Genomic DNA, 144,179 nt, shown 5'->3' with positions numbered 1-144,179 from the left:
ATAAATGATTTACCAAAAAACATACTATCGACAGTAAGATTATATGCAGATGACGTCATTCTGTACACCCCTATTAACTCAAAGAAGACTGTTACCAACTTCAGAAAGATCTAACTATTTTGGAAAGATGGGCAAATAAATGGAAAATGACATTTAATGTTAAGAAATGTGAATTCATCAGAATAACATACAAGAAAAAGCCTATAGTTTACCATTACACTTTGTATGACACTGTTGTGCAGGAGGTGACGCACACCAAGTACCTAGGTCTTACTGTTGACTCGAAGCTATCCTGGTCTGAACACATTAGACAAATAACTAACAAAGCTAACAGTATCAAAGGATTTTTACAACGTAACCTTCATAGCTGCCCAATCTCGGTCAAAGTGAGTTGTTACAAGTCACTTATTAAACCAATCCTAGAGTATGCCTGTGTGGTCTGGGACCCTTATACACAAAAGGACATCTTAGCTATTGAATCAGTTCAAAGACGGTGTGCAAGGTTTGTGTACAATAATCATTCTTCATATGCAAGTGTCACAAATATGTTGCAAAATTTGAATTGGCCACCTCTGGCTCACTGTAGAAACCAGCTGAATGCGATCACAATGTTTAAGATCATGCACCAATTAATAGATATACCAACTGATACCATACTCATACCAGCTCCATCTAACTACTCTCTACAAGGTCATTCAATGAGGCTGTTACAGCCAAACAAAAGAGTAAACTCATACCTTAACTCATTCTTCCCTTCAAGTATAAAGATTTGGAATAATTTACCCAACGACCTCATCACCTGTTCAAGTTTAGACCAATTTAAAGCAAGGCTAGCTGAACATCAATTAATCACATAATTAATTTTGCTTATTTATTATCTGTGCTTGTATATACTCTTTGTAAGAGGTTTTACACAGTAAACAATAATAATAATAATAATTACAACATCATCCATTTTACATGTAATGTAAAATGGATACATTTAGCTGCTAAATCAGTCTTTGAATTTCTTGCATTTATATTATTTTTTAATGCCCATTTAAAATTGTATTCCATTATAAATACTCCATTAGGTAAATGTTCTATTAGGGCAGTTTGACTGCTCTATTAGAATACATCTGACTGCTCTACTAGAGTATCTCAATCTTTTTAAAGACATACCCTGATTCTCCCTCAATTCACTTTTGAGGAATCATTGTAAGTTTCCTATTACACAGTCCGCCCAGCCCTGTTCTCATTTATTCCATATACGTATTTGTGCTGTTACATGTGCTTAATTGTATAAGTCGCATGTTAATTATACATATTATACAAAGGTCTTTTATTTTGTATAGGTTTGGCTATAGATATAAATACCTATTGAGTAAATTTGACAAAAACAAATTATTTTTAGTAGTCAATGAAAAGCATATACCTGTAGGTATTCTATGTTGCATATATAGATATTAAGGATTTATTCTGAAGAACTTGAGCTATCTGTTTTAACCAGCTTGTCTGTTTTCTCCAGTGCATCTGTTGGAGCTATCTGATCAGGTAAATTGGTAGTAGTAGTAGTAGTGGCAGAAGCATGAATCATAGTGGCAGTGATAGTAGCATTACTGCTTGCCATGGGCTGTTGTTTTGCATCAGGAATTTTCTAAACAAAAATGATAACATGTGTACTAAATTTACATTGTACAAGTATAATGAACAGCAATCATCATAATAAAAAGTGATAAAACAAGCAAGATCACTTAATATACAATTATTTTAATCCCTACTGCAGAAAGTTATTATACAGAGCACCTAAACATGCACTTCTCCATCCAACAATTACTATTATGTAATATAGCCATTTAGCTGCTAGTTATACAGCATTAGATATGTACAACTTAGAACAATAACGGAAATACTTCTGCAAACTTCTTATTTAAGAGACATTTCCACACACGTGAACTTATCATGTACAAGTTGTTTGGCCTCATCTACACGCAACAACATGTTTGAATGCAGCACTGCCACATGTGTAATCACTGTAATGCACATAGTACTGTATAGCTTAGTGCTGTAACATTAAAATATGCATAAATGCCAGCGTGAAACATTGTTGTACTACAATTAATAGCTACCCAGTTGCTCATACTTCATGTGTGCTGTGTTCTTTCACTGTAGGTCATGGCTAGAATAACCTATGCGTGCCAGCCCTAACCACCACTGAATAGATTGTACCATGGGTAGGGCATGTGCACAGATTTTACGATGTACAGTACAACTGTAACACTAGAAATGGTGCCTCATGGATCTGTGCAATTAATCTCAGTTCAAGTGATGACTGCCAACTCATCTTAAAGACCCATAGACCAGCAAATAAAGTCTATTGTATGTGTTAAAATATTCAAATATAATCAATTAGCATATTATGTAACTACTACATAGAGTGCTGGCTGGCAAGGCTTTTAATAATGGTGGAGATTGTATAATGTTTGAATGCAGTGTGTTCAATTAGAAGTCCAGAGCTTGAATTCACTTCTTGAGATCCGGATCATTACCTATGTGATGATCATGCCAGTGGATTACCCCTACAGTAAAAAGCATACATAGTTTAATGTATGAAATGGTTTAGCTAAGTAGACTTATAATATGTAATTTGGTCATTGGACAACCCATCACTGCTGTAACTATACAGCTCACCAGCCTATAGATGCGTGTTGCATTCTTGCATATATGAGTGTATACACTTTAGCTACACATTTTTAATTTCATATGCATGGATTTTTGGAGTATACGTGTATTGTATTGTGTTTAGCATCAAGTGTTGTTGCACCAAACATGTGTGAAGTTATATTTGAGTGGCGCTGTACAGTAAACATTGATTTTGTAAAAGGCTTGTCGAAGACAATGTTGATATGCTGGTTTAACAGTTTCCATATGCATATAGCTGTAGCTATAACAAAAAAAAACTGGTATATTATTTAGAAATGAAGTAGGGATCTAAACAATAAAAGCTAGTGAGACAAGAGATGAATAATGGTACAGTGGAACCTGTGTTACAGAGTCACCTGGATTAAGTGGTCACCTTTGCATAACGGCCATGGTCACGGGGTCCCAAATATTTTCCCATACCAATGTATGTATTGTGGTCTGCATTAAGTGGTCACCTGTCTAACACGTATAACAACCAACCAAGAATTCGTCTATGAATCACTGTATACATAACTAACTTTCTCCTTCGTATAGCGGTCACTACCTTTTATGGTGGTTTGTTAAGCAAATTGCCTGTCACCACAGCACCATTTCAATCAATACGCAATTATCACACTTCCTGCCTTTCAATGAATACTATTTAATCTATCACACTTCATTGCTTAAACGTAATCAATAGCTATAACCAACATTCATAACAAGCTCACCTTGTCCTTTCTGTACTAAAATATTACTGCATTGTAGTTGGTGCGAGCCTCTTAATAATAATAATTACTCATGTATAATGGTCATAGCCACTAAAATGCTGCTGACCACCTCATGCAGGTTTTCTCTATAACAGCCACCTGTATATAAAGGCCAGATAATCTGGTCCCAAGGTGACCATTATAGACAGGTTTCACTGTACTACACCATAGCTGTGGGAAAATCCCTACTATGGCATAACTGTTATGATACGCCAATGTAGGGATTTTCCCACAGAGCTACGTTGTAATACATACTATCTTTTCCTTGTGCTGTATAGCCTCTCAACACACCCCCTCATGCTTTATTTTCTGTACGTATGTGTGGTGGTACTTTAACTATAACATACAGTAAAACATGGTATAAACAATTATTATACACTTTTACTCACATCCATTGCTTTGTCAGCAACATTGGCAAGTTTAGTGGCAGTTTGACTGCTTTTCTTCAATAATTTACACTTTTCTTTTAAGTGCTTTCTGCAACAAAAAAAATGATATATAATTATTATTGCAAACTGTTGGATACCTGTCTATTTCTAGTTTATCTATTTCAGTTTCTCTTTTTTGAAGCTCACTATGCAATTCGGTAATCTCATCATCTTTTCTTTTTAATTCTTCAGCATTTTGTGGCTGCTCAGATTGGTGAAACTCATCTGAATTTGTTTCTAAGTGTTTCTCCAGTTCTTGAATTTTATTATCCTTTTCACTTAGAGTTTTTTGTAGGTCTTCCATTTCAGTATTTTTACTTTGAAGCGCCTCTTGTTTTTCTTTTTGTAGATTTAATGTTTCAGTACCTTTCATCTTCAATAAATCATTTAACAGTACTATCTGTCTATCCCTAGCATTTTTTGCTTGCTCAAATTCTTTAGTGTAGCTAAAAGTAAACACAAACATTTCAATATACAAGGGATGAGCACATCATATACCACTGATTACATATAAAAAGAAAACTTTTGTGATTTGCATATCCTGTGTAATAAGGAGCATAACCACAGTGGTGGATCCAAGGGGGGCACACCCCTTCCCAAAAAAAGCAAAATTTTAAACAAGATTGAGATACTCTCACCTGTTACACTTAATACACAGTTACTTAGTATTAGCATCTGCAGCACTATCCCATGGGCACATTTAGCCAGCTAGGAATTTTGCAGATTGATCCTGTGTATGCCGTTCTACATGACAACTGAAGTACTTATGACCCTACAACTCTTGATCAACACAGACCATGCACTTAGAAAGAAAGCATAATTTACAATTATTGTATTATTTACAGATTTGTGCATAAACTGCTCTACATCAAATTTTCAGTCCTGAAACATATAAAATACCTAGCTTCTGGGGAGCTGTGCCCCCTGATCCTCTGCTCCATAGGCATGCTGGTGCACCCCCCTTGCCAAACCGCACTTGAAACCATGTTGTATACATCCATACAAAAAGCCTGGCAAAATGATGTTAATAATAATAATAATAATGGCATTATTATGTATTTATCAGCACATACAAATTGTCAATTTTTCAAACTTAGGTAAAAGTAATGCCATGTTATAAATAAGGATAAGGCACCATATATCTTCTACATGTTTTAGTTAACGGAGATTATGTTTTGCTCATCAGACGCTTTGCTATACAAAATGAAAAAGATTGTCCTGTCTTCCACTAAAGTAGCATTGTGCTTTAACATAGTTTAACATACACAAAAAAGCCATACACTGTACCATTAGCACAGTATAAACGAATGTTATATTAAAGTAGTTGACTGTTCTATTAGAGCATTTCGATTTTCTTAGCAGTTTTACCACTGAAATATAATTTTGACCCCCCGTTGTTAATTCCTAGAAGGAGATTACCTCTTGCTTTTTTCATATTTGTGACCCAGTCTGAGAAAACCGGTCTTATCGCCCATGCCAGCAGATTCGATTTTTCACCCAGGACACAAAGCTACATGAATAAACTATCTAATTCCACAATTAAAATCAGTTAGACTTGAGTGGTCTGGTTTTGCTGGCTGCTTTTCCCAAGCCCAGTGGCAATCGCGATCCGTACGTGTGGTGTGGGGCCTTAATGGAGCTCTGGTCAGCCTGGGGATGACTGTATGTGGCTGTACAGCTCTGTGGTGTTGAATAAGTACCTCTGCTGTGAATTTCCTTTCATTTTAGCCAGTTTTGAGACCCGAATGGCCCAAAACTTGGCCTAATTCATCCATTGGCCTTCCTTTCCAATTTTTGAACACCATCTTGCCCACCTTCCAGGGCCCCCACCTCCCACCCAATTTGCAACTTGCCTGATACAGTCAACCCCGGTTTAAAAACTATCTAAAATGGCGGGAAACTTAGTTGTTGGCTACTTGAACAGTGGATGCTCTGGAAGGTAAGGAATTGGTATAAAACGTGTGAAAATGTGGTACACATAGCTTCAACCATTGGCAAGCTACAACACACTATATACTTAAGACCGGCATTTCTCGATATTTTTAAATAGGCGATAAGCCCGGTTTTCCCAGACTGGGCCACATTTTCATTGCCTACGTATGCTTAAAATGCAATTGCACCTACATAATGTATACTGTAGCTTCTACTAGCTTATTAACAAGCACATTGTAAAAGTTTGGAGAGGGGTGTTTCAGCACCCAATGCGTTCTCCTAAATTTGCCTTTGTACTGAATGATCCAGATCATTAACTTTAGTCTGAGTTCAGTCTTATTACAAGTACACAAAAAAATTGGAATTTTCAACTAGAGTAGGGACCAAAGCACATCGATAAAAGTACTGAAACAAGCTGGAGTAGTGCACGATATTAAATCACAGTAAAACAATAAGAAGTGATATATCCCTACTGTGCATTTTGTGTACTTGTTTGTTAACTTTTTTTGCAAATAATTATTATGACTGGTGAACCCACGCATACCGCATCTGAAATGGCGCCATGCACCCCAGCTATATCAATTATCATCTGAAAAGTGAAGTATCCACTATGCTTCGTTATTGGCTATGTTCAACTTGTTACACAGCAGTATTAATCAAGAACTGTTCGAAAAGCACCTCTTCAATCAAAATAGCCACTATGAAAGTATGGACGATTTCGGTTATGAAGGAAAGCCATCATGTGCTACCATCAAATCGACACTTTTCACTGTCAGCAAAGATGAAAGGGACACAAAGAAGGACACCATGAAGAATGTATTGTACGTACTGCAGTATGCCAAAAGGCACCTCTCGAGCTGAAGCGTGTTGAACAGTGAAAAAATCAAGCCCGTAGCCTTAGCCGTTATCAAGTTACGCTTGTCTGAAGGAATCAGTCAGTCAGGCAGTCAGTAGAAAATTCTGTTAAACCATTTTTTTTAAATTCTGCAGCAACTTGGTGAAAGCATTTCTGGTCGATCTCAAGACTTGTTTGGGCTTAGTTTTACCTAACCAATACTGCTTCATCGTCATCTGGGAAAATTGAGGTTGGTTTTTGGGTGATGTTATTTTGTGGGCCACACCTACTCCTTTGTGGTCTCTACTATGCAGTACTATTGTACTGTATGATAAACACTCAATTGACAACAATAATTGTTGAATAATTATTGTTGACATAATACTACGTAAAGTTTCGGATACTAAACTTACTTTTTCTCATTTTTTTCATGGTGCTTTATTTTAACATCCATCCAAGTTATCTGGCATTCTTTGTCCTTTACCTCATTCCTTAAACTTTCCACTTCAGTCTTCATTTTATCCTCTTTGCTATTTTGCCTATTATAGATAGAAAACGTTACATACATGAATCCTCAGAAATCTGAATACGGTTGTGATTATGACAAAAGTGCCACATATGTAGCTATACTGAGTCTACTTGGCCTCATTTATTTATACACAGAGTTATGTACAATTACTTTGATAGAACACACATGACCCTCATTAAAATACTTTTATATTAATCTTGGGTGTACAGATAATTATAATGCTAAGGAATAGTTATGATTATGGTAGCAAAATTATTGCTACCAGAATTAATACAAGATACTTGCACCAGCTTTCCTTAGTCAAGTGAAAGCTTTGAATGAACAGTCAGAAAACAGCATTTTTATAACCAATGCATTTTACTGTGACTATCAATATAGTGACTCACTCTCTTTGAATTTCTTTATTTTGCTTTACCATTTTATCTAATTCTGTTTGTAAACGCTCTGCTTCATTTTTCCAAGTAAGCTCTTCTTTCAGTTTTTCTGTGTTAGCATTACTCCTAATAATGTAAATGTATGTTTTACATATTACATAAACATATACATACACACATACATACATACATACATACATACATACATACACACACACACACACACATACACACACACACACACACATACATACATACATACATACATACATACATACATACATACATACATACATACATACATACATACATACATACATACATACATACATACATACATACATACATACATACATACGTAAATACACACATACATACACATGTAAACATATGCGCTTGTGACTGGATCTGTAAAAATACAGCCAACATAACGATGAATCTTTATTCTGAATAGTCAAGTATATGCTTTGGTGAAGTCCCATAGCCAGTTTAATATGCTGAGAAGTTTTGGAGTTACAGCCCTACAAAGCAGCAACAGCAGAGAAAATGACTTGTACAACTACTATAGGAAACAAATTACACACTTAATAAAAAATAATTATAATGATGAAAAATGTAATTATAATCCATTGCTGGTTGTGCTTTTCAACTTTCAAAGCAAAAGACAAAGACGTAGATGAAATAACAGAGAAAGATCAACCGCACACTATTTCTTTGATGTAACATAAACAAACACTCATATCTTATGTTTCTGATGGTCTACGCAATGAAACAAAGATTGTTAATTCCTAGTGCAAGCAATTAAAAATATTGCTAATTAAAGGGCGTGGTACCCAGTTCGCAGTGAGTATTCATCCCAAATGAAAAGGGATGCATACTCACTAGCAAACTGGATGCCATGCCCTTTAATTAGTTTGCTTTCACTCTGTGAGACAACGTTCCATTTGAGCAGTACGTGCTGTAAGAACTGTAATTATTAGCTGTCTGCACAAAAATAGCCAAGCTGTGAAAAAATCGTGGGTGAAAAAATTTGTGAAATCAGGTGGCGGCCAACAAATAGCTGCAATGATGTTAATGCTAATAAATTCTAACAGTGCACACAGCCATTGTTAAACTTATCATTAACATCATTGTAGCCATTTATTGGCTGCCACCTTTCATTTCACAACTTTTTTTCAGCCAGGCATTTTAAGGCCACACCTTTTTTTTACAGCTTGGATTTTTTTGTGTGGATATCACTTCTTTTTGTAATTATAAGCTCCAAAGCCAGCCTATGGTTGGCCTTGATAATTCCTTTAAACTTTTTTTCGCTTTATTACAGGAATCATTGAAGACTGCATGGCAATAAGAAGAACTAAAATAAGACAAATTCTGAAGGATCTATATATTCCAATGAGAGCTGGGCAGATTTGACTAAAATTAGGAGAAGGAGATGACCTACCCTGGGGAAGCTTGACAGCAGAAATGGTCAATTATACCATTCAAGCACTGTGGAGCTACGAATATACAAATTTTTAAAATTATTCTTGGGGTTACCAGCACCTCTTGCCACCACCCCTAACACTTAAAGATGTTAAAAGTGCTAGACAAATACTACGATCAAATTTCACTCAATGAGCTGGAGACATCTGACCCTCAGCTAGTGCAAAGGTCAAGTGCTCCTAGTGAAAGTGGACAGCCCTGATGTGATCTAGCTCCTCTCAAACACATAATAGCAGAGCGTAACCACCGAACTATATGACAAATTCTTCTGAAGAGAGACAAGGAAAGCAAGCAAGTCTTCTGTAAAATACAGCAGCAGCAGCATGACCCATATCACCCCTTAATGTTGAAAATACAAGTGGGGTAAAGGAATCCATCTCAATTTCCCTAATACGTTGTTCATACTCAGTTCTGTTGTTTCACGTTCAAAATGTCGAGAAAGTGATACTTGTACCACAATATGAAGGTGCATTCGGATTAAATACTTGCACATCAAAAAAGCCTTCTGCTGTTTACCTCCCCTGTATCCTGAAGCAGAAAACGTCTACACAAGCTCCTCCCCATAATTAGCCATTGCATATTGAAGGCCCACCTGTAAGTCTAGGCTGCAACTTGAACGGATACGTGAAAACAGTGTTTTCTGGTTCTGTAAAATGAGTATGTCGCCTGCCCACACTGGCTGTACTAGGCCACACGACAGGCTATTTTCAAAATTTTTGTAGTATTCTAATAGAACACACATTTTTATTCTGAACACTTCAATACAATGCATATAGAATGCTCTAGATATATTATCATTCTAGTGTAGTAAACCAGGACTTTCATTTATTATAAGGTACAAATTGAGTGAGGAGAGCAACTGACAGCAGTGGCAGAGTAGTAAAGGGCTTGGATATAGAGGTGTGAAGGCCCCTGATTCGAATCTTGGAGAATTGTTTTGACTTTTTGCACACTTTTTTGATTATCAGTGACTGTTCTATTAGGGTATCTTGATTGCGCTTTTCTTCACGTGTTTGGTGTTGCTTTATAACTCTTTAGCTAATACTCTCAGTACTTTCAAAAGGTTTGCACTACAATGGTAGCTTCATGTACAGACCAATTTTCAAGTTATCGCATGAGTTATTGCAATTTTTCTAAAGTGTGAGAAAAGAATATTTACGTAAGAAGATTAAGAAGAAAAATGTGAAGAACTTAAGACAAACTTTGAAGGCGCATATCTCAGTGGTGGCTAGGCGGATTCAGCTCAAATTTGGAATAGCAGGTGCCCTACCCTGAGGGAGTTTCCACAGTGAAACTGGCATTATTGAGCTACAAATACGTGAAAATAGCATTTTCTTGGTTCCTGTAAAATACACACTTGTATGTCGCACGTCCACACTAGCTGTACTTGGCCGCATGACTCACTATTGTGTGTCCTGACTCCTGATGTGCATGCATACATTATGTATACAGTGTAAACTCATTTGGTAGCCACCTCATTAATAAGGATAATGGCCAGGTCCAGAAAGTCCAACTTCCATACTGTTCCATTGATTTAATTTTCAATAATTCCACCTCATGTTGCAGGACCAAACTGGTAAAAAAAACAACTCAATATTCCCTCAATAAAGGGGCCAGCTGAGTAGTAAGCCAAGGTATCACTGCAAAGTTGCTGCTCCTAAGTACCTAATTTAGTTGCCAAAAGTTGTGCCTATAATTCTGGCAATCTATTTCATTCCTTGACCAGCCATTATGATGCTGGAATGTATATTCCTACCTTTCACTGTAATAAAACTCATAGTGTATTTATGCCAACCATAAATTGCTATTACAGGTGTTGATTTGTTGAAAATATTGATAATAAACCCACTTTGTTTAATGGCCACATTAATGAGTTTTCCAGTAATAGGGCCACCTCACCAATATGGCCACTTATTGAGGGTCACATAGGTGGCCCTACTAATGAGGTTTCACTACACAAATATTCAGACTTTGCATCTGGCCAGAGGTACGTATTGGTAACTTTACTTTTCAACTTCTGCCCTGTGATCCTCCTGCATTTGTTTAAGTAGTTCATCTTTAGCATTCATCTGTTCCTTTAAATCTTCCTGCATTTGTTTAATTAGTGCATCTCTGGTAGCAACCTGTACTCTTAAGTCTTGTTCCCTAATACATAAACAATACAAACTATGTAAAATTTATATAGTAACAAGTATGAGGAATACGAATTTTTAAGTTCAAAATCGATTAGGGATCATAGTAAAAGTAGGGAAACAAGGGAGGTCGCCTACACCTGCAGATATAGTGGCAGACATATTGTTAATCCCTACTTCAGCCTATACCCATGACTGAATTAGGGATTAAATGTCCACTAGTATATCTTCAGGTGTAGGTGACCACCCTTGTTTCCCTACTTTTTCTATGATCCCTATTCACAGCGAAGCCTCTCAGAATACAGACTAACAGAACAAACTCTATCAGACTGCCCAGCTACTATTGTTGATACAACTAATGTTATACGTATTCATGCTTTGAAAACATTAACTCTGGTTAATTCACTGGTGAACAGCACAAGCTGCCATCACATGATTACTGTTATACGGATACGGAGCACACCCTGACTAGCCACACAATCTCCTTTCTTGCTAAATAACTTCAAAATTATGCACCACAGACCATCAAAATTTGGCATAGGCATTGGGTAAGCGTTACTCTATACTGGTATACTTAATTTTTGTAATTCAGGCTTGGCATTGATAGCCAATGTTGCAGTCCACAGGTGTGTGTTTTCTCTACTTTCCATATGTTATCAGTAATAAGGAAAGCATACAAATTTTTGAGAAATGGTTGGAACCGAAGTGGCTTAGTGTGCGAGGTTGTTCATTGGCCCTGTTATTTAAAAAAATTGGCTAGAGTTGTACAGGCATAAAATAAAGGCGTGATATTTCACAAAACTTTGTATGCCTCATAGGCTATCATAACAGCCTTTTAGGCATTGTACACTAGTGAAGTTTTGGACCACCCTAAAACAGCTCATTAAGTGCATGGGTTAAAACAAATTGACTTGATCAGTTCAGTGCCACATTAAGCAAACCACTTTCAACAACATATTACATACAGAAGTATCGTCTACACTGTTTATAGCTTGACTCTGTTGTTTTTCTCACAGATTCTCTCAACAAAGCCTCAAAGCTGCTCTTCAGTTTCATTCGTGTATGTAGGGAACACACCCCTTACAACTCAAAGGGATAGGCCATTCCTGGTAGTCTACGAGGCCTGTACAGTTGTTTTTCATTTGTTATTGTTAATGCCTGTACACCCAAAGGGAAGGCAATTTGCAAGTCTGAGGGGAGTTGCCACACCCGTATTTCAGACCACCAAAAAGAAACCGCCTCAGTGCAAGTGTACGTGTGTGAAAGTTTAATACAGACTTCATGTAGCATTTTGTACATGCTGGCTGCTTTTACCATATCTTAATGGTTTTCCTCATGCGGGTATGTAAGGACACATATATATGTACGCACACATACACACAAACACTTTTATGAAAACCATTTCAACAAACACTGTGAAAAAAGTGGGATATAATATGGTATTTCCAGTGGCTTATTGAATACAAATAAGCCTTAATATAAATCCTGTGTTATACTCATCTTATATTTTAGTATAATCCACACTATACTATTGCATATATGGTTTCAGTTTGTTTACCACATTACCTAAAATAGCTTATATCTAATATAATGCCCACACTATACCATCACATATGTGGTTTCAGTATGTTTAACACATTAACTAAAGCCTTACATGAGATTGTTAGTATACTACAGGTTATACCAAGCTTTTTTGTATTCAATAAGCCACTGGAAATACCATCTTATATCCCTCATTTTTCACAGTGAAAGTGGACGCACGCCTGGTTTAAAAACTAAGGGAGATAAGTAAGGTTACATATACATACAAATTTGTGGTTTTTGTTTTTAAAAGTTGTCACTCTTTCTTCTGTTAATGACAAAACACAACTGGGTAGCTGAGATCTATAGGCTAGGCATCTGAACACACAGTTTTCCAACCAGTTACTTATATAAATTTGCATAGCCAGTTACACAACCGACAAGATATACATATGTGCAGAACAGATAGAGATATTAATCATGTTTGGTAGGTGGTGAAATATCATTTCTATTCTTGATATGAACACTGTACATGTACGTATGTACAATTGAGTCTTACACTTCTTTGTTTTTCTTCATCAGCTCATCAAGTACTGCTTTTGTATCCTCTCTCTAGAATACCAACAGTATATGATTTATTAAGCAGCACAATTTCTAATGTTTGATCACATGAATTAATAAAATCCAAATAATCAACAAAAAGTGTAGCTACACATTAGGATGGGTGAAATGATTCCTAAAGTAATGATACAATACAGTTCAAAGTTAATATGAATACTCATTACTCAACACCAAAAGGGTACAGGTACTTCACACAATCAGTTAGTAAAATTTCAAAATGGTAAGTGTATTCCATTTTGAACATAACATTGTATTTTTAGATTGTTAAGCTACGTATCTAAAGTACTCTCGTGCTTATGACTAGTAACATGACTTGTGTTGTATACTGAGATACCTTCATTTCAGCAGATTGTAACTGTATTGTATCAATACTTTGCAAGAAAATATTGAATATCAAATCAAATCAAAAATCCTAGTATCACTATCCCTAGCTACACATGTACTTGTAATAGTTATGCCATGGGTACGAGGGATTTGCCTGATAGCCATGTAATTAATAATATACATACTTGGGTGTGCTCACTTACTAGGTGAAAAGACAGTATGTCCACCCCATTAGTTTTATACACAGGTATCAAACAGTACGGTATGTAGTACTGTTTAATAAGGGATTGCCCTAATTATGAACAGTGCCCACCAAAATACCAAAAACCACCCTATCAGTAACAATAAGTATATGTACTTTTACAGAAGTGACTTAGTGTATCAAAGTTGTACATAGCATTAAAGCCACAAAAAGCATATGTATGTGACCTGCTGAGTAAAAACCCGTCCATTTTGTCACATTCCTTGAGTTGCATTTTATTGCTTCTTTGTTATCTATAGTAGCAAAGGAGTGGACAGCCAAAGTTACTCAGCCTTTTGTAATGGACTAGACAGTTGGAACAGGAATAAACTCGATTTATACAGTAACAATAAATTACAGGCACTTATCGTTTAATCGATCTTAACTCATGACTGAAAAAAGGTATGAAGACAGGGTTAGGTTAGACAACATTAATACCTCAATATGGTTTTGTTGGATGAAGAAGAAGATAAGCAGCCTGATTGAAGATAAAAGAAAAGGCAAGGCGCAGAGGCCTACACTCATCAAAACCCCAAAAGGTACATCCCATTGGTGAGTTTGCTATTGTGGCATAAAATAGTGGCCGTGTGCTACTTCATTTGGCCTCTAGCCTTGCAATTGTGGTCATGCAGTGAGGCAGTGAGACTAAAATTCGAGTTTGGCAATTTTTTAAAACTCTGTAAGTGTTTTGTTATATTTAATGTTGTATTATAGTATTACGTACCACTCTGCGTGGGCAGTTCAAAGGCACCGCCAGTGCCATAATTTGTATATTGCACTGCTGCAGACCGCAGCAAGTGCATTATAACTTATAACGCACTGGTTGCGGTTTTTTAGACCACAACGAGTGCATTATAAGTTATAATGCACCAACCGCAGTGCAATATACAGATATTGCACTGGCTGCAGTTTTGTGCAGCATAGCACAAGTGCCGGTGGCGAAGACCACTACGACACCTCACCTAATAGGTGGAAAAACACTTCACAGATCACTCGAATTCTTTTATAGCCTGACATGTAAAGGTCGATTGTGGGCCATAACGTCACCAATACGTATAATGTTTACAAGCAGCCAATAGCGATCGAAAAATCCAACACGGGTGGCCACAACTCTAGTCTACATATATATATAAACGTACTTATACACCTTACTAGTCTGGTGCCATCTTAGCCCAGATTAAACTGTAGCCCACTTCGACAATGACTCAATAAAACAAATATATTCTAAATAATACTAACCTTTACGTTCGATTGTGGTAACCAGTTTTGTCATGCCACCTGATTCAAGTTTAGCCAGTGTGAATAGTAAGAATTAGACTAGCATCGTTTAGTAGTTAGGTTTTGTTTACTTAAAACGTCTATTTAGCTACTTTTTTTTGCTCGAGAGAATCACTATGGCGATTAGTCTGGCGCTTAGTCTATATGGCGATTGAGTGATCACGCTGGCATGCTGAGCACTACATGATGAGAGTCGAACAGCGAATGCAGGTTAGTGATATAACCCATAGCGTACTAGCTTTCAATATCTCAGGTGGCTGCAGTACTGCAGGGGGAACGTCATCGCAACGTCCGGCTTGGTTACCCACAATCGATGTTAGAAACCTGGCCTTTATAAGTGTTACAGCTGTCTTGTGAGACTCTCCCCACCTATTAGGTGAGTGGTACATAACAGTTATACAACGTGCACTCGTGCTCTGCCTGTATAAACGCACTTGCCTTCGGGCCTAACGGCCCTCAGGCTCGTGCGTTTATATCAGGCAGAGCACTCATGGCCGTTGTATAACTATATAATATGGACTAGTACTGTTCCTTAAAGGTGATTTTCATTGTGTAAGATGTCTCTAGGATGATTTTTAAAGGCAGAATTTAGGGAAATCTCTACTTAAATGGTACTACCATACCATTTGATAAAAGTGATAGCAGTGGTAGCACCATAGAATTGTACTCAGAGCATATTTTGCAGTGTCAAACCAGATAAATCTGTGTTTTTTAAATGAAGTATTGATCCAAGTGATAAAAAGTATAGTAAAACAAGATGAATGATGATATTACAACATAGCTCTGTGGAAATCCCTATTTTGGTATTGAACAAAATAACTGCTATGACATGCCAATGTAGGGAAACTAGCTATGTATGTTGTAATGCCATCATTCATCTCTTGTTTCACTACCTTTTTATCGCTTGGATCCCTACTTCATTTTAAAAGTAAATAATGATCATGGGTTTGAAAGTGTAGACCACATATGATACTTGTGAAATGTCATTTGTACTCTATACAACTTATTCACAGTGCTTTTTAAACAAGCTTTCACTGGCTTTAGTGGTATCATTTCTAGCCATGTACATATATACGTAAACCTCGTTAAGAGATCAAATTTTATGTAAGCTAGGACACTAATTATAAGGTACTGTAAGTATTAAAAGTATAATTAACTGAACATTAAACCATCTTGCCAAGTGCTGAACTATACAATGCTTTTCCTTCGAGAGGACACCTAGACCCCAACCTACATTGTAAAACTTTAAGCAGCTCAATATAGTAGAGCAGCACAGTGCATAAATATGGTCATTTTGTGCACTTTGTGAGAAAAGCATCTGTATTCCCAATGACATATATTTTTGTATATAAGTGCCATTGCATATTTGACCTTTAGTGACCTTTACAGACATTTTTACATTGAAAATTTACCAACATTTTGTGTTAATATTCCCGAGGTATTGTTTTATACCATTAAACATGGTTTCAAACTAAAGGTCTTGTTGTTAAAAGAAACAACTTGGTTTTTATTTGGAGTCAATAGGTACTTTCATTCCTAAAACTAATTATGATCATTTGTATTAGCCATGAAATTCTATAAATCATTGGTGATTTACACCCCAAGGGAGGATAAATTCGAAGAATTTCATGACTAATAAAAATGATCATAACTTTGGAATAGAATAAGTTATTGACTTTAAACAAAAGTCAAGTTGTTTCTTGGGTTAACATCTTTAATTTGGATGATATTTTAATAATATCTTGGGGAGCTAAAGACAGAAATGACAAATTTTTGGTATATAAATGGTTTGCAAAAGACACCAAAGTTCAAGTCTGTGATGGCGCTATATCAAAAAATGCATGCCATTGGAAAAACAAATTTCATGCTTTTCTCACAAATGATGCAATGCTGCTCTACAAATAGCTCTCTCTATATGTGTGTGTGTGTGTGTGTGTGTGTGTGTGTGTGTGTGTGTGTGTGTGTGTGTGTGTGTGTGTGTGTGTGTGTGTGTGTGTGTGTGTGTGTGTGTGTGTGTGTGTGTGTGTGTGTGTGTGTGTGTGTGTGTGTGTGTGTGTGTGTGTGTGTGTGTGTGTGTGTGTGTGTGTGTGTGTGTGTGTGTGTGTGTGTGTGTGTGTGTGTGTGTGTGTGTGTGTGTGTGTGTGTATCAAGACATACGGTAGTGTGTCGTGCGGCCCAAGAAGCCGGCGCGCCACACCGTGAGTATATTTACAGGAAGAAAGTAAACGCAATTTTCACACCTTTGTAGCTCCGTGATTCCTTATCCTATTGAAACCAAAGTTGCTACAGAAGTGCTGGCTAGGTAGGGGAGTCCACATACCAAATGTGAAGAAAATCGCTCTGGCCATTTCCGAGATACGAGCGGCCAAAGTTATGGTTTTTTTTCTTCATTTTTTTCTTCTTCTACAGTACTTCTTCTTTTCGCACACTTTGCAAAATCCACAATAAAACACGAATGCATACTTGGATCAGGCTAAAATTTGGTACACTTAAAGGGCTCATTAAGGCGAATCTTAGTACCAAGTTTGGTATGAATTCGATGAACATTAACGGAGTTATGACCGATTATTTGCATAAAATGAGGTTGAAGGTCTGTCACGCCCACAGGGTAAACCGCATGAAGGAATGAGCTGAAAATTGATATGTAGATGGAGTAACTATCGTAGGGGTGCCTTTTTGTGGTTTGAAAGGAATCCAGTTAAAGGCCATCGAGATATGACACAAAACCCAACCTATGTCACAATTACGCGATCGACTTTTATGAATAAAAAATTTATTAGTTTTCACGCCTACCAGGCAAACCGCTTAGAACAGTGAGCTGAAAATCGGTGTGTAGCTGGAATAATTATCATAGTAAGTCCTTGCAGTAGTACAGAAGAATCGGATTACAAACCACTGAGTTATGATTCCAAAGCCAACTACGTGTAGCATATGCGAGATCGAGATACTCTAATAGAACAGTCACCCTAATAAAGCATTCAGCTACATTTATAACTTACTCCATTATAGAATTATATGGAATTGCAAGTTATTCTGTAGGGAGTTCAGCTACAAACAGTTAATCTTATAGACAATTCAGCTACAAGCAAGTCATCCTGTAGAGAGTTCAGCTACAAATATGTTGCTGTAGAGATTCAGAACATTATAAGTCACACTGAAGAGAATTCAGCTATAAACAAGTCACCTTGTAGAGACAACAAGTCACTCTGTAGAGAAGTCAGCTACAAACAAGTCACTGCATAAAGGGTTCAGCTACAAAAAAGCTACCTAGTAGAGAGTTCATCTAGATCAGCTACAAACAAGTTACTTTATGCAATGTTCAGCAACAAGTAAGTCACTCTGTAGAGAGTTCAGCTACAAACAAGTCACTCTGTAGTACAAACAAGTTACCGTGGAGAGAGAGTTCAGCAACCAATCAAAAAACCACCATGTAAAAGAGTTCAGCTATACAAACAAGATATAACTCTATAGAGAGATCAGGTAGAAACTTAACAGATCACACTGTAGAGAGTTCAGCTAAAAACAAGTCATCCTGACTGAGTAGAGAGATCAACTAGAAAACATCACCTTGTAGAGAGTTCAAATCACCCTGCAGAAAGTTCAGCTACAAACAAATCACCCTGTAGAGAGATCAGCTAGAAGAAGTCACCTTGTAAAGAGTTTAGCTACAAAGAAACTACCATGTAGAGAATTCAGCTATAAACAGATCATCCTGTCGAGAGTTCAGCTAGAAACAAGTCATCCTGTAGGGAGATCAACTAGAAGAAGTTACTTTGTAGAGAGTTCAGCTACAAAGAAACAACCATGTAGAAAGTTCAGCTGCAAACAAATCATACTGTACAGAGTTCAGCTACAAACAAATCACCCTGTAGAGAGATCAGCTAGAAACAAGTCACCCTGTAGAGAAATCAACTAGAAGAAGTTACCTTGTAGAGAGTTCAGCTACAAACAAACCATCATTTAGAGAGTTCAGCTGCAAATAAATCACCCTGTAGTGAGTTCAGCTATGAAAGGATCACCCTGTAGAGAGTTCAGCTAGAAACAAGTCATCCTGTAGAGAGATCAGCTAGAAGAAGCTACCTTGTAGAGAGTTCAGCTACAAAGAAACCACCATGTAGAGAGTTCAGCTGCAAACAAATCGAATTGTAGAGAGTTTAGCTACCAACAAATCACCCTGTAGAGAGTTCAGCTAGAAACAAATTATCCTGTAAAGAGATCAGCTAAAAGAGGTTACCTTGTAGAGTGTTCAGCTATGAACAAATCATCATGTAAAAAGTTCAGCTGCAAACGAATCACCCTGCAGAGAGTTCAGCTAAAAGAAGTCACCATGTAGAGAATTCAGCTGCAAAGAAACCACCATGTAGATAGTTCAGCTGTAAACAAATCATCCTGTAGAGAGTTCAGCTATGAACAGATCACCCAGTAGAGTTCAGCTAGAAACAAGTCACCCTGCAGAGAGATCAGCTAGAAACAAGTCATCCTTTAGAGAGACCAGCTAGAACAAGTCACTTTGTATGTAGAAAGTTCAGCTACAAAAAAAAAATCACCCTGTAGAGAGGTCAGCTACAAACAAATCTCCCTGTAGAGAGATCAGCTAGAAGAAGTTACCTTGTAGAGAGTTCAGCTACAAAAGAAACCATCATGTAGAGAGTTCAGCTGCAAACAAATCACCTGTAGAGAGTTCAGCTACAAACAAATCTCACTGTAGAGAGATCAGCTAGAAGAAGTCACCTTGTAGAGAGTTCAGCTATAAAGAAACCATCATGTAGAGAGTTCAGCTGCAAACAAATCACCTGTAGAGAGTGCAGCTACAAACAAATCTCCCTGTAGAAAGGTCAGCTAGAAGAAGTCACCTTGTAGATAGTTCAGCTACAAAGAACCATCATGTAGAGAGTTCAGCTGTAAACAAATCACCTGTATAGAGTTCAGCTACAAACAAATCTCCCTGTAGAGAAATCAGCTAGAAAAAGTTTCCTTGTAGAGAATTCAGCTACAAACAAATCACCCTGTAGAAAGATCAGCTAGAAGAAGTTACCTTGTGGAGAGTTCAGCTACAAAGAAACCATCATGTAGAGAGTTCAACTGCAAACAAATCACCTGTAGAGAGTTCAGCTACAAACAAATCTCCCTGTAGAGAGATCAGCTAGAAGAAATTACCTTGCAGAGAGTTCAGTTACAAAGAAACCATCATGTAGAGAGTTCAGCTGCAAAGAAATTACCCTGTAGAAAATTCAGCCACAAACAAATTGCCCTGTAGAAAGATCAGTTAGAAGAAGTTACCTGTAGAGAGTTCAGCTACAAAGAAACCATTCTGTAAAGAGCTCAGCTGCAAACAAATCACCTGCACAGAATTCAGCTACAAACAAATCACCCTGTAGAGAGATCAGCTAGAAGAAGTTACCTTGTAGATTGTTCAGCTACAAACAAATCACCCTGTAGAGAGATCAGCTAGAAGAAGTTACCTTGTAGATTGTTCAGCTACAAACAATTCACCCTGTAGAGAGAGCAGCAAGAAGAAGTCACTTTGTAGAGTGTTCAGTTACAAAGAAACCACCATGAAGAGTTCTGTAATAAATATCTAATCAAAAACAGCCAAGCTGTAAAAAAAGGTGCGGCCCCCATAAAGGCCATGGTGAAAAAAGATGTGAAATCCAAGGTGGCGGCCAAGAAATGGCTGTGATGGTAGGTTAATGGTTACATTTTAATAACAACAATTCAGGTGAATTTGGTGCCAAGACCAAGCGGCACAAAATTCACCTGAATTGTCGTTATTAAAATGTAACCATTAACCTACCATCACAGCCATTTCTTGGCCGCCACCTTGGATTTCACATCTTTTTTCACCATGGCCTTTATGGGGGCCGCACCTTTTTTTACAGATTGGCTGTTTTTGATTAGATATCACTTCTTTTTGTATTTGTATACTGCAAAGCCGGCCTATGGCTGGCTTTGGGGCTTTTTAAACCCATGTGTTTTTTCTTTACCACAGGAAGAAGAAAAGAACTTAAAGAAGAATTTTAGTACTTCAATTATTTTTGATTTTATTAGTAATTATACAAATTATATACATATATTTATTACATGCTCATTATTCCCCACAGGATTTTTTTTGCAGCTGATCTCTCTACTGGGTGACTTGAAATGTAGCTGAACTATATACAGGATGGTTTCTTTGTAGCTGAACTCTCTGCAGGGTGATTCGTTTGCAGCTGAATTCTCTACATGATGGTTTCTTTGTAGCTGAACTCTCTACAAGGTGACTTCGTCCAGTTGATCTCTCTACGGGGTGTTGTTTCTAGCTGAACTCTCTACAGGTGAATTGTTTGCAGCTAAACTCTCTACATGGTGGTTTCTTTGTAGCTGAACTCTCTACAAGGTAACTTCTTCTCTACAGGGTGATTTGTTGTAGTTGAATTCTCTACTAGGTGTTTGTATGAGGCTGAACTCTCTACATGGCGGTTTCTTAGTAGCTGAACTCTCTACAGAGTGATTTGTTTGCAGCTGAACTCTCTACATGATGGTTTCTTTGTAACTGAACACTCTACAAGGTGACTTCTTCTAGCATGATCTTTCTACAGGGTGAATTGTTGTAGCTGAACTATCTACAAGGTAACTTCTTCTAGCTGATCTCTATACAGGGTGATTTGTTTGTAGTTGAATTCTGTACAGGTGGTTTCTTTGTAGCTGAACTCTGTACATGATGGTTTCTTTGTAGCTAAACTCTTTACAAGGTGACTTCTTCTAGCTGAACTCTCTACGGGGTAATTTCTTTGTAGCTGAACTCTCTATATGATGGTTTCTTTGTAAATGAACTCTCTACAAGGTGAATTCTTCTACCTGATCTCTCTACAGGGTGATTTGTTTGTAACTGAACTCTGTACAAGTGCGTTTTTGTGGGTGATCTCACTGCAGGTTGATTTGTTTGTAGCTGAACTCACTAAAGGGTGATTTTGCTTGTAGCTGAACTCCTTGCATTGTATCTAGTTTCTAGCTGATCTCTCTACAGGGTGATTTGTTTGTAGCTGATCTCTCTACAAGTTGATTTGTGTGTAGCTGATCTCTCTGCAGGTTGATTAATTTGCAGCCGATCTCTCTACAAGGTAATTTGTTTGTAGCTGAACTGTCTATAAAGTGATTTATTTGTAGCTGATCTCTCTGCAGGTTGATTTACTTGTAGCTGAACTCCTTACATTGTGACTAGTTTCTAGCTGATCTCTCTACAGGGTGATTTGTTTGTAGCTGATCTCTCTACAAGTTGATTTGTGTGTAGCTGATCTTTCTACTGGTTGATTTGTTTGTAGCCGATCTCTATACAGGGTAATTTGTTTGTAGCTGAACTCTGTACAAGGTGCTCTTTTGTAGGTGATCTTACTGCAGGTTGATCTGTTTGTAGCTGAACTCACTAAAGGGTGATTTGCTTGTAGCTGAACTCCTTGCATTGTGTCTAGTTTCTAGCTGATCTCTCTACAGGGTGATTTGTTTGTAGCTGATCTCTCTACAAGTTGATTTGTGTGTAGCTGATCTTTCTACAGGTTGATTTGTTTGTAGCCGATCTCTCTATAGGGTAATTTGTTTGTAGCTGAACTCTGTACAAGGTGCTTTTTTGTAGGTGATCTCACTGCAGGTTGATTTGTTTGTAGCTGAACTCACTAAAGGGTGATTTGCTTGTTACTGAACTCCTTACATTGTGTCCAGTTTCTAGCTGATCTCTCTACAGAGTGATTTGTTTGTAGCTGAACTCTCTATAAGGTGATTTATTTGTAGCTGAACTCCTTACATTGTGTGTAGTTTCTAGCTGATCTCTCTACAGGGTGATTTGTTTGTAATTGATCTCTCTACAAGTTGATTTGTGTGTAGCTGATCTCTCTGCAGGTTGATTTGTTTGTAGCCGATCTCTCTATAGGGTAATTTGTTTGTAGCTGAACTCTCTATAAGGTGATTTGTTTGTAATTGATCTCTCTGCAGGTTGATTTGTTTTAGCTGAACTCTCTACAGGCTGATTTGTTTGTAGCCGATCTCTCTACAGGGTAATTTGTTTGTAGCTGATCTCTCTGCAGGTTGATTTGTTTTAGCTGAACTCTCTACAGGCTGATTTGTTTGTAGCCGATCTCTCTACAGGGCAATTTGTTTGTAGCTGATCTCTCTACTGGGTGATTTTTTTGTAGCTGACCTCTCTTCTGGGTGATTTGTTTCTAGCTGATCTCTCTACAGGGTGATTTTTTGTAGCTGACCTCTCTTCAGGGTGATTTGTTTCTAGCTGATTGCTCTACAGGTTGATTTGTTTGTAGATGAACTCTCTACAGGGTAATTTGCTTGTAGCTGAACTCCTTACTTTGTGTCTAGTTTGTAGCTGATCTCTCTACAGGGTGATTTGTTTGTAGCTGATCTCTCTACAAGTTGATTTGTGTGTATATAGCTGATCTCTCTGCAGGTTGATTTGTTTGTAGCCGATATCTCTACAGGTAATCTGTTTGTAGCTGAACTCTCTATAAGGTGATTTGTTTGTAGCTGATCTCTCTGCAGGTTGATTTGTTTTAGCTGAACTCTCTACAGGGTGATTGCTTGTAGCTGAACTCCTTACATTGTGTCTAGTTTCTAGCTGATGTCTCTACAGGGTGATTTTTTGTAGCTGAACTCTCTTCAGGGTGATTTGTTTCTAGCTGATCTCTCTACAGGTAGATTTGTGTTGATTTGTTCATTGCTGATCGCACTAAAGGTAATTGATTTGTTGTGGTTGAACACCCTGCAAAGTGTTTTGTTTGTAGCTGATCACTCTAAAGGGTAATTTGTTTGTAGCTGAACTCTCTCCACAGTGACTTGTGTGTAGCTGAATTCTGTGTAACTGAATTCTCTAGAGAGTGACTTAATTGTAGCTGAATTCTCTACACAGTGCATGACTTGTTTATAGCTGAACTTTCTTCAGTGTGACTTGTAATGTTCTGAATCTCTATAGTGGTATATTTGCTTAACTCTCCACATGGTGACTGTCTTCTTGCTGAACTGTCTATAAGATTAACTGTTTGCAGCTGAACTCCCTACAGAATAACTTGTGATGCAATAGAATTCTATAATGGAGTAAATAAATTAGCCGAATGCTCTATTAGGGTGACTGTTCTATTAGAGTATCTCGATCTCGCATTTGCTACACGGAGTTGGCTTTCGAATCATAACTCAGTGGTTTGTAATCCGATTCTTCTGTACTACTGCAAGGACTTTCTATGAAGATTATTCCAGCTATACACCGATTTTCAGCTCATTGCTCTAAGCGGTTTGCCTAGTAGGCGTGAAAACTAATACTTTTTTATTCATAAAAATCGATCGCGTAATTGTGACACAGGTTGGGTTTTGTGTCATATCTCCGTGGTCTTTATCTCGATTCCTTTCAAACCACCAAAAGGCACTCCTACGATGGTTACTCCATCTACATAGCAATTTTCAACTCATTCCATGAAGTTGTTTACCCTGTAGGCGTGACAACAAATCGATCTTGTTTTACGCGAATAATCGGTAATAACTCCTGAACCATTCATCGGATTTGTACTAAATTTGATGCTAGGATTCGCCTTTGGACTCCCTTTCTGTGTGCCAAATTTCAAGGCGTTCGGAGTACGCGTTTGCTTGTTATAGCAATTTTTGCAAGTGTGCGAAAAGACGAAGAAGAAAAAAAAACGAAGAAAAAAAAAACGAAACTTTGGCAGCTCGTATCTCGGAAATGGCTGGAGCGATTTCCTTCAAATTTGGAATGTAGACTCCCTTGGCTGGCGGGCAGCTGTGTAGCAAATTTGGTTCCAATCAGATAAGTGATCACCGAGATACAAAGGTGTGAAAATGACGTTTTCGTTCTTCCTGTCAATATACTCACGGTGTGGTGCGCCGGCTTCTTGGGCCACACGACACACTACCGTGTGTCTTGATATGTGAGAGGTTCAAGTAAAATCCAAATTTTATTTCTTTTGAACAAATCTGAAAAAAATGCAGATTAAAATATAGCATTATGATGTCATCAATATGACATCATCATTATGACTTCACCATGCACAAGATTTATCAAAATTAGTTATTATGTTGATACGACATTCCTCACGGACTAAATTATATAATTGTATTTTAAAAAATAAGTTTTAAAATACGGCAATAATTCTTTGATTTTACTTGAACCACTCACATAATGTATTATTTGTACATTTACTGATAAATATTTAAAGTACATCTGCTTCATCTTTTCTTCTTCCTGTAGTAAAGAAAAAAAGACAGGTTAAAAAAGTCCCAAAGCCGGCCTATCGCCGGCTTTGGGGTATACAAATACAAAAAGAAGTGAAATCTAATCCAAAACAGCCAAGCTGTAAAAAAAGGGTGCGGCCCTCTAAAAGGCTATGGTGAAAATAGATGTGAAATCCAAGGTGGCGGCCAAGAAATGGCTGTGATGGTAGGTTAATGGTAAAAATTTTAATAACGGCAATTTAGGTGAATTTTTTGCCAAGACCAAGCGGCACAAAATTCACCTGAATTGTCGTTATTAAAATTTTTACCATTAACCTACCATCACAGCCATTTCTTGGCCGCCACCTTGGATTTCACATCTTTTTTCACCATAGCCTTTTTGAGGGCCGCACCCTTTTTTTACAGCTTGGCTGTTTTGGATTAGATATATATACTTGTTCACACAAGTATGCATTATGAGATAAATGAAATAAATTGTAAAACTATGCATACTACAAATAATATGAAAGTTTTTATTCTGTGAATGCTACCCCATCGAATGTTTATTGAGCCATTACTCAGAGAAAGATTATTCAAATTGATTAAAACTATACACCATCTTATTTGCCTACCTATGGAGGCTTAGAAAATCTTTGTTTCTTTTCTGTATCCCCAATCGTATGGTATGTGTGTCACATGCGTTGTTTAAGATGTGGTAAACATAAAGTCATTTGTTCAATTTCATATCCATATGCGTAAGCGACTATAGAGCTTAAAACTATACCTTGGTTGGTATGCTAATTCATGGTGAACATTTTAAGCCAAATTCCAACATTAGACTAATGCAAACGGATGCTATGGCTGTGAATGTAAGTACCTGTAGTTTATTTTCAATATAGTTGCTGCAAGAGTTCATAATATATGTAGTAGTGGAGGAGAGTATCTAACTGAAATACTTCCATGGAACACACTGTGTTAAATTACACCTGACTCTGTTCAAAGAATAAAGACTTGACCTTATCAGCACCAATTAACGCTAATCAACAGTCCTCTATCACCAGTACAGGTATTGATTTAATCAAAGAGAAACTTAACACAGTGTGCTTGTACAGGGTATATTGACAGATATACCACTTTGACACCTCAGATCAAAGGAAACCACAGGGTTATATATCACATATTTCCCTGACCACAGGGCGATATCTAGATATCACCCTATGGTTAGGGCAATATCATGATATAGCCCTGACCACAACTGCCTTTGATGCTGAGGCAGCTACAGAGCATTGATTTGTGGGTTTGAGTTAAATATGTTGGTTTAGTTTGGGGCATTGTTGTGAAGCAAAAAGAATTGAGTGAGTCAGCATGCATAGTTCAGTTACTAAGCATCACTAAATAATCATTTTTGTAATGTAGGGATTGTTTTTCTACAGAGTACTAGGGATGCAACAATATGGGTAAATACCATATTGCATATTGCCTTAAAAAAATAGTGCTATATAATATTGCTGTATTGCAATACTTGGATTAGTGATGTTAAAGTGCTATACTTGTGTACAGCAGATAGCATTAGTGTCATGTGGTGTACACCCACCAGTCAAAAGCTGCTTATAATGGCGAACAGTTATTAAATAGGTGTTACAATTAAGTAGACAGTACTACAACCAGTACTGTTTTTTAAGGATATGTGGCTTCTAAAACATCAACAATTATATTCTGGTGGCTTTGATGCCCATGAGGGTGGCAGCTGAATAGGCTAATTATCCACAAGGCCACAGCCCATTACAACTCAGCAATATTACACAATATATTGTAACACAGCAATATATTGCAATACACAATATATCGATATGTTTCATCACACATATTGTCAGTGTTGGGCAAGTTACTTTGTAAAAGTAACTTGCATACTATTATAATATATTAGTATGCAAGTTACTTTATACTATACTATTATAATATATTTCTACTATTATAATATATTTCTATTATACTATTATAATATATTTCTTTATGGCCTTGCCATACATAGATGTGGTATTCATCCCAATCTGTTGCCCTGGACTTTTTAAAAGGAAAAAAAGCATTTCTATTTAAAAGTTTGACCCAGGCTACAGATTATGTAACTTCAGCTACAGAAGTGTTCAATAGTGATACACATTCTGCTGATGATAACAATGATGATGGTGACAATGATGATGGTGACAATGATGATGGTGACAATGAAGAGGATGAGTATTCCGAAGACGAAGATTTAGGAACTTTTGGAGTGGACATTGACTCTTACAACAGTAGTGCAAGCGATGACAGCTAGTAATAGTGATCAGTGATTGTCATTAATAATTACAAAGTAAAACAAAAATTAATCGAAACCAAATCATGACGCACCAAAATTACACCATATATCAATACATTAGCACTGAACTGCCACCTGTGCAACAGTCTTCTGCCAATGCTTTTGTCTCTTTATGCCGGCCTACCCCCTTAATTAAAGTGCATTAGGAACAAAGAACTCACTTCAAATGTAGAGTCTCACTCAAAAGCCTTTGACTTGTATCCTTGCAGTTCAGCAGCTGTAAGTATTGGGGTTTATTTAACCACAACCACTGCTGTTATAGTTTCTACCACATACATCTTGTGTGAGCCAAAGACCCACAGAGATAGAGTCATAGAAGACACTTTGACACAGTGCTTTGATTTTATAGTGTTGATTTGAACTGCAATTGATTTATTGACAGTCGATTCATCATTGTTGTGTTTATTTGATAGCAGTAGTGTAACAGTAGTGTTAAGGTTTCCATTAACTTCATTGTTTTCTTTGTGCTAATATAAATAATTTCTCATTTGTATCTGACCAAGGTTTGTTTACTGTATGTAAATCATGTCCCTATATAAATTCTGCTTCTATTTAAGACATGTTTACTACATTAACTTCATGCATGCCCCTGAACAATATTGAATAGGACATGTACAGTTATCATCACCCTTGTTCAAAATTAGTAACGTTACTAAGCAGAGACTAGTGTGTAGCCACAAAGTAGACCTTAGCTACGTTTGGGACCTACTTACTTGACATGGTCACTACAATGAGGTAGTCTTATTATTGAGGCCATGAAGTACACCTTAGCTTGTTTGGGACCTACTTGACATGGTCAGTGTAATGAGGTCATAAAGTACACCTTAGCTGTGTATGGGATGTGGTCACTATAATGAGGTGGTCTTATTAATGAGGTAATGAAGTACACCTTAGCTATGTTTGGGACCTACTTGACATGGTCGCTATAATGAGGTGGTCTTATTTTTTAGGTTGAGAAGTACACCTTAGCTGTGTATGAGACCTACTGGATATGGTCACTATAATGAGGTCATGAAATACACTTTAGCTGTGTATGGGATCCGGACCTGCTCAACATGGTTACTATAATGAGGTGGTCTTATTAATGAGGTCATGAACTAGGGCTGTTTGGGACCTACTCGACATTGTCACTATAATGGAGTATGCGTGCATGGTGTTATCAATATGTAAATGAGGTTTTATTCTACCTATAATCCAAATGAATATTATAATGCATCTAGCTAATTGTAGGCATGGGTGGTATGTTGTACAACAACCTGGCATCTCCATGGATGTGATCCAACACTGACACTATCCATTTTTTGATGTGCTTAAGAGTTAAGAGGTCAGCAGCTCAGGATCCCAACTATAGTAACATTCTCTGACCTACGTACAATACCTGTATTCTGTTTGTAGTATATGTACCAGCCAGTGCCACAGTTCATTAAGGAACAATGGAACTGTCTTTTATATATAATATATATAATAGGGGAAGAGTTATATAATAATAGACCATTTTGTCACATAACCATCACATGTACAGTATGGATATTTTATTAAAGTAAAAAAAAGGAAACCAATCTTAACTAAAACAGTGATTATTACATGTACAGGTACACTAGTTCAAATTTATACATTTCCTCATCATACAAGCCCTTTTCAATGAAGGGTGCAAACAGTATTTGCAGTTACCACATTTTGTGGCCCTGCAGCCATCACACTCCCTGCAGCGTTTTCTTCTTGCTACATAATATGATTGATTACAATAATTCAATGAATATCAAATACATCTTACCTTGATTCTGTGTCTGTGTCAACCATACTGAATGAACTATTAAATAACACACGCTGCCAATAGTAACATCTTACCTTGACTCTGTGTAGCTGTCTGTGTCAACCCTACTGAATGAATTATTAAATAACACACGTTGCTGATGGTAACATCTTACCTTGACTCTGTGTAGCTGTCTGTGTCAACCCTACTGAATGAATTATTAAATAACACATGTTGCTAATGGTAACATCTTACCTTGACTCTGTGTAGCTGTTGTGTCAACCCTACTGAACGAATTATTAAATAACACACGTTGCTGATGGTAACATCTTACCTTGACCCTGTGTAGCTGTCTGTGTCAACCCTACTGAATGAATTATTAAATAACATACGTTGCTGATGGTAACATCTTACCTTGACTCTGTCTAGCTGTCTGTGTCAACCCTACTGAACGAATTATTAAATAACACACGTTGCTGATGGTAACATCTTACCTTGACCCTCTGTAGTTGTCTGTGTCAACCCTACTGAACGAATTATTAAATAACACACGTTGCTGATGGTAACATCTTACCTTGACCCTCTGTAGCTGTCTGTGTCAACCATACTGAATGAATTATTAAATAACACACGCTGCCAATAGTAACATCTTACCTTGACTCTGTGTAGCTGTCTGTGTCAACCCTACTGAATGAATTATTAAATAACACACGTTGCTAATGGTAACATCTTACCTTGACTCTGTGTAGCTGTCTGTGTCAACCCTACTGAATGAATTATTAAATAACACACGTTGCTGATGGTAACATCTTACGTTGACCCTCTGTAGTTGTCTGTGTCAACCCTACTGAACGAATTATTAAATAACACACGTTGCTGATGGTAACATCTTACCTTGACCCTCTGTAGCTGTCTGTGTCAACCATACTGAATGAATTATTAAATAACACACGCTGCCAATAGTAACATCTTACCTTGACTCTGTGTAGCTGTCTGTGTCAACCCTACTGAATGAATTATTAAATAACACACGTTGCTAATGGTAACATCTTACCTTGACTCTGTGTAGCTGTCTGTGTCAACCCTACTGAATGAATTATTAAATAACACACGTTGCTGATGGTAACATCTTACCTTGACCCTCTGTAGTTGTCTGTGTCAACCCTACTGAATGAATTATTAAATAACACATGTTGCTAATGGTAACATCTTACCTTGACTCTGTGTAGCTGTCTGTGTCAACCCTACTGAATGAATTATTAAATAACACATGTTGCTAATGGTAACATCTTACCTTGACTCTGTGTAGCTGTCTGTGTCAACCCTACTGAATGAATTATTAAATAACACACGTTGCTGATGGTAACATCTTACCTTGACCCTCTGTAGTTGTCTGTGTCAACCCTACTGAATGAATTATTAAATAACACATGTTGCTAATGGTAACATCTTACCTTGACTCTGTGTAGCTGTCTGTGTCAACCCTACTGAATGAATTATTAAATAACACACGTTGCTGATGGTAACATCTTACCTTGACCCTCTGTAGTTGTCTGTGTCAACCCTACTGAATGAATTATTAAATAACACATGTTGCTAATGGTAACATCTTACCTTGACTCTGTGTAGCTGTCTGTGTCAACCCTACTGAATGAATTATTAAATAACACATGTTGCTAATGGTAACATCTTACCTTGACTCTGTGTAGCTGTCTGTGTCAACCCTACTGAATGAATTATTAAATAACATACGTTGCTGATGGTAACATCTTACTTTGACCCTCTGTAGTTGTCTGTGTCAACCCTACTGAATGAATTATTAAATAACACACGTTGCTGATGGTAACATCTTACCTTGACTCTGTGTAGCTGTCTGTGTCAACCCTACTGAATGAATTATTAAATAACATACGTTGCTGATGGTAACATCTTACCTTGACTCTGTGTTGTCTGTGTCAACCCTACTGAATGAATTATTAAATAACACACGTTGCTGATGGTAACATCTTACCTTGACTCTGTGTAGCTGTCTGTGTCAACCCTACTGAATGAATTATTAAATAACACACATCGCTAATGGTAACATCTTACCTTGACCCTGTGTAGCTGTTTGTGTCAACCCTGCTGAATGAATCATTAAATAACACACATTGCTAATGGTAACATCTTACCTTGACCCTGTATAGCTGTTTGTGTCAACCCTACTGAATGAATTATTAAATAACACACGTCGCTAATGGTAACATCATACTTTCATTCTCTCCTGCCGTTGACAATCCTACTGTAACGATGTAAATATTGTGCATAGCCAATCAATGACCATGGCTTATTTTACGTAATATTTTACGATCACTAACCTTGAAATGTTTTTTAACACTACTACAGATATACATACCTTGATGATTACTGTTTTGTCCTAAGGGAAATAAAATGTGAGCGGTACATATGAAAGTATACTGTTTATGCACATGTTGAAAAGAACTGTTGTTTTGTATTCATATAATAAACCACATCTGCAATGTGGTCTAATTGAATGCAACATTGCAGTATTATTAGACAGAGGAGGTACGACATGTACATATAGTACGTATGCTATACTTCAATCATACTTTTATCAGCCATTCCTTTAAGCACACATTGCAGCAAGCTAGTTTTTTAAAATTGTTTTTTACAACAAAAGTCTTTATTTTTTAATGGTTGACACACCTAAGAGCTACTTATGGTATAAATATTGTCCCCAAATAGTTGCCACCCCCAAATGGTAGCCTAATCAAGTTTTGATTCTAAGCTAGTGGTTTTTGATCAAGTGAATATGCATATGGTACGTGCCTTGGCTTGCCAATAGGTATGGAATATACAGTGCTAAATTGCAAATACAAAAATGCAATGTGTCCTTATATAAATTAGTTGTATGATAAGTAGTCAATACACAATAACAACTCACACCTCGTGATTTTGATGAGCAATATGTTTCCACCCCTCAAAAAGTTTAGGGTAATCTTTAACAAATTCTTTAGCTATACCAGGTGTCGTAAAATTAATATGAGATGGGTTGACAGCATTTCTTTTGTGCCCGAGGATAAAGATATCATATCCCAGCTTATTGAGCTGGTTGGCCTGAAAGACAAGCACACACAGTAAAAATACATATCAAACCATACATTTAACACTCTTTGTGACCTACATATAACATACAGTTACTTTGTTTGTAAACACTTGACAGCACACTACCACCTTGTCCACATGCAATACATCTGTATCCAATCATTCATGTTTAATCTACAAATCAACTACTCACTATTTAGAGAGGAACAGTGGAACCTATTTATGATGGTTATCTTTGGGCCAAAATTTCGTGGCCTTATATAATTAATAAGCAAGTGGTTGCTTATACAGTTGGATTAATTAATGTATAAATGTCTCAGTACTGATATTCAAGAGTGGCCTTTATAGAGAGGTGGTATATTTATACAGGTGGCCGCTAAGACTGGTTCCACTGTATAGTCCTATCCCATCCATGACTTATTTGTGATTAGGAGGTAAATGAAAATGATGAAATAGGCATTTGCTGCATTATAAAATTGGATGTATGCATTGAAAACAGAAATACAGAATCTAATGAGAGGGTCAGATACTATATGTATCTAGCATTATTGTGAAATAGCTGTACTGCCAATGCACAAATGGTCCGAACATACAAGGTCCAGGTGAAGCATAATGGTCCGCTTCCAGTCCACCACAATACCACCCTCCTCTATATATGCACCCGCCAAACATGCTGGCGTGATTACTGATACAGCTAGGTATACCTGAAGCATAAAGCATAAATGCACATACTCACCGTACCAAAGTTTACCACTCCACTGTCGGTGTCACAGTCATTATACCTGCTGCCACTACTATAATCACTACTTGCTGCCATTATAGCTATTACTAGAGTTCTTGCTGATACTACTAGCTCTTACTTGCTAATACAACTTCATCCACTAAAGGTATAGATGGCTAAGACATTCTCTTTCCTTGCTCTGCTCTTAGTAGTTATCAGTTCTCTGATGAATCCATTCACACTAAATTGTACCACACTTTTAGCCATTGCAATTGGTTGCAACCTTAGGGTAGTTGCCTCTTACTGTAAACATTTACTTGGCAGAGATCACACAAATTGATTTTTTTAAAAAGAAGTTTCTTAAAGTAAAATCTATCTAATCCAAAACAGCCAAGCTGTAAAAAAAGTGTGCGGCCCTCAGAAAGGCTATGGTGAAAAAAGATGTGAAATCCAAGGTGGCGGCCAAGAAATGGCTGTGATGGTAGGTTAGTGGTAAAAATTTTAATAATGACAATTCAGGTGAATTTTTGTGCCGCTTCACAAAAATTCACCTGAATTGTCGTTATTAAAATTTTTACCACTAACCTACCATCACAGCCATTTCTTGGCCGCCACCTTGGATTTCACATCTTTTTTCACCATAGCCTTTCTGAGGGCCGCACACTTTTTTTACAGCTTGGCTGTTTTGGATTAGATTTCATTTCTTTTTGTATTTGTATACCCCAAAGCCGGCCTATGGCCAGCTTTGGGACTTTTTTAACCTATGTTTTTTTCTTTACTACAGGAAGAAGAAAAGATGAAGTAGATGTACTTTAAATATTTTATCAGTAAATGTACAAATTATATATACTGTATAATACATATGTGACCGGATTTGCGAAAAGGGGTCCAATTTGCCAACTTTGACAATTGATAACTTCAGATTGGAAAGAGCTATTGCCTTGATATTTGGGCAGTGGTGAGCACCACTATAGCTGAATACATGGTGAAATGTTCAGGTTAATAATTATGTTACTTGAACACTGAGTTATGGTCTCCAACATTTACGGAATTGAATGTGTGTGGAAGACCCCTTTTCGCAAATCCGGTCACATATATTGATTACAGAAATCTCCATGGTGGTTTCTTTGTAACTGAACACTCTACAAGGTGACTTCTTCTAATTGCTCTCTCTACAGGGTGAATTGTTTGTAGCTGAATGATCTACAAGGTAACTTCTTCTAGCTGATCTCTCTACAGGTGATGTGTTTGTAGCTGAATTTTGTATAGGTGATTTGTTTGCAGCTGAGCTCTTTACAGAATGGTTTCTTTGTAGCTGAACTCTCTAAAAGGTAACTTCTTCTAACTGATCTTTCTACAGGGCAATTTGTTTCTGGCAGAATTTTCTACAGGGTGATTTCTTTGCAGCTGAACTCTCTACATGGTAATTTCTTCTAGCTGATCTCTCTACAGGGAGATTTGTTTGTAGCTGAACTATCTACAAGGTAACTTCTTATAGCTGATCTCTACAGGGTGATTTGTTCGTAGTTGAATTCTGTACAGGTGATTTGTTTGCAGCTGAGCTCTTTACAAAATGGTTTCTTTGTAGCTGAACTTTCTCCAAGGTAACTTCTTCTAACTGATCTTTCTACAGGGTGATTTGTTTGTAGCTGAACTATCTACAAGGTAATTTCTTCTAGCTGATCTCTCTACAGGGCGATTTGTTTGTAGCTGAATTCTGTACAAGTGATTTGTTTGCAGCTGAGTTCTTTACAGAATAGTTTCTTTGTAGCTGAACTCTCTACAGGGTGATTTGTTTGTAGCTGAAATCCCTACAAGGTAACTTCTTCTAGCTGATCTCTCTACATTGTTTGTAGCTGAACTCTCTACAGGTGATTTGTTTGTAGCTGAACTCTACAAGGCGATACTTCTAGGTGATTTCTCTACAGGATTCCTTGTTTCTAACTGAACTCTCAACAGGGTGATCTGTTCATAGCTGAACTTTCTACTGGGTGATTTGTTTGCAGCTGAACTCTCTAAATGGTGGTTTCTTTGTAGCTGAACTCTCTACAATGTGACTTCTTCTAGCTGAACTCTCTACAAGGTGACTTGTTTCTAGCTGATCTCTCTACAGGGTGACTTGTTTCTAGCTGAACTCTCTACAGGTGATTTGTTTGTAGCTGAACTCTCTACATGGTGGTTTCGTTGTAGCTGAACTCTCTACAAGGTAACTTCTTCTAGCTGATCTTTTTCACTGCATATTTGTTTGTAGCTGAGTTCTCTACAGGGTGATTTGTTTGCAGCTGAACTCTCTACATGGGAGTTTCATTGTAGCTGAACTCTCTACAATGTGACTTCTTCTAGCTGAACTCTCTACAGGGTGACTTGTTTCTAGCTGAACTCTCTACAGGTGATTTGTTTGCAGCTGAACTCTCTACATGGTGGTTTCTTTGTAGCTGAACTCTCTACAAGGTAACTTCTTCTAGCCGATCTTTCTACAAGGTGATTGAGTTTTTTGCAGCTGAACTCTTTACATGGTGGTTGCTTTGTAGCTGAACTCTCTAAAAGGTGACTTCTTCTAGCTGAACTCTCTACAGGATGATTTGTTTGCAGCTGGATTTTCTACGTGGTAGTTTCTTTGTAGCTGAACTCTCTACAATGTGACTTCTTCTAGCTGAACTCTCTACAGGGTGACTTGTTTCTAGCTGATCTCTCTACAGGGTGACTTGTTTCTAGCTGAATTCTCTACAGGTGATTTGTTTGCAGCTGAACTCTCTACATGGTGGTTTCTTTGTAGCTGAACTCTCTACAAGGTAACTTCTTCTAGCTGATCTTTCTACAGGGTGATTTGTTTGTAGCTGAATTCTCTACAGGGTGATTTATTTGCAGCTTAACTCTCTACAAGGTGACTTCTTCTAGCTGAACTCTCTACAGAGTGATTGATTTTTTTTGCAGCTGAACTCTCTACATGGTGGTTTCTTTGTAACTTAACTCTCTACAGGGTGATTTGTTTGTAGCTGAACTCTCTACAGGGTGATCTGTTCATAGCTGAACTCCCTATAAAGTAACTTCTTCTAGCTAATCTTTCTACAGGGCGATTTGTTTGTAGCTGAGTTCTCTACAGGGTGATTTGTTTGCAGCTGAACTCTACATGGTAGCTTCTTTGTAGCTCTACAATGTTACTTCTTCTAGCTGAACTCTCTACAAGGTGACTTGTTTCTAGCTGATCTCTCTACAGGGTGACTTGTTTCTAGCTGAACTCTCTACAGGTGATTTGTTTGCAGCTGAACTCTCTACATGATTGTTTCTTTGTAGCTGAACTCTCTACAAGGTAATTTCTTCTAGCTGATCTCTCTACAGGCCGATTTGTTTGTAGCTGAACTCTCTACATGATGGTTTCTTTGTAGCTGAACTCTCTTCAAGGTGATTTCTTCTATAGCTGATCTTTCTACAGGGTGATTTGTTTGTAGTTAAACTCTCTACACGATAGATTCTTTGTAGCTGAACTCTCTACAAGGTGATTTCTTCTATAGCTGATCTTTCTACAGGGTGATTTGTTTGTACCTGAACTATCTACATGATGGTTTCTTTGTAGCTGAACTCTCTACAAGGTAACTTCTTCTAGCTGATCTCTCTACAGGACAATTTGTTTGTACCTGAACTCTCACATGATTGTTTCTTTGAAGCTGAACTCTCTACGAGGTGATTTCTTCTAGCTGATCTTTCTACAGGGTGATTTGTTTGTAGCAGAACTCTCTACAAGGAAACTTCTTCTAGCTGATCTCTCTACAGGGAGATTTGTTTGTAGCTGAACTCTCTATACATGATTTGTTTGCGGCTGAATTCTCTACATGATGGTTTCTTTGTAGCTGAACTCTCTACAAGGTAACTTCTTCTAGCTGATCTCTTTACAGGGTGAATTGTTTGTAGCAGAACGATCTACAAGGTAACTTCTTCTTACTTATCTCTCTACAGGGTGATTTGTTTGTAGCTGAACTTTTTACAAGGAAACCTCTTTTAACTGAGCTCTGTACAGGGTGAATTGTTTGTAGCTGAACTATCTACAAGGTAACTTCTTCTAGCTGATCTCTCTACAGGATGATTTGTTTGTAGCTGAACTATCTACAAGGTAACTTCTTCTAGCTGATCTCTCTACAGGGTGATTTGTTTGTAGCTGAATTTTGTATAGGTGATTTGTTTGCAGCTGAGCTCTTTACAGAATGGTTTCTTTGTAGCTGAACTCTCTACAAGGTAACTTCTTCTAGCTGATGTATCTACAGGGTCACTAGTTTGTAGCTGAATTCTCTACATGGTGGTTTCTTTGTAACTGAACTATCTACAAGGTGACATCTTCTAGCTGATCTTTCAACAGGGTGATTTGTTTGTATCTGAACTCTCTACAAGAAATCTTCTTCTAACTGATGTTTTAACAGGGTGAATTGTTTGTAGCTGAACTCTCTACAGGGTGATTTGTTTGTAGCTGATCTCTATACAGGTTACTTATTTCTAACTGATCTCTTTAATTCTGTTCAGGGTGACTGCTCTATTAGGATGACTGCTCTATTAGAGTATCTCGATCTCGCACTTGCTACACCAAGTTGGATTTCGTGTTATAACTCCGTGGATTTAAGTCTGATTCTTCTACACCATTGAAGAGCCTTTCTAAGATGATAACTCCATCTGTACAGCGATTTTGAAAGCATTACCCCAAGCGGTTTACCTGGTAGGCGTGGCAAGCATAATAATAATAATAATAATAAAATAAAAATATTAAAAATTAGCTAATCTCGATTGCGTAATTGTTACACACTGTTGATTTTTTCGCTGTATCTTCCTGGTTTTTAGCTCGATTTCTTTCAAACCACAAAAGGTTTGAGGTTCAATAGTTAACCTATTCACCCACCGATTTTCAGCTTCTTCCCATACGCGGTTTACCCTGTAGGCGTGACAACATATTGGTGTTATTTTTCGTGCATAATCGCTCATAACTCTTTGTCTGTTTATGGTATTCCAGCCAAAGTTGGTACCGAGATGCGCCTTTATACCCCCCTTCTGTGTGCCAAATTTCAAGGCAATCGGATAACGCGTTCGAGTTTTATAGCAGTTTTTGTAAGTGTGCGACAAGAAAAAGAAAAATAAGAAGAAGAAGAAGAAGAAAAAAAAAACGAAGAAACTCAGCCAATTTTTGAAGTCGCATATCTCGGGAACGCGCGAAGCGATTTCGCTCAAATTTGGAATGTAGAGTGCTGCAGTTGGGGGGCATGTCCACAGCAAAAATCGTCTTGTTTCAGCAAGGAAGCACAGAGCTACGGAGGTGCGAAAATTGCGTTTTCTTTCTTCCTGTCAATATACTCACGGGTGTTACGCGCCGGCTTCTTGGGCCGCACGACACACTACCGTGTGTCTTGATCCAGTAGCTAGTCCTCTTGTGCGAAATCCCTCATAGTCTAAATTCTCAATAAAGTTTTTTTAAGTGTTTGAAAATCTCTCAATTGCAAGTAGTGACAGTGATATATAATATCCATATCCAAGTATACTGGTTCCACCAGCACCCTTGTTCCAAGATAAAGTTACAGGTATTTGTACTGTGTACATTTCATTTTGAAAATGCTATGACAACACATAAACGTAGGTATTCATATTACTACGTGTGTTATAGTTAAAGCACTGCCGTGTGTGTGTGTGTGTGTGTGTGTGTGTGTGTGTGTGTGTGTGTGTGTGTGTGTGTGTGTGTGTGTGTGTGTGTGTGTGTGTGTGTGTGTGTGTGTGTGTGTGTGTGTGTGTGTGTGTGTGTGTGTGTGTGTGTGTGTGTGTGTACAGAACACGAGGGGACATGTTGAGAGACTAATACAGCATGAGGCAAAGCCAAGTACTGCATTAGTCTTGAGACACTCCCCAAGTGCTGTATTTTTGTACACACAAGCAGGTGGTGCTAATGGTGTCATATTGTACTTCTTGGTCTGCCTTATTGTTTTCCTCAAAAGAGCACTCATCTTGAGTATCCAGATCACTTCAATTTTCGGATATCATAACATCAGTAGTGCTTGTATAATGTGTTTTTGGTTATAGAACAAACTGGTAGGATTGACTTAGCTAGTTTTAGTGATTTAAAATGTCGTGTACGTGATCAATCATGCTGGTTCAACTGGGGTTGGTTTTGTAACATTCCTTACATAACTGTTCTGTATGACTGTACTGTATTTGCCAAAGTGTTCTGTATGAGGCAGATACAGTACTGCATGGAGAATACAGTACACTTGCCAAAGTAGAAGAGCATTCATTATCCTTTGCCCATTAAAAAATTCTTACTTGTTTACTTTGCCCTTGGCACATGCTTGAGTAATATTATCCATCATATCTAAGCTTGGATATTTAGGTTTCATGTCTGTCATAATTCCTTTTACAAACTTACAAAATGTCTTGTACAATGTAATTGAGCTAGCACTTTCAGAATGTACTTGGCTACCATGTTCGATTGTGTAATTTAAGGTTCATCAGTGCCTTTGTATACATGAAGATGGAGGTTAAGAAAAGATGATGATAAACTTTATTTTTACCGCATCGTAAATCTGGGTGGTTTCATGTGTATCCTGTCCTTAGAACATGTCATCATTATATCTCTGTGTTCTAGCACATAATAGTAGTGCTTAAACAAATATTAATTAACATAATAGATGAACTACAGTAAAAAGCAGTTACAGGTTTTTGCAATTGAATTCGTCGCCTTTGCGATTGAATTCGTCCCGTTTGCAATTGAATTCGTCCCGTTTGCAATTGAATTCGTCGGTATTGCAATTGAATTCGTCCCGTTTGCAATTGAATTCGTCGGTTTTGCAATTGAATTCGTCGGTTTTGCAGTTGAATTAGTCGGTTTTGCAATAGAATTCGTCGCGTTTGCATTACAATTCGTCATAAACAAAACGGCTTCAAGAAACCAACCCGTTCATTAAGAGATGAACTATTTATGCCTTGGAGAGTTACACTTGAGACACTAGAAGGTAATTGAAGCTGGTAGTACGCGAAGTTGATAGCTGTCTGACAAGTTAATTAACTTGCTCGCGAGTGACCACACCTATCGCGAATGGCGTAGTAGAGTTTGGAATGTTGCTGGATAGGCTGTAGAGGAAGAATTATTGCCTTATAAAGAGTTGTTTACTACTGTTGTACTTGAACAAGTTCTTGTAGCAGCTGCTACATCATGTTTTCGTGTTTGCTCCAGCTGCCATTCTTGTTACGGACGAATTTAACTGCAAAAGCGACGAATTCAATTGCAAAAGCGATGAATTCAATTGCAAACGGGACGAATTCAATTGCAAACCGACGAATTCAATTGCAAACGGGACGAATTCAATTGTAACAGCGATGAACTCAATTGCAAACGGGACGAATTCAATTGCAAAGTCGCCGAATTCAATTGCAAAAACCTGTAATAAGATAGTTCTAAGCGTTATTTGTTTTTAAAAGCAAGTTGCACCTACTTAGCAACAAAATAATGGTAAGTTATGAAATACAAAATAATTCATGAATTACAAAATAATTTTAATTACACATTAAAAACAAAATCATGCTGCAAGCTTAATGCAACAAAACAAGAGGAAATCTGCTACTAATTATACTTAGCAATTGCAGAGGTTAGCATTAACTGCATGGGCGCCTGGTTTTAGAAGTAGCTCAACATCGACTTGTTAATTTTAAAACTTTATGGGGCACAATTTACCTCACAAAGGAGGTCAAAGCTAGCTGCCTCCTTGATGCATGCATTGTAAGTGCTTTGGAATGGAATATTTATAGGCACCTGTTGAGGTGGAGTGACATCTAACAGTGAAAAAAGCAAGCCTGTAACCTTGGCAGTTATCAAATTACACTTGTCTGAAGGCATCAGGCAGTTAGTCAGCTAGTTAGTAAGTTAGTCACTCATTAGAAAATTGTCAAATAACTTCAAAATTCTGTAGCAACTCAATGGAAGGGTTTTTGGCTTGATTCTACCCAAGCAATACTGCAAAGGCATCACAAAGGTATTTTGAGGCTGGTCTATAGTCGATATTTCGCACGAGAAAGTCTCAAACAAATGATCCATAATATACAGTTACTACTGTACTATTATTTAATAAATATATAATGGAGACAAGTGCGTGTATATCAGGCAAAGCATGAGTACATGTTATGCACCACTCACCTAATAGGTGAAAAGATATTATGTGGCAGCTGTTACTTTTATATATAAAGGCCAAGTTTCTAATATTTATTGTGGGTGCCAGGCTGTACATTGCAGTTACATTTTACTATGTATCTCAGAGTACTCTGGAATATTACATATATCTCTACTAAACAGGACTTTACATGGGCTGTGGTGCTACTGTCATCAGCTGCATGCCCAGTATACAACATCACTCGATTCTCCATGATTAGTGCATAAACAAAACCAACTAATACTTTAAAATCTATGCTAACTAACCTAAGTTTTTAGTGGTATACATATATATATATATATATAATAGTTATACGGTAACTGCTTTAGACTCTATTTCACATTACACTCAGATTACTTACCTCATACATGGCTGTTTCTGCTGTAGGCTCAGCAAAAGCGGTGTGATAAAACTAGCGCTATGGCAACTATGCGTCCTCAAGTGACAAAATAATAGTGCTCGTTAAATCACTGCACGTGAACAATGCATAGCGATTGGATAAACCTAGATTTTGAGTATATGTTATATTGTGCCTGAAGGTGTGGAGTATATTAGAAGATAAGGTGGAGTATATGAGATTTATTACCCACCCAAAACAGCCTAAATAGAGTCTAAATATACATATATGTATATGTTTGCCTCGCACTATAGCACCCTTTCCTAAATATGTATATCTTTTGGTATATATTTCGAATACCATGATATCTGTAGTATAATTATGTTAATACAACATCTCTTCTCCCAATTGGAAGCAGTAACAGCAATTTCTCATGTTTTTACACCATTATTAGTACTGGTAAGTAATTCCTTGTGATTAGCACGCTGAAGGAGGTTGCAGCCTGCAATCTTCTTGAAAATTGGCCCAACAATCAATAGCAACTGTTGCTAGGCAACTAAATTTAAACCTGACCTAGGAATATGCCTTTGAGTGGTTGCTTAGCAACCATTGCTATGCTGTAAAAATCATTTTAGAATTATTAGTGGTTGCCTAGCAAAGGTTGCTAGGCAACAATGTTGTTGCTAGGTGACATGTATTGGTTACTATGGTACCACTAGTTGTCAAGTCGGATATGCCTAACTGGTAAAACAACTAAACACTATCAAAAAGTTTTAGCCGATCAAATGCGTATATCAAATGTACAAGTGATATACTGATTCTATTGGCTAGTTTGCTGTAGTATATCAAAAATATACCACAAGCTGCTATTGGAGTTTTTGTACAGGACACGATATTGATGTTGTATTAATATATATACATATATAGTTTCCAAAATTGACTGTAAGGGTGAGAATAAACTTGAAATCGGAAACCATCCATAGACTCGTAAATATCCATTAGCATATCTGCAGGTAGGTGACCTTCCCTGTTTCTTTACTTTTTATTTCTATGATTCCCAATGTACGTAATATAACATTCCTAATCTTCAGGCTCAGATGGAATTGCTCTGGTAAGGTATGTAATCATGTTGATAAGGTGCATGTGGGGTAGAGTTGTGGTCACTGTGTTTATTACCACCCCACAGTGCAAAAAAGCAATTGGTGTAACATCAGCATGTTAGGCTATAAAAGAGCTGAAGTTATAGCATCTTTCAACCTATTAGGTGAGGTATCATTTGTATATGTATGTATCTATGTATGTAGGTACGTATGTATGCATGTCGTACAGTACATATGTATAATTATACATATGTAACTATGTACACACTGTATACACCCCTTTGTGTGGGAAATTCAAGGATGCTGCCATTCTCACAATTGGTGAAAAGAAATGGGACAAAAAGGCATAAGGAGAGGACCCATGATGCATGGAGTGTACATAGAGTGATGTGCCAAAGGCAACTGTCCAGCTGGAGCAACGTCTTACAGTGAAAAATTCAAGCCCACAGACCTAGCCGTTATTGATCGAGTTATGCTTGTCAGAAGAAATTAGGTAGTTAAATTTGTCTTATAAATTTAAAAAAATTAGTTTCGTATCAACTTAGCAGAAGCAATTATGGGAGTTCTGAAGACATTTTAGAGCTTGATTCTACCTGCCAAAACATCATGAAGGTACAGTGAGGCTGGCTTCTAGTCAAAAAATTCTTGTGAGAAAGCCCAAAACTTCATGAGCCTTAATAAACAGTACTGCCATACTGTATAATATAAGTATGTATATAGTGCACAATAACAAAGCAATGTAAATAAATATCAAACCTTTTTCTGCATTATAGTAACAAGACTTGATGGATACTGCCTAACAGGTCCATTTGCCTGGCGTTTCAGGAAATCTGGAAACTTGTCATTGCAACTGGGGCAGGACCTGAAGGCAATTGCACATTGCTGTCCACAATGCTGGCACTTTTTGGTAGGGCAAGTAGAAACTACCTCTGGAAAAAAGATATAATTGGTAGAAAAATGCATGGTACGCAATATATGCATAGATTTTTACATAGAAATATTATGAATTTGAGTAAAATACTAAATAAAAGTTGCATACTTTTGAGTTTCGGACTGACAGGCATCTCATTAATAGGTGACATACATTAGAACTTCAAAAAATGTGATGCTGATTGCTCATCAGAGTTAAATATAGCTGTTTGTCTTAGCAATCAGAGATCTGACTCTCTTTTAGGGGTACATTTGTACAATATTTTTTGTTCATATAAAACAAACCATAAAACAAATACAGGTCATCATTTGTGAAAAATCATCAAATTTAAATTCAAACTAATCACTCTAAGATTGACAGGCAGGATGGCTGGAAGACCAGCTCCATCGTCAATACCCGCAGCCAACCTCCAAAGCTTTTACTGTATTTCCCTATAAGAAAGCTAACCAACACTTATAAACAAACTTTGAAGGTTAGAAATCATTATCCCTATGCAAAGCAACAGCTGTACATGTAAGAACTTTCAAAGCTGACTGTTCAACAAAAGTATGCAGAGCAAAAAGTGAGCTGATTTGGGATGATATATGTTGTAATATTAGACTTAAGCTACACTATACCAGTACAGTTGCTAATTTGGTCATGTTGAAAGAGGGTGTGGTCCAATCCTTTAATAAAATTGCTAAATAGGAGATTTCCTAACTGCTGAAACAGACGTTTAACCACAGAAAAACAACACAGATAGCTTTGTTAACTAACTAGAATTTAAGTTTCTTCTCCAATCAAGCAGAGGTGTGTCCCCTTTGTACGTGAACAAAAATAATGAATAGCCTTGAGGCTTTCTTTAGAGAATTTGCACAACATATCATGATGGACTAACTATAAAACAGCTAAGAAGACACATGTGTAATAAGCAGTTTAAAAAGAGCTATTTTTTCAATGTACAGTAATTGATTACTCATAAAGTAACAATTCAATGAATTACAACAATCTGTTCTGGTAAAAAAAACACAAACAAGTGTAACAAAAAAATTCCATGTGTATAGGGATCAAAATTATAAAAACTGTTGAAAGAAGGGAGATTACTGACCACCAGAAGCCATGCTATAAGTTGCCGAGACTCTAGGAATTATGAGTGTGCTAACATGACTTTTGGTGATAGATACAGGTAATCTCTATTCTTTCAGCACTTTTATTACTTTAAACCCTACTCATATTGAATATTCCTTACACTTGTACTAAAATGCCTATTTTATACTTGCCTACTACTATACCACAATACTATAATCGAACTCGACTACCAAGTACCACTACTGATGCATTTTGGTAATAAATACCATCAAAACCGAGTCCTATATAAACATTGAAAGTACCACACGCACCTGTCTTTGTGATTTCAGATTATACAAGCTGTGCATTACAGTGTTGCAACCGGGTCGGGTCATCCAAGTCACAATTTCTCCAGGCCATCCGGATCCGACCCGGTTTACAAATTATCCGGGTCTGACCCGGATTGGATCACATGAGAAACGAAATTGTTCGTTTGACGACGTGGAAACTTATAAACGCTATCGCGTAGCTCTTTCGTGAGCCACACCCACTTATTGCGTTACCAACATACGCTCAGCTACGCCCATTTATTAGTAAATGCAGTATGTAGTACAAAACTGAGGGTATCTATGGCTATTGTCAGTAGGTGATGACCTTTTTTTTTTTTTTTTTGTCTTCAACCTATAGCTAGGCTGAAGTTGCAATATTTACTCAACACGAAACAAACGCTCAAAACGTAGTCTCACTCGCTTGAGACTAGCCGAAACATAGCTCTTATCGCACGCCTCGGCTTTAATTAATCCTGGTCAATCCGGGTCACATCCAGGTCAAATCCGGGTCAGTGGGTCATCCGGGTCAGCAGTAGTGACCCGGTTTCAACGTTGGTGCATTAATGCCTATTGTACAACCTTGTGCTGTTCGTTTTCCATTTGGAAGCGCTCAACACGAAAACACCACTTTAATAGATGAATAAGGTGAGGTAGTGTACAGTCGATCATGATTTTAAAATAGAACATATAATTTTGTTTAGAAATACTTTGGATGGAGACCCAATAGCTTCCAATACATATATAAAAAAAACTTGTAATGTCATGCATTGTGGTCAGCACATATATAATTACTCAACACTGAAATTGTACTGCAATACCATCCCACAGAACCATACTATCTTTTAACTTTTAGTATAGCGCTCAACACTACTACTAGCTATCTTAGAGCACTATGGTTTATAAATAATTTAACTACTTACTACACCTCAAGCCATCATAGCACGATCAGCTAAATATGTCACACCTATGCCTAGCAATGCTGACTGTGTACAGTGATGTCATAATGTATGTATAAATATAAAGCTCTATACGGACATAAGAAATTCTCTATTATATGAAAGTTAAATGCACAGTTCCCTTTACAATGACAGTTCTATGAGAGGGGTAACACCGTACTTGCTATAAGGGGTAGTTATACTACAAATATGATCCTGCAGAACCATTTGAGACTGGGATAAAAGTTGAATCAAGCAATCAAGATGCTAATTTACACTGAATGAAGGGATCAATCAAAGCATCCAAAATCAGACAATCAACCACCTTAGCAAACAAACTTGCAAATGAAGCACAAATTTACAAAGCTTATGTGTCAAATTGTCATGCAATCAGGACACCTTTATAGATGAAATCAAGCAATCAAGATAATATATTGTCATTGATCAAAAATCTTGATCCCAGTTGCAAATGGTTCTACAGGATTATTGGTTGTGATTACCCCTTGTACAATAATGCCATGAGGTGAAAATACCAGGTTGGACAGAGGTGGGGATTTGTAATTGCTAGATGACAAATTCCCCACCACATAGGGACAACTTCCGAGTTGCAAATCGCCTACTAGTAACCCAGGAATCATTGACAATATGGTAAAGTATGGCTATTCGTGTTGCATATGTCTCTACCCTGGGGACGAGTTAAGGAAACAGATCCCCTACTAATCCCCACCTGGGTGTAGGTGGGGCATGACATTGATAAGTGCATAATTATTAGCCATCTGTGAAACAATGAGAAAAATGTAGACAAGAGGAAAAAGTCCTTGGTCACATGCAACCACACATGTACAGTGGTGTTAAAACACCCATGTGGGCATGGCAATGGGTGAAAATACATAAATGAAAAAAAAATTATATGAAAGTGCTAATCAATTTAGTTTAGCTTGGCTCTGGATTTATGGTCACTATCAGCGTTTCTCTGTTTAAAAAATGTAATGAGCCTGTTGCTCTTTATCCATAATGATTTACCACTGACGAAGGCCTCTGTGCAACAAATATTAGACCTTGCTACACAAAAAAGCATTTCAAAGAATAATGTTTATGGCTCGAAAATGCAATGCAGCAATGGAGGTAGGTGGAGCATGACATTGACAGGTGCATTACATGCTTGAGCTACACTGTAGTGACGGCACACCCGAGAGAGAAACCATCATTATTGAAATAACTGAGACACATACAGACTGAATAAGTTCTCAGTCACATGCGACCACCAAAGCAGGGTTTGGCTTAACACACTGTACTACAAGATGATGTAATGGACCTAGACAACTAAATCATGTACTTCCTATCTCCTATTAATCACATTAATTTAGATGCTAGTGGTTAGTTTACTAGAGTTGATTTTTTCTCACGTGACATAGACAGATCACCACACTGTTTAAATATCCCGAGTAAAATACCCTTTTAGTTAAGTACATACCTTCCATCATAGAATAATCTGCCATCTTCCCCTCTACTAAGACGAGACGATTAGGAAACCACCTCCTCGTCCTCGAGTATCTCCCGCGTGCTTTCGCGCTTTACAGTAAAACAACGTGCTGTCAGTATATTATGATGTAGTATACTACTCCAGAAAATATAGAACATCCTTCCATTATTCCCGCCCCATAACTTTAGAACAATATTCCAAAATCACGGGGTTTTGTAGTTTAGAACATCCTTCTAAATGTTCGTATGATATTAGGTTGGAATAGACCCCACCTCTTTCTTTGACTGTGACAAGTTAAGCGGAAGAATCTTTAGTCACCAGTCAGCACCACACGCTGGAGCAGAAAAATTGACTTCAAACGAATGAATTTAATATAATCACAGTGCATGATGTAGCTACCCCTGTAGCTATTTACTATTTCTTTTTGTAAGGGTGACCATAGAGTAGCAGATATTGCTACCTGCAGCTGCTCAACAAATACCTAAGCTGGTCATTGCGTGATACCCTTGGGCAGTACACTGTAAATTTGGAAATATAGAGCAGCTCAGGTATTTCCGACCACCATGTACTTTCGGACGCAATATTTCCTAGAGGAGCAACAAGACTCGATCAACCTATGACTATAACCTCCATATATAAAATATAACTAGGATTCGGTTATATTATTATTATTATTATTATTATTATTATTATTATTATTGTTACTGAGCAGACAGCACAGCTGATATGCTCAGGAAAAAAAAAAAGCAATCATAAAATGAATTTAGCTACGTAGTTACAAAGATTACAGTTATTGGGTTCCATACAATGTTTGCAGTTACGCTGAAAAAGAGTCAATATTGTTGCTCTCAATGATGGAAGATGGTAAGTTGTTCCAATCCTTAATTGATCTGGAGAAAAAGCTCTGTTGGTATGAGTAGGTAGATGAATTTGGTAGAATAAAACGATGTGGGTGATATAGTCTGGTGGATCTTGTCATTGAAATAAAATGAGGAGGAATTGACAGTGAATAATCTTGATGTATAATTTTAAAAAGTGCTTGTAATCTGGATATTTTACGTCTCAGCTGAAGGCTTGGCCAAGAAAGATGCTGTAACATAGCTGTGACTGAACTGAATCGATTGAAATCATTTAGGACCCATCTAGCTGCCCTACGCTGTACTTTCTCTAGCTGTTGAATATTGTTATGGTGGTATGGGTCCCAGATGACTGCAGCGTATTCCATTGACGGTCGTACTATCGTAAGGTAGGCTGTTGCTTTGATGTTAGACGAGCAGCAACTCAGATTGCGTTTCAAGAAGTTTAATGTTCTATTGGCCTTAGCAGCTATATTACTAATATGTGGAGACCATGATAGTTTGTTATCCAATATAACACCAAGGTAGGAGTGTTGGTTTGATGTACCCAAGTTGTGATTGTTTAGCTTGTAGTTGAAAATGATTGGTGATAATGATCTGGTAAACCGCATAATAGTACATTTGGTTACATTGAATCTTAATTGCCACTTAGTTGCCCATTCGTGTAGTTGATCAAGATCATGCTGAAGTTGAATGGCATCCTCCTTGGTGGTGATAATTCTGTAAAGTAAACAGTCATCAGCAAATAACCGTAGCGGCGAATTTACATGTTCTGTTATATCATTAATGTATAGAAGAAACATCAAAGGGCCGAGAACCGTCCCTTGAGGGACTCCTGAGTGAACAGCTATCGAGTCAGAAAAAGTACTGTCCAAAGCTACTTGCTGTGACCTTCTGGTCAGCCAAGTATTGACCCACTGACAGATGTGATCGTTGATACCATAGTGTCTTAATTTAACTAATAGTCTTTGATGTGGGACACTATCAAACGCTTTAGCAAAGTCAAGGAGAATGACATCGGTTTGTTTCTGTTGGTCTAGAGCATTGTGTGGCTGCAGTGACCTCGGAAATCCACTGTCCAAAAACGTCGATGCTCGGACAACGACATGTACGCTCGGACCCCACCCTATACACCCTTCCCATGTAACTTCAAAAGCTATTGTGTGGTAGTGATTGATAGAGCTAACCTTGAGCTACCCCATGATATAAGTAGTCTGGCATAGCCGACCCGCGCGCGTAGCGCGAGAGTCTGGTGACAGCCGCATTCAGTACCTGTGCCAGCCTTACGAAAAACTGGTGCGTCCAATCAGATCGCTTAGTGACCAATTAACAACATTCTATGACGTTATTCCCGATTTGTCCACTGATTATGGCGAGCTTCTTATGTCTTTTCCATAACCAGCACAAATGTAAGGAAATAGACGTCATTCAAGTGCAAGTACAGTAGCTGTCGCGCTCTGTTACCGGAAATTGTCCACGTGTTTCGCGCGTATTTTCAAATTTAATTGCATTCCATCTGCACAGGTACTGAATGTGGCTGTCACCAGACCCTCGCGCTACGCGCGCGGGTCGGCTACGCCAGACTATGATATAAGCAGATTAGATTTTTATAAACTGGTATTGTAGATAGCCGGTTTTTCCCAGAGGTGGTAACTTGATCAAACGTCGGACGCAAAAAATCATTTTATTTTCGGACTTTTCATTTATTTGTGATACTGAATTTTGATATTTTATGACTTTCAGTAAAGCATTAGCTTAAAAGGTTTTAAATGCAGCAATTTAAACACAGGTATAGCGTGTTTTTCGTCAATTCTAGGTGGAAGAAGCCAAGCTACATAAAGCTGTAGTATAGTACTTCTATACAAATTAGCTAAATAAGGCCATTCCTCTTACTCATTTTACATTTTGATATTATTAAAATCAATTTCAGATAGTGGAGGTCAGCAATAAGCTGCAACAGTGTGCAAAACCTCGCTACCGCATATATGACTGTTCTATTAGAGTAGTTTATTGGTTGAGTGAATTTCACTTGTTAACTTTCGTGTTGTAAGCTCCTGTATTTTTCTAGAATCTGTTCTGGAACAAGTCATAGATGTTGGGTCATGCAAACACGAAAACCTGTAAAATTTAAACCAGCGAAATTCGCTCAAAATAAAAACTACTCTAATAGAACAGTCATATACGCGGTAGTGAGGCTTCACACACTGTTGCAGTTTACTGCTGACCTCCACTACTTGAAATTGACTTAAATAATATCAAAAATGTCAAATGAGTAGAGAAATGGCCTTATTTAGCTGATTTGTATAGACGTACTATAATACAGCTATATGTAGCTTGTCTTCTTCCACCTAGAATTGACGAAAAACACCCTATACCTGTGTTTAAATTGCTGCATTTAAAATCTTTTAAGCTAGTGTGCTTTACTGAAAGTCATAAAATAATGAAAAGTCCGAAAATAAAATGATTTTTTGCGTCCGACGTTTGATCAAGTTACCACCTCTGGGAAAAACCGGCTATCTACAATACCAGTTAATAAAAATCTAATCTGCTTATATCATGGGGTAGCTCAAGGTTAGCTCTATCAATCACTACCACACAATAGCTTTTGAAGTTGCATGGGAAGGGTGTAGAGGGTAGTCTCGCGTGGCCAGACCGCTTTTTTCCGTATATTGGGTGGGGAAAAAAGGGTCTGGTGCAACTCCAATAGCTGTTTACTTCTGAGCCATCCCCACATTCCGGGGACGCTAATTGAATAACATTGGTCACAAAGGAGGTGCCATGACGTCAGTAAAACTATGAAGTATTCCTACACTCCTGCTCCAGTTGTGAGTCTTGTTACACGATGAGGATTAACTTTCAAGACGCTATAAAAGAGACATCGGAGCAAATTAAGATTCGTTTAAAGGATAAACAGATCTATTATTATTATTATTATTGTTACTGAGCAGACAGCACTACTGATATGCTCAGGAAAAAAAAGCAATCATAAAATGAATTTAGCTACGTAGTTACAAAGATTACAGTTATAGAGTTCCATACAATGTTTGCAGTTCCGCTGAAAAAGAGTCAATATTGTTGCTCTCAATGATGGAAGATGGTAAGTTGTTCCAATCCTTAATTGATCTGGAGAAAAAGCTCTGTTGGTATGAATGGGTAGATGAATTTGGTAGAATAAAACGATGTGGGTGATATAGTCTGGTGGATCTTGTCATTGAAATAAAATGAAGAGGAATTGACAGTGAATAATCTTGATGTATAATTTTAAAAAGTGCTTGTAATCTGGATATTTTACGTCTCAGCTGAAGGCTTGGCCAAGAAAGATGCTGTAACATAGCTGTGACTGAGCTGAATCGATTGAAATCATTTAGGACCCATCTAGCTGCCCTACGCTGTACTTTCTCTAGCTGTTGAATATTGTTATGGTGGTATGGGTCCCAGATGACTGCAGCGTATTCCATTGACGGTCGTACTATCGTAAGGTAGGCTGTTGCTTTGATGTTAGATGAGCAGCAACTCAGATTGCGTTTCAAAAAGTTTAATGTTCTATTGGCCTTAGCAGCTATATTACTAATATGTGGAGACCATGATAGTTTGTTGTCCAATATAACACCAAGGTAGGAGTGTTGGTTTGACGTACCCAAGTTGTGATTGTTTAGCTTGTAGTTGAAAATGATTGGTGATAATGATCTGGTAAACCGCATAATAGTACATTTGGTTACATTGAATCTTAATTGCCACTTAGTTGCCCATTCGTGTAGTTGATCAAGATCATGCTGAAGTTGAATGGCATCCTCCTTGGTGGTGATAATTCTGTAAAGTAAACAGTCATCAGCAAATAACCGTAGTGGCGAATTTACATGTTCTGTTATGTCATTAATGTATAGAAGAAACATCAAAGGGCCGAGGACCGTCCCTTGAGGGACTCCTGAGTGAACAGCTATCGAGTCAGAAAAAGTACCGTCCAAAGCTACTAGCTGTGACCTTCTGGTCAGCCAAGTATTGACCCACTGACAGATGTGATCGTTGATACCATAGTGTCTTAATTTAACTAATAGTCTTTGATGTGGGACACTATCAAACGCTTTAGCAAAGTCAAGGAGAATGACATCGGTTTGTTTCTGTTGGTCTAGAGCATGTGACAAGTCTTCTATCAGTGAAATAAGTTGGGTAACACAAGAGTGCTGGGATCTAAAGCCATGCTGGGTATCAATGAGAATGCTATTAGAGTTTAAATGATTCATTACGGAATGATATATAATATGTTCCATAGTTTTGGAGCATACAGAAGTCAATGATATTGGTCGGTAGTTTGCGGTACTAGTACGGTTTCCTTTCTTAAAAACTGGACATACATTGGCCATGAGCCAATCGGAAGGTAGTATACCTGTGTCTAGTGATTGAGTGAATATAACTTGCAGTATAGGAGATATTTCGTTTGCACAATTCTTCAAGATATATGGATGAATGTTGTCTGGCCCACTTGCTTTGTTGGTATCTAATAGGGATAATTGATGTTGGATACCAGCCACTGAAAATGTAATACTTGGCATAGTAGGCAGAGCATTCACAGGGTTGTTGCAACCATTCATGGAAGGGATATTAGATAAGTTTTCTTTAGTGAAGACTGACTCAAAATAGTTGTTTAATGCATTGGCTTTACTCTTTGTATCTGAGATAGATTCACCATCTACAATTAGGGTGGAGATATTATGGTAGTCCTTACGTTTTGCTCTAATATACTTCCAAAATTGTCTACGATTTCCATTAAATGAGTTGTCAAACATTCTATTAAAATAATTATTGTGTGCTACTTTAATCTTGCTATTTATAGAGTTTTTAATCTTGCGATAGGCATTCCAGTCATTACTAGATTTGGTTCTTTTAGCTATGTTGTATAATTGTTTGCGTCTCTTCATATCCCTCTTTATTTCTCTGTTTATCCATGGTAATTTGGAGTTGGAACGTATAGTTTTGTATGGCACGTGCTTTGCAACACTGTCATTGATTACACCTTTTAGATCAGTCCAGTTTTGTTCGACAGTTTTACAGTAAGGATCATTCCCAAGAAAATAAGTTTGAAATTCAAGTAGGTCTCTTTTAATATTCTCAAGATTAGCTCGGTGGTATAAAGCAACTTTGTGTTCAGATTTAGTATTAATATTTGTGTTATCTATATTATGATGGAAGACAACGGCCTCATGATCCGACATTCCTGGTGCAGTAGTTAAGTCCAATATGGTAGATGAGGTAGAAAGTACAAGATCAAGTATGTTGTTGTTTCTAGTCGGAGTATTGACAAATTGATTAAGGCCAATATCATTAATTTGATCAAGAAATACATTATTTAGTTCTACTCCATAGCTAGGATTAGAGATAACCTGACCACTTCCATCTAACCAATTAATACCTGGAAGGTTGAAATCACCCATTACTATTATATTAGGTAGTTCAGTAAACCTACATGTAAGAGTGTTCAAAGATAATCCCAATTGCAGTATGGGGTCAATGGATAGGTCTGGTGGACGATAAAATGAGCAAACATAAATGGGGGCCCTTTTAGAAGGAGTCACTTTTGCCCAAATGATTTCAGCATTTACATCCAAATCAGGTTCTTCAGATACATCTAGGCCTTCCTTAATGCATAAGAATACACCTCCAGCACCCTCTACTCGATCCTTTCTTAATACAGTATATGTAGGAGGAAAAATTTCAGCGTTGTAATAAGAACTATCAAGATGTGATTCACAGCCACAAATAATGTGAGGGTTGTGTTCATCAATTAAGGCTTGGAAATGAGCTCTTTTTCCGGAACTGCGTAAACTACAACAATTTAGACTCAAGATTTTTAGTTTAGTATGATTGGGATTTTGGAAATTTAAAGCATTGTAACTACTTGTAGCTGAGCAGTCATCAGGAAGACTGCTCATGTGAGCGCGGTTGTTTCGTGTGTGTTATGTCCATTGGTTGAGCTGACGAATTCGAAGCTGTAGATGAAGAGTATTTAAAAACTGCATTAATAACCTCTCCATGAAGTTGGTTGTTGACAAAAATACGATTGTTGCTAAGTTTGATTTGTTTACGGTTATGACCAGCCTTGATTAGGGACCACCTTTCCTTTAGTAAAACTGACTCTATTGCTCTTTCTTGTGGTGACATATCAGGTTTGATAATCAATGGGGAAGGTAAGGAACTTTTGTTTGCTAAAATTGTATTTACGTCCATGGTACGTTGGAGTTTAGTTAAGATGGGCCGTGGCCTAGATTGATTCTGTTTGAATTTCCCAAGACGAAAGCAGTCGATTATGTGATCAGGGTTTATCTGAACCTTTATACTACTAAGGGTCTCTAAAACGGCTTTAACATCATTCTGTTGTCTTTCGTGTCTAGATGTTCTTGAAGAGCATTCATCGATACCATACAAAACAACATTGGATTTGCGATCAGGCACTTGTTGAGTAGGATTGGCTGTATGTCTATCAAGGGCATTTGAAGTTGTTTGGATTTGGTCAACCAGCTTTGTCTCCTGCAACTGCAAGGTTTCTATTTTATTAGACAAATCGGACACAGCCTTTTCGATTTTGCAGTGTGTTGAAGCCAGTTGCTCAAGATCTGCTGATAAGGTTGAGACAGTTAGATCTGGTTGGGGTAGCCCAGCCTGGTGGATCATCCAATCATTAATGATACTTTTGAGACGAGTTAGACAATCATTAATATTGCAGTAGTACACACAGTTGTTGATTTCAGATAGAGTGTTAATTGCTTTGTACTGTTCTTGAGAAACATTATCACAATTAGCTCTCTAGTTAACTTACTGACGTCATGCATGGCACCTCCTTTGTGACCAATGTTATTCAATTAGCGTCCCCGGAATGTGGGGACGGCTCAGAAGTAAAAAGCTATTGGAGTTGCACCAGACCCTTTTTTCCCCACCCAATATACGGAAAAAAGTGGTCTGGCCACGCAAGACTATGTAGAGGGTGGGGTCCGAGCGTACATGTCAGGGTTGTCCGAGCATCGACGTTTTTGGACAGTGACTTTCCAAGGTCACTGCAGCCACACGATATAACCGAACCCTTTTATATCTTATATATGGAGGTTATAGTCATAGGTCTTCATAATAGTGTAATAATTTATCGAGTCTTGTTGCTCCTCTAGGAAATATTGCGTCCGAAAGTACATGGTGGTCGGAAATACCTGAGCTAACTGCTCTATATGAATGTCATACCACAGGAGTCATACAAATTTGCCATTTTGTATGACTCTTGTGGTAATTTTGTATGATATTCATATTTTGGAATTTACAGTGTAGGTCAAACTGCATATTCTACATTTGGTGGAGCAATAACTATACAACCAGTTGCCCAAATGTTTGCTTGAAACAGTGGTCCAGTCCATTGATTGTACAGTGAAACAGCGTTGAAACCGGGTCGGGTCAACCGGGTCACATTTTCTCCGGGTCTGACCCGGATTGGATCACGTGAGAAACGAAATTGATCGTTTGACGACGTGGAACCTATAAACGCTAGTCGCGTAGCTCTTTCGTGAGCCACGCCCACTTATCGCGTTGCAAACATACGCTCAGCCATGCCCATTTATTAAGTGCAGTCTGTAGCATGAAACTGTGTCCGTTTCTGTCTGCAAGCTTACGTGAAGCCACGCCCACTAATCGATTAATGTATGAGTTGTATATAGTCTAGGTCTAGTCTTGCAGCAGGATAAGTACTTTTGTGAGCCACACCCATTTTAATATATTGGGAAATTGCAATACTAAGTATGTACGAAGCCACACCCAATTGCTGTCTGTAAACTCACAGAAGCTACGTGGAAACAAACCCACTGACTGATTTTAAATTATAAACTTACCGGCTTAGTTATCACATAACTACTTGTTTACTCAACACGAATCGAACGCTCGAAACGTAGTCTCGCTTGCTCGAGAGTACCAGAAACATAGCTCTTATCGCGCGCCCCGGCTTAATTTAATCCGGGTCAATCCGGGTCTGACCCGGATTGCTATCCGGGTCAGTGGGTCATCCGGGTCAGCAGTAGTGACCCGGTTTCAACGCTGCAGTGAAACCTCACTTAGCGGCCACCTCTTTAATAAGACCACCTCATTATATTGGCCACCTCTAGTAGGTCCCAAATATAGTTAAGCATTACTTTATGACCTCATTAATAAGGCCACCTTGTTATTCAGGCCAAATTTTTTAGTCCCACAGCTGGCCATATTAATGAGGCTTCATTGTATATACATTTGCAATCTGGTTTCTTTACCTTATATTTAATGGTTGTAAGACACAAAATGCTGCAAATTTGATTGCACTGTAAGAAGGGTGGACTGGTAGTTAGAAAACACAGTAACAGAGCTTGTTGTTACAGAAGCTAATCTGGCCACTAGAAACCATGATTTGTTTATATGCATACACAAATTTATAGCTATACACATGCTCTCTATATCTGAATGCGTTAAATTGTGTATATACACTAAATGAAGTAATTATAAGGCAAATGATAAGTCAGAATTAAACACTGCATTATAGTATTCATGAACAGCTTATATGGATAATGGTTATTCCTGGAACACACATGGGTTTTCCAAGGAAAAGCACCTACATGTCATAATGTGGTATAGGGAAATCACTATACCACACTATCAGGCTTCAGCTAATGGGATTACAAGCTGTTGCTATGCTGCAGCAATATATCCTGTCAACTACAATTGTCATGTAAGGCTTCACTATCTGAAAAGAACTATTGAATCCTAGTTGTGGCCTATCATGAAAGTGCTCACCTCATCAGCATTGGTGGAGGAAGTTGTTGATGTGTGGGGGCTGACCAGAGTATGGATTCTCTGGCAGTAGAGATTCTCTGACACTTATACAAAGGAAAGATACAAAATTCGCAACTTAAAAAGGTAAGTGGTCCAATTCTCACTATATGATTAAACATTTTTTCAAACACATTTGCATGAAACCAAAACAATAATCTAATATTTATAAAAGATATCAACCTGAAAAACATTAGTGATTGGTTTTAGAATGTATATTCATAAATTTTTCCCATCCACTGATTCGCCGCCATAGGCAATGAATTTCACTGTAGATGAACTGGAATAATACACTCCCCTCAAGACTCATGGTAGTGGGTCATGCGGTCATGTGAAGCAGAAGCATGTGCCTTAAACAATATACCAAATTTCCAAAGTTTACCATCATCAGTGCATAATTATATCATGAGTTTAAAAATGTAACATATTTTGCTATGTGTCAGAATGAGGTTCGGCATTATCTAAACTGAGCATGGTGTCTCTTCTTTCAGAAGTTTCGTGAGGCAGCAACCTGTGGCACTGTTTAAAATCACCAATTTATATTGGTCTTCACAGTAACAGCAAACTAACTTACATCAGATGTTTTTTCAACAATGCCAAATAATTTATCATTAGTGTGCATAAGAGCCTGACTTCCTGCTTCAAATTTCCCTTCTATGAATGCACTGAAACAGTATATTTAATATCATTAATTGAAAACTGATAACTAAAAAGTATACAGCATGACCATACCTGTACATTTTCATTCTCTCAATTTCCTCATTCTTTTGCTCTAATTCATTTTTCATTGATTCCATTTCTTCACACTTTTTATCAATTAAATCTAGTTGCTTTTGTATGAGAGTGTCTCGTCTGTTTATTTCATCCTTATTTCTGCATCAACAATGTGGTATATGTTAATATACTACTTTGACACCTCAGATCAAAGGAAACCACAGGGTTATATATCACATATTGCCCTGACCACAGGACGATATCTAGATATTGCCCTGTGGTCAGGGAAATATCTATAGTATGTTCACGTTGAGCCGAATCCTCAAAAACATTTAATAACTCATGGATGCAATTACACACAATCTTGAAATTTGGCTCATTTGTAGTACTGCTTGATCTGCTACAAATATTTCAAAATCATTTTGTTCAAATGTTTGACATAATATTTATGGCCAATCAAAATTTTCACAATACATTTCCTATGGGGTAGCCTTATAATATAAGTACAGCGTCCATTACGGCCCTTTCCCGAACTTTTAATGGAGCCAAACCGTACATGTCTGTTGTTGACTCCTTTGCTGTTACCAATTATCATCTGGTTGGCTGAAATGTTAACTCTATTGAGAAAAAATCCACTTTTAATTTTTAGCTGTTTTTCAGGATTCAGCTCAACATGAACATACTATAGCTCCCCAATATCTAGAGTCAGGGCCGCCCAGAGAAATTAAGGGGCCCAGGGCAAAGAGTTAAAGTGGGGCCCTTCACCCAAGTTGTAAGGTCAAGACCAAAAAAAAAAAAAAAAGGTCACAACCTGCTGGCAATGACAATAACTACCCAGCACCAACCATATCTCCTTGTCTATAAGCTTGCTACACTGCTCCTCTGAAGAATACTGTGACTGCTCTATTAGAGTATATCGATCTTTTAAACAGGTATTCAGGTGGCCCTTCATGAGGCCTCCTGGGGCCCCTTTCAGGCTGGGGCCCGGGGCAAAATGCCCCTGTTGCCCCCCCCGTGGGCGGCCCTGTCTAGAGTTTAACATTTTGCTTTAGTTAGGGGCATTGTTGTGAAGCAAAAAGAATTGAGTTAGTCAGCATTGCATAGTTCAGTTACTAGGTATCACTAACAATCGTCTCAGCAATGTAGGGATTGTTTTTCTACACAGAACATTTCAACTGCATGAAAAGATGCCTCAAACATTCCCAACCTATATGTCTAAGTGTTCTTTTAGCACCTTAGGTTACTTTATTCATCTACAAAGCGGTTATTTGGTTTAAAATGGTATCACTACAACCAGTGAAACTCACAATCATTTCTTTTTCATGCCCACAATCAATGTTTGCAAACCTCTGTATAAAAGTAATGTGATGAATGCAGGTTTGTCTTCCTTCACCTATTAGGTGAGCATACCAGAGTGGTATGTATTACTTATACCATGGCCACTCGGGATTTGCCTGATATATATTCCAGCGCCCTTGCGCCTGTGGCCCTCGGGCTTGGGCACATATATCAGGAAAATCCCTTGTGGCCATGGTATAACTATTAATTATGTAACACCTTCACATCTCAGATCAAAGGAGCCACCCAGGCTACAAACTGGGCAGTGATTATATAGACAATGATGCCGAAATCGATTGTGGGGATCGATTAATACTCATGATATTAGGATGTACGACATGGATTTTGCCATGAAAACAGCTCAGATGGAGTGCATTTTGCTATCCTTGCCATTCTAAGACTTGAAAAATGTTGGGATAAGGTGAGAACTAGGTGCTGTAGCTTATTCACCGATCGTTTCCGCACGTTTTTGAATATGGACATGCCCCCATCATGAAGCTACCACTCTGCAGAGAGTAACCACTCTACAAGCAAGCTTACCTATCTAGGCCTTTAGTAAACTCCTTCATTATTCCATAAACGATTCAATAGCATTCATTAAAACATTAAACTTGTGTAACCGAAATTCTCCATGATATCTCTAGGATATGTCCATTCATCGTAACTGAACATTACTAGCTACTGACCCATAATCAAAAATTTTAGGTATGCATATATGTGACCAGATTTGCAAAAAGGTACCTTTTCCACACATTTTACATACCAGCAAACAAAATGATGTAACACTTGAGTCCTTGCACTGATTAACTTGCTGTTGGTTTCAAACTACAGCCAGATACTGTAGCTGCACTCATGAAACATTTCAGGCAATTATATGTCATGATAAAAAAGTTATAATGCTTCAAAGTTCAAAAATGGGCCAAATTTTGTGTGTGGAAAAGGTACCTTTTTGCAAATCCGGTCACATATAATACATCCAGTGGCTACACTCATATTGGCTTGGGTGATAGATCGCCCTGTACAGGCTATCAGCCTGATAAATGTTACACATTAGCTGTAACATGGGGCATTTGGGCTTTGCCTGATATGTATGCCCTTGGGCAGTCGGGCATACATATCAGGCAAAGCCCTCATACCCATGCTACAACTATTACATAATAGTTAACATACAAAACACATACACACATACATGATTATGTACATACACAATTACAGAAAAGAAATCAAAGTGATCATCATGGAGCTGAACAAACAGGATTTATATTAATTAGTGCTTATTGGTACAGGGTATATAGCAGTGTGTAGTAAGTGCATGCTGAAAAAGATAGTTCATGCAACAATAGTACAAAGGACAACCATCTACATAACTGTGCTGCTTACTTAATCTCTGCTTGTTCTGATTTTTTGATTTTCTCGTCCATCCATTGAACTTCATTCTTTCTCTCATTCAGCTCTTTATTCAACTTCTCTATTTCACCACATTTTCTGCAAGGTTAGGAAATTTTACTGACAATTTGGATACATGCATAAGTTTACATACGTATCTTGCATGTTTTCAGTGTACACGCATTTGCTATGCACTTGTCAAGCCCATGCATACATCTAAAAAAACAGCTCATCTGAAATAATAAATGCTAGTATGCCTCTTATAATACTTTGAATTCTACGTGAGGTCTTTTGAAGGCTGCATATCCTAAACATTCAAACCATAATTCTGTGGTAGCTGTTGGAGATGATATCATGCTTTTCAGTTGTTTTATAAAAAAATAGGCTTTACCAGCTTCCCAAACATGATTTTGTTGCTGGAATGGGTAAAAGATGACACATTAGGAAGTTATGTTATACTCAAGTAATCATGCAGGATGATGAACTAATGAGCTAGTGTATTAATAAGGATAACACATGCATAAAAAATGCTCAGCCTGACTCCATGTGCTGTGAACAAAAATGTGACTTAGGATACATCTTACTGCCAGTATGATAACAGCAGCATGCACATAGTGGATATGTAGACATCACCTCTATCTCACAACATGGACTGCATAGCTACAGCACTGCATGGGTGGAAAGGTACTTACCATTAGGAAACTTTCGGTGAGAAACTTTGCTCACCTCAATTTTTCCTTCATACCCAAGCATATAAATAGTGCAGCAGAATTATTACTTTGGACAAAGCATTTCTAACTATACTATATATGTTTCCCATGCAGCTGTACACCCACCAACTTCACCCTCTCCTCTTTTAACAGAAAGTAAGGCGACTGGCAAAGACTGTCAAGTACAGAGACTAACAAAGTAATATAGATGAGCGTTAAACATTAACTGGCTATTAAGGGTTTTGTAAACCATGGAGTTAATGTTGCTAATTCTAGTAGATGGTGCATCTGTAGAAACTTCGGTAAATTCAAAAGTTCCAAACCAGGAAATTATCATTCACTATCCCATGTAATACAATCTAACTGCAGCTATTTGTGCTCAGAAATTAAGCTACAGTAGCATACTCTTGTAGTTGCTTATCATAATTCTTGCGCATCTGTTCAATTTCTGCACTCTTTTCATCAATCTTCTTTTGCAATTCAATAACTTTTTTGTTCAAGTTTTGAAAACTGAAATATAACAAAATATTCGTATTGTACACAATCAAGCATCTTACCTTTCTGCATTTTGTGCTGTCCAGGTGGTTGCTTCTTGCTCCTGCAACTATTATGATGACAAATTTGTATACAATATCACTTCAACAAGTTAGGTTCTAAAAATCAGGTTCATAGTACTTCATCCTAAGCTTACATGACCACACATCTAAGTTGGTCATGGATTTGACAAAACCAAGCTTCCACACACATCCAGATTTATGATTTTGAAGGACCATGTAAGAGATTTCCATCAGTTTGCAATTTTGACGTTCTATTTTATAACGCTATGGAACAATTGTGTGAAAAATTTAGGCCAATAACATACTAAGTGGTCAAGGTACAGTTGATTAAACTCTGTGTGTGTAAGCCTAGTTTTGTCAAATCCAGTCATAGATACAAAAAGCTAAAGCACTTTTGTGGCTGTAATTTGCACTACAAAAATGAAATTTTTAGATTAGTTTTAAACCATCTGTACCCATAGGTGGTGGGGGATAGGGGACTTAGCCTCCCCCCTCCCTAGGAATGATATCTTGCCAAAATTATCCTTCTTGGAGTGGGGTTGAAATCCATGAAAAACTGATATACTCTAATAGGATGCTCATGTAACAGTCAAATGAAAGTACTTTATACAACTGTGTTACTAAAAGACGAAAAAGTAAAATTTATCACCTGAAATTGAGTCACTGACCTCTTACTTGATACTTGGTAACTTACCACTATAGCAAGTGTTTCAGGTGTCTAAAGGTTGTTTTATACTGCTTATTTATAAATGCTGTATGCTTATTAACTCTGTAGTCAACATTGCCAAAAGTGTTTTGCTAACTGCGATAGCCTGCAGCTATTTTAAATACTTTCGACTAATACAAGACTAGTTCAAATTGTACAGTGTATGTGCCTATAAATTAATCTTGGTGAACTTTGAACTAAAATGGCTACAGCCAGAAATTCTATACACTTGTCAGCCCCCTCACATCATGATCAGCTACGTCTTCCGCCACTGTCTGTACCAATGACATGCTTATACTAAATAAAGATTTTTGTAAGTTATACCTCTATAAAAATCAATACCACAAATTGACTATTCCAATGTACAGCTAGGTTACTTACAGCATTATCTACATAAGTCCAAATTTTTTGTACATTATTATGCTGATCTGCTATAAACCTTACATAGATACAGCCACAAATATCCAGTGCCAAGAAATTAGCCTAAAATATTCCCTCCACGCAAAATAATGTCAAGTAAAGTAATGCTTTCCTTGCACCCTTGATGGATGTAAACCACATGCTGCTTCAGTAGAGGCAAACCTGGGATCAATATGATTACAAGATCATGTGTTAATCCTAAATCTATGGATATACAAAGCATGCTGCTACTTCAACCTACATAATTACACACTATATAGTCTTCTTCTGTCCTTACAAACTGATCAAGAACCTTGTTGCTTCATAGATGCATGCTTTGGATCATGAAAAGATCATGTGACCAGAGCACAACATACCTGTACCCACCCCTTCACATAAAAAGGAATTATAGCATTTAACTCTAGTAGTATGTTACTATAATAATTATGTGGTAATTAATTCACATTGTTGGTAGCTAATTACTGAATTTTAGTGATTTTCATAATATTGCTGAATTACTATAATAATGCAAAGAGTTTGCGAAAATGTGATATGATTAGCTACAGCAGTGCTTATGCTACTAAATAGGATGTTCCTAATAGCAATTCTTTATGTTGGTAGCTGGAATACAGTATATAGCTATAAGAAGTTTGGCTCAAAAATGGTCAGCTGCAATGACAGATGATTAAGACGAAAGCTATGCACTGTAAATATACTTGAAACGTTTCACTGATTAAATTACTGCATGCTGCTGATTTTTCAACTAGTTATGTAGATTTTGGGACAGTTTTGCTAAAACGAATCATCGCACCCTTGGACTGGCTATATATGCTGCTGAAATTTTGTACACATACAGAATCTCTTAAATAAAATCTTTGTGAAGAGCTAGATTAATTCTGGGCAGTTAAAGTTTTCACTGTACATGACCAGTCAGGCCTAGCTAAGCAAAGTACATTCTAAAAATGCATGCAGGATTTATTCTTCCCGTATATTTAACCTCTAACTGTGAAATCCTTTTGACAAGCAATAGTTTATGCCATAAGTGTTCATTATGGCTTGCTAGAATCACTCAACAACAGGCTAAAAGAATCTAGTGGAAAATACGATATAATCCAAATATTTCATGGTAAACTTATGACATGAACGTACTAGAATGAACTTATAATGAACTCATTAGAATCATCAGAATGTTCCATATAGGAACTGACTAGCATGCAAATGATTGTGTTCCTGTATTTCCCAAATGTTGGAATTTATTGTGTAGCTATTAAGCTTCATTTGGTATAATCCTAATTGCCAAGAGTTGCATGCTCTTTGTAATGGTACTTGTTAATCTGAAATACTTATTTATGCATGAGTGAAAAAAATGTGTGTCAAAACACTCTGAGAAACTTTATAGCGAACAAATCGGTGCAGCTGGAGCAAAAACTTAGCAACTCTCTACAAGCTTCTTTATTATAATTATGCCAGAAGTTGATGTATTTTAGGTTTACATTAAATGTGAAGGAAATTCACTCTGGATCCCAGCTGTTGTGGTTCCTTTGGTACATGCCTATATAAACTGCATGCTGTTGGGAATCAAGTCACTACTGGGTCTGGGGAATTCAATAGTTTCAGTAACAAGATTCTGACTCAATAGATATACAGGAGCCTTCTTGTAGATCCCTATTTGGATAGCAATCTGGTAATGCTTGTTATGGAAAGAGTCTTAGCTATGCAGCTATGTATTATGCTTGTCTGATGTACTACCATTATTGACACAACTGTATTAATCACATGTACAACTATGTAATGCTAGTGACCATACCCTCTCTGCATATGCAAAGGGTTGGGTGCCTCCAGACTAATTATCACCTATTCTCACTGCCAGGTTCATCTACACTCATATAAAATTACTATAATGAGCTATCTCCTTGTCTTTGTCTCAAGATGTAATTGGGTCTAGAATTCATAAAATATATAGGCCAAGTTGCATGCATAACATTCTTGCTACTCATGCAGTTCTAACTAGCTATACACTGCATATCAATTGTAAGCTATTTACTCTGGCAGAAGAACTACTATACACACCTCAATACAAACTTTGCATGCTACCTACCTCAGTTAATTTCTTGCACAAACCCTGAACCTTTTCTTTTGTTTCTCCCACTTCTACTTTGTTTGCACCTGTTGCCTTCTGTTCTAAGTTTCCAAGTCTATTTTTGATATCTTCAATTTCACCCAGAAAATATTCTACAGTTGATTGTTTTCCTATGCCAAGGTTCCCTACAACAACATTCAAAAGTTCCCCTTGTTTAGATGTCATGGAGGGTTTTTCCTCAGTACTCTTGACAAGGTGGGCATCAGAGGATTCATCCGCTGGCGAAACGACTGCAGATGAAGAAAGATCACTTTGATCGGCCATGTATAGTGATGATATATACAGCTAACAACTTTAATCAGTAAAAATTTAACTTGATTAGCTGGCCGCAGTAAAACACTGGTCCAAAATTCGGACGATAACAATACGTCAAGCAGTTCAATGTATACAGGAGGTATTTCCCATAGAAATAATATATCTCGTGCAGCTCACGTGCAAACAAGAATCTTACCCACAACTACCTGTTTAGCTTTGTAAAGAGCTACCCAGATCTGTGTAGCTAAATCTCGAGCTAAATGAACCAATGTATTATAAATGCGTTGCAGCCGTGACAATTCATTACATGATGGCAGTTGCAACTTACTAGATTTTTGGACAATTGGCGGACAATCGCAAGCCAGGGACTCTTTAATTCAATAATTTATAAAGCACGATCAGCCTATTGTTATGGGGGTGTTGCTGCAGAATGGACCAATTCAATTAGCATCAAAGTAGTCATTCTGTAAACAGGTTAGCTATCAGACTATATCGAACAATATTTAGAATTAATTAATAATCCGACAGGAAAAAGGCACAACCTGTGAATCCTGTTCACATGAATATATACAAGTTAATCATTATAAAAATAATGATAATCAATCCAATGTTCATCTAAAAGCTTGATAATGAAACAGCATTTACAATATAATCTGGTAGCTAGCTAGCTAATTTTTTTCGCCTACCACCCAGCACAAAAGGCCCGTGTGCTGGACACAACTGATACAACAATAATGGGGACAATTAAAAGTCCCTAGGACCACTTACAAGGCCCAGTTCCGGGGAAGTATAAGATGGTCTGTAAGAGGTGGAACGGCTTCCCCGGATGCAGATCTTAAAAGAGAAAGACAACAAGCAACGAAGCCATGTAAAAGTGCTGCTGTAGGTCATGGTGTTACATTTGGAAAGCAATTCAGCTAAATGGTAATAAAAAGTGACCGCTTCCTTGCCCATACCCCCGGTTGTTGAAAACTGAAACCAAAGGAGTAAAAGATGCCAACTCTACCTCACGGACACGGTCTCTTCCTCTGTTGCTCATGACGTCTATATATATATATATATACAGATGGAATAGAAGCATTGTGATAGCTATGTGAATATGATTTGGATGAAACACCCTTATGTCAAAAAGGCACTTTGCTGCCATCCCCAAATTCACGAGCGTGAATATCATCTCTGGCATCATCTTGTCGGTTGGCAGACTGAGGAGTAATAACTTCTCCACTGAGAGATTGAAGAGGTGGCTCGATGGCAACATCATTACAAACCTTGGACAGTAACTCAGCTGTGATGTCATGCAAATCATTATGACGTCTGAATGTTAAGTCAGCATGATCAGTAGAAAAATTGGCATCACAAACACAGTGACTAGGAGTATTCAGTAAATTCCAACCATAATGTAGGTGGAGTACATCCCAGAACTCCTGTTTAATTAGTTAAATGGAAACCTTGATCTTGTAGTGGCAGGGCTAACAACCATGAAGAGGCTCCAGGTTCGCTATTCAAATCAACAGTTCTTTGAAGTTGCATTGTGTGGAGAGACTGTTCCTAATCTCCAGGGCATGTTCCTTAGTTGCCATACGTGCTAGCTAGCTAAATTGTTCCAGTAGTGGTTGAAAATGTGTAGCTAAGACCTTACATTTTTCAATTGGTTTTTGTGAAAATGTTCTTTAGTTAATTTGAAATTGTGACCTCTAGTAGATGTGTATAGGCAGTTGGAGAGAAGAAAATGATGCATCAACATTAAGTAACATTTGGTACACTACAATCATTGCTATCACCTCTCTTCCTCCTGTAGTTAGTACAGAAATGGTAGCTAATTTGAGAAGCGATAAGTGCTCACTCAGCATATGACAATTCCCTTATAGAAGGTACACATCTGGCATCAGAAGATTATCTGATGCATCACACTGTAAATTTGAAATAATGAATTTCATACTGAAGGAATATGACTCTTCATGACTCTCAAACTCAAGTTGCCACAGGACTCATCCCTTTAATATGAAATTCATATACTTCTAAATTTTTTTTACAGTAGAGTAAAGGACATTTAAGGAGTTGTTGCTGGATGCCACCAGACAATATCAACATAGGTTGAATCAAGGTAGTAAAAGTGTTGACATCAACAAAAACAATTAGATATATAGTAGGTCATGTTTAAGAAAGTTAAGAAGTTAGTTCACTGTGTTTATAGTTGTCATGATTGTTCCATTGACAGGGAACTTTGAATAGCAGTACACCTAAGTGTTGGTGTGTTTATAATGTAGACTCACTGGCTCCAGAACATTTGGGGTATCAGATGTAGGAGTGTTGGTATGGTGAATGTGATCTTGTATGGTGTTAAAAAAACACTTATCAGGATTTGGTTGGCTTAAGATCGCCACAGAAGTTGACAATTTGTATTGACCTGACTACACAGGTTTGTTTGTATTGTTGTTACTTATTGGTCTCTTTGTAGTAGCTAACACAATATGTTTGTACATCCAGCTACTGCATCATAGTATAAACATTATACAATTAAACAAAAACTAGAAAAAGTAAGTCCATGATGCATGTATTATTTGTACAGACCAATGGCACCAGTCAGCCAGAAGCAAAATATAACAGTGAAGCTATTATTGATTTGCAATATCTACCTTCTGCCACTTTTACAAATTGAAAATTTAAAAGTGTTATTTGTGCAAGCTTTCAAATCACAAGCGCACACATTTTTATGAAAGTTTAACATGAATGTGTACGGGAAAAAAAAAGAAACATACCAAGTATATTTGATAACACAAATAACACACTAAAGGATACGTTTTGTTACAGCAATTCCTGCCCTTGGAATACCAGTGTTTTGGTAAAGTGTATGAATTGCACAGTGTGTCACCATATGCATTACATAGCTTTGATGCGATAACATCACTGATTAACTAGTACAGCTTCTGCTACTCACATCAATAGGATAAGGACCTGGGGATTGTTTACATATAGTACTAAATACAAGGGGAATTCCTAGAAAAAGTACCACATGATTACCATTAGGATGGACAGCTTTCCTGTCAACATGATTTAACAGGCCTACAGGGTTGTGGTGAACACACGCTACTAATGCCACATATTATTACAGTGGTGTGAGGTTTTGTCTGATTAAAATCCCCTAAGCACCACAGAATACCTATTGACGCTTGGCTGTATATATACCACACTAAATGTTTAGCTTGTTATATTACACTGCTTATGATACAAAAGCAGACACTGTGTAAGAAATTCCACAGAAGAAAAAGTTCATCGATCCATAATCCACAGTTTTAACGTTATATTACATGCATGTTGATGAAAATCATAAGATGTGCTTACCAAGGTTTGATGAGTTAAAAACTTACAGATTCATGTGATCTCCTGTTGTACAGAATTATTATTGAAAACTAAGCACATATGTAGAACAGTGAACACATTAAACTGTCATTAAAGATCCCTAGCTGGTAAAAACAATGCATACACTAAGTTACATACACCTGTAGGGGATATTCAACACAATTTCAGCAACTGACAGTGTAACATATACAACAGGATCAGTACTACAGAAGACACACTTGAATCTATACTACTGGTAGTTTTATGGTGTAGTATGTAACTTTGTAGAGGATGACAGATTATCATCATCATGCTATACAACAACAAATAACCATGGTAACATATACACATTTTCTAACTGTGGACAGTTTTGTGCTGGAACACTAACCAAATGTCGAGACTCTAGTGATGTGCGATACATGTTATAAAATCCTATCTGGATCAAGTGTACTACACTCTAGCAATAGCAATTTGAAGTACAGTGGAACCTGTTAATCAGGACACTTGAAAATGAGGACACCTGCATAATCTGGACACTTGGCAATGGTCCCAAAGTATCCCTTACTGACCTGGAAAATCAGGACACCTTGATATAATCAGGACACTTTTGGTCAGTCCAAGGTGTCCTTAATACACAGGTTTCACTGTACTCTGATATTTTGGTTATACAATCAGAATAATTTTGAAGGTTCAGTTTTGTGTAAATGCAATGGGTGATTTTCTGTTTCCTTGTGTGTATTAGAGAAAAGATGGCACAACACACATTTAATCTGTTTACCCATGGTTAATTTTTGTACAAATACACACTGTATTGTGATAATCACAAGTACATAGATACAGTATTTCAGCTCTATTGCACATCATTACAGAGCAGTGGCGGAGGAAGTAGTTGATGTGGAGGGCTGGGGATGACCAGAGAATAGAATCTCTGGCAGCAGGGGGTCTGGGGGGCACACGTGTCCCCCCAGAAGCTGTAGCTATTTTAGCTTTTACAATGTCTCAAAGTTCACCATGCAGAATTCAATTACAGAAGCATTTCAACTAAAATTTAGTCAAAAGTATTTGAACTGGTTATTTGCAGCCCTTTTGGCAATGTTGACTAGGTTAATAAACATAGTAGTACAAAATAGCCTTAGATACTAAAATCACTTGGTGCAGTGGTAAGCGACATCAACTCTCAAGGAAGAGTGTAATACAGTATGATATTTAACCTGACCTTCCTCATAAGGTTAGAAAATACAATCACTATTATAATAATATGGCTCCACAAAATGGCTTCCAAACTACCTGCTGCATATGCATGCTCCCACAAGGAATTTTTGAAATTGTGTAGTCTGAAATTAAATCTGGTAGCAAGTTAACATTCACAATTTACTATCTTCAAAGTTGTCAACATCTGTTCAGACATATAGGCTGTATGTGCTTGATACAATATTGAGAGCAGGCCAGAGCAACTTTAAGCACTTAAATTTTGAAGTTTAAAACAGTTACAATGACCGTGGATAGGCTGAAACACATATCCATATTATCAGATAACAATTTACTATCTGATAGTAATTTGAAGAGGATAGTTTCTAGTTAATACATGGTTTCAATGTAAAATATATGAATGTTATGTTTGTTTCTCTTCTAAAGCACTATATATAGCAAAACAAACATGTTCATGACAAAATAGTATACAATAGCAAGTGATGATGTAACCCGGTATAATTATTTCAGGTTATCCGGAATTTGCCATCTGTTTCAGCCCTAGTCCAAAGGTATTCTCACAGGAAAAAAATCTTTATAGTTTAATTGTTAAACACCCATTTTAATTACCTGAAAACACTTGTCTAACCAGGTTCCAGTAACCTCAGAACCCTGCAACAAATAATAAAATGGCCAGGACATGACCAGAGGAAAAATGGCTCAGTTGGGAAACTATTTTATAATACCAGTATCAATTAAAAGATACATGAGAATCACGCTACTTACAATTAACAGGACACTTAGATTATTATTATTATTATTATTATTGATTGTTGTGCAGACCTCAAAAGAGTATGGTGCACAAAAAAGGGTACAATTGCTACTGTCAATTACAAAAGGAAAACAAACTTATATAATTATACAATATTTACTATACACAAGACCATATATACACATTGATAAATTATTAAACAGTTACTAGTCCAGCTAGACTGCATGTGCTTGAATTGGTCAATCTCTGTTAAATCAATCACGTGTTGGGGTAAGGAATTCCAAATATTGATTGCAGAGGGAAAAAAAGAAAATTTATAACAGTCAATTCTAGTCATTGGGGTTAAAAATCTCTTATCATGGCCTCTGGTGTGATGTAGGTTAGGATTAGAAAAAAGGAAATCATCAGCATTAATATCGATTTGGTGAGATATAATTTTAAATAACATTGTAGCCTTCTGTTCATTCCTGCATCTGGCTAAGGTAGGCCAATTAAGGTTAGATAACATTTCAGTGATGCTGGAATATCTAGAGTAGTTGTTAAATGCAAACCGTGCTGCTCGTCTTTGGACATTTTCTATGGCATCGATGTCTCTTCGCGTGTGGGGTGACCAGACTGTGGCTGCATATTCTAAGATAGGTTTAATCAGGGCTTTGTAGCAGTTACTTTTGACTTGGAGAGGGCACTTGCTCAAGTTACGTTGCAAGAAGCATTTGGTGTTATTGGCCTTTTTAGTAATTTGTTTAATGTGCTCTGACCAGGATAAGTTTTTGTCGATAGTTACACCTAGATACTTAGCATGTGTTACCTCTTTTATAGTTTTACTTTGCAGTGTGTATTGAGCTAGTATTGGGTGCTTCTTGTTAGTGATTCTAAGAAATTCACATTTTTGTAGGTTGAATGACATTTTCCAGTCAGCTGCCCATTGTTCTAAAGTGTTAAGATCCTGTTGTAATCTGTGACAGTCATCTTGGGAATGAATCGTAGTATACAATAGCACGTCATCAGCATAAAGTTTTATCTTATAATTAGATGTAATTCGGTTAGGCAGGTCATTAATAAAGCAAAGGAACAATAGGGGAGCGAGGACTGTCCCCTGAGGAACACCAGATAGATTTATATGTCCCACTTTAGTCAATAATACTAACATAAAAATTACTCATTATATAAGATCCAAAAACAATCAGATCTATACTGACATGCATGGTTTAAGAAACTGTATGTAACATGACATACACAGTATACCAAGAAAAATATGAAAATGTATGGGAAATTGAAGTAATTCATAGTTTAATTGGTTTCCTGTGAATACCAACTCAACAAAGGGGGAAATCCAAGAAAAAGCACCTGTACTGTCAAAACATCAACAAGGAAGCTGACTATGCAGCTGCAGTGTAGCAGGACTAGTGCTTGGTATACTGTGTTGTACCAATAGCAAGAGTATATAGTGGGGATACCAATAATGGTTAAGGTTTACCTCATTAATAAGACCACCTCACTGTAGTAATCATGTTAATAGGATTCAGTGGAACAGTAAATAAAATTTCACTTTGTGGTCACCTCCTTATATGCGTGTCCCACCTTTGTTTAGACCATGCTAATTTCAGCATCAAAATTGCTTGGTTGGACCCACAAGATGGTCTTATTGGAACACCACAATTAATTCTTTTATGAGAACACCTAACATACCAACACTTGAATTTAGCTGTACATAATTACACAAGTGCAAGGAAAAATTTAGAATTTTGTTCAATTAGGGATCGTAGAAAAAAAGTAGGAAAACAAGGGAGATCACCTACACCTGCAGATATACTAATGGACATTTATCCCTACTTTTGTCTATCCTTGCACTTGCTCATTTACTTTTTTGTAACATAATTGCAACTACTGAACCAGTGCATGCATACCACATCAAAAGAAAAGAATAATGCCAGACTTATTGTTTTCATCTAAACGTACACCCCAACAATCCTTTACTGAAAGTGCTATGTGGCTATTACATTTTGTTTTCAGCTACATTCAGCAAATGAGTCTGCAATCAATCCAGTCAGTATGGAATATGTGCTAGAAACATAGGGGAGCCACCATTGTACAATACACTACAAATGGACACCTTGAGCTGCCTGCAAAGAGAACTGGGACACAAAAGAGGACAAAGGTAAGCCCATGATGCATGCATTGTATGTACTGTGGTACGCTAAAAGGCACCTGTCGGGTTGAAACGATGTTGAACAGTGAAAATATCAAGCCTGTAGCCCCATTCATTATTGAGATATGTTATTACAATAGTTCTTTTTCTAAAGGATGTTTCGCCGTCAAAAGAAAGCTGAAGCAAAATGTAAATGTAAAGCAACTTCTGTAGCAATTCACCACTCACCAAGGAAGAAGAGGAAGCAATATACGTCTGAGCAGATGGAGATTCATTGGAGAAGGCACTAGAGACCATGGCATCTGGGAGGAGCAATATTTATGACACAGTATGGATGCATGATGTCCCTGTTACCACATTTCATAACAGAGTTAGCGGCTGTGTTACCCAAGGTGTGAAGCCAAGGCCAGTGCCATACACGAATGCAGTTGAAGAGAAGGCTCTTGGAACATTTTTGAAGGAATGTGCTTCAGTGGGTTATGGAAGCAGGCATTTCCCATTGCTGAGAGAATTGCTTGTGATAAGGAAGTGTTAGGAAAAGATAAGCGAAGGTTGGTGGAGAAAGTTTTTGGAAAAACAGGATAACCTCACACTTAGGAAAGGAGACAATACTGTCCACAGTAGGATGGATGCTGTAAACTGAGACAATGGGATATTATTTAAGGTTGCTAAAGGAGACCTTGACCAAGAATGACTTGTTGAATTCACCACATCAAATTTACAACGTTGACAAAAGTGGTGTACCACTTGATCCCAAGACACTAAATGTGGTGACTTAAGGTGTATACAAGGCCTACAGGGAGAAAGGGACAGGTAACAATAGTAGCCTGTGGTAATGCTGCTAGCCAAGTCATTCTACCTATGGTATTACTTTATGCGAAGAAGTTATGTCATTCATGGACAAGAGGTTAAGTCCCTGGAACCAGTTATGGAATCGGTGACAAGGGGTGGATTACAACAGAACTGTTTCTTGGTGTGTTGACAGAACATTTTTGGAACATGCTGTATCAGCACATCCTTAGTTCTTTTGTTGGATGGGCATAGTAACCACTACAAACATGACCTTATTCAAATTCATTGTGAGAAGGGTTTAATAGTGCTATGCCTCCCCCTCATACCACCCATCTAGCCTAGCCACCCATCTAGCCTAGCCTCTTGATTGGTGAGTTTCTCCACTGAAAGTGCAGTGGAGGATAACTTTAAGAATCTTGGATCTGTTGTAACCAAACTTAATTTCAATACATTTTCAGCAAAGCATGGCTCAATTTTTTTTTTACCAGCTAATCTGGTATCAGGGTTCTGGAAATGTACGTGGTATTTACCTATTAAAACACTAACAACATACATACATACAATATAAATTCACAATTAATTTTTATGTACAAACTAACCTGGTTTTTATCTCTCCTACAAGTAGCAACTTAGAATATGTGGATGCCTCTAGCCCTACTAGATAGATGTGTCCACGGAACTGATCATAGAGACTCCAAACACCAATATCTCCACAGTCATTCTCCCAAGATGTCATTAGATGTCTGGGGATAGTAACTATAAAACCAGTTAGAGCTGATGCCGCCACTCCAACAAATGTTAAAATTGGCTGTCACATTTGGTGCATATTGGTGGGAACTGGTCTACACACACTCAGTCAGAATTGAAATGGCTAATGAGAGTGGAGAAAGAGGGAACTCTGAAGTTAATAATCTGACAATAGTATTGTCAATAACCATGTAACTATGCTTTGATGGTCTTTTCCTCTTATGTTGTAGCTTTTGGTGGTGATCTCGGAGTCAAGCTTAACTTCCTAAACAACACTCTCAAGGATTGTATTGATGTTAGGGTCCACTTTGTTGTTAGTTCGATAGAGGCATCTTTTAACTCTTAAGGGAACATTCGTTGTTCCTTCTGAAATGGACATAACAGGAACTGATGTTTGTCTTTGACCTTAGTTTTCTGCTTAAGGACACTCCAAAGGGATTCACCTTAGGGTATCATTAATCACCTTCCTATTAACCTCAGGGAGTGACACAATGCCAGGATTATATTTGGTACTATTAGTATTTGTTGGAGTGGAAGCATCAGCTCTACCTGGTTTTACAGTTACTAATGATGTCTCAGGAGAATGATCGTGGAGATATTGGCATTCATTTTATTACCATCTTACTTTCTACCAACACAATATCTTACACCAACACCATTTATTATTCCAGGTGTTTCCATATTAGTGTGTATAGTAAAAGCTTTTCCCATTATCTCAAAGAATGGAACAGTTTATGAAGTAAAACCATTAAATCAGTATCCACAGGGAAGTTCAACTACAACCTTAACTAGCAAAAATAAATATTCATACTTGTATATGAAATTCTAATAACTGTCTTAGCTATATATAAGTATTTTTATATCATTGCTTGTAACAACTGCAAGGTTCATTAATGTTGCTGTCTTGACATTATAATAATAACGACAGACCGGTCTCCTATATATGTGGGCCAGTACATAAGCTATTACATAAATGTATGCATGCTTGTGAATTAGTTAGCATGGTGAAAGACTATATAAATTATTAAGAGGAAAGTAGCCAAGACACATGATATTGTGTTGTGTAGCCTAGGATACATATTAGATACATATTAGCTATAGTTTGTACCAGTGTTTTATTCAGTACACACACTGCCTCTAAAGTACACTGCAAACCCACAACTAGTGCTGCATGTTGATTAAGTACTGCTTTATTTAATCTGAAAAACTGGAACTTTCTGCTTTGACAACTTCATGGTGTAGATCAGGTGGAATGGAGGGAGATGAAATCGGTACAACAGCTAAATTGTTACCTCCCGTCTGGTTGTTTTCAATAGTCAGCTGTTTTCTGGTGTTTTTTGTTAATATCTAAACAAAGCACAGAACATGGAGTGTAATTAGATGAAAGTAACTATAATTTACTTACATCCATTGCTTTGTTATGAGCACTGGCAATATCGGTGGTAGCACTTGCATAATTTCCAACAGTTTGGGTGGCAAACTTGTATGCTTGACATTCACTGTTTAAGGAATCTCTGCAAATAAATAGTTATACATTAATAACAAGAGTATATAATGGAAGAGGGAGGTGGTGACACTGTGAAAAATGAGCCTGTAAAGTCCTATGGCATCGTTTAAACGACTCAGAAGTTTGTGTCAATTGATGGTTTGTGTTATTTGTACAGTGGGTGCACTGAAGAAGCTGAAAAAAGAACAGTGGATTCGAGAAAAAATATGTATGGTACATTGCACAGAGGAACTTGGCACAAAGAGAAAGACACAGGCAGCTAACTGGAAAGCAAACATCATTGATGCTGTACTGCCTTGGATGAATCATAGATCCAGTTCCAGTTTACGAGAGGACACAAAGGTATGTGGGTTACTTCACAGGCTCATTTTTCACAGCCTATAGTGCAGTTCAACACTGTCCCTCCCCATTATACTCTTACTATTAATCTTAAGATATTAGTGCATGCGAGTGTCCTACAGCAAAAATAATTGACTCTGCATGTAGTCTGTACATAGGGCTCTGCAGTATTACAAAAAAATATTATTTTAAAATAATACCTTGCTATTACTAAATACAGTTTTTGAATAGATACTGTATAAAAAGCTATAATACTTTATTACTGTCTTCTATGTGAGAGATTTTAAAAGTTCTTGGCATTCCAGATAAAAACTATGTAGTTATTTCAGAAGGTTAAACTGGTTTAACTGGAGGCTTGACGCGTCAGCTGAAGAGTTGAGGTTACTGGTCAGCAGACTTGGAACCATTCCCAAAACAGGCTTAACAGGTTGCATTTCCAACTCTCTTATTGTGAATTTTGGTGCTAAGTGGTGTAGTGTTCAACCTGTTGCTCGTGCAAGTTCTTGTTTTCCTGCCCAGGGACCCTCTCCCTTTCTCTCCATCAGACAAGATTGCTCCACTGTCTTGGCTGATGTGAAATGGGCAAGTGCTGTAGCATTTACCTCCAGTTTCAGATAGCTCTGTAATAAGGATGAGGCTGTTAAGGCATAAGGTTTGTCTTTCCCAAAATGTAGCCTGGTATGTGAGGGGACACACAGAGCTTAAAGCTAAACAAAAATAAAACACATACTAGCCTACAACTAGGCTACAGCACAATGGCCCATACACCCAATTTCTTACTTTAGATATATTTGATGGTCCCCGTCTTCCAGTTAGTAACAACCTCGCTGACCAGAGCCGTAACAAAATAAATACATGCATATAGGTAACATAGTAGCATCCAACTGTATTCACAGATATTCTGATTGAGAACAAAGACATCATACCCTCACCATAGTTAGTACTCTAACAAGAACAATAAAAATAACTCAGCTAAATAATAAGTAAAGTTTTGACAGCACAGCGCCAATTATCTAGCACAAATTTAACTGATCAAGATATGCATGTGTAAAATCATATCTCATCAAACCAACACACATGAAAACCAACAATATAGCAGCTCCTTGCAGTATTCGTGATAGCACAATTATCATCTCTTTGTGAAAATCTCTATAGCCTACTGTATCATTTGTAGCAATGATTTTAGATCAGTTGAGGCAGTGCAGTAAAAACTAATTTGGAAAGCACGTATACTACGACTGCCATTATAAACAATTACTAATAATTGTATCAACTATAATAATTATACCTTTCAGTTTTCAGTTGCTTTATTTGACCATCTTGTTCTTTTATTTTACTCTCCTTTTCATTTATTTGCAACTCTTTCTCATTTAACTGAGTACGTAAACTACTCAATGCACTGTGCTTCCATTCTTCTGCAGCTTGCAGTCCAACTAGTCCATCAGCTTCTATTGTCTCTATTTTATTAGAACTTTCAAGCAACGACTGAATGTTGTTATGCCATATGGTTATGTGTTTTTTTACTTTTTCTATTTCATTTTCTTTCTCAGTTACCTCTCCCATTTCTCTGTGTACTTGAGCAATCTCTTTATCCTTTAATTTCATAGCCTCACAAATTTTTTGACTTTTTTCCATCCACTGCTCAGTTACTTTTGCATTCCTAAATACATACAAAACATTAAGTGTGCTTAAAATATTATGCCTTGAAACAAATAGACGTATATATGCTTTAAGAGATAATAAAGCCTATTTTGCTTTATCTCAAAATATAAACATATCGTGCTTATAAGTGTGGTTTCATCAAGATTGTGCCTGATAGCTGACTGCTTTGTTGGAGTACATTGAATACACTTCCTAACTGTTGCATTGAAATAAAATACATGTACTTGGCTGCTCTGTTAAGTGTCATAGCATAGCCTTCTGTACTTGGCTACTCGGTTGTACTATAAATTAGGGACCATGGGTCTTGTGCTGATATATATAGTAACTTTTCTAACTCCATAATTGATATATAGATGTTTATAAAAAGCACTACCATCTGATATCATCAAACAAATCTTTCCCTTGAGTAATAATACTTTTGCGGATCATGCCCATCACTTGGATCCCTTAATTGTCCTTTGCTTATCCACCATACTGGAAATACCAGGCCCATATATCTATTATATATATAGGTATATATAGGTTACTCAGTATTTACAGGTAGATGGGAGGATATCTCCTATAGTTGTGGTGAGGACGAAAACCAATTCTCTAGTTCGAAGATTATAATTATTCAGACAGGCCAAAACGTGATGCAAGGATTACACATGCATGAGCATCGATCAGTGCAAACTAGCACCATGTTATATAATTATACACATGCATGTTCAGTTGTACATCTATACCTTTCTTCCAACCTTTCCACTTCAGCTTTCTTGTCACTTAATTCTTTTTGGATCCTCCATAAATAACAAGAAAAATAAAACACAGTAAATACACAGAAGGATAGAACATCAGCTACTATGAGGCATAAAAGAAAAATTAAACATAATTTTTTAATATAGTTGGCATTACCATACAGTACAGTAGTACTGCATATGAGGGATCATGAAGTTCAGCATTTTCCATTCAAAAATACCATCTCCATGTTACACATGACTTGGCAGGCAGTATTGCTTAGGTACAAGCCCAAACCTGAGCTCACGCAACATGCACTCAGAACATGCAATGTGTACCCAAGCTGATTTTGCTACAGAAACACAGTGACCACACCTCCTAATGATACATCAGTTGGATTATCCTTGCAGGAGATCAAGACACTCTAATAAAACAGTCACCTTAATACAAACAATTTTCTAATAGAACAGTCACATGTGCATATCTGTTATAAAAAGTAAACGAAATAATCTATTAAAAGTAGTAGGGATCCAACAATAAAAGAAGCGAAACAAGAAATTAACATGATGGTATTGCAACAAAGCTATGTACGTGGAAAAATTCCTACTTTAACAGTGAATAAAATGCTAGTGTAGAGATTTCCCAGATAGCTACAGTTTAAGCATTGCTGTGAGTGCTACACGGATAATAAAGCATGAGGTGTGGCCACACCTTCTCGTAGCATGAGCAAGCCAATGTTTTAAATTATTATGAAACTTTATAGTGGAAGTTCATGCAATACACAAAACACTCTAATATGGCACCTTGGTTGTATGCATACGTGAGCTAACAGTACTCCAGGTGCTCAGTAACTTTCTGTGAACTATGTAAGCTGCTGATTACTGAGTTCCAGTATAATGTTGGTCACACACCCATGTTGTTGACAACAAACTACTAGCACCAACATTTTAACTTTATTAAAAGCTTTGAAGTGTCATATACGTGGTACAGTGGGCAATAAAGTACAGTTCACACACCAACGTACTGTATTGGAGCCATAGGGCCCTTAGGGTGACTTCAAAAATATTGCAGTTATTCAGTAATTAAATGCTATGATAGATTTTCTATCTAATTGTTATAGTTTTGATATTGATGTCATGTGTAAGGGCTGTGAACAGCACTATTTAAGTTCGATATAAAATTTAAACAGTGTGCATTAATTAGAATGATAAAATGTAATTAAACACCCCTGTGATTAAAAAAAAACATTGATGTTTTAGCAATACACTGCAAAAAATTTTCGGATACAATAGATAGAACATGAGTAATGACGTATTTTGTAATAGTGAAAATTTTACACTTGTTCAGATGATTAGGGATATCCACTTTTTACCCTAAGGTCCTTTTCTATTTACCATGGCTCACTTTGTGGAAAATAAAGTACACTTTTTTTTTGATTGATGTCGCCCACGCAAAGTTCTATATACCTGTACTAAAGCTGGGCTCAAATACACAATACACTTCTGGACTCAAATACACGCCAGGCTGGGTACTTCATTCAAAACTATAGAATACATGCCTGTTTAAATGCCACGGTCCGAAACCTAGGTTGGATGGTTGCAGGTTCGAGGCTGCCCAGGTCCAGTCATGGATTTTTTCTTCTTTCTCCTACTTTCCAAACATACTTAGTGAAGTTAGTATAAACATCTTTAGTGGGACCATGTGTCCCACAGGCTGTAAGGCCTTCTGGTATACAGGCTATGCCTTTACCAGGTACTTTAATCATAATAAATGCTGGAGTCATATGCTATACCAGAGTTTAAACACTGGATAAACAGGCTTAACCTCATATTTCATTGTTGCAAGTAAAGATATCAAGCTGTAAGACAATTGTATAAGTGCTCCCAGCACCACTTTGTCCACAATCATCCTTCCACCTCTAAGAAATAAATACCTGGGTCTGAATAGATGCCAAGCTTGTTAAAACACTGGGTCCAAATTAAATCACTTATTGGTATTAAATTCCACAGCTTTTATATGAATAAATACAGCACTACAACAGTGCAGATCACTTACTTCTCTTCCTGACCTTCATGGAATTTTATTTTAGCATCCATCCAATTTATCTGATTTTCTAATCCTTCTACTTTTGTCTTCAGTTCATTCCGTTTAGCATCTTGCCTGTTACATAAATAATGATACAATTGGTAACTTATAATGATACGTATACTTAAATTAAGAGAATTATACAGTATTATAACATGAGAATGAGGCGATGCCAAGGTCGAGTGTATTAACAATATCATCTGAGTATACAGGATGTAACTATTAGTGCACAGGTGATTACGGATATTGAAGTAAATTTCTGTTGGAGTTACCATCACAATAGTATAATAAGTTAACCATGTTGTTTGTTGCACTGGTGTTTTTTTGTAGTTAACATTTCCATATTTGGCTATTTACTCCATTGGTAAACAATACCATTAATGGTTGTCATAACGTCATGAACTAGACTGAGTGGCTCTGCTACAGGTGATAAGTTAGCTATCACTGGGTGATAGGTAACTTATTGCATATACAAAGTTGCTCTGTCTAGTAATTTTTGACACTATATCTAAAATGCTATAAGGTTAATTGGCAAGACTATCCATACGCAAATCATTTTCTTTCGCTATAATCGCACCAGAGGTGTAGGAACTGCTCAGATGGTCCTGACTAAAGAAGATTGAGATATTCTAATAGTGCGGTCAATGTAGTATACTACAATAGAATAGTCAGTACAATAATTCTACGGATAATTTCAGTCAAAGTTGCTCTCAAATTCCACCTCAAAGGACTGAATTTTCAAAATTGTTGGTTGGGAGATGGGCATGGGGGCACACTTTCCAGTACCACCTGGCAGTCTGATCTTATCTTCAGCACAATCAGAGCTGGACCAGATAAAGATAGCACCCTGTATCCCTGCATACTTGCATGTCACAAAAGACACCGATTTGTAATCATTTAATTGTTTCAGGTGAAACACTGCAATTAAAGAACTGTTCTTACAAGTTTCTTACAAAAATGGAATTGTAAAAAAATCCAGTGTGCAATCACACATAACACAAATATTACTGCCAGCGTAAACAAATAACCTGTTTTATACTGCATACCCTTGTTCTAGTTCCTTTATTCTTTCAACTTTCTTTGATATATCTTGTTCCTGTTTCTGTAAGTTCATCTTCAAGACCTCCATTTCCATTTTCTTAGCATTTAATTCTGTTAGTAGGTCATTTGCTTTGTTGGTTTGCCTATTGGAGTGATTAATTAATTATTATACCATGCAAAATGTTTAAACATATACCCTTTAAAGTTGGGGGACATATGACTTGATCATCAAATGACGTATCTTGTCAGTACATATATTTGGATCCATGCTAAATATGTCAAGCTGTGAAAAAGAGTGCAGACTTTGAAAAAGCAAGCATTAAAATGTCATAAAATAGTCACACCTTTTCATGGTTTGGTTCCTATATATTAGTTAGACATCAAAACACAGGGTTCTACAAAATTTAGTAACCTGAAAGGCCCTATGTTGTGGTGCTTGAGTGAAGCGAGGGTGCTACTACAGGACCTGAGGGTTTTGATTAGACCACAGCTTGTTGTACCTTTACAGCTGCTTGAGACATAAGAAATGTAGCATTCAGGGTAGTTGGGAAAAGGCGAATATGGTCGGACACGGATGCCAACATGGACATTTTCAAAATGCACTTTTACATTTATACAATTGTTCTATGCAGTAATCTTCGCTTCCAGACACAGAGATCGACTTCGAGTAGCGCTTATTTATTTAAAAGTACATGTGCGGAGGATAGGCTAGCACACTACAGAGTACCATATACTGTTGTACACATGCTATAGAAATCTAATGCATACTCACAGAGATTCAACTGGCATGCCCCAACTTAGCCACGCAAGCCAGGACCTTAGTAGGTAGAAGTGCCTGGGCCTTATACTGCAAGTTGAGAGCTCCTGGATCTGACCTACGACAGTGACCTAGGGTGGATCTCTACATTTACATAACTGCATTAGATTTCTAGAGCACTTGTACAGCAGTACATCGGCTATAGTACTTTTAGCGTGCTAAACCAACCCCCCACACATGCATTTATAAATGGATAAGTGCTACGTGTGGGCCTAGAAGCGAAGACTATTGTACAGAACAATATTAGGTATGAAAATTAGCTGTTGTATAAATGTAAAAAGTGTATTTTGAAAATGTCCGTGTCCGCCCATATCCGCCTTTTCCAACTACCCTAGCATTCATTAGTAGAAACAAGCCCAATACACCTCCCTGTAACTTGTAATGGCACTTGCTGTCCAGTTAAACACCCATGCGTTGCCAATGTTTACAGGCACGTAATTGTTGTGTTTTGTATCGCTCCAGAGACAGAGATCTATTGAGACATGAACAAGGGATCTACAGGATATAGATACCCGTAAGTAGCCAATGTACGTATTTTATCTTGCAGTGGTCTAATTTACATATACACTCGGTTCTTACTGTGTAGCTAATTATTATAGTTTATACCCAAGATCGAAATAGTCACATGCACTGCAAGCCCTCAGGATTTGTGTTAATTTCAGTCATATCCATCATAACCATGTTACTACGCATTTACACATCAAATAAATCTCACTCTTTTGTAACTCTTTGTTGCTCTATCAAAGCTTCCAATGCTTTAGTAGTCACTTGTTCCTGTCCCTATGGGGAATATTAGAAGCAATGATTTTTTGTTCTGTTCGCAGCAGTACATACATACATGTATTATTACAGATACAAATATGCAATTTTATACTCTTGTGTTTAGATATTTACTGCAAAAAGTAGTGCAGTAGTATATCACAGCATTCTATATTAGTGTACATAAATAGCTATGTATGATAATTTATGTTACAATCCTGTATTGCTGTATGGCCTGTGGAGAGAGGGCGTTACAGTCAGAAGTTCAATTCTTTACTATGTAAAACAATACTGCACTTGTAATTTTAAAAGCAATGCAATATTCAATCTCCACACAAATTCAAAGATAAATGTGTTCCTTCTACCCTCCAAAGTACATTGAATGAAGTGCATGTGTGTTAATGTGAGGTATGACGTTTCAGTGGCAGATCTAGAAACTTTCAGAGGGGGTTTCAGGTTCAGGAAGTTTTCAATAACTGTGATCCCAGACAGAGAAATGTATATAGTCCAGCTGGGGTAAATGTTAACTTAGCTCAGTGGCCTATAGCTACATAGATCTATAGCATTTAAATTAGCTAGCACTCCACAACATTGTTTCACAGTTGAATCTTACCTATCCAGGCCTTCGCAGAAAGTTTTGAAGCAAAACAGCACTTGTGCTCATTAAAATGATAATGGCGCTTAACATGCTTAAACGCCATAATGGAATTTTCAGTAATTTCAAAGGCAAAAGTATGAGGTTTGGCAGTGGCGTAACTATAACCAGACTGACAACAGGGCCTAGTGCAATCATTGGCGTAGCTAATCGGAAGGTGATGGGGTGACACTCCTCCCTCCCCCCCACTGAACACTTGATGCCATGATTGCACAAAAAGGCTAACGACCTAATGATGGGCTAGCCAATATATGGTGTAGTATTAGTTAACTTATCATATCTTATCCAAGTAGCTGCTTTATTACAAATTACTATCTATTCACTCTCACATGTCTCAACTGTACTCCAACATATTCATCCATGATCAAATAGAGCTATACATCACTGGCAGCATAGAGTTACTTAATGCGTCATAGCTATTTATGTTAGACACTCCTGGCCACACTGATTTTGTCCACTGAATTTAGTGAATCATCACTCCAGATTCCAGTTTGACTCCTTATCTCTATTTCCAAGTAATCTAACCATGTATATTGTGGGTTATAGGTTACAAGGTTTCTAATAGCCAGGGCACCCGTTATCTGCTTGACTACCATTTATACTAGAGTAAATGGACAAAATAATTGTGACTGAATTTGACCATAGATAATCTATGCATACTTAATGGATTGGAAACGCCAGTATCAAACAGTACGGTAGTAGTGTTTAAGTAGGAATCCCCCGAAATGATATGCGCCGCCAAAAATATTGCCTTTTAAAAACCAGCTTAGAAACTTCTTACACGATAAAAATCACTTTTACGGAATAATATTAGTCCATCTAGCATCAAATGTAGCGTTAAAAACAAGAAAATGCTTACTGGCAGCTGGATATAGAATTAAAAATTTTTTTTTGTCAAAACTCGAAATTTCGTCTCACTGCCTTACTCACTTACTCACTCACTGACCACAGTCGCAAGCCTAGAGCCCAAACGAAGCAGCACACGGTCACCATTTTACGCCACAACAACAAACTCACCAGTGGGATGTACCTTTTGGGGTCCCAACAAGTGCATGCCCTGTGTACCTTGTCTTTTCTTTTATCTTCAGTCAGGCTGCTTGTCTTCTTCTTCATCCAACGAACCATATTGTGCCGTTAATTTTCCATATCAACACTTTCTTTAAGCAGCATAATAGACGCCACACTAAATTATTTAAGGCACTTAGACTAAGCTACTGTACGGAGTTACCGGTACTCCACGATACACAGATCACAACATCAAGCCCATTCTTTAGTCTGCATATTATCGATCTATCGATCAAGACCACAATGACCATGCCCCTTTTAAGTTAGCTGTATTTGTACCACACACCTTCAAGTTGGTAGGCTGATTCGAGCTCGGATTCGAGATTCTCTAGTCTAATACTATGAATCAATCGAAACCACAATGACCACACCCCTTTTTGGGGCAAGCACACATCTTTGCAGTCATACTCTAATACAGCAGTCACCCTAATAGAACAGTCACATGTTTATTGCTAGCTGTATGCTTTATCAAAAAACTAAACAAACTAGTATATTAAAAATTATAAATTCAAATATGAAGTAGGAATCTAAGCGATAAAAAGTAGTGAAACAAGAGATGAATAGTGGTAGCTATTACAGTATAGCTCAGTGGGAAATCCCTACTTTGACATTGAACACAAAATAATTGTTATACCATGCCAAAGTAGGGATTTCCCACTGAGCTATACTGTAATAGCTACCACTGTTCATCTCTTGTTTCACTACTTTTTATCACTTAGATTCCTACTTCATTTTTAAATTTATAATTTTTAATATATTATATACATAGAGGCCATCCTTGTTTTGGTGTGTGTGCCTCGACAGATGGAAGATTTCGCTGTTCTTGTAACCAGCAAATTAGTGTTTGTTGTTTACAGCTGGGTTAGTTACCACCTACACTAATTGGAGGCTGGACTGGGTAGGGAGGCTGGAGAGTAGTAAACAACAGCGCAATAAAATTCAGGTTCAAAGGTGAAATAATTATGGTGTTTCAAAACAGTTATGCAAATTTCCTGAAGAAACAGAAAGTGCAGTGCTGCTTCTTTGCTGCTGTTTACATCACTTGTAGCAGGTAGAGTGTACGTAGTTGGCTAACTAGATATTCACTGCTTCGCTGTATATTTCCACTTTTTCGATAAAACTTCAGAAAACAGGTACTACTTTGTGCAATTGTTTAGATTAAGCTGAGCAGTACCATAGCATAAAATTTATTTCAATATATCACATATTTCTTTGGTTGTGTAAATGCAGTGACGAGAAGTTGGCTAATTGTACTGCTGCTGAATTATTAGCTGGTGTGTATCTCTCATTGTCACTGGTCACAAATAATATTTCTCCCAATGTCCACACAGACACACTGTGTACAAAATGCAACACAATAAACAATGTAAAAGGAATATCCACGCCTTCAAACCGGCCTTCAAACAAGCGAGAGAAAGCCAAACAGCCACTCGGTACATTTCAACAAATTTCCGAATGTACTGGCGCACTGTAACTAGGATAGGAAAATAATTTAACGGCATTTCCAATCCATTAGGAACACATACATTATCTGTGATTTGACAAAATCCGGCTTTGACGCACAAAGTTTTATTAGTACATAATGGCGATTTTAAGTTATCATTGTGTAGTAACTTCACAGTGCCTAAAACTGTGCAAACAAAATTTACAACTATTATTCATTAGCTATCATCGTGTGGGTGTACAATTTTCTGATGCCCAAAACATGCCTCCTTTTTGGCAGATATATTTGTGTAGGTAATATCACAGGTGGTAGTACTGTAATAGGAGTGGTGAAGGGGAAGGTGGGTGGACTTTATATAGGAGTATAAAACGGAGCAAGAAGATAAGTGGAATGAAGAAGTCCAATTTGGGTTCTCCTTGTACCCTTCTTGTGCTCAAACCATTCCCAAAGGAAGGAGAACATAACAGACGAGCTGTCTGAAGCTTCCTTGCTCATTAAACACAGCCATGACCACAGAATGACACCAAACCTCCACTTGTGGCTTTTACTGGGTCTGCTGAAAAGATATAGTGGAATATGATAGTGTATTTGGCCAGCAATCCATTTCTGGTAAAAACGCGAGTTTGATTTTGTATGCAATCCATTATTACGTTTTCTTGATTATGTTCCCTATATATATTATAATTATTATGCGCATGGGTTTTGATGGTTACATGATTACATGATTATGGTCTATAGATGAGTGGAATAGGTAAATACATGTGTATTAAGTCATGCCTTCCCTGCTGAGGTTAGTAAACAGACAGTCCACTTTTAGCCCAAACATAATGCTGTTGGACATGCCTCTGGACAATTAGCTATGGGGTGAGTCCTCAGAGTTCAAATGGATATACACAGTTATAGCTTTCACAGTGAAGACTTTCTAAGTGGCGATCTAGGTCATGGCACTCTATAAAATAACGTGTACACAATAAGACGTCATTTTTGAGGGCAAAAAAAATGCATGCACTCTATGCCAGAAAACTTTTTAAAACGTCATTGCAAAGAAATTGCACTGAAAGCTAGCATGTTATTATATAAAAGTACATAACATACGTGTGACATGGTGAGTTATTCTGCATAGGGAAGGTTTTTACAATTCAAGTATCAAGCATTCCATTGCAAAAACCTTGCCCTGACTTTTGCCATAAAACATTAATGTGTGAAATCCGCATCCTTAGCAACTTTTTGCCGGACCATGCCTTAGATTGCAACACTTCTATATCCCTTACCTTTAGTTGTGACACTTGTTTGCTGCACCAAATAAGACTTTTTCACTACCTTGCTCGAGGGGTCGCCAATGGCTTGGGACTCTCGTACACTACCTGAGACCAAATAGAAATCTATAAATATATAGAATTCCTGAAATCTGGACACATCTAGAAATCAGTTTCCGTCCGAATTATTGACTTGTCGAGGCAAATGAAGCTGGCTACGATGATAACTATTTGTGCCATTTGAATACCAGATGTTTTTGTGCAAAGGACACTCATGCTCCTATCAAGGTTTCTGTTATCCCCTGTGATCCATTCATGCACAAGTAAGACTTGACCTTGATATTCCATGCAAGCCAGATCATCACTATATAATACGCACTTTTTTAGCTATATACCAACAGGTGTCAGATTATAGGGGTTTCACTGCATAACGATATAGCTCAAGTACAATTATACATACCTTTTCAGCTGAAATGCGTTCAATCCGCTTCACTGCTTCATGTAACAATGCTACTTTACCACTGATATCACGTATCATTCCCACCAGTATATCGTCGTTTGTTGCAGCTCGTAGGATTGGCGGAGATGTAATTTTTGAAAGTACAGAAGTAACTGTTTCTTGCATACAGGTGACTTCTTTTCGAAATATGTGTGTTCTGGTCTGTACTGGTATTATAGCGCAATTTGCGCTGTCAGATTGTTCTTGTGTCGGTGCATCTTCACTGTCTGTGAGCACTTCAAACTTCTCACTTTCTGATATAGCTTGGCCGTGCGGACTGAGAGGTGATAAAACTTCAGTACTTTTTTTGGTGCCATCATCATCACTGCGACTAGTCGGCTTTTCTCGAGGCTTGTCGTTTTTTTCTCCTTCCATCTAGCTACCAGAGATAGTACGGAGTGTTTACTGCCTTGCTGTGTATCTGCAAACAGGTCGTTCTGTCGAAATTCTACATACTTTAGTTTTCGTGGTACTTGCTACAGAGGGATCACCCAAAAATTTCTAGGAAAATAGCGCCAGTAAATACCGCGGTTTCAACATTACGTCAGGGTATTACCGTAACTAGGGTTTACGTCAGGGTAAACCCTAGTTACGTAATTACCTAGGGTAAACCCAACATTACGTCAGGGTATTACCGTAACTTTGTCTCTGACAAGTCTCGTGGCTCCTTTTTGCCGATCTCTGAAAGTCCACTGTACTGGAGGAGCTCATTAAGAAACATCCATCTCCATCTCCAGCTTCCTCTTCCAGCCTAATTGTGACTGATTCAACAAACTTTAGTCATTGTCATCCTGTCATATTTGACTGTCTTAATGACGATGTCATACGGAAGGTTGTGCTTCGAATGGAGGGTGCTGCTGGACCATTAGGGGTGGATGCCCGAGGCTGGCGCCGCCTCTGTACATCATTTCACTCAGCATCAGTGGACTTATGCCATTCTCTGGCCATGGTTGCTAGGCGGATTTGTACTTCTTTTGTGGATCCCTCCACTTTGCAACCTTTACTCAACAGTCGCCTTATTGCCCTGGATAAAAATCCGGGTGTTCGACCTATAGGGATAGGAGAAACCTCCAGGTGGATCATTTCTAAGGCTATCCTAAGTGTATTGAAGCAGGACATCTTAAAAACATCAGGCAGCCTTCAACTTTGTGGGGGACGTGGGGGCTGTGAGGCTGCAGTGCATGCCATGAGAGAGATTTTTAATGATTCACATTCCGAAGGGGTTCTGCTGATTGATGCTTCTAATGCTTTTAATTCCCTGAATCGTTGCTCTGCCCTTCTGAACATGTTTGATTTGTGTCATCCCTTTGCTACTGTTTTGACCAACATCTATTGTATAGCTTCAAACTTATTTATTGATGGTACATCCATATTGTCTCGAGAGGGTACTACACAAGGAGGCCCGTTAGCAATGCCCATGTATGCTATCAGTTTGATTCCAGTTATTCAACGTCTAAGGGGTATTGCCAAGCAAGTTTGGTATGCGGATGATGCTGCTGCTGGGGGTTCGCTTCGTCAGCTGAAGAAATGGTGGGATACATTGTGTTCTTTCAGTGGCTTTTTTGGGTATAATGTTAACGCAGTCAAGTGCTGGTTAGTTGTCAAGGAAGGTTTGTTGCAGAGGGCTAATCATGTTTTCATGGGAACTGGCGTTCAGGTCACCTCTTCTGGTCGCCCATACTTGGGTACAGCATTGGGTTCCACTACCTTTATTGACTCGTTTACTGAACAGCGTGTTGATGAATGGATTCAAGGAGTCTCTCGCCTATCTTCTTTTGCTGAGACACAGCCTCATGCATCTTATGCCGCTTTTGCCCATGGCTACCTTTCTAAGTGGAATTATTTTTTTCGTACCACTCCAAATATTTCCAACCGACTTTCACCTCTTGAATCTGCTGTTCGCAGCCATTTTCTTCCTAAGTTGGTACTGTATCCTGTTGGTGACGTTGAGCGAGAATTGTTTGGCCTTCCTGTACGTTTTGGAGGTCTGGGCATCAGTAATCCCACCTTGACATCTGATGAGCAGTACACTTTTTCAAGGGAGCTGCTGCATGGCTTAATAGATTTGATTTACCATCAAAACCCTGCTTTGTATGAAGATGTAGTTCATCATCAGCATGAGATTTTTCGTCATCTTTCTTCTGTCAAAGAGCGATCCTTATCTAGCCAATTACAGTCCACACTTTCTAGCTGCCCTCCACCTTTGCGCTGGGCTGTTGAATGCTGCACCGAGAAAGGTTCTTCTTCTTGGCTTACTGCTCTTCCTCTAGAACAGTATGGCTTTGCACTTCATAAGGGTGAGTTCATTGATGCCATTTGTTTAAGGTATGGCTACATGCCATCACGACTTCCATCTCACTGTGTGTGTGGCAAGGATTTTAGCCTATCCCACGCCCTTAGTTGCCCGCATGGTGCCTTTCCGATTATTCGGCATAATGAAATTAGGAATCTTACCTGTTGCTTCAAAGATTTTGGAGCGACTTGTTTTTGATGCAATGGTTGGTCATTTACTCAAATATGAACTTCTTTCTACAGAACAATCTGGTTTTCGTCCTGGGCACTCTACACAGGATGTTTTGTTATGTGTTACTGATTCATGGCTCAAGGCAATAGATGATGGAAAGTATGTTGGTGCAGTGTTTCTTGATTTAGCTAAAGCTTTTGACTGTGTTGACCATGAGATATTGCTTAAGAAGTTGACATGCTATGGTGTTAGGGGAGATGCTCTCAAGTGGATGCAAAGTTTTTTGTATGGCAGATTTCAGCGGGTTTCCCTGCATGGAACTTTGTCAGCTAAGGGTGAGGTTAAAGTTGGTGTGCCTCAAGGCTCTATTCTTGGCCCGTTGCTATTTTCCATTTATGTTAATGATCTTCCAACTGCCATTACTGATGTTGATGTCAATTTATATGCTGATGATACAGAGCTGCATTATTGTCATAGTGACTTCAGACAATTGGAGTGCATTCTACAGCGTGCTGTTACACAACTTTTTATATGGTTGGTTGCCAACAAGTTGAAACTGAGTGTTCCAAAGTCCTCGTCTATGCTCATTGGGACCCGACAGCGTATTTCTGGGAAAACCCTACACCTATCACTTGACAGTTTACCACTACAACAGGTTTCTACTGTGCGATACTTAGGAGTTAGGCACCGCCCGATTATGCCGGAATAATTTAAAGCATAATAGGTGACCAAAAGCATCAAGCATATTGCCAGCATAATAGGGACGATGTTTGAAAAATTAATTAAATGCGCAATACGCGCGCCTGAAAGAAAGCAAATATTCACTGCCAATAGTATTATTAGTGCATTTTATAATCGAAAACACGTAATATAACTTATTAAACCGTTTCTTTGTTGGTTATTCACACTTTGCAGAAATAAGATCGAGATACTCTAATAGAGCAGTCACTTACTCTAATAGAGCAGCTAGGAAAGGCTGATATACTCTAATAAAACAGTCACTTCTAGAGCATAATCTTGATTTTGAAAGCATAATTTTGAGCATAATAGGCTTAATTTTTGAGCAATGCTCAAAAGCATAATAGGTAAAATTTCGGGCATAATAGGCCGGTGCCTATTAGGAGTTTACATTGACCAACATTTAACTTGGCACCAACATGTGGAGTATGTTTTACAGAGGGTTCGTGGCAAATTATATTCAATTAATCGCCTTAAGCCACTCACTCCTACTGTGATGAAATTATTATATCAGGCCCATGTTTTACCTATAATTGACTATTGTGATGTTGTATGGGTACCTACTAATGTTGGCCATCTTAAGAGACTGGAAAGACTTCATTCACGGTTTTCATCATATGACTCTGCCAGATCTTCTGCATTTAATCTTACTTTAGTTGAACGTCGCAGATTTCATACTGCCATACAAGTATACAAAATCTTAAAAAGGCTATCACCCTCCTACTTACTTTCCACATTCAGGTCTGCTTTATCCGTCACAGGTCATGCAGGGCGTAATGTCCATCGTTTGTATGTACCTGCTGTGCGATTAAACTATGGCAAACGAAGTCTATATTATCGTGGCACAACTATATGGAACAGCCTGCCTACCTCAATCACTGAGATGAACTCATTAAATAGCTTTAAGCTAGCTTATTTAAGTCATATTTAGTTAATTGTGTGTATATATGTACCTATATTGTTTTGTATGCTTGTTCAGGGCACAGCTGAAAAACAGCTTTTGCTGATGCTGTCTCCCTGTCTAAATAACATTAAAAAAAAATTAAAAAAAAGAATCTGACAGCTAGTTTGATGTCTGAAGTCTGCCATAATGTCCAGATTGAACCACAGCTGCACCCTTTGTCTGGTGAGACCTTACATTATCGCTCTGCCATTCAAGATGATGACGCAAGGGTAGACATCAGGGCTTCCGGCTTTTGGAGGTGCCTACACCACCATACCTTCTTTGATGTGAGGGTTTTTAACTGTTTTGCAGCTTCTAATCGTTCCTCTACGCTATCTACTGCTTTTCGAAAACATGAACTAGAGAAACATCGTGCCTATGAGGAACGGATTCGGGAGGTGGAGCATGGGAGTTTTTAACCTTTACCCCCCTTGTTTTTTCCACTTCAGGTGGCATGGGAAGGGCTGCCACCACCACTTATAAACATCTTGCCCGCCTGCTGAGCGAGAAGTGGAATTCCCCATATTCTGTGGTGATGGGCTGGCTCCGTTGTAGTTTGGGGTTTTCCTTGCTCCGTTCTTCAGTTATGTGCATCAGAGGATCACGCTCAAGATCCAAGTGTCCGTGTGTGACTCCAGCAGTTGATCTTGCTGTCGCTGAGGGGAACCTGCCTGCCCATTGAACCCTGGGCATGCTGTAGGTTCTGTGTAGGTTCTTTTCTGTAGGTTATAATTAATTTTTCAAATATTTTGTTAGCATTCTATAGAGATGTGTGGGAGGAAGGGAGTGCCATTAGGGCCGGAGGAAAAAAAAAGAAAAAAATTAATAAATTACCGTAACTAGCTACGTTAGTACTGCACTTACCGATTTTGCTGCAGTTATTATGGTTACAATAATTATATCGACAACTCCCATCAATACCCAGCAACATCTTTTGGTTGCTATAGAGCTCAGAAGGAAGACCGGTACAGCTGTTTACAATATGACCTTCAGCTTCTGGATTATCTGTTAATCTCATTTCCATTAAGATTAGTTGTTTAGGCCATTTTATGCCACAAATGCCCAAGTAGCTAGACAATGCTTGTGAAGTGACAAAGAAGACTATACAAGACCCCTGTTTGAGCAGGCTGCTTGCATTTCTGTCTCATGCTCATACAGTATTTTTATTCTAGAGCCTCCCCAGACTGGGACTTATCAGTTTGCCTAAACTGAACTTTTCTGCACACTAGAATTATTTTGTATTGTAATTTAATAGTGTAAGTCTTGCCAGGGCTCCTGTACTGTCCACCCAGTGCATGGTACGCCTGAATCTATACCCCTGTACTTAAGTTGTATATTGTCTTAGCAAAACAAGACGTCTATCTCTCTCTCTATATATATATGGAGGTGTGGGGGTTGAATAACAGCAAGGGTACACACAACATGAAACTGAACTACAAGTGTTATCATCAACCGAAATGTCTAAGAAAGTTTGACCAAAAATGTTAGACAATGATAAATCCAGAGGTGGAAGAGCATTCCACAAGTATGGAAGTAAAATGGATATGCTTGAATGGGTCGACAATCATGTTATACTATTGTTGAACTTATAAGCCACTTAGTAAATGTCAAAAGAAGAGGATGGCTGTTTTTGAAGATTTGATAAAGAACATCAGATCATTTAATTCATAAACATACATTAAAGGAGCAGTGACAAATTTAAAATTCTAGTATGGTAGGTGGATCTCCATTGGACTCTTTCCAATAACAGTATGTCAGTCTTGAATATGACTTGGTCGCCATGGCTAACTATGAACAGTAGGAGCAAATCACATGAAGTGTTACCAGTAAAGTATGCCAGATAGACTTGTAGGCCCTTGGTATTATTAAGTTGTACCTTGACTTGTAGTGTTCAGTCCAAGAAAGGTCTGTAGTGATCACAATTCCCAAATCTTTAATTGATTCAATTGGCTTACTTATAATCAGTTGTTTGATCATAGTGGTTTCGACTGCAAGCTGGCCCCCACTATATGTCTGTGGGGGCAATTAACATTCAGCATGCCAAATAATAACACGAGACATAACCTTTGATGTATGCTGGCTCACTCCTAATTGAAATTACATTGGTTTTTGGATTAGTAACTGCATTGATAACTTTCAACTGGTTGCAGAAAGGTAAATAACTTTGGGTTGTTTGACCTCACTAAATGCAAGTCTTGTATTACATACAATATACCAGTTATTGACAACTCCCTTGAATGTGCCTGCATGGTGCAAAAGATGGCAGCACAGTAGTTGTGTTGAAATTAGTGCTGACATAGATATTATGTACATTATACATATAGTGCTGAGTACCTTCCTGCTTTTTGTTGCTGTGAATGTGATAGTGTACTGATAAAAACAGGAACTCGACAATGCACTTACCAAAAGCTCTTGGCCACTTTGAGAAACACCCCACAGCAAATAATTACTATTTCGTCAATTTCGATAGAGGCTGCAAATATTGTTTTGGAAGAGAAAACTTAATCTGATCATACATAATGTCAACCTTGAAGTACACAATAGAAAGTATATTCAGAACACTGCTGCACTGCAATATTTAGCCTTTATTATGTTGGTGTACCTGCCTCCGTCATGATGCGTAAGCAAGCTGACAGACTAAAACTCATTGAGGTGACGTTATCATCCAGAGAGGATAAGCTTAGTATTCTTCATAACTAGTGTAACTTATGGGACATAGAGCACACATGAATTTTATTACACCTAACTTAATCCCTCCTACAACAAAAGAGAAATAAACAACTGTATATTATACAAAACTGGCTGAATTAAATGAAAATTGATATTATGGCAAGATAATAACAAGAGAGAAGGCTCCCTCCTAAAAGAAATTGTGTGGCAACTAGAGGTGCACCCCAATATTGGTATGGGTGATTTTAGCAGATCTAGATATTACACACAAGTACTACAATAGTCCAAAACACTGCATAGTCGATCTTGTAGCACATTGGTTAAAGCAGGAGTCTCAAGTTCCAAAGGTTTTCACTATGGTCAGCATTAGACACTTCACCTTTTCTTTTTTTATATAGGTTTATGTGACCACCTTTTAAGTGTTTTGCCACATTTTAAATGTTTATTGCAGTGTTCATACCAAAAACCTTTTATGTTCAGATATCGGAAATCTCCATATTGGTACACCTCTAGCAACATTAACAGTGTGAGTCTCAAATCAAATTAAGTATTAGAAGATATCTACTTTGGATATGCATGGACAGAACAAAAGGTTCTTAGCACACAGACATTAACTCCTTTGTTTATATTGAGCATTAATACTAATACTTTGGTAACCAGCAACACGTTTTGTCAAATAGCCCAAATAATTTGACAGAGATACAGATCTATATGGAATTTGATCACAGCATTGCCCCACCATAGGGTATATTATGTATATGCATACACATTTGACATCCTGTGTTAAATAATTGTTGAACCCCACTACAACCTTACCTTTGCCCTATAGGGAATACACATTGATAGAAGCATAGGTGTAAGATGATGCACTATAGCTGAAGTTTGGTACTTGGGAGACGGATATTGGGAAAGCTTATAGTCAGGAGTATTACCTACAGTAGAAATTTCCTGACCCCCAGAGTAGCATCCATGTCAGTTGTATATATGCTTCAAACTAAATTGCCCTCAACAATGAACACTTGATCATCCAATTATTGTAGTCGACTTACAGCTCTACATCATAGCTGCCCACCTCTAGTAACAAATTACCGTTACATTGTTCCAGTGCAAATGGTACTTTTACACAATGATACATAGTAATCATTGAATACAAGAATGTGTGCATCATCTTTTATAGGTTGTGTACAAAGAAAGAATATCAGCAATAGAATTATTAAATTAGTGTTCTTGTTTTGGTATATAGATGTAATTACTCACTTTCAATAGAAGGGGAATTCCAAGAAAAAGTCCCTGACGTTATACAAAACTGGAGCCAACAGGCTAATGGGTTGGGAGGCTTGAGTTTGCTAGTTTGGAATAGGGTCATGCATCATAGCATGCTACATTAGCAGTGTGATCACTGAATGGTACTTCATAATCACTAAAAATCAGTGAGTTATACTTGCTATACTTGCAATAGATAGGAATACTAAGTGTGGAAGTGACCATTGTCACCGTCATGCTAGCAATTCAAAGTTGCAGTATGATAATAAATGTATGCAATATTTTCATTATGATAATATGGACATACATACACAATAGAGGATGAATCTATACTACTAGAATAGTTGTATGTGTGTATCTTGTAGAGGATGATGGACTATCGTCATGCTAAAGTGATAATAACCAAGTTTTAATAGCAAACAAATTCATGCTGGAAGAGTCCCACAACAATACATAACAATATACCACAACACTCTTATCAATATTCTATAATATGTAGTTTTGCAACAGCGTTGAAACCGAGTTCAGCCCTTTGGGTCAACCAGGTCACATTTCGTCGGGGACATCAAGGTCTGACCTGCTTCACAGATTATATAGGTCTGACCCAGATTGGATCAAGTGTGAAATTACTTAATTTGTTGACAATATCGAAGTGCATTAACTCATGGTCCAGTCCTGCCTGTTGCAACCCAGTTTCTTTCACGAGCCACTCCAGTAATATTGCAGTCTGTAGGTAACTAAGTATGCATGATCAATGTCCAGCGGGTTCCATGCTTACTAATCGATGGATATTTGTACAAGACATGGACTAGTCTAAAGCTACTTTTATGAGCAATGTCCACTTTAATATTGGGATGTGTGATACTGTTTGTAAGCATACAAGGAGCCATGCTAATTTATCAGTACAGTGTGTTGAAGTTTATAGGTATGCACAAACACACTCTGCAAACTTACGTGGAAACATACCCACTGACTTCACCATTAAAAATAAACCTTATCTGTTTAGTTTTCATAAAGCTACTCTTGTACTTAACACAGTAGTCACGGTAGTCGAGCACCCAAAATGTAGCTCTTGGCACACGCCTCAGTTTTTTTTATTTTATAATCTGGGTCACATCTGGGTCAGCGGTATTGACCTAGTTTCAACACTGTTTTGCAGTACACACAGCAACAACACATATAAATTTGAGATGTTGACTTTCAATAGTATCCCTTAAACTAGCAACTGTTTTAAACTAAAAACGCAATCAATGAAAACGCATTATCCAGTATAGTGGATTTTAGGCATGTCTGTTAATCAAGCTCTCATAGTGAAAGAACTGTTAAAAGCTGTCTAAAAGTTACAAACACTGTTTTACTCATTGTAAAATTTTGGTATTAAATGATAATCCACAACTTCATGCAGTACATCTTCCTCGTTCACGTATACATATAGTAACAATGAAAAAATACTCAGCTGTACTTAATTCATTTAAAATTTGACACCTTTTTATTCATCACAAGCTGAGGATTCAATAGGACAGCAATAATTATCTTGTGAAAAGAAACAAAATCATTCAATGCTCTTAGCGGGTGGGATCTTTGTTATGTTGAAATGCAGATAAATTGTTTCATGATAAGTAATAAGATCACCATTCCTAAAAGAAGATTGGATGAACGCTGCCTGTCAAACATGTAAATCTGCAAAAGTCTTGCACATTTTAGTTCAACTTTTAATTTTACAAATCCAGTTTTCTGGTTAGTTTTAGTCACTAGTAGTATTTTATAAATTGATTTAGAGCACAGAGACAGTTGATAGATGCTATGGCCTTGTTCATCGCTTGTACGTAAATCAATCATATTTAATTGGCACACCTCTACACTAACTCTCATACAAACAGTACTACATGTGATGATCATGTGCTCCATCATGTGTACATGGAGCGGCTAAATGTTCTGGTATCACTTACTCATTGGAGGTGATGATCTTCTCCCATATGAATGGCTCTTACTCTTACGGAACATTTCAAATGGATCAATTATATCAGTACCGACTCCCTGTAAATAAAATCCCGTTAATAAACAAACAGAACAGCCTGATTTGATGGCTTTATAGACCCACAGTATCAAATATAAAGCGACCATTTAATAAGACAAAACTGTACGTTCTATTAGAGTAGTTGAGTAAACTACCACGTACAACCAAGTTTTCGAAGGATGCTTTAGCTGCACCCTCAAAAATTAACAATTACCAGGATTGGTACTAGCTATGCAGGTAACCTGAGTGAAAAACAAGTGATCCTTGAAACTAAAACTGCAAAATTTGTTAAACTGCAAAAATTACGTACCTCAAAAATTTGTATATACATGGTAAGGCTAGTTTTTATGTCAAAACATTCTTGTTCTCACTTCAAGAAGCTACCATATACAAATACCCTTGGGTCCATAAAAAACCTCCTTCACTACTCTGTTATGGAACATGTATAGAACTTCCAGCATACTTCACAGACTCAAGCTTAAAAAGGAACTCAATTAAAAAGTTCTTCACTTCATCATTTGTAACACTGTATGGAAGGAATTGTTAGAAATTATGACATTTGAGCCCTGGCGTTTATTCAAAATGCAGCATTTATTTCTGTTACGATACAATATTACCCCCAACCACTAAACTAGATGTGGAATCTATATGAGACCACCAGCAATACATTACTCAAGCAAAAATAAGAAATTGGACTAAAGCATGTGACCGATTGTCACTATTTTAAACTCTGTATTCTCCAGGACACAAGCTTTGGACCTTCGTTTCTCCAAAATTAATTTAAATGACTAAATAGGTGTATGCTCTATTCGCTCAAGTGTTAGCATTAGAATGAAGCTCTGTATGAACGGGTTTCAATTACTTGAACAATATTTGGATAGCCAAAGTTCTACTACACATGCAGTGAAGGTACATATGCTTAATACATATATGAAATGACATAAGATTGTGTAAGGCTTTGCTTTAATGAGCCTCCTAAGTAGAAAACACATGCTGCAGTAGTAAAAATATTATGAGGTTAATGAAACCACATGTCAACTTCTGTCAAAGTCATGAAATGAATTTCGGATGAAAATATTGTCTAACAACTGGATCTGAAAAGCTTATAAATAAGACCACTTCATCACAGTACCAATAACATAAGTTGCACTTCATGGCCTCACAAATAATTATATAAGGTTGCCTCAATATTGAGGCAATACTCTTTATATTTTGGTCACAAGATGGTTGCCATGTTTTACTTAGTTAAACGCCACAGTATTTTCCAAAAAAAATTGATGCAGTGACTATTGCGACATTGGCAACCACTCAATACTCGATGTTTAAGCCTTTATTTTTGAAATAGATGGTGGTACCACTCAAGTATGGCTACTATGGAAGGTGTGGCGTTTAACCAAAGAAATAGTATATGTAACAGTAACACACTCACTGCTCACCTTGTACTTATCAGTTTGAGACCGTACCTCCCCTCCCTTGATAGGGTCCTGTATACCTTGCTGTGCAGCACCTAGCCCTGCCCCCTCCCAGCCCATCTTCTTTAGCAGTTGATGACCAACATTAGCCTCTCCAATACGACGATCCTGTGTCACCTGCTCTGGCCTAGAGTGAACAAGACATATTCCATTACAACCATGTTTTGAAGAAATAGTACACACAGCATCGTGAACTGTGTTACCAGTACACAGCATCAAGTGTATGAATGATTTGCAGCATAATTTGTCACACACCTAGTTTGCACAATTTCTGAATTTCTTTTTATTGTCCTAGCATTATCTATAGTGTCCAAGGAATGTGTTACCAAAGTTAGTTTCAGCCTATAGGTTTGGAATTATAGTACTAGACAGTAGAAATAGCAAAGAAATCGATTGTGTGCATGCATAGCCACTATACTGAAAATAAAATTACAGCCATAAAACACGTTCACTTTTTGTAAATTATGCCGTCACACAGAATTATCTGCATTAGGCATTAATTTGAGACCCAATGTTTACAATGGAAAATCTATATAGCCCATAATGACAAGTACAAGGGAAAAGGCACCTGCGACAACTAACAGTGACTAACTACTACCTGATACCTTTAGACAAGTGTAACTTGATAACGGATAACGCTATAGGCTCAATTTTTTTCAGTAAGTCAATCAGTCAATCAGCAGAAAATTCCACTAACTTTGACTTCATAACAACTTATTGGAAATGTTTGGGTCACACTGAAGGCACTTTTGGGCTGGGCTATACCTCGCCAATACTGCAATACTGCCAAGGCTGGTTTCTGGTCAAAAACTTTTTTTTTGTGATAATCAGCAAACCTCCATGATCCCTAATATACAGTACCACTGTACTATGTGGTACGTACTCCTTTACCATGACATGGTAACAAGCTGATGCTGTGCTACCTCTAAAAACCATGATACATGGTTACTACTGACAAATGAGTAGCTAACCTACTCTTTCTACCGCAAATAAATCATTGCAGTACTGTCTTTTATATCATTTTTCCAACAAGGTTAGTGTACAAGTGTACAGTACCCATCATGTGCAACGATATAACAATATCTAATCAAAAACAGCCAAGCTGTAAAAAAAGGAGTGCGGCCCTTGAAAAGGCTATGGTGAAAAAAGATGTGAAATCCAAGGTGGCGGCCAAGAAATGGCTGTGATGGTAGGTTAATGGTAAAAATTTTAATAACGACAATTCAGGTGAATTTGGTGCCGCTTGGTCAATTGGCACAAAATTCACCTGAATTGTTGTTATTAAAATTTTTACCATTAATCTACCATCACAGCCATTTCTTGGCCGCCACCTTGGATTTCACATCTTTTTTCACCATAGCCTTTTCAAGGGCCGCACTCCTTTTTTTACAGCTTGGCTGTTTTTGATTAGATTTCACTTCTTTTTGTATTTGTATACCCCAAAGCCGGCCTATGGCCAGCTTTGGGGCTTTTTAACCTATATATTTTTCTTTACCACAGGAAAAAGAAAAAGATGAATCAGATTTTATAAATACTTTAACTCATTCTGATTTTATCAGTAAATGTACAAATTATATATATAATGCATATATCAAGAGTTCATAATATAAAAAGAGAGAATATATTTATTACATGTCAATTAATCCCCACAGGATAATTTGCAGCTGATTTCTCTACTGGGTGACTTGAAATGTAGCTGAACTCTCTACAGGGTGATCTGCTTGTATGTAGATGAACTCTTTACAGGATTCTCTCTACAGGGTGACTTGACTGTAGCTGAACCCTCTGCAGGGTTATCTGTTTGTAGTTGAATTCTCTACAGGGTGATTTGTTTGCAGCTGATGAACTCTCTACAAGGTAACTTCTTCTAGCTGATCTGTCTACAGGGTGACTTGTTTCTAGCTGGTCTCTCTACAGGGCGATTTGTTTGTAGCAGAATTCTCTACAGGGTGATGTGTTTGCAGCTGAACTCTCTACATGGTGGTTGCTTTGTAGCTAAACTCTCTAATAAGTGACTTCTTCTAGCTGAACTCTCTACAGGGTGATCTTTTCATAGCTGAACTCTCTACAGGATGATTTGTTTGCAGCTGAACTCTCTACTTGATGATTTCTTTGTAGCTGAACTCTCTACAGGGTGATTTGTTTGTAGCTGAAATCCCTACAAGGTAACTTCTTCTAGCTGATCTTTCTACAGGGCGATTTGTTTGTAGCTGAGTTCTCTACAGGGTGTTCGTTTGCAGCTGAATTCGCTACATGGTGGTTTCTTTATAGCTGAACTCTCTACAAGGGGACTTCTTCTAGCTGATCTCTCTACAGGGTGATTTGTTTGTAGCTGAACTCTCTACAGGTGATTTGTTTGTAGCTGAACTCTCTACAAGGTGATACTTCTAGGTGATCTCTCTACAGGATGACTTGTTTCTAACTGAACTCTCAACAGGGTGATCTGTTCATAGCTGAACTTTCTACTGGGTGATTTGTTTGCAGCTGAACTCTCTACATGGTGGTTTCTTTGTAGCTGAACTCTCTACAAGGTAATTTCTTCTAGCTGAACTCTCTATAGGGTGACTTGTTTCTAGCTGATCTCTCTGCAGGGTGATCTGTTCATAGCTGAACTTTCTACGGGGTGATTTGTTTGCAGCTGAACTCTCTATACATGGTAGTTTCTTTGTAGCTGAATTCTCTACAATGTGACTTCTTCTAGCTGAACTCTCTACAAGGTGACTTGTTTTCTAGCTGATCTCTCTACAGGGTGACTTGTTTCTAGCTGAACTCTCTACAGGTGATTTCTTTGTAGCTGAACTCTCTACATGATGGTTTTGTTGTAGCTGAACTCTCTACAAGGTAACTTCTTCTAGCTGATCTTTTTACAGGGCATATTTGTTTGTAGCTGAGTTCTCTACAGGGTGATTTGTTTGCAGCTGAACTCTCTACATGGGAGTTTCATTGTAACTGAACTCTCTACAATGTGACTTCTTCTAGCTGAACTCTCTGCAGGTGATTTCTTTGCAGCTGAACTCTAGTTTCTTTGTAGCTGAACTCTCTACAAGGTAACTTCTTATAGCTGATCTTTCTACAGGGTGACTTGTTTCTAGCTGATCTCTCTGCAGGGTGATCTGTTCATAGCTGAACTTTCTACGGGGTGATTTGTTTGCAGCTGAACTCTCTATACATGGTAGTTTCTTTGTAGCTGAATTCTCTACAATGTGACTTCTTCTAGCTGAACTCTCTACAAGGTGACTTGTTTTCTAGCTGATCTCTCTACAGGTGATTTCTTTGTAGCTGAATTCTCTACAATGTGACTTCTTCTAGCTGAACTCTCTACAAGGTGACTTGTTTTCTAGCTGATCTTTTTACAGGGCATATTTGTTTGTAGCTGAGTTCTCTACAGGGTGATTTGTTTGCAGCTGAACTCTCTACATGGGAGTTTCATTGTAACTGAACTCTCTACAATGTGACTTCTTCTAGCTGAACTCTCTATAGGTGATTTCTTTGCAGCTGAACTCTGGTTTCTTTGTAGCTGAACTCTCTGCAAGGTAACTTCTTCTAGCTGATCTTTCTACAGGGTGATTTGTTTGTAGCTGAATTCTCTACAGGGTGATTTATTTGCAGCTGAACTCTCTACAAGGTGACTTCTTCTAGCTGAACTCTCTACAGAGTGATTGATTTTTTTGCAGCTGAACTCTCTACATGGTGGTAGCTTTGTAGCTGAACTCTCTAAAAGGTGACTTATTCTAGCTGAACTCTCTAAAGGGTGATCTTTTCATAGCTGAACTCTCTACAGGATGATTTGTTTGCAGCTGAACTCTCTACATGGTAGTTTCTTTGTAGCTGAACTCTCTACAAGGTAACTTCTTCTAGCTGACCTTTCTACAGGGTGATTTGTTTGTAGCTGAATTCTCTACAGGGTGATTTATTTGCAGCTGAACTCTCTACAGAGTGATTGATATTTTTGCAGCTGAACTCTCTACATTGTGGTTTCTTTGTAACTGAACTCTCTACAGTGTGATTTGTTTGTAGCTGAACTCTCTACAGGGTGATCTGTTCGTAGCTGAACTCCCTACAAGGTAACTTCTTCTAGCTGATCTTTCTACAGGGCTATTTGTTTGTAGCTGAGTTCTCTACAGGGTGATTTGTTTGCAGCTGAACTCTCTACATGGTAGTTTCTTTGTAGCTGAACTCTCTACAATGCGACTTCTTCTAGCTGAACTCTCTACAGGGTGACTTGTTTCTAGCTGATCTCTCTACAGGGTGACTTGTTTCTAGCTGAACTCTCTACAGTGGATTTGTTTGCAGCTGAACTCTCTACAAGGTAACTTCTTCTACCTGATCTTTCTACTGGGTGATTTGTTTGTAGCTGAATTCTCTACAGGGTGACTTTTTTCTAGCTGATCTCTGTACAGGGTGACTTGTTCCTGCTGAACTCTCTACAGGTGATTTGTTTGCAGCTGAACTCTCTTACATGGTGGTTTCTTTGTAGCTGAACTCTCTACAAGGTTACTTCTTCTAGCTGATCTCTCTACAACATGACTTGCTTCTAACTGAACTCTCTACAGTGTGATCTGTTCATAGTGGAACTTTCTACTGGGTGATTTGTTTGTAGCTGAACACTTTGCATGATTGTTTCTTTGTAACTGAACTCTCTACAAGGTAACTTCTTCTAGCTGATCTCTCTACAGGGCAATTTGTTTGAGCTGAACTCTCTACATGATGGTTTCTTTGTAGCTGAACTCTCTATTAGGTACCTTCTTCTGGCTGATCTGACTACAGGGTGACTTGTTTGTAACTGAATTCCCTACAGAATAATTTGCAATGTAATAAATTATAATTGAGTAAATTATAAATGCAGCTGAATGCTTTATTAGGGTGACTGTTCTATTAGAGTATCTCGATCTCGCATTTGCTACACGTAGTTGCCTTTCGAATCATAACTCAGTGGTTTGTAATCCGATTCTTCTGTACTACTGCAAGGACTTTCTATGATGATTATTCCAGCTACATACTGATTTTCAGCTCATTGCTCTAAGCGGTTTGCCTGGTAGATACAAAAACTAATAGTTTTTTTATTCATAAAAAATCGATTGCGTAATTTTGACACAGGTCGGGTTTTGTGTCATATCTCCGTGGTCTTTATCCCGATTCCTTTCAAACCACAAAAAGGCACTCCTACGATGGTTGCTCCATCTACATATCAATTTTCAACTGATTCCTCAAAGGAGTTTACCCTGTAGGCGTGACAGACCTTCGACCTTATTTTACGCAAATAATCGGTCATAACTCCGTGAATGCTCATCGGATTCCTACCAAAGTTGGTACACAGATCCGCCTTAATGAGCCCTTTATGTGTGCCAAATTTCAGCCCGATCCGAGCACGCATTCGTGTTTTATGGCGGATTTTGCGAATGTGAGAAATGAAGTAGTAGAAGAAAAAAACGAAGAAATTAAAACGAAATTTTGTTCGCTCGTATCTCGGAAATGGCTGGAGCGATTTTCTTCAAAGTTGGTGTGTAGACTCCCCTTACTGGCCGGCACCTCTCTAGCAAATTTGGTTCCAATCGGATAAGGGATCACAGAGCTACATAGGTGTGAAAATTGCGTTTTCTTTCTTCCTGTTAATATACTCACGGGTGGCACGCCGGCTTCTTGGGCCGCACGACACACTACCGTGTGTCTTGATAAGAAAAATTTATATCATAACCTTGAAAGAAATTTGTAGCAATAATCAACAAGATGAGAATATTAATGTACATCATTAATCAAAATCCTGGAATTTCCCAATAGCCATAACACACTTAACACATATGTATGTGTTTAGTGTTAACACACACACACACACACCCATGCACACACACACACACACACACCCATGCACACACACACACACACACCCATGCACACACACACACACACACCCATGCACACACACACACACACATTGTTGATGTATCTCAATTATTGCCTCCCCCCTGCTGTTGTAAGTGTTACTTTCTGTTTTGCGCGATTGCTATTGAGTTCTATTGTGCTGCTGTTACGGAGTTTACATTGGTGCCGAAACCCGGGAAGAGATAGCAAATAGTATTTGTTTACCTGAACCTTTACAACATGACGATGCAAGATTGTGGTTCAAGAGATTCAAACTGTGTGCAGCTGCCAATGAGTGGGATGCCACCAAACAACTGCTACGCCTCCCTACATTGCTCAAAGGTCGATCATGGGAAATTTATGAATCTCTGGGTGATGAAAATAAGGATACATATGCGCAGCTTAAAAAGGCTATTCTCGATAGACTGAACCCTGACACAGATAAACACCCGAAAACAGAGAACAGCTGAGAACAGAGGTGTCTTCGTAAGGGGGCAGAAAGTATTGATGAGCTAGCCAGGAACTTGGAGAAACGTCTTGACCAAGTGTCACCAGTGCTTCCAGCAGCTACATACCCGCGAAGCAGAGTTACGTTTCCACCTAATCAACTCACTGCCTGATGCTGTATCCTTTCAACTGAAGCTCCAGCCTCAGGCTAACTACACAGCCACCATCGCCTAGGCACAAGAGATTTAGCAAGAATACCAATCCCCATCCTGTGAGCTCTGTCAGAAGTGAGGAGAGGGATTGTCTTGACCAAGTTCAACAGTCATTGCTACAGATGACCGAGCAATTGTCTGCCCTCACCAGCGATTTCATAGCATCTCAACCAGAAAGATGCTGCTTCAATTGTGGTCGCCTTGGTCACCTAGCCAGGAACTGCCACTCACAGAGAATTCAATGCTTCAATTGTGGGAGAACTGGACATGTGGCCAGAGACTGCCAGAATCAGGGAATGGACAAGGGGGTGCCCAGATCCCACGAGCAAGGGGTACCCCTGGAGGCTGGTGAGTGCCTACACAACTAATGCACATGCACACATTGTCTCCACACTTACACATAACGAGTACACTAACAGGGTGGTACACGCTCATGACACACTTAACAAACACAGGACATTATTGTTGCTTGATTTAGGGGCATCATGCTCAGTCATCTTGAAACTATACGTAGATCACACGCATATTTCACCCATGCACACAGTGAGATTAGTCAATGCTGACAGTAGAGACATTAAACCTTGTGGGGTAGCCACCATGAGAATCATCCTGGGAAGGTTTTCTGCCAGACATATGTTTGTAGTCATTGACCACCTATCTACACCAGTAATTCTTGGCTGTGACTTCTTGATGAACCATGGTTATGTGTTGGATTTCGAGCAATGTACAGTTTATAGAGCTCAAAACCAAGAGGAAGTCTTGCAGCTGCTGCCTGCACAAACAATCCCTCAGTCACAGCCTCTCCACACCATCACCATGGATGATGAGTACCCTCAGGAAATCCTCACACCATGCAAACATACCAGCTCACTTACACTAGACATGCCCACTGACACACACCAAGCCCTCACATATGTACTAGAAGAGTTCAAGTCTTTGTTTTCAACAGAATTAGGCTGCACAAACACTACCCAACACATCATTGACACAGGTGACACACCACCTATCAAAGTCCCACCCCACCCAATCCACTATGCTGAGAGTCCACCAACAACTCCAGGAAATGGCCCCAGTGTTTGGTGTGCTCCGGCAGTTTATGTGCCCAAGCCCTCGGGGGAAATCAGGATATGTATCTACTATGTACAGTTAAACAGTGTTACCAAGAAAGATTCTTACCCTGTCCCCTGTGCTGAAGGCCCCCAACAGAAGTTAGCTGGCAAGAAAGTCTTCTCCAAACTTGACCTCCATAGTGCCTATCGGTAGCTTCCCATGGAGTAACTATCAGTGGAGAAAACTGTCTTCTACCCAGGCCCAGGCTATGAACTCTGGGAGTTTACCAAATGCCCTATGGATTAACGGGTGCAACACAAACCTGCCAGAGAAGCCTAGATAATATCCTACAGAACTGCAAGGACTGTGTTGACAACTATGTAGATGACTGCATTGTCTTCTCTAATGACATGGATACACACATCAAGGACCTGAGGAGAGTCCTCAGTCAACTGTCAGCTGCTGCCTTTACCCTCCGTGGCTCTAAGTGCTTTATTGGGAAAAGCAATATTACCCATTTAGGTTTTGAGTACTCAGCCAACGAAGTAGCTCCCTCCCCAGAGAAGACTATGGCCATCTCAACTTGGCCAGTCCCGAAGACCATCAAAGACCTTCAATCATTTCTGGGCCTGGTAAATTTTTACCATCGCTTTGTTCCAAATCTGCACACACAGCGGGTCCCCTCACTGCACTCACAGGTAAACATGTCCAGTTTAAGTGGGAGGCCACACACCAGCAAGCTTTTGACATTGTGAAGCACACACTAGTCAGCCCACCCATACTTGACTACCCCAAGCAACATGACATTTTTGTGCTCATCAGACACACGCCTAGGTGCAGTCCTTTCCACTACTAGGGGCACAGTGGTAGAAAAAGCTAGCTGAACACTGACTACAGCATAACAAAGCTACTCTACAACTGAGTTGGCTATTGTTTGGGCAACCCATAAGTTATGACACTACTTGGTTGGTGCATACTTTGTAATTTAGACACATCACAAACCCTTAGAGTGGCTAGTCATGCACGTTCGCAGAAGCTGGAGAGGTGGGTCCTGCAGTTGTAAGGATTGGATTTCTCAATCACATACCGTGAGGGATCCCGCAATCAACATGCTGACTCACTTTCCTGTAAACCTGTGACTATGGTAGCTATCAGCAATGAACTGGACAGGACAGTGATTGCATCAGCCCAGCAGTCAGACCCGGCACTTGATACAGTCCTTTGCTGGGATGAAAAGAAACACCACCACTCACTAACTGGAGAAATACCCTCTCAAGAGGTACTACTCGATCTGGTCCCAGTTGACTCTTCATGAGTTTGTACTGTACCGTAAAGTGAAGACACCAACCATGCAAGAAGAGAGGCTACTCCTACTTGTATCAACATCACTACAGAAGCAATTTTTGAAGAATGCTCATGATAAGGCTGGACACCAAGGAGCTGATAGAACAATAGCACGTCTCTCTGAAGCAGCCTACTAAGTAGGAATGGGCAAGGACGTAAACAACTATTGCAGCCGTTGTGTCACGTGTCAACGCACCAAAGCAGCAAGCATGCATCCAGCTCTGTTACAGCCAGTAGTAGCAAGCAGGCCATGGGAATTGGTAGCAGTTGACATTCTCAAGGTGCCTATGTAACACCAAGGGAACCAGTACGTGGCCTTTTGCAGTACCTCTATCTGGTCAAACAGCAGTCAAGATAGTGCATGCCTTGAAAGACCAAGTATTCACATTGGTTGGACCTCCTAAAAGGCTACACTCTGATCAGAGCAGAAACTTTGAGAGCCAGATCCTCAGTGAACTATGTAAAGCATTCGGAGCGACTAAATCTCACACTACACCTTATCATCCCATGGGTGATGGACTGTGGAACGAATGAACAGATCTATATTGAACCTGCTGTGTGGTCTGGTTGAAAAAGAGGAGGGCTGGGAAGAGCATCTCCAACTTCTCCTGTATCTCTACAGAACAACCAAACATGCCACAAAGGGGTCTTTCCCCATATGAGATCTTGTTTGGAACTAATCCACCACCACTGAACATCCCAACATCTGACATGATATAACACATGGATCCATCAGACTACAGTTCTTGTGCACAGGGCAAACTATTAGAATTACGAGAGACAGACAGAAACAGTTATCGTGGGAATGAACACTTGAAATTACAAGTGGGACAAGAAGTTCTACTAAACAATCCCACCAAGGGGAAACTGGACCCACGTTGGACTGGACCATGGATAGTGAGAGAGTGGAAGGGACCCCCAAATGTAAAGATAAGAATGAACAACAAAGAGCGGGTGATTCATGTGAACAGAGAGAGACCACTTCTGAAACCAGATTTGAGAGTTGGATGCTCTGAGGAACAGTGGAGTCCACCATTGTTCCAATATTGTGATGAAAGTCCTGCCCCTGCCACTCGTGACAAGCCACCTGCACCCCCTCAGTCTGGACGACCCGTCACTACTAGAATACTAGAAGCGGAAGAGTTGTAAGACAGGTTGACTACTACAGATACTAACATTCATTTTCATGCACAACATATTGTTGGATTTGTAATGGTATATTGCTCACACACTGTTGATAAATCTCAATTGCCCCCCCCCCCCCCCCCCAATCATGTGCTGTTGTAAGTGTTACCTCATGTTTTGTGCGACTGTTGTTGAGTTCTATTGTGCTGCTGTTATGGAGTTTATAAACATATTTTTGAGGGCCTATCGTGGCATTCTCTAAATTTTTACCATCATTACTTCTGTGTACACGAGTCATTTAATTTGTCAAGAGAGAAATACATAGTGTGGTGAGTGTATGTAAGGCTGCAAATTAGTCTACAACTGAGTGAAAGGCTGCTTTTTAGCCCGTCCGTGTCCCACGAAATGCGGTATTCCGTAACCTTAAGATTTTATTTTTACTGATAGACAAACAGATACCACTTACACAATATATGGTCCAGGCGGTGGTGATACTCGTCTCGATCGTCTATCCTCCACGGTAGGGATGAAAGGAGACTTTGATCTTGACCGAGACCTCGATATACTCCTTGATGACGATGAAGAGGAAGATGAACTAGAGCTGGAGCTTGATCTTGATGACCGTGATGATGAGCTTGATGATGATCTGCCATAATAATGAATAACCCAAACCCACAATCAACAGTGTACCTTGATGACCGACGCTTTCTGTGCCGTGGTGATGATGACCTTGATCGACTTCTAAACCACAAAAAATACAAGTTAGAAATGACACAAGAGCACAATAATTATTAACAAAAAAACATCTTGTGTGATCATTTACCTTGGCCCAAATTATACATGTACACTAGCTAACCTAATGCACACTACCATGGGCTACAGTAAAAGGTCAAATCTACACGCTACCCTTCAGACAGTGCTATGTTTAATTAGCACAAATATGCAGTCCATTGCATAGCTATGCAAACAATTATTATCCACAAACCTTCGTCTTTTAGGAGACCTTCTGGTACTAGCATAAGAGGCTGGTGGTGGGGGTGGTAGCCTTCTTGGTGGGATCATGAGTGGTTCCCGGTCTCTCCTATACTTTGCCCCCTCCTTAGCTTCATAGTATCCTAACAGAGCTTTAGCCTCCCAACCATCCCTGGTAAAGATACAAGATTATTGTCATCTTCATCTTCAAAGTACTCACTTGTTACGAGGCTTATCCTCGGTATCCTCTTTGTAAAACTCCTCCACTGCTGCCAACAACCTCTCTGTTGGCATCTGGGGTGGAGGGAGTCGTATCAACTTGGGATCCAGTGCCCGATAGCCATGTTCAAACAACTGCAAAAAGTACACATGCTTAAGCCTCATAATATTCACCCATATTGTAGTACAGAACAGATAAGTGAATGCTACGTACATGTTTCCTACATTAATTACTATTGTGGTATAGCGTGGACAGTATACTGGTAATAAGACAATATTACAACTGATAATGACCGATGTTGCCTTGTTGTAGAAAAACTGCCATGCTGGTATAAACAATTATTGCGATATCAAAGTGGAAATGCAGCTGTTCCATACATTAACATGACTTGTCAACCAGTTTTTCGCCACCTTGTACTTGCACCAACTCTACTACACAAAATAGTGCACTAATTTATTAGAATACACACAATAAATCTGTAGAATATGCATATCAGCTGGTTGAAACATTACTGTGGCTAAAATCATACAGCCTCCCTAAGTCTACGAATTGCTAACGTATAAGCATTCATGATTTACCTCTCTTTCGTTAGATGTAGGTCTAGCACAAGCATGCACTTCCTTGTACCGTACAGCCAGAAATTTTCGAGGAATGAAACTTTCGCGAATTTCACGAGTGATGATAACTTCATGAAAATATAATCATGAAATGCTTCAGTTTAAGACCTTTATACAGCTTTCTAGACTTTCATGAATTTAAAAACATGAAAATCATAATTTTGCACAGTTTCACGAAAATTTCATCCCTCGAAAATTTCCCACTATACGGTATAGCTCAGTAGTTAAGTTAATCTACTGTAGTAAATAGTTGACTGGCATCTCTACATACTGTGGTTTTTGTGATGTGACTTTTACCACTATGCTTTTGTACTGTGATAATTACAAAGTTGACCAATATAGCAATCTATTGAAAATTCCAGTACCAATACTATTGTGGTATAGGCAAACTTGAAGGAGGTTGAAGGAAGGCTGTTGGTACAGTACTCTAACCATACACTGCTACAAAAATTTTCGTGGTTGTATAACAGGCTACAAATGAAACCAAGATTAAACTATAAACAACAATCATATGCCATTTTCTAACTAGATTCAGCCCAAAGTTTGTAAATCTTCAAAAGGAAGTCTCCAAAAACTACCTATCTACTACCTAAGAACAACTACCTGATTTCTGACCTTCACTTATGCATTACAAGGTTCCTACTCAAGACCAACATATTTACCACATAACACTCACTGGTACTAGAGGGACCATCACTCCAGCTGGTAGCTCATAGTAGGGAGCAGACGGGGGGTCAGGTGATCTAGGGGGTGGCGGGTGACTGTGCCAGTGTGGTGGAAGGGGCTCATGTGGTCTCATCATAGGAGGGTGATCCCATGGAGCAGGACCACCTTTATGATGGTGATAGTCAAACACCTACACAAATGTTATACAACATATACCTCTAATAATAGTAGATGATTGTAGTTGTACAGTGTGTATACATGTGGGATACAATTTACGCATAGACCATTAACACAGGATTTTACTTAAAAGGATATACAAATTCCAATAGGAGAAAACACTGGCACAATACCTAGTGAAGAAAACCTATATAGTAAGTTTCTTCAAATACAAAATGGTATATAAAAAGTAATTACCAGTTAGGTGGTTTTATACAGCTGCTAAAATGTTGTGGACAGAATATCATTTTTCATCAGTCAACTATCTATTACTATAATAAAATTTCATCCCACAAAATGAATAGATCTCTCGTGGCTTTTTTTTACAAACTGTTTCTTCACAAAGTTTATTCTCCTAGTTAAAATCTTCCATTATCAACAATTTTTCCTATAGGGTGCTTCAAATTGTTTAATTCACTCACCTCACTCCGATGCATCATGCTCATGTCATGGTCTCTCATCAGAGGTTCTGGAGGGGGTGGGAGATAATCAGGGTGGCTACGGTGATAATAGTCAGGGTGACCAGGAGGGGGAAAGCCCCTATCATGAGGAGGTGGCGGTAGCCCTCGGTCGTGAGGTGGTAGTCCTCGATCATGAGGAGGTGGCCCTCGATCATGAGGTGGAGGCAACAAGAAACGATCACCTTCCTCAAAACCTGGAGGTGGTCTGCCCCATCTACTACGACGTTCCCTCACTTCTCCAGGAGGCGGCCCACCATCCCCCATTAATGGCCTCCTCCGTTCTTCCATTGGAGGACCTCTAGCATCCATGGGAGGAGGTCCCCGGTCATCCATCGGAGGTCCTCTGTCATCCATAGGAAGTGGGCCTCTATCATCCATTGGGGGGCCTCTAATATCCCTAGGGGGGCCTCTGTCATCAAATGGTGGCCTCCTATCATCCATCAGATGACCTCTATCATCTATTGGTGGTCCTCTATCATCCATCGGTGGTCCTCTATCATCCATCCGTGGTCCTCTATCATCCATCGGTGGTCCTCTATCGTCCATCCGTGGTCCTCTATCATCCATCCGTGGTCCTCTATCGTCCATCCGTGGTCCTCTATCGTCTATCAGTGGTCCTCTATCGTCCATCAGTGGTCCTCTATCGTCCATCAGTGGTCCTCTATCATCCACCCGTGGTCCTCTATCGTCCATTGGCCGCCCTCTGTCTTCCATGGGGTCTCTTCTTATATCATCCATTAATGAAGGCATTCTGCCATCCATTGGTGGACCTCTGCTGTCCATTGGAGGGACTGGAGGTGGGGGAAAGCCTCTCCATTGTCCTGGGGGGTATGGATGTGCAGCAAATGGTGGAGGCCAAGGCCCCCAATTAGGTGGTGGGCCTCCATGTGGTGGGCCTCCATGTGGTGGAACAGGTGGTTGATTGTAAGGGTGTTCCCATGGCAACATTCCCCCAGGCGGTCCAGCCTTCTGCTCCCATGGTGGCACTAGAGAACACACAATAACAAATCAATTCTAATTGATGCCCACTACCATTGCTTGCAGGAGGGATGGGTGGAGCAGAGTTAGCAAACTGCTGGCCATCACTGAACCTATTCTTGTCACCCATTGGGTTGTCTACCACCTCTGTCATCTGTTGCAGCACAGTCTCACTAAAATATTTTTGTGTCTCCCAAATCTTTAGCACCTATACAAATGTACTATACATAAGCACAGAACAGCAATAGCAAAACAGTCAACATTATGATAGTGCAGAAGCTCTGTTCTATCCTGGGATAAAGGTCACTTGCATTTTTAAAAAAAAGAAAAAAAGAAATTGACAATTCCAACATGGATGATGTCAACAAAATAACTAACTACAAAATTAATTAATATGGCTCCAACAGACACGTGTTTTTGCAGTCATGATAAGTACCAATACCTTCTTCAGCTGATTTCTGTTTTCAGTGGTCTCTCCAAAGTGACAGTTGAAGAACATTTGCACAGCAGTTGCCTCAATGGCCTGTATAGATTGTAACAGTAATGGTGATTGTGTAGAGAGGAAATGGGACACACAGTGTGACAGAGGGAAGGAGAAAGACAGAGGAGAGATTTCACTATGTGACTACTGACTGAATATACTATATTGTACTAGTGCATTAAAAAAAGCAATTCAAACACAAATAAATGTTGTACTGTACAAAATATATGTATACACTCAATCACATACACAAGGCAGTCTCATACAGTGTATGCATACACATTACATAACACTACTTTATTATGCGAATCTACGTATACACAGCTGTACACAAAATACACAGTATTAAACAGAATTACTAAGAGCCTAAGACTTAAAAGTATAGCAAAAAAAGATATGCAAAGAGTAGTACAAAGATGACAGAAGGCATACCAATCTGGAAAATAGACAGTACAAAAGGTTTAACCTCATCAATGCAAGAAAAGGTAGAACTTTCCAGATTGGTGGCAAAAATGACAAGACATACAAACAGCAAGACAGACACAGTAACAGGTTAACACAAAGACACTTCCTGCTCGAGTAGTAACAACCCTAACCTCGCGTAGTTCCTGACACCCCTTGCGCAAACTATATCGTGTAAGTCAAGACAGCAAGATTTAAATATCAAAAGCCTCAATAACATGTATGTACACTATACTTAATATACAACATTACCATATGCCTTAAAGTACTGCATGAAACTATTAGAATATTAACTAATATATTAGAATATAACTATTCTATGACATCATAAGAATATTAACTATTCTATGACATCATATTACCTACCACTGGTCCATGATGTCATTGATGAGGTAGAGTACATGGAGTTTCTGACTAAACGTTACTCCCACTGAGTCCAGCGTCCTAGCAAAAAAATACAAGCTGCACTAAAAAACCCTCCAATTATAAGGTTAAAGATTTGCCCCCAACACAACCTGGCTCTGTACCACGTAAACTCAGTATTCTAAATAATAAATGTAACAAATGCTTTAATTTCTGAGTGCTATAAAGGAGTGTTTACAGACATGCATTTCAAACAGAAGTGCACTAACAGCATTACAGTAACTTTGTACTAATAATCCAAAAAATACAAAGCCAAAAGCAAAGGGTGATCTTACGTGACAGCACAGACCTTCTCTACAACAATCAGCACTCAAACCATAATGTAATCAGTTATAACGTGGACCTTCATAGACTATCAACTAAGTTGACAATGGTCATTAGCTAGGCCAATATAAAAACACTGGTTTAGAAAAATTTTCACACACACCATGTAGTCTGATAAAATAATTTAATGGGTGTGCATCTCTAATTTTAAAACACTATTATATTAGCACAATTAGCTGGTCCAATGGGACTTCATGTACCCATATAGTATGCTGAATACAGTCACATGGAAACAATAAGGTCTTACATCCTCATCAAATATGTTGCCACTTTTTTACAAGGATCTCCATCGCTGCTAGGTTGTTGTATGAACTGGAAAATCCAACTCTTACCATTCTGTAAGAAAAGAGCACCCATTTAAACCAAGTCATGAACATGCAGCATGCAACCAAGCCTATCACTCTTACAACAATACTTCAGTGATACCTATAATCTAGTGGCCACCTCTTCACATGTTTTGGAAATTAAATTCCGTCATTGGCTCATTATGATTCAGCAATGGACAGGTAATATTACTAAGAACAAGCTTTTTGAGTTATCAGATACATTCTTAAAAGCTCTGCAACAATTCAATTACCTACTAGTAACTCAAACATAATTTTCCATGGCATAAGAGCAGTTGGTCATCTTGTAAGGTACTTTAATCATGACAACCAATAATCAAGTGCCAAAGCAAAACTGTAGGTTAAACAGGGTTAACTTGGAAGTGTCTCTATAGCAATGGCTATACACCTGGTTGCTAGTGACTAGTGGTCAGGATTTTCATTTCGATACGATAATAGGGTAAATATGGAAATTTTGATTCGATTTTTGATAATTTTTAATTGTGTGGGTGGAGTAATTGCGTGGGCAGCTGATATTTATAATATGCTTCAAATACAATTCACATACTAAAGCATAGAACTAGTAACAAACCTAGAAAACTGGTAGACAAGCTTTTAAAGTGGCTAGATTGTACAGAACCAGCCTTAATTTCTAGCGTGATTGCACAATCACGCTGATTTATCGAAATATTCTTTATTTCGATAATATCAAAATCTGCTAAAGTAGTATAAACGATAACGATATCGACAAATTATCGTGATGTCGATATTTTTTTGATATATTGCACACCACTACTAGTGACACAGATAAGCAATTTATGCATAGGGTCCATGGGAAGGTGGAGACAAACATCAAATAGTGTCAAGACTTAACAAGGCTAACCTGGGCACAAACCAGTCAAACCGGTAATACAGGTGCTTAGTTGCAGCTTTAAATAGTAGTGAGCATTACACAGTGAAGCATTCTGCACTCTACTCAGTACTACTGTAAGCAGCTTCAACATTACTATTCCCACCCTACATCCCCGTATTTATTTTTCTCCACTAACAATTGCCATGGTTCAACTGGTGCATTAGTGTGAAATGGGAGGTGCCGTAGCAAGAGAGAGGGAGTTAGGGGGATCAGGATATGTAGGTCCCCACTACATGGTGGTAAAACCCTGATCATTTCTTTGGAATTGAACCATACATGACCTTATTACTTTAGGTTATAGGAGGTCACGTTACTGCTTAAGGTCTAAATATTACAAAGTCTATGGCACGTCATCCCATTCTCAGTTATAATAATACAAAGATACTGGGAAGTTAGCTAGGACATAACTAGCAATACAGTGACCACTATGTGTACACAGGGCAGTTTGACGAAACTGGTTTGGTTTGGCAGATTGTAACATTCATTTGACAAAGCAATAATTTCATTACAACATTGTGGAAAGGCCACTTTGATGACCAAATAACACAGCTGCTGCATATAATCAATCCTTTTGTCAAAGACACTTCAACATAAATATTTTACCTGCGAGCAACAAGATCCCGCTCAATAAAATTTCTAGCTATAGCCTGCACAACCAGTAATAACCAGAACATTATTAGGCCACTTCAACTAAATCTTGTTTCTCGGGCGAAATTCAGCCAAATAAAGGTCGGTAGGTCGGTAAAATAAAAATAAAAATAGGCTATTTTGCTAGCTTAAGAGTGATATTACGAGTCAAACGGTGGCTAAGCTACATTACAGTTGCTGTATCACTTGTGAGTAGGCAGCTATATGGTGAGATATTTAGTGTTACTTATATACTTTTTGAGAGCTTAAAGATAAATTTGCAACTCCTTCGTGGCGTTATCACTCTTTGCAAGGTGATCACGTGATTAACATAATTATTTTATGCTGAAAAATATAGGGTCGGTCGGGCTTGAGAAACAAAAGATTTAGTTGAAGTGGCCTTATTGGGATGTATGTTATCAATAAACAACATAATGCTTACAGCAATGGCTTCTTTGCTACATGTGGCCAAGACAGGTTGGACACAATTGCTGAAATCTCCTTCTGAAGGATCAGTGATTCCTGTTTGTGACAACAACTCCTCTTGCTCCAGTTTTGTACCCCTCAGTCGTTCCAACAGTTCTGGACCTGTTTGACGCTTCTGCGTCCATGAAGGTGGGGCTGTGGAGGAGGGCGTGGATTCACTTGGATTACTAGATCCTGGTGCTTTAGTGTGGCTTTCCGTTGGAGCTAGATGCAAAATACAAGAGCTTACAAACCACACGAATACCAAGAGATAACATACCAGCAATAATGTCTTCTTCCCGAGCAACCTTCCACTTGTAGTACTGGTAATGTTCGCCACCGAATAAGAATGAAAATTTGGGGTTATCCCGCTGCTTGTGCATGGTCATTTGTTCGAATTCTGGGCCATTCCTGGCCACAAAATTCGCCAGTTTATCAATAATGTTCTTAAGTTCTGCATCTAAATCATTCCAACACTGTCTAACATAATACCTTAATGCCTTACTAACCATCTGGAGGTTTCGCGATATCGGCCATGTTTTGCTGCTATTCCAATTAAAGTGCATCCACAGCACGTGAGAATCAAACTGCGAGCCAAACTGAATTTTCGACGTTCGTAGTTCGTGCCCAACTGTAGAAGGTGAGTGCGCAACATTAAATCTTTGTTGCAGTGACACCGTGGCAGTGAGCATGTTGTAAATTCTTTCTCAAAGTTAGCTGTTTTCCCCCACATAGGATAACCGCAGATTCTGTGATTTGTTCATCCTGCACTTAGCAGCCACCAAATATGGTGCGACTTACAACCGATTTGATCGCAGACTCACCGCAGTTCACCAATCCTGTGTCAGATCGCGAGTTAGATCTAAGAGGTATGGTTTGTTCCCTAATTAATGCACACCAGATTGTTCCTCTTAAATCACGCGGTCATGCCTTCACGTACGACGGAAGGCTGGTCCGGATTTCAAGAGTTGAACATGATCTGGTCCTTTTTCCTTTTCCCATTCTGTTGCTAACTTTCCAGTGTTTTGAACTTACCATGTAGGGAACAAAATTGCAGTAATTGAAAACTTGGGTGCGACATTGGTAGGCAAGCATAGTAACCAATAGCACCAAGAGTTCATGGTACCTAGTAACCGTGAACTCTTTGTTTTGTGTATGAAACAACTCCAATTGTATTAATTTGGTATTTGTTCAAACGTATTGACTGTTTTATTGGAATTGTTTAATCGTGATGTTGCATTGATGGGAACAGTTGTTTATGAGAGGCATATACACTTTATACAGCTATATAATCTATGCTCTATCACTTTGTAGGACCAGTTTGACACAATTGACTTTTCCGACAATGACATTCGCAAGCTAGAAGGGTTTCCGTTACTTCGTCGTCTCAAGAACATTATGATTCACAATAACCGAGTGTGGTGAGTTTATGTGAACTCCATATTTCATGTGTTGTTGCATTTTCGTGTAGCCGAATTGGTGAGAACCTTGAAGAAAATCTTCCAGCACTCAATTCAGTGATGTTGATCAATAATAACATAACAGAGCTTGTGAGTTGCATTAATTAGAAATATTTGAGTACATGTGTCTGTATAGGCTGACCTGGACACGTTGACTACAGTGAAGACACTGGAACACTTAAGGTTGTGGTGGTCATGTTACTCTTTGTTTTGTTATCATAGTTGTTGTGTAGTCTGATGCGTAATCCAGTCACTCACAAGCAACACTACAGATTATATGTGATCTACAGACTACCACAGGTCAAAGTGTTAGACTTCAGAAAGATAAAACAAAAGGTATACACTGCATCATTGCTGCTGCATTGATTGTGTGATGTTGTGATCTAGGAGAGAGAGAAAGCTGCTGATGTGTTTGGTAGTAGAAGAGGAAAAGACTTACTACACGAAATAGGCAGAAAAAGAGCAAGAACGTATGGATCTCATACTTGCGTGGTATAGACTACTAACTCTGCTACAGGTTTGTACCTGGAGAGGTACCATCAGCTAAGAAAGAGATGCCTAAAAGTGGCCCATCTGCTGATCAGATTGCTGCCATTAAGGTTCAAAGTTCATAGTTATAGTTGTGTAGTATTTACAATATTAATGCAGGCGGCCATCGCTAATGCCAAGTCACTTGAAGAAGTGAAACACTTAGAAGCCCAGCTGAAGGCTGGTCAGATTCCTTCAATGCCTAAACAACAACAAACTACATCATCTTCACGCTAGTGATATTGTTAAATTCTTTATCTTGTAATTTTTTTGCTATTTAATTGTAAGTACCATCCTATAAACTTCTCTACCTTACCTATGTAGCTAGTGTAGTAGAATGTGAACTTCTTTGTTTATAGTTCCTAGCTGTAAGCCAAAGACCAAAAAAAAAAGGTCATTACATGCCAACAATGATAATAGCTGTCCCTAACCAACTATACCTCCTTATTTATTTTATAACCATATATGTAGCTTGCTACACAGCTCCCCTGAAGAATATGGTGACTGCTGTATAAGTATCTAGATCTTGGTCTATTAGAGTATATTGATCTTTTTAACAAGTACTCAAGGGATCCTTGATGGGGGCCCCTTGGGTCCTTTTCAGGCTGGGGCCTGGGGAAAAATGCTCCAGTTCCCCTTCTCCTGTGGGCGGCCCTGAATCTTTGGCATACGCAACTATGGTAATTATTAAATATAAGGAGTATACATTTTAAGCTTCAACAACAAGTATATTACATGTATTATACCATAATTAACCATAAAACTGTCTGCAGTGTAGTGTAGAATAGTCCTTGTGGTCGATTCTTTACTTACAACTGTTAATTTCCTCTTTCAAGATCACTGAGCATTTTTTCCTTTATCATTGTTTAGTGATCTTTTAAAGGATTTTAACAATGGTTTAAGGAAAAGATACGAAAACAAAAATATCATCAAAGGAAGTGTCAAACTTTGTAACAGATTAAGGCTGTCAAAACTACCTAATACGAAAAGGTACACAATAATAATTGCTAAATATGTAGCTGAAATTACAGCTGTCCAGCCTTCAATGCAATAGGTGCATCTGTAATAGCAATCTGTATCGAGCTTGTTATGCCCTTTGCATTTGTATATGCACACCTTAAAGCATAAATAAACTAAATTAGTTGAACCAAGAAAAAACAAATATAGGCAAATGACAACACATATCAGAAGAAAATAAATTAAACTGGTTCGTATTGGATCATGAATAAAAGCCACTACCATGTAGGGAGAATAATAGCTTCCTAAATAAATAATATTTAGTGTAATAGACACTGCCACTGCTTTATGGAATGGGGATTCATCTTCTGGATGATTACTACCAACTTTTTCATAATCATCTCGTCTTGACTCCTTTCTCTTGTGTATGATATTACCCATGTAAATCATCGTAACTAAAATCAGAGAAACTAACATTGTGAGCAATGAAATAACTGCATGAATTATTGGTATGGCTTGGTCATCACTGTTTGAATCACCAAAAGGCTGGTTGTACAAAACTTCATTGCCATATTCGATATGCTTTGCAATAGATGCAACATAGATGCATATCAATGCCATGGTCATTGTCACATTGGTTAAAAGCAGTGATAACAAAGTCAGAAATTTAATTTGTTGGTCTTCCACCTTACTTCCACCATCACTAGTTGCTCCCCCACTAGAGTCAGATGGAGAACCCTGCCTGGAGTCTGGTTGGGAATCCTGTGAATTCGGGTTTTGAGCTGTTGCATAAGAGAATACAATTTTGTACATTAGTGGATAGATGTAATGGACTGTCAATGCAATCAATAACACCATCGATGTTACTGGATAAGGAATTAAGACTTTAAATATGGTCAGAATTATTTTGTAATTCTCATCATCATTACCTTTAACACGAAAATAATTTGGATTAATGAAATCCACAAAGTGTTGATTTCTAACACCATCTGGCACAGAGTACACCTTGATCTGCATATACAAGAGAAAGCACGTACATAGCAATAAAAGTTAATAGGGCATGTATGCTTTCCTTACCATATATGTTAGTTGAGATAACAAACTGTAAACTTCATCTTTACACAAACATGGTAATGCAATAGTAATACTGATTTCAGCTACATCTACAGCAAACAAGGTTAAAAAGAAGAGTGGTCTTGGTCCAAGAAGATAAAACGGTGCTTTACTCCAAATGTAAACACTTTGAAAACCAGTACAAGTGTTGATGTCATCTAGATACTCTGAATCATTGTGTCGGTCAGAAATTTGCATGTTGTACGTAATTCTAAGAAACTTGGTTATAACTGGTTTATCAGCTCTAAAAAATGCTTTTGTGAGACTATTAAGTATGGTTTTGTTACTTAAAATGTATTCCTCCAGTTCTGTGTATTGCAAAATACATTCATCCATTTCATTGCATTTACTTGCTTCATTGCAATCAGCTAACACTTGAGCAGTGCAAATATTCTGTAATGCTGCCACTAACAAGATCCATTGATAGCACTTGTACACCATCATCATGATTAAGCAGAAAGAAATTGTGTGCACAAACGTACCCGGTACGTATATATTGGACCACACAAATGCATATTATGTATGTAGTTGTAAATAGATGTAACAAATACATATCAATATGTTATGCATACAATGCGCATTGTTTTGGTTTGTCACATGACATATATAGTTTACTAAAGGATATTGCGGTAACACTTTCTTTGACCTGTTACTTTCTTTCTTTTGTTTATGTCTTATTAAGAGTTATACAGCTGCTGCTCCTATCATGGTTTTTATGGGTCAATTACCTTCACTAGACTACTTCATATGATAATTGCTCTGAAAAGGATACATGTGTATAATATTAGGATGATTACTGTATATTCATGTACACATGTATATGCAAATACAGAAATTGAAACTTAAACTGAATAATTGAATTGAAACCACATGCAAAGGCTTGTCAATTTGTAAGTATAGCTGTGGTATTTTCAGGGTCAATTACATAAGGTCATGGGTGGTTACATAGAGTGAAATAATACCGCTTATGTAATGTGTAAACACCCTTAATTGTTCATTGGAAACCCCAAACAGAGGTCTAACGCTTCATGATAGGGTGTAATATTAGCATACAATTACTAACACTCTTAGAAGTGCGGCAGAAACACTTGAATGCAATTTATTTATGGGCTAAGTTATTTAACGGCCCGGCCCCATGATTAGCTATTAACAGTATCAGATTTTACAAAACTGATACAAATTGTACATCTGACAAAATCAAATGCCACCAGAGAGTAGCCACATTACCATACTAGTGCATGGTATTGAGCTCAAACTGCTTGAGGCTGGCTTTAATGGTGCAGGTGGTGTGAAAAGCTCAATGGCAATTTCTGGCCTTGGTAAGGTTGACCGTCTTGGGTTGACAACAATTGGTGGATGGCCTATTTTTAAATTAGTTGCCCAACATATTCTGTGTTGATAATAGATTTTGCTGCATATATACCAGGCACTAAGGAGCCAGCACAGCTTTGTAACCTCATGCACGTCTGGATTTCAATTGTGGTCTATATTTCCCACTCCTCTACGTCCCACCTTCCACCCCTTTGTGAGCAGCCATGATTCTACCTCTGCTACAATAAAAAGTGTCATGTGTATATGCTCTAAACATGTTGTACATAACGTGAACTCCTGTGGTGTATGTGGTGTGTAGGAGATGATAGTTCACATTTTCCTCATTAAATAGCATCTCCTACACATTATTTACCTCACCTAAGTACATTTTATGCATATCACATTTAGAGCTCATCACATATGTGCAAATATACATTTATTGTAGTGAGCTAGCTAGCTCGCTCATTAAATTCATCTGATTTTCTTTCTTATTTGGCAGGAACTCTACAAGTATCTGAAAGGTAATAAATTGATGTATCTCTGGTGTAAATTTCATATGTGTGCCTTGGCAAGTTACAATGGTTTTAAAACTAAACCATTTATCTCAAAACTTCTAAATTAAATTAAATAAATATGTGACCGAATTTGACAAAACAAGGCTTCCACACACACATCCAATTTTCTGATTTTAACCATCTGTAACGTGACTACTCAGCAAGCTATTGACCTACAATTTTCACAAAGTCCTTCCATAGCATAGTAAAATACCAGTTCAAAATTTGAAACTAATGGCATACTCCTACATTGAGTTATGGTACTTCAAAGTCATAAAAGTGGATGTGTGTGGAAGCCTTGTTTTGTCAAATTTGGTCACTAATGTGGTGTAAAGGATCTATGTTTTCCAAACAATAGTTGCATAAATGCTTTTTCATTGTGCTAAAGGAACTATGCATGAAGTGCTGCACTTCTGCATATAGGCGACATTGATAATCAATGCAACTATATTTCATTGATAAGGTGTAATGGGAATACTTTTTGCACCTATACAAGGGTGTTTTTGTGAATGAAATCCCACAATTAAAAGTTTCTTTGGTAAGTACAAATTACAACTTACATATATATATAAAGTGTACAAAGACAAGCGAGTAAGTGTATTTGTAATTATTTTGAATTACTGTACGTATTTCACAGGTGTTTCCTAAATAAATTATCACTGAAAATGAAGGGATGGGAGGAGCTCCACCCCCATGAAAGTGTCAGAATTTAAAATGAAGGCAGTGTACCCCACCACACACCCTGGATTTACTTACACCTCTTGTAGCACTATTACACTCTGGTGTTATATTTTTTGCAGCACCTTAGCACTCTTCTTTCACACCCTCCAAGTGTCACCACAGCACCCTTTTCTAACACCTGAAGGGAGTTGTTTTTAAACATACAACTGGACACCCCTAAAGGTACTTTGGTTACACCTGAATTTTAACAGTGTACTCCAGAAGTTTTTCCTCAAGTAAGAAAAGTTCAATTGTAGGTTGCATCTTGCAAAAGTTTTAGTTATGGGTTTGTTTTATTTGCATGCAGTGCTGTCTATTCATAGTATAATTCTTAATCAAAGTATGGTTCAGTTTAACTATGCTTAAGAGTCAGTTGGCTTAGTTCCCTAAAGCTGACACTGATTTTATACCGACTCAGCCATCTCAGAAAAGTATAGTGTTGGTAGCTAACAGTCTATTAAGGTAGCTATAATACCATAATTTACTGAGCCATGTACTGTTGTAAAATCTGTACCAGGGACCTTCTGATATGACCCTATTATGGTTTTACAGATGTAGCTACTGTAGGTTAGTCTTAATTGATTTTCTGACAAAAAGTAACTGTCACAACAGTAATTTAAAAAGCTCATAATTGCTTTATAACAAGAGGCAGAAGAATGCAATAAAACATTATACTGTATACTAGTGTATAGCTATTATAAAAAGCAGTGCAATTCATGGATCAGGTGTTTGTTAGCAAGATGCAGCTATAGCTACTCTTCAATGCTTAAGGCTATAGCAAAGTGTACAATCATTAAAAGCATCAACATCACTTTTAGCCACTGCTGCTTAGATACATGTATACCTGTTTCCACTTCACAGATTAAATTAGAAGATGATTAATAATGGTAAGTATAATATATGAGAATGTTTGAACTAGCTACATGAATAACATCATTGGTCTAAAAAACTGCTGAAAACGCTCTCAGCTCTCAAAGTCAATTTTAGAGAGCCTAATTTTCATATTTTTCTTAGAGGCATGTCCCAGATCCAGTGACTGCCCAGATCCCCTAGGTTGGCATGCTATGCAAAGCACACTAATGTATACTCTTCTTCAGGGACTGCCCAGATCCCCTAGGCAGATCCCCAAAGCACACTAATGTATACTCTTCTTCCCCTAGCCCAGATCCCCAAAGCACACTAATGTATACTCTTCTTCAGGGGTATTTAACTACAGATACCAAGGGGTATTTGTAGTCAAATACCCCTGAAGAAGAGTATAGAAGAGTGTTGGCATGCCAAGGGGTATTTGACTACAGATACCAAATGAATCTCTGCATTCACAATACCCCTTGGCATCACAAAATGTTTGGCTAACTACCTATAGCTATAAAATGTCCCTGTCCAACTTAGCCCCCTCTTGGAAAAGTCCTATATAGATCAACAATCAGGGGCGGATCCAGGAGCTGGCAAGGGGAGGGGCACAAACTGGCTAAGTTGTAGGTGGTTGGAGAGAGCCAGATTCTCTAGTTCAGTGCTGCATTTTTGAAGCAACAAATAATCACCTCTTAGTAGTGTCTTACAGTTGATTTTTGTCATTTTGGCCTTTTCGGATGGTTGTGAAGTCTTAAAGGCTATTTAAAAGGCTCTGAATATCTAGAAAACAGCAACGAGATAATTAATTTTAGAGGCGCTTAATACGCACGAAGGTGCTGGGATGGCAATTTTACAATTAGTTTGACTGGTTTGTTTTGGTTTCACGTGAATTTGTAATAAATAGTGCATATTTTCATGTGTTAATAAACTCATCTTGGCCTGACACAAAGTTTAGTAGCTATTTTAATCAGGAGCATGGCTACATAGCTCCTCCACAGGTGGAAGGGGGGGGGGGGGGGGGGCATTTGCCCCAAATTCCCCATGCTGGATCCGCCATTGAACAACACACTTTTGACTTATTTACATGTACAACAGATAGGCTTGAACCTATTATGTTCAAAATATTAAGGTAAATGCGGGTATTTCCGGACAGCGTACAATTCCGGACACTTTGGTACCTTTATCAAGCTAGCCGAGGAACGAAACAACGGATTGCCTTGAAATTTCTGCTGTGAATAGCTATTCTTATAGGGATTATAAAAATCGAAAAGTGTGTTCTAGTTGATTCATTCTTGGGTGCTATACACGAAGTGTCCGGAATTGTGCGCTGTCCGGAAATACCCGCATTTACCTTACCTATTATTCTTTCCAGAATTTCCCAAAATTTTCACCTATTATTCTTTTTTTATTTTTGTGTCTAGCCTATTATTCCAAAATAATTCTCAGTTAGTTTCTGTAGCTAGTCATGATCTGACTACTCTATTAGAGTATTTGAGCGTTCTATTAGAGTATATCGATCTTTGAAAGGCTTTCAGCTCATTTTCAGCCAGCACTCGTATAATTACGTCGGCTATATATCACTCTTAGTAGCTTAACTCTTTCTTCTAGCTAATCAAGAATAGACATGCCCTTTAATTCCACCGATTATTCCCGTGGACATCCAATAATTCTAAAATGTATTATGCCTTTAATCATCCTATTATTCCGAATCATATGGTATACTTAAGCACAAATAAAGCCTTATACACAAAAGCTGCACAAGACCTGTAACAGTCCTTAGCAGTTCATTCAAAACAGTTATCAAAGAGTAATTTTATTTAAATATTGCAATTGGTTATCTAAAGTAGCTAATTGTAGGTTGAGAAAAAATGCTGTCTAGTTTTCTATTGTGCATTACAATTCATGACAAAACCAACTTCTCTCATCATTAAAATCAATGTAAAACATTTATTATTAATAAAATACCTCCTATACAAGTGGTAACCAAATTGCCAAATTCATACAGTACAATCTTGGCACAGAAAAAATCTATTAGAAAGGGATGCCACTCTTACATAATTATAAGCATACACATCTCACTCATTTTAGCCTCAGAGTTTTCTAGTCTGGCAGACAGCAGGGTGAAGTGTGTAAAATGGTTTATAGTTTATTTTAATACAGTTTTGGATTGTCCTGTATACCTAAAATAATATTCCACCTGCTGGACAGGTGTCAGCCTTGGGCATTTTGCCATAGCAACTCAGGTTTAATTAGTTGCATAGCAACCATACAAATTTCACTAAATAGCTTCTGTGGGATTCAGTTTTACCCAAAATTGTTTGATAATCTGACCATTTAACAAAGATACTAGTGGGTGTAGTATCTATGACAAATCTGAGGTAATACAATTAATGTCAGAAAAAACAAATGGTCCCATAAATCCCTGAAGGCTTCATTATGCATACCATAGTTACGTATGTCTCAATAACTGTCATAGGCCCTACGGGCACAAACTACACCCTAGGACGTATCTCAGTACTGGAGTAAAATATTTGCATTCTGCTACTTGTATAAAGCAAATCAATTGCTTAATGCCTGCTTAAATTTTCAAAGCACATTGGTACATAAAGTTATGGGCAAATAAATTTCAAAAAGTAGGCAAATTTTATGTGCTCACATGCCCTATATTCACAGGCCCAATTACATTTGCTCTTGACTTTCTTTAGTTTGCTTATTTTAAAGAATGTTTGTTTCAGCTTAAGCCGTACTATAATGGTTACCACTATTTTTAGACTTGAGAGAACAAACACAGTTTTCTGGTAGAAAATTTAATTCTGGATTTTTTGTGTTGAATACTTCTAAATCATTATGATAGAATAAGTGTCTCGGTGATAATGATTTGCCTCTTTATTTTTGGTTTTGCTGGTGTGGAAAAGCTCAGTTAATACACCCTTTCTCCAGCTAAAGTCCATGAAGTGCAAACAATTTATCAGGTGCAGTATTACAATATGTTTCATAACATTGGTGCTAAAGATAGAATTTGAGTTTTATACATAAAGAAGTTAATGTACATGTATGTAGATTATCAAATGTATGCTCAATATCTAGTACTTGCTCAATATCTAGTACTTGCTATATACTTGTGGAGTATGTCACAAAGCACTCACTATACAGTGAATGGCATATGTGTGTTCTTCATCTATATGCTTATAACTGCCTGGCGTTTAGATTCTTCACACCTGTTCCACTATCATCTAGCTCACTTAGCTTATTTTCAAGAAATAATGGAAATTATGCCTTATTTGGGGCATCATATATGTCGTATCTATGCAGTACAGTAGCTGCCTCTTGTACCCCGTATATACCCTGAAATGTTGACACCGTGATGACCGGAATATTATTTTGTCTAAGGTCCCATTTGTATAAAACACACATGCAATTAAGCCTCTGAGATCAGGACAACCTTCCAGTAGAAACAGTACAGTGGGGTCTCAGAATAATATTGTGAGAGCTTCTAGCCATATTTTATATAGCTAGAAGCTCTCACAATACTATTCTGAAGCTGCTGAGATCAGGACAACTTTCCAATAAGAACAGTATAGTGGAGTCTTAAGGTGTTCAGAATAGAGTTGTGAGGACCTCTAGCTATATTTTATAGGATACACACACACGTATGTATGACTGTGTGCTACCTCTTAATCAATATTTTTTATGTACAGTAAATAGATCATGACATGCCCTTTGTACTGAAGTTATGTCTGTGCTCACTCACTTCTGCTATCACTTCTGTCTGTACCTTTTGTTATTTTCACTGAAATAGCCATCAAATCAAATTCTTTATAAGATGTGCTATTCTCCTACACTTACAAGCTACTTCTCTTGCATGAGCATTTTGTTAACTTTACAGTTTGGCATGTAAGAGAGAACTTTCAATGATATAAAAGTGCTCAATGTACCAGCCATTTTGTGACCAAATTTGCAAGAAGGGTCTTCCACACACCAAATTTTACCGCTTTAATGATTCATAACTTAATTTAGATTTGAAATACGTTATTGAAATTGTCAACTGTGAGCCATAACGTAGAACATTGGAGGAAAAAAAAATTCAGAAACAAAGTTATTCATACAATTGGGAATTATGTGTGGAAGACACAAATCCAGCCTTTAAGAGCATCCATCGCATTATATTGCATAAACAAAATTAGACTTAAAAGTCTTTCCTGCTGCCACCTATTTGCTCCACTAATGATTTCCTCTATCGGCATTTATCAACAGCATATATTGTGGTCAGCAACAGCCTGCCATATACACACACATATATATGCAGTACAAATTTGGTTTTACAAATAATTCATAATAGTGCATGCTGAATGTGCACATGTACATACATATACAGTTGATGTTCTAGGAAATGCAGTAGTAGACAGGGACAGTGTTTGGTTACAACAAATCCATAACAGTCAAGCTGTGCAAAGGGTGAAGTGGTACTACAACTGTATCATTCAGAGTTAGCCATAAACTAAAAGTAAAAAGTATTGGTCTAGCTGAAATTTTAATTATTGGAGCAATTTCTTGATGATTTACTTCACAGTTTGACTATTCTGTCTGCAGCTTGGCTATTCTGGCATGGATCCCATCATTTACTACTTTACATGTGCTCTATTCGGGTCAAAGCAGAAAGTCAAGCTGATATTGAAAACAGAACTTAGACAATTTACTTGTATCTAAAACCATTTAGTTAATGAGATTACATTAATTTAACTAGTATAAATTTACTTAATCACTGAGCATAAAGGTAGTAGTGAACTTGTTTATTCTGGTCACCTCTGCCAGGCCTGCCTTATTAAGGAGGTGGCTGCATTAAACGTGATAAAGTCACTGTGTACACAAATTACACAATTAGGAGACTGTCACAATGGTCAGTTTAAATCAGGTGACCTTATTATACAGTGATCCAGTTGGACAGGTTTCAATGTATAGTTGAATATTAGAAGTATATATTGTGCAATCACAAATGCAGTAAAATACCAGTGAAGCAAACTGGCATAACATGGAGTGTGATCAAAGGAATCAGATGAAACTTGGTGTATGACTTTGACTCACACTGTCTGTGTGCCAATTGTGAAGAAATTTAAAAAGAGTGGGTTAACATTATTTTTATTTCTTTGATGATTTAGCATGGAATGATCAAAATACTAGAATTTCCTGAGTTAATATCCCAATGCTGACAGAGGTCCAGCAGGTGGTTTTGAGTAGTCCATAGTATGGAGAAACATTTTGTGGCATAAAATAAACTATAGACCATATTGCAAGGTTCAGCCAAAAAAGCCACTTACACTGTAGTCTACCGGACTATCTCTGAAAGTGTATGTACATATATGTACCTGCAGCTTAAGAATCTGAAGCTATGCAGAGCAGAGTTTAATGAGGAATTTTCCCATTAACACTGCAGTATAATTAGCACTACTTATTAGCAGTGGCGTAGCCAGACTTTTCGCCATGCCTGGGCAATGGGTGGGCAAGCCAATTCACACGTACACATGCCCATCTTCATATGGACATCAATATAACATTTTAAAAATGCATTATGTATCATCCTACACTACTGTATGCAAGATAACTAATATCAACCTAATAGACGCCTAGCTAGCTACTGGCCTTCTAACATATTACATACATCTAGCTACATGTGTCTTAATACCAGACTACAAAGATTCTTCAATTAAAGCACGAGGCGCTCTATCACGTGATGACTATGCTCTGCCACTACAGTTGTTAGCCTAGAGAAGTAGAAACAAAAAGAAAAGAATTGCTGACTGAACAAGTACTCCATACCGTTTGAACTGAGCAGTATCCACACGGATAGATGGGTGCTAATTTCACAAATACATCTAGACTGCTTTGCCTCCCGAGTTTTGACCACACCGATAGCTACCGTGATCACTTAATCCAAATGTAAACCGTCCAGCCCACTATAGTGAAACCAATTCTTTGTCCTTCACCCCTTGCCACAATGCTGCGCGGTTTTTAGTAATCACGTGATCTTGCTTCTATTTATTGCCTCCTCTATTTGTGCACAATCAAGTTACTCGTAGGGAAAATCCCTTGGATAACCCCATCTCTGTTTAGCCAAAAAGAAGGAAACCATCGGCGAAAATGGCACGGTGAGTGTTGTATAAGTTGTGCTATACTTATTCTTGTACAGTGACTAGTTAAGTAACTTTAGCAAAATCTCGAGCTATCCAGCCCACGTCTTTATAATTACTCTAGGAGCTGATGGTGGGGCAAAGAAGTCTGATGCCCGGGCAATGCCCTGGCTTGCCCGGGTTTGGCTACGCCACTGCTTATTAGAGATTACACATTTTACAAACTAATTCTTGCATGCCATGGCCCTTGGGTATAATACAGAATAAAAACAACAGTAACAAACAGCAATAGTACACAACAATAACAACAACTTTATGAGTTGACTTATTGTTAACAATTAATAACTATAATTTAATTTTTGAAACTCTACAATAACAATAGCATGAAAATGCCTTACAATTACAACAGTAGATAACAGTCAGACAATGGACAAATGCCTGACAAATTGCCCATCTACACTGTGAAAAAAGAGGGATATAAGATGGTATTTCCAGTGGCTTATTGAATACAAAAAAGCTTGGTATAACCTGTATTATACTAACAATCTCATGTAAGGCTTTAGTTAATGTGTTAAACATACTGAAACCATATATGTGATGGTATAGTGTGGGCATTATACTAGATATAAGATATTTCAGGTAATGTGGTAAATAAACTGAAACCATATATGTAATAGTATAGTATGCATTATACTAAACTATAACATGAGTATAATACAGGGTTTATATTAAGGCTTATTTGTATTCAATAAGCCACTGGAAATACCATATTATATCCCACCTTTTTCACAGTGCTAGACAAATTGGCCATTTTCCAACGTAAATGGATTTGGTAGGACATCATGTCCTCTCAAAGTACTGTATAAGGGGAAGCCTACTGTCTGAGCTGTGCACGACTGTTTGACAATAACTACCAGTTGCAATTGGTTGATAGGAGATGCATTCTTGCAACCCAAGGTAAGCAGGGGCGGATCCAGGGGGGGGGGGGGGGGGGAGGGGGCTTTGGGGGCTGAAGCCCCCCCCCCCTTCATATTTAGGATTTACTTGATCAATATGCTGAGGATTACAATGAAATTTTGTCTTAGCATAATTATATGATCACTAATAATACAAATACTCATAAAACCACCTTATAAACATCTTTCCATAGTATTATCAGTGGATTTATGCTAAAATTTATGCAACAAGGACCCGGATCAGCATTGGAGTGTACAAGATCGAGATAATCTAATAGAGCAGTCAGCTAACTACTCTAATAGAACATTCACTGGAAACATGTAGTTGGCTCTGTTATGGAATTTTTCCTGCACCCATACATACAATGAAGTGCATTGGTCTGTTTAAAAGGTTTCATTCATCTACTTGTGTAGTTAATATGTATGGTAATACTTAATTCAAGTACACAATTTTCAGTGAAAATGCTCTCAGATTCAATCTTGTATTGTTCAAATTTCAAAATTTTCCACTTTCAACATTATTATTCTAACATGCACCTGTTCAGTGTTGTGCAATTGTGAGAGGGGTGCATCATGTACTTGGTTGTCTGTACCTACCCAAACTTTTCCATTAACAAAATGCTTCAGAGAGCCATACCTATAATCTAAAGGCAGTATATAAAATATCTACAGGCAGAAAATATTATGAATTTTATGTGAAAATGTCTCCAAATTGCAGTATTTTAGCATCTATTTTTCAAAATTTTCCTGGGGGGGCATGCCCCCAGACCCCCCTAGTTCCAGCATGCTTCACATGCTGGGAAGTGTGCTTTGCACACCTCTACCCAAGAGATTAGTACCTTGAGTTAGCCCCCCCCTTTCATAAATCCTAGATCCACCCCTGGTAAGGACCGTGAATATACCAATGTCAATCCCCCTGCTGTACTGAAACTCCATAAAATCAGCTATACAGCAGTTTTATGGATGCAACAAAACAACACTCAGACTACTTTCTGTTTTGTGAATGCTATCCCACTAGGGACCTGTGAGTAGGCTTAATAAATACAGGGAGTCAGAAGCGTGTAGTTAAAACGTGAAGTTAGCCATACAACAGGTAAAAAGCAGTGTATTCGTGTGTCTAAACAGTGCATTGGTGTTCCAGCTACGTAACTACATGTTTGTTCAACAAACTACTAACATGTTTGTTTGACCAACTGGAAGTTTGATAGGAATTTGTCCTGAAACTTAAAATTTCCTATTATAAGTCCTGTATAGGCATGAGGCTATTATGCTCCAAAAATTGAGCATTATACTTTTGAGCAGTGCTCAAAAAATCACCTATTATGCTTTTGAGAATTGTCCATTATTCCCAAAGTTATACCTAATAACGCCAGTTTATTGCTGTATCAGACCATTTTCCTTGATGTTTAAGCTCCAAATAGTCTTGAATTCTTTAGCTGGTTACTGTATTAGAGTATTTCATTTCAATATGAACTGTAAATAATATTCGGTGACTGCTCTATTAGAGTTTCTGACTGCTCTATTAGAGTATATCGATTTTTTAACGGAATTGTGCAATCTGCAGATTTTCCTACTGTGAAAGCTTTATAAATCACCTCAAAATGTTAGCATAATGTCTGATTCCCACACATACCTATTATGCCAGAAATTATTCTGGCAAAATCGCCACATCCCTAGACCTGTAGCTATGTATATGTGCGCAATAACCTTTTGTGCTGGCTTCAGTAATCATGCACAGCCACACAAGTATTTCATAGCTAACAATACTCTAGCAATAAAACTAAACTAGTGCAATAAAATTTATTAATTTAACAATGATGTATGGTTCCAGCGATAAAAAGTAGGAAACAAGAGATGATGGTAGCTATAAGGGAAATGATGATTTAGGGATGTTTTGACTATTAATATAATCACTACTCTAATAAAACAATCATTTCTTATGTTCAGCTAATAGGTGCTCTGGTAACTGTATCATAATATAAGGGCTAGTAAGTTTATTATTTCTGACTGTATGCTATAGTTACAAGTGTTAAAAAGCAACAGAGGCTCCCCTGTAGCCATGCCGCTGATGCCAGCTTACAAAGATGATGTTGTTTATATACAGTTACCTGACTATACAGGTGTCAGTCCTAACAATGGCTAAATAGACAATTTACGTTATCCTCTCCAATAGGCCCTTGTGGTCCAACTGGCCCTTCACTCCCTGCAACACCTGCTGGCCTGGGATTTCCATCATTTCCAGGAGATCCTTGGAGTCCAGGAAACCCCTGTGGCCCTGGAAGTCCCTCACTCCCTGGAGGTCCTACTGGTCCAGCAGCTCCATTATTCCTAGAATATCCTGGGTCTCCATTACTCCCTGGAGCTCCTACTGGTCCAGTAGCTCCATTATTTCCTGGAAGTCGTCTGGATCCAACTTCTTTATCTCCAGGAGGCCCCTGTGGCCCTGATTCTCCTGGAGGTCCTGGACCTCCTGGAGGTCAGGGTTCTCCTGGAGGACACGTGCATTGTGACTCTAGTTCTGGTACTAACTGTCTCCTTGTAAAGCCTTTAACTTTAGCGGTGTTGACACCAATTTAAGACTTATGACATCTACTTATGCACATAGCTATCCATGTGCCTAGTGTAATTAAAAATACAAGTAAGTAGGGAAAAGTCATAGTAATGTTACAACAAACATATGAATTGTGACATTACAACATAGGAAATCTCTACATTGGCATACGTTGTATTCTGTTCAACATCAAAGTATCTACATACTAAGCCTATTTGTTTCCAATACTGTAATTAATTTTGTATTTCATGTTTAACTATCACTAGATCCCTATGCTACTTCAATAATTAATTTTTAGGTTACATGTAGAATAGTTATGATAAAGGCACACTTTAAATTCAAATAGATACAAAAATGAGCCAATTATTTAGGTTGATTTACCTGCAATTCAAATAACTGAATTTTTTGATAGTAATGACCCAAGGATGCATTTGTTTCTTTGTAAGATAGTCATATTAACCAGCTACAGATGTCCCAAAGTCTATTTCAACCTTTAGCTAAGCATTTATTGTTAATAATCATGTTGATTTTAATCATCCATTGGTAAATCGACTCTCATTGCAAAATATTTGTTTGATTATGTCTTACATTAATGAGTCATGCAGCCATCACTATATAACAACATAATACGTTGCACACACTCGTTGCATACAACAACTTAATACAGCACTTCAAACATACCTGATCATTCAAATTTTATATGAAGTCTATTATGTTCCCCAAGTCACTTTTTATTGTGGAATTTCAGATTTTAAACCCAATAGGTGATTTTTGAAAAATTCAATATTTAACCTTGTTTTAAAAGTATTCAGTCAAGGTGGTTTTTATCATGTAAGATAGTTCTATAGGATGGTTTTTTGATGGCTAGCTACTGTACAGGGTGTATATTCCTACCATACAATAATAGCTGAGTTCTTCTAGGCTCAACATTAATACAAAACATGATACTCACAGTGAGTTTCTCCTGTAAACTCAACACTACTTCCATGTCATTTTCCACCTGTTGTTGTAATAGATTCAGTGCCGATTGGAAGAACCAGGTCATCCCAAACAGGAGTGCAATACTGACCACAGACAGCACCACACCAGGGGCGGATCTAGACTTATAGAAAGGGGGGTTAAAAATGAACCGAGGCACTACACTGTCTCTGGTTTGATAAGGTGAGACCAAAAAAAAAAAAAGGTCACAGCCAGCTGACAATAGCTGCCCACCTCACCAACCACACATTTATAGCTGATAAAGTACATAAAAATCCTTAAATAGCTCACTACACACTGTTCTAATACTGTGACTGCTTTATTAGAGTGACTGCTCTATTAGAGTATCTCGATCTTGGTATGCTAAAAATTTTTGGAGGGGGGTTAAGAGCCCCCTTTGACCCCCCCGTATCCGCCCCTGCCACACTAACAACCAAATGAATCAATCCAACATCCCTAGTGTTTGTACCCGTTTCCACTGGTTATGACAGTGACTGCCAAACCAGTTGCAAACTGATGCAAGATGGTTCCTTTTATAGCTGGGTAAAATGAAAAGGCTGTGGGTTTATTTCTGGAAACTATTTCATGTTCTAGTATCACATTAGCTATCTTTATTCAAGGAAATAATATGACATCAACACATTAGCTTGGTTATCCATAATTATTACAAATCCATAGTTACATACGCTGAAGCATTAACAAAAAATATTTATTGCCACGATACTTCAAGGATAATACTTTCCCTGCTCCTAAATTGTTGGTCTCTAGTGCTTCATTAAATGATTGTTCACTATTTAACTCCAAGTTTTGCATCATCCTGCCTTAGTAAACTTGAGTTCAGCACACCTTGTCCACAAGCATAAGAGTGTCGATCAATTTTCTATACACTTGAATGAGCTTTGGATTCTTAGGAATGAAGAAGGAAATAATAATTGGCTGATTGTAATTGTGATGATGTCCTTTACTTGTCTTAAGGAAATCTGTTATTAGGTTGATTTTTGTTTCACTCTCTTCACAGTGTAGTACACACAGAGATGCTGTATGGCTAGCACAAATATTTGACCTGGAAATGGTTGGTTCAAACATATTGATGGGTAAAATTATTGATAAAATACTTCAATATTGTATAAGAGAATGTGTACTAAACAAAAAATTCCGAGGGAAAATTTTAATGCAGTGCATTGCACATGCAATTCATCAAATTTATCAAAAAATTTCCCTAATAAAGTTTTGTGCTATACAGTATGCCAATACATTCTACAACTCTCTAATGTGCATAAGTAGCAATGCAATTCTGATGAAATTAATGTACAATTTCATGTGGTTGTGCATGCTTTATTATATATAATGTATCATGCATTTACAGCATAATTATTAAATTGTGGGTTTTAATGTTTTTGTAGCAGTCAGATTGGTGATGAATAACATTTGAAACAAAGTAGAGATACTACTAGTCTGGCCAGCTAGCCTGTATTTTTCTTCTTCTGTTATTTGGTCTTTTTCCTGGCTAAATAATATAACAAAAAAATTAGTACAGGCTGGGTGGTGAGACTATAAGATACTACAACACATGTACAACTGACTAAAGCATTTTGAAGAGGGGTCAAGAGCTCTGCCCCTACCCAAAAAATTTTGAATGGATTTGAATGAATCATATTATAGCGTCACATAGTCAGCCCCCCTTTAAGGCCCAATGTAAAAAAAGATGGCTGTTATGCAAAACTACAAAAACGTAATCTTTGGTTTGAAAATTTTAATTCATGGTGTACTACCATGTGTACATATGTGCTGATATAGTAACTTGTATAAATTAATTGCATAAACACACCCCAACTATGCACCTATTGCAGCTCAATCAATACACCTTGAGGCCTCCTGTTTTTATATAATGGTGTTGGAAATCTGATCTTCTGCAGACAATTGGTAGCTATATCAAATGTTTCTGATAAACAGTTACACGTGTCAATAGTGTTATTTCTCAGCTATGTTACTAAAGTATTTTGACAATTCAGAATTGTATTGAATTGATGTCATTTAATATCATGATACATTCTAGGTAAGCAAACAAAATTATCCAATACCATGATGGGTTGCTGAGATCTAAAGCACAACATGCAGGGTTTCCCAAAAATCCCTTAAATAACTATTATTGCATATAGTGAAGACATGTATAATGGGGAATATCCATGAATGAAAGTTTAAGATGCATATGCCTTCTGAAGAGATTGCAGAAAAGTCAAGTCAAAGATCCAGCACTATAAGGGCTGGATTTTGACCATGAATAGGCCTGAGTTGAATATGTCCAAATTTTTCCCAAAATGTTTTCAGAAATTTCCCTAAATTTCCACCTATTATGCCCTTTCATTGTTCCAAAATTATGCTTACATTATGCTCCTAAGTTAGCAGCAGTTCTCACTATTACCTTGGAGAATTTCAATCAGTGAATACTCTATTAGAGTATTTCACTACAAAGCGACTGTTCTATTAGAGTATTGATCCTAGGATGCAGTTGATTGTTGACTGCTCTATTAGGGAGTATTGATCTATTTTCATGGAATTAAGTTCCATAGTTTGAAATATCCACCTAATATGCTAACATTATGCTGGCATAGCACTCCAGCCTACTATGCTTTTTATGCAGGCCTAACCATAAATGTATCAGTTTGGCTATATCCATGTCATCACTTCCAGCCAGGTGTTTTTCTGTCCTGTTCTATTATTCTTCCTTCTTTCTAGCTAGGTTGTGTTCCTCCACTGCGAGTCGTTCAGCCACACCAACTATTGCACCTCATGCAAAGCCACTAAAATTGACTTTCGCTTCAAAGATTTTATATGTAGTTTCTAGTAGGGCTGGGCGGTTTCTCGGTATTATAGTAATACCGCGGTATTGCAATGAAACGATATCTGTATCGCGTAGATTTCGGTGAAACGATAATATCACGATACCGATATTATCACGATTTTTAGTGTTTGTGACAGCTTATTAAGCCCTTAAGGTTGTTATAATACACCTCAAATAATCACGTGATACTACTGCAAACAAGGACCTAGTACTAGCTAGTCAATTTTTTTTACAAAGATCGAGATACTCTAATAGAACAGTCAGCTAGGATCGAGATACCCTAATAAAGCAGTCAGCTACTCTAATATAGCAGTCATCTTTAATAACCGCGATAAATAGTAATATCGTGATATATTTCTGCACGATATATCGTGAAGCGAAACTCCAATACCGCCCAGCCCTAGTTTCTAGTTATGACTATATATATATTATACCCTTTTATATTTATCACGTTTAATTAGAAAACTAAACACATGTATATGGTTTGAGTATAAAATAATACTTTTGTGTACATCTAAAACTACAGGTGTATACAACTAGTTCTTGTTCAGTGTCACACAATAAGCAGATGCAGTGATTACTTAGTACACACTGAACAAGATATCAGTCTTCCATTAGTATACTGACCATTGCCACAAGACAAAGAGGTGCGACTATTACAAGATTCCCATACAAAGAAAAAAAGGTATCCATTGTTGTCAAGCACTGATGATTCAGATCCTGCCTTTAGCTGAGAATCCACACAAGTAAACTGAGTCCGCCGCTGGTCAGGTTTTGCAGCCATCAAGTAGCCACCATATTCAGTACTCCAGCCATTAGGACACTTGGTCTTGGTGGGAAACATGTGAAGTGCTGAACGGCCGGAGACATAGCAGACTGCACAGAGTACCCAATGATTGTGATTACTCAGAAAAGCTGACTCATATTCACTGCCATGCAGCCCTGCTGTAAGTGCAAATAGTCGATTAAGTGTAGTAGGATCCTGAGGATTGAGTGGCAAGCATAGAGGATTACTGGCACCACCTTGATCCAGATGTTCAGATCCACCAGCTACTCCACTATAGACTAGCTGAGCTGATGATGGACACTGATCATGTCCCCATCTTACGTAAACACTCCCCACACTTCCTTTTGTCATTTCACCTGGTGTACCTACATAATTAAAGATATAGCCTGTACAAGATTGCCAATATTATTAAAGTGTATGTACACTGGTGGTGCATGGCAATTAATGACCACATTATAATGACTATAGTTAGTGCTATGTGATCTCAATATTCTGAGGTGGCATCAATACTAAGATCCTAGCCTTTTATGTATCACTGCCATCAAGATAATCCATAACAGTCAGCTTTATAAAGCAGTGAAACACTCTAATAGAACAGTCATTACATGCAACACTTGAAGGAGCAAAAAACTAGTGAATTCCATCAATTCCATGTAGCATCCAGGCCAGAAACCATACCAGCTCTAGTTATATAGTATAGTATTATGAGAAGCACTACTATTCTCAATATGGCTAATTAAGGTCTTTGTAAAACAGGATCACTATATCATATGCTTTCAATTTTAGTGCAAGAAATAGAAGTTCTTGTTGAAAAGTTTCCAAAAAGCCCTTGAACTTTTCTTTTCAATTGCAGTATATACACACATGTATGGAAATCTGGCTGAGTACATTGGATCTCCAATTCTGTACATGGTCTTTACTTAGTCATTTGTGTACCATAATGTATTTTTACTTTTTTTACCTTGTCCTGGAGGTTCTTGTGGTCCAGGTGGTCCAATCTCTCCAGGGGGACCTCTTATCCCTTGAGCTCCATCATTCCCTTGAGGACCTACTATCCCGGGAGTTCCATCATTTCCTGGAGGTTCTTGTGGCCCAACACTTCCCTGTGGTCCAGGAACTTCATCTTTTCCTGGAGGTCCCTGATGTCCTGGTGGTCCTCTTTTTCTTGAGGGTCTTCTTGGAGGTCCCGGAGGTCCTGGTGGAAACATACAAGGTATAGTTGTATTAGTTTTAGTGATATCTGTACAGGCTACAAATGAAATTATGTAGATATATAGAATAACGCATAATAGAAATGGCTTGTATCTCGTACAAGTGTAGAAATTTAACTAAAAATTTGCTTAAGAATATCTTTAAACTGGATGTAAGACCAGCTGGTGTCCTACAGACCTTCAACACTTGAAATAAATTAAAATAAAAGAATACACAATAATAGGATAGTTATGTACATAGGCAGATCTGAGGGGGGGCCAAGGGGTGCTGTGTCCCCCTGGCTCTTCTCTTGCCCCCCTTGGACTTACAGTACTATATTGATACCAGAAACTGGAATTATGCATTCACACTGTATTCAGAAGTATAGAAAGTCAATGGGCAAATAGAAGATAACAGTTATACTGTACTTTACGGTTATACCGTACATTGTAAAGAAAGTGAGGCAAATAAGTTTAAATTTTTGTGCTAAGATCGAGATACTCTAATAAAGCAGTCACTACTCTAATAGAACAATCACAATTCTCATGTCATACTATACACCTTTATTTTTATTTATACACTTTATCATCAAACAGGTTTTATATCAGATAGGCTAACTAATCTTTATATGCATTGCAAGTTTACGCTTTTTAAGTTAAATTCTATCAGAAATGCTCCCAAATTCAAACCTAGGAGGTCTGATTTTTAAAAATTTTCTCCAACTACAGTCTTAAAACTGTATGTCTATCATTCACACAGCTAATTGTAAATTTTGGATAGAGGCATAGCCTGTACATCCAAATCATACTATACTGAATAAAGTTATGCAAATGAATCTAGCTTGTGTACTAGAATTCGTCTTAGTGGAATAAACACTAAAACTTCTTGCCCCTCCTTGGCCCCCTGACAGTGCCTCCTAGATCCACCTATGGTTATGTAATAGTGAGAACACACATCATTACATCTGCATGTACCTCAACCTAAAAACCATGACAACACACTTATTACTAATTTGCTATTGACAGGCTAAAAATCGCTTTAACTTCCATTGTGCAGACACAACCATGTGTTACATGCTGAAGTATAACCATGAGTAGTGGCTAAAGAATTTGCTTAACAATAGGATAGTGTAAACAGCAGAGAACACACATCATTGCATGTATGTGTGTGATTATCATTTATCGTGAACTCCAAAGGTACCAATCTGAAAATGTGATTAGTGCTAATGTAATCACTTACATAAATTTTAAACTTAGGTACCTGATTTTTATTGGTAATACAACATTAACTTATTCACAACATAATTCATAATCAGTGATTGAAGTGCCCAATGAGAATTAAGAATGGCACCAGATTTGCCATTATGCCACAAGCATTTTATATGTCACGATTATATTATATGCTAACAACTCATGACCCTATAGCAAGGCATTCATGCTTTTCACCAAAAAATTAAATTTTATAATTTATATAAACACAAACTATGTAGAAATTTTAGTTCCATAGAAATAAAAAAAGTAATGAAGCAAGGGAGATTGCCTTGTAGAGAGTTCAGCTACAAAGAAACCACCATGTAGAGAGTTCAGCTGCAAACAAATCACCCTGTAGAGAATTCAGCTACAAACAAATCACCCTGTAGAGAGATCAGCTAAAAGAAGTTACCTTGTAGACAGTTCAGCTACAAAAAAAACCATCATGTAGAGAGTTCAGCTGCAAACAAATCACCTGTAGAGAGTTCAGCTACAAATATAGAGAGATCAGTTAGAAGAAGTTACCTTGTAGAGAGTTCAGCTACAAACAAATCACCCTGTAGAGAGATCAGCTAAGAAGTCACCTTGTGGAGAGTTCAGTTACAAAGTATAGAGTTCAGCTGCAAACAAATCACTCTGTAGAGAGTTCAACCAGAAACAATTCACCCTGTAGAGATCAGCTATAGAAACAAGTGATCCTGTAGAGAGATCAGCTAGAACAAGTTACCTTGTAGAGAGTTCAACTGAAAACAAATCACCCTGTAGAGAGATAAGCTAGAAGAAGTCACCTTGTAGCGGATAGTTCAGTTACAAACAATTCACCCTGTACAGAGATCAGCTAGAAGAAGTCACCTTGTAGAGTGTTCAGTTACAAAGAACCCAACCACCATGTAGAGGTCTGTAATAAATATAGAGTAAGTCATCAATAACCGGACGATCATGGCCTTTTCCCGGACACCTGTAGCTGTCAAACGGATAAACCGATCAATCTAAAATTTGGAGCGTATAACGGTCTAGACTCTAGGCTAAAGTACTTTGAATATAAAATTTCAGCCCGAACGCTTGAAGCAACTAGGAATACGAAGCCAATATAGGTGGGGACTATTCTACGGAACGGAACGGAACGGAACGGAATGATGGACTAAACCACGGAACGGAACGCTTTCTCAAATTGAAGCTTGCAACTTACCATTGCTGAAACTTCCCTTATAAGTTAGCAGTGGCATCTCCAGTGGGTGATTAAACATAAGATAAAAAAGAATTAACGGATCGATTGTGGGTTTTTGTTGGTTGTCATTAGTAACGAAGTATTATTGTGGGATGAGCTGTATCAGTGATGTTCATCCATACGGAAGGGAACTTTATGTGAGCTGTTTTTCTTATTTAGACTTTAGAAAACAGTCTGGGCCGGTCTTTCAAGTCATAAGTCAGTGTATAAATAAAGCAAGCAGGAAGATACTGGTAACAGGAAAGAGCCAGCTGAATTAAAACTTGAAGAATTTTGTGCAGTGTGTGAGGAGCAAATATTTTGGCAGACCGCAAGGAGGGTATATTCTGCAAACATCACTGAAGTGTATGCATGGAGTTATTTATATATTAACAGCTGGTGCAGTGGACTAATGCCGTATTCAATAGTGAGCTGACTTTATCTGTTGCACAATTCAAGGATGTGTCTGACTGCTAGCCTTGAATCAGGCTAAATGCCAGATCAGCCAAATCTCTATTATAAGCCGCATGTGAAACCATGCCCGTAGCCACCAGGCAAACATAATTTGGACCAGGATGTGTGTGTAATTTCAATGTATCTAGTCAGACCTGAAATGGAACACTCACATTAATTACATACCACCTAAGAATCCTAGGATTTCTTAAGTGTAACGTTTCACATGCTTCACTTCAAACAAAACAGGTTAAATTGGTTTGTCTATCTTCAAGTGA

General features: G+C 38.0%; 8 protein-coding genes and 2 long non-coding RNA genes across 15 annotated transcripts in view; 1 reads left to right on the top strand and 9 right to left on the bottom strand.

The window, feature by feature from the left end:
* Positions 1-13,269, bottom strand: part of LOC136256013 (ELKS/Rab6-interacting/CAST family member 1-like) — an 18,456-nt gene extending 5,187 nt beyond the window's left edge. Inside the window, exons 1-8 of one of the 4 annotated variants that reach the window (XM_066048922.1) lie at positions 13,221-13,269; positions 11,016-11,153; positions 7,539-7,652; positions 7,037-7,162; positions 3,955-4,302; positions 3,818-3,905; positions 1,415-1,636; positions 1,296-1,356 (exon numbers count right to left, since the gene is read on the bottom strand). In XM_066048922.1, coding sequence (XP_065904994.1) covers positions 1,454-1,636; positions 3,818-3,905; positions 3,955-4,302; positions 7,037-7,162; positions 7,539-7,652; positions 11,016-11,153; positions 13,221-13,240 — 1,017 coding nt within the window. In that variant the 5' untranslated portion in view covers positions 13,241-13,269 and the 3' untranslated portion in view covers positions 1,296-1,356; positions 1,415-1,453. Of the gene's footprint in view, positions 1-1,281; positions 1,637-1,662; positions 2,559-3,817; positions 3,906-3,954; positions 4,303-7,036; positions 7,163-7,538; positions 7,653-11,015; positions 11,154-13,220 lie in introns of those variants that run through there. The other 3 variants (XM_066048923.1, XM_066048921.1, XM_066048924.1) reach the window with 3 other exon arrangements.
* A 15,888-nt stretch (positions 13,270-29,157) lies between these two features.
* LOC136255181 (uncharacterized) lies at positions 29,158-33,356 on the bottom strand. The gene is made up of 21 exons (XM_066047902.1): positions 33,276-33,356; positions 32,458-32,551; positions 32,381-32,413; positions 31,830-31,850; positions 31,686-31,715; positions 31,606-31,638; positions 31,526-31,558; positions 31,446-31,475; positions 31,369-31,398; positions 31,289-31,318; positions 31,209-31,241; positions 31,049-31,081; positions 30,409-30,441; positions 30,169-30,198; positions 30,089-30,118; positions 29,929-29,958; positions 29,849-29,881; positions 29,769-29,801; positions 29,610-29,642; positions 29,456-29,482; positions 29,158-29,403 (listed from the first exon to the last, which is right to left on the bottom strand). The coding sequence occupies exons 1-21, from the start codon at positions 33,354-33,356 to the stop codon at positions 29,279-29,281; spliced, it is 855 nt and encodes a 284-aa protein (XP_065903974.1). The 3' UTR covers positions 29,158-29,278.
* Positions 33,357-38,653: 5,297 nt separating this feature from the next.
* Positions 38,654-47,824, bottom strand: LOC136256337 (uncharacterized). Its single transcript, XR_010701456.1, has 3 exons — positions 47,582-47,824; positions 43,622-43,794; positions 38,654-38,849 (listed from the first exon to the last, which is right to left on the bottom strand). It is a non-coding gene; the product is annotated as an uncharacterized lncRNA (long non-coding RNA).
* A 5,279-nt stretch (positions 47,825-53,103) lies between these two features.
* LOC136255180 (uncharacterized) lies at positions 53,104-54,374 on the bottom strand. The gene is made up of 2 exons (XM_066047901.1): positions 53,188-54,374; positions 53,104-53,116 (listed from the first exon to the last, which is right to left on the bottom strand). The coding sequence occupies exons 1-2, from the start codon at positions 54,372-54,374 to the stop codon at positions 53,104-53,106; spliced, it is 1,200 nt and encodes a 399-aa protein (XP_065903973.1).
* A 3,286-nt stretch (positions 54,375-57,660) lies between these two features.
* LOC136256726 (microtubule-associated tumor suppressor 1 homolog) lies at positions 57,661-65,656 on the bottom strand. Its single transcript, XM_066049733.1, has 7 exons — positions 65,182-65,656; positions 61,979-62,025; positions 61,827-61,931; positions 60,706-60,810; positions 58,006-58,146; positions 57,848-57,938; positions 57,661-57,792 (listed from the first exon to the last, which is right to left on the bottom strand). The coding sequence occupies exons 1-7, from the start codon at positions 65,485-65,487 to the stop codon at positions 57,706-57,708; spliced, it is 882 nt and encodes a 293-aa protein (XP_065905805.1). The 5' UTR covers positions 65,488-65,656; the 3' UTR covers positions 57,661-57,705.
* A 9,826-nt stretch (positions 65,657-75,482) lies between these two features.
* LOC136256725 (myosin heavy chain, clone 203-like) lies at positions 75,483-88,831 on the bottom strand. 2 transcript variants are annotated; one of them, XM_066049731.1, is made up of 8 exons: positions 88,273-88,831; positions 83,349-83,413; positions 81,822-81,959; positions 80,746-80,850; positions 78,699-78,752; positions 77,600-77,971; positions 75,871-75,979; positions 75,483-75,812 (listed from the first exon to the last, which is right to left on the bottom strand). In XM_066049731.1, exons 1-8 carry the CDS (start codon positions 88,684-88,686, stop codon positions 75,660-75,662), a joined length of 1,410 nt encoding a protein of 469 aa, XP_065905803.1. In that variant the 5' UTR covers positions 88,687-88,831; the 3' UTR covers positions 75,483-75,659. The 2 variants fall into 2 exon arrangements, with proteins under 2 accessions (XP_065905803.1, XP_065905804.1); XM_066049732.1 differs by lacking the exon at positions 88,273-88,831 and adding an exon at positions 84,377-84,542.
* A 7,821-nt stretch (positions 88,832-96,652) lies between these two features.
* On the bottom strand, positions 96,653-118,662 carry LOC136256723 (calcium homeostasis endoplasmic reticulum protein-like). Its single transcript, XM_066049728.1, has 17 exons — positions 118,573-118,662; positions 118,344-118,523; positions 118,041-118,288; positions 115,983-116,071; positions 115,355-115,432; positions 115,123-115,153; positions 114,488-114,568; positions 114,100-114,253; positions 113,029-114,053; positions 112,401-112,580; positions 111,108-111,241; positions 110,901-111,059; positions 110,606-110,656; positions 110,382-110,561; positions 99,843-100,005; positions 98,339-98,426; positions 96,653-96,776 (listed from the first exon to the last, which is right to left on the bottom strand). Exons 1-17 carry the CDS (start codon positions 118,598-118,600, stop codon positions 96,772-96,774), a joined length of 2,874 nt encoding a protein of 957 aa, XP_065905800.1. The 5' UTR covers positions 118,601-118,662; the 3' UTR covers positions 96,653-96,771.
* Positions 118,613-120,366, top strand: LOC136256724 (U2 small nuclear ribonucleoprotein A'-like). Of its 2 annotated transcripts, none has more exons than XM_066049729.1 (10): positions 118,613-118,703; positions 118,799-118,932; positions 119,106-119,146; positions 119,378-119,484; positions 119,535-119,613; positions 119,660-119,706; positions 119,757-119,859; positions 119,911-119,993; positions 120,041-120,122; positions 120,172-120,366. In XM_066049729.1, exons 2-10 carry the CDS (start codon positions 118,851-118,853, stop codon positions 120,286-120,288), a joined length of 741 nt encoding a protein of 246 aa, XP_065905801.1. In that variant the 5' UTR covers positions 118,613-118,703; positions 118,799-118,850; the 3' UTR covers positions 120,289-120,366. The 2 variants fall into 2 exon arrangements, with proteins under 2 accessions (XP_065905801.1, XP_065905802.1); XM_066049730.1 differs by having other exon boundaries at positions 118,636-118,703; positions 118,777-118,932.
* Positions 120,367-131,089: 10,723 nt separating this feature from the next.
* On the bottom strand, positions 131,090-131,893 carry LOC136256010 (uncharacterized). Its single transcript, XR_010701276.1, has 2 exons — positions 131,376-131,893; positions 131,090-131,320 (listed from the first exon to the last, which is right to left on the bottom strand). It is a non-coding gene; the product is annotated as an uncharacterized lncRNA (long non-coding RNA).
* Positions 131,894-134,771: 2,878 nt separating this feature from the next.
* Positions 134,772-144,179, bottom strand: part of LOC136255179 (collagen alpha-1(XXIII) chain-like) — a 176,133-nt gene continuing 166,725 nt past the window's right edge. The window contains exons 3-4 of the mRNA XM_066047900.1: positions 140,762-140,995; positions 134,772-135,103 (exon numbers count right to left, since the gene is read on the bottom strand). Coding sequence (XP_065903972.1) covers positions 134,772-135,103; positions 140,762-140,995 — 566 coding nt within the window. The remainder of the gene's footprint in view (positions 135,104-140,761; positions 140,996-144,179) is intronic.

Source organism: Dysidea avara, chromosome 5 (genome assembly GCF_963678975.1).
Source record: "Dysidea avara chromosome 5, odDysAvar1.4, whole genome shotgun sequence".
NCBI lineage: Eukaryota > Metazoa > Porifera > Demospongiae > Dictyoceratida > Dysideidae > Dysidea > Dysidea avara.
Note: the sequence above shows the minus strand (reverse complement) of the source record. Positions and strands in the feature narration are given on the sequence as shown.

Excerpts from the sequence above, each read along its gene's own strand:
- LOC136255181 (XM_066047902.1), bottom strand. The coding sequence starts at position 33,356 with ATGGCAGCAAGTAGTGATTATAGTAGTGGCAGCAGGTATAATGACTGT. Across the intron at positions 31,476-31,525 it reads AACAGCTACACAGGGTCAAG|GGTTGACACAGACAGCTACA; the intron begins GTAAGATGTTAC and ends TTCATTCAGTAG. Across the intron at positions 31,082-31,208 it reads GACAACTACAGAGGGTCAAA|TAGGGTTGACACAGACAGCT; the intron begins GTAAGATGTTAC and ends TAATTCATTCAG.
- LOC136255180 (XM_066047901.1), bottom strand. The coding sequence starts at position 54,374 with ATGAGCAGTCTTCCTGATGACTGCTCAGCTACAAGTAGTTACAATGCT.
- LOC136256726 (XM_066049733.1), bottom strand. The coding sequence starts at position 65,487 with ATGGCCGATCAAAGTGATCTTTCTTCATCTGCAGTCGTTTCGCCAGCG. Across the intron at positions 61,932-61,978 it reads ACAGCACAAAATGCAGAAAG|TTTTCAAAACTTGAACAAAA; the intron begins GTAAGATGCTTG and ends GTTATATTTCAG. Across the intron at positions 57,793-57,847 it reads TTGTTGAAAAAACATCTGAT|TGCCACAGGTTGCTGCCTCA; the intron begins GTAAGTTAGTTT and ends GATTTTAAACAG.
- LOC136256725 (XM_066049731.1), bottom strand. The coding sequence starts at position 88,686 with ATGGAAGGAGAAAAAAACGACAAGCCTCGAGAAAAGCCGACTAGTCGC. Across the intron at positions 83,414-88,272 it reads AACGCATTTCAGCTGAAAAG|GGACAGGAACAAGTGACTAC; the intron begins GTATGTATAATT and ends TATTCCCCATAG. Across the intron at positions 81,960-83,348 it reads CAACAAAGAGTTACAAAAGA|GCAAACCAACAAAGCAAATG; the intron begins GTGAGATTTATT and ends TCACTCCAATAG.
- LOC136256723 (XM_066049728.1), bottom strand. The coding sequence starts at position 118,600 with ATGGCCGATATCGCGAAACCTCCAGATG. Across the intron at positions 118,524-118,572 it reads TATCGCGAAACCTCCAGATG|ATGCAGAACTTAAGAACATT; the intron begins GTTAGTAAGGCA and ends GGAATGATTTAG. Across the intron at positions 114,569-115,122 it reads GGTGTCAGGAACTACGCGAG|GCCATTGAGGCAACTGCTGT; the intron begins GTTAGGGTTGTT and ends CAATCTATACAG.
- LOC136256724 (XM_066049729.1), top strand. The coding sequence starts at position 118,851 with ATGGTGCGACTTACAACCGATTTGATCGCAGACTCACCGCAGTTCACC. Across the intron at positions 119,485-119,534 it reads ATTCACAATAACCGAGTGTG|CCGAATTGGTGAGAACCTTG; the intron begins GTGAGTTTATGT and ends ATTTTCGTGTAG. Across the intron at positions 119,707-119,756 it reads AAGACACTGGAACACTTAAG|TCTGATGCGTAATCCAGTCA; the intron begins GTTGTGGTGGTC and ends GTTGTTGTGTAG.